We start from the raw sequence: 121,896 nt of genomic DNA on the forward strand, positions 1-121,896 counted from the left end.
TTTATGATTGAAATTCTAGCTCCCTAAGTAGTAGTGTCAGTGCAATGAGGCATCCGGATAATGATCTCAGAAACTTTCCCAAACAATGTGGCTATTTCATTAGAAGGGGGAGGGGGAAAAGACTGACTTAATGCCTCAGTCCATTCCTAAGAAGCCATCTATCCTGCCTTGCAGCAAAGTGCTTTACTCTGGGGCCTTCCATGGTGTATTGGCAAAAGACTGTCGTTGGAGGATTCAGAGTTACTTTGGGATATTAAGTGTTAGTCACTCAGAGGACAGCTAAGGAGATGGACTCCCATCAGCCTCTCTGCCACTGACGATTCCAGCAGTCAGCCAGCTGACATCTTTAAGATCCTTCAAGTAGGGTCTGAAAAGCTTGGTGTTTGCTTGTGATGTTGCACAAGGCCTCTGTGTCTGAGTCTGTGAACTGTTTACCAAAAAATGAGTTTCCGATTTCCTGGACAGACAAGGAGACTGTTTGCCAGTTTGCCTTGCAGGTAGTGGAGCCCATCATACAACTGAATTCTAACCAATGGAACAAGCGCAGCAGCTTGTGACATTTCTGGGCCAAGGCCTTTTAAGAAATAGGCATGTCTCCTCTTTTGCTCTGTTTCTTCCTTTGCTGGCTGGATGCGGATGACAGCAAGGCCTTGGGGGAAGGCAGAATTACTCAATAAAATTAACATAACACAAAGGGGCCTGGTGTCTGGGGAATGCCACCCACCCGCCAGAAAGGAGCACCATTGAAGTAAGAAATAAACTTCTAATATGTTTCAGTATGATATATTTGGATGTCTATTTATTACTGCTGCTAGTATGATACTATGCCCTAGTCTATTTGGGCTGCTACTGCAGATCACCATAGACTGGGAGATACAAGAGAAACTTACTTCTCACAGTCCTGGAGGCTGGGAGTCCAAGATTAACTAATTCAGTGTCTGGTGAGGGCCTGAAGCTCACCTGGTGGGAATCCTCTCAGGACTCTCTCACTTGTCCCATTCATAAGAGTTCTGCCCCCTGACCTAATCACCTCCCAGAGGACCCACTTCCTAGCCCACCACTTTGAGTTAGGATTTTAGCAAATGAACTTGGGGGCAGGGAAGGGTGCAAGAATTCCCACCAAAGCTCCCTAACTCCTAAACTGCTGGAGTAGCTAGCAATTACAGGAAGTGGTGCCCACAGATGTGCTTGCACCAAAAGCATAATAAATGCCATCTCAGGAACATAAGCCTTCTACCTTTTCTTCCTTTCACTTCCCATTTTGACTTTATCATTGGCTTACTATTTTTATGTTTTAATTAATATACTTATTGGTAACATGGTTTCTTCTTCAAAATTCGTCCCTCATCTTTCACACACCAAATTTGACTGAGTTTGGAGAAACATTATCAGGAAAAGATTGACATAAATTCTCCAGGGACAAAAATGGGTATGGCACTGGGAATTTGGTGAGACACCCAGTGATCAGCGGAAGGCCCCGAGGAGCAGGAGGTGTTTGAACTGTTTCTATCACTGTGATGTTGAGAAAAAAGCAGAGTCCATTAGGGACAATGGCGGGTTAATCTCAGGTATTGCTGAGTGTTAAAATTTTCATTCAAGAAAAGGAACATTGTTTACATTCTGTCTGTGTTTTCAGTTGTCAAAAGGAGATGTAGGGGCTGGGGCTCAGCTGTAGCTCACTTGCCTGGCATATGTGAGGCACCGGGTTGATTCTGAGCATGGTGTATAAATAATAAAAGGTCTATCAACAACTAAGAAAAAAAATTTTTTAAAGGAGATGTAGTTATGACATTAACAGCAAGCTAGATAGCATGAGCCATCTTATTTGTAAAGTCTTTTTTCCTTGATGACTCTTAGGCAGGATTCAGGTTAAAAAACAAAACACACACAAAAAAACCTGATCCAGCCAGGTTTTGTGGTGCAGGCCTGTAATCCCAGCAGCTCCAGAGGCTGAGGCAAGAGGATCACACATTCAAAGCAAGCCTCAGCAATTTAGCAAGATGCTAAGCAACTTATGTAGAACTTGTCTCAAATAAAAAATAAGAAGGGCTAAGGATGTGGCTTAGTGGTTAAGTGCCCCTCGGTTCAATCTCTGGTATTGAAAGAAAGAGAGAGAGAGAGAGAGAGAGAGAGAGAGAGAGAGAGAGAGAGAGAGAGAGGTGTGGAGGGAGGGAGAAAGGGAGGGAAAGAAAAGATGAAGTTCATCTGATAACTTCTACAATGGTTTCTTTTTTCAGTACTGGGGATTGAATGCAAGGATACTCTACCATTTAGCTACATGGCCCGCTGCCCAATCCCCTTTATTTTTTTACTTTGAAACACTTAGGTTGGTCTCAAATGATTCTCCTGCCTCAGTATCCTGGGTTACTGGGATTATAGATGTGCCACTGCACCTGACTAAATTAGTTTATTTACCCCATGCAGATAAAAATATGAAGCTTTAAAAATTGTTTAAAGATATAGTTTTTAAAATACTGAATTATGAGACAAGTGTAAGTCATATTTTATGTAAGAGAGAAAAGTTAAAAATTCAGGAAATATTTATTGAGTCCCTTTTATAGGTTAGGTGCTGTTACACTTCTGTTTTCTATAATTTAACCAAATCTATGCATTTTATTTAAGTTTTTTTGAGAGGGTAGTTGTGTATGGACAGAATGCCTTTATTTTTATGTAGTGCTGAGGATCGAACCCAATGCCTCACACAGGCTAGGCAAGTATTCTGCCCCTAAGCTATAGCCCAGCCCCTATCTATCCACTTTATTTTTAGACAAATGCATACTTGTGTCCTGTAGGTTTTTGTGACCTCGAGTTACATATACCATTAGCAATGTGCACAGCTGATAGTAGATTAAAACGAGTACTTCGTGTGTGTGTGTGTGTGTGTGTGTGTGTGTGTGTGTGTGTGTGTGTGGTGTGTTACTGAGACTCAAACTTGGGTTCTCTTACATGCTAAGAATGTACTCTACCACTGAGTTCTGTTTCTACGAAAAATAACCATGACCACCTCTTTTTTTAGCAGTGCTGGGGATTGAACCCAGGACCTGTACACATGTTAGGCAAGCACTCTACCACTGAATTAAACTCCCCAGCCATTTTCACCTTTCTTCATTGTGTCATTTTAGTGAGAAGTTCCAGGAAATAGACTCAGAGTTTGAGATTTTCCTATGTAGGTTAATTGGGGTGTGCTCTCAGGAATAGCACTTATGAAGAAGAAGGAAAGCAAGACTGGGCAAAAGAGGATACGAACCCCAGCATAATTGCAAAAGAGGCCTCAGCTGATCCTACACAGAATTTTAGATCTGGGATGGCGCTTCAGAATTGTTCCAAATTGAGGCAAAGGGTCTGGGTCTTTGGATGCTGGCTGTCCCCAGGGAGTTATGTAACCTTGCGCAATGTAACTTCCGTTGGCCCAGGGCCACTCTTAGAAAGGAACTGAGTTGTAAGCTATCAGCAGCCAATATTCAGCAGGTGAGGGAGTGAGTTCCTTGATCTAAGAGGGATTTGGAAATGACATATATCTGCTGTGTGCATATTAGATGGGACTCTATTGTTTTGTCATAAAAGGATACAAATAAATTCCAGTAAAAAGGAAAGAGAAAAAAAAGTAATAAAACATTATTGTGGAGAAAGGAAAATATAGAAGAAATAATAAAAATAATAAAATAAGTCTGAAAAATAAAATTTATTTTGATCTAGTACATATAGATTACGGCTTCACAACCCAGGTCATTCTAGTCCAACACAGGCATTAAAACGGCCAAGGTCACCAAGTACATCAGAATCAGTCAGAGTTTCGGAAAACACCTGTGAATCATGATTCAGAGGTTTGCACTGTAACCTTCAAAGCACATTAAAGTGATTGGAAATCCATTCTGCGAAAGTATTTACCAGCAGAAGTTATCCAGTAAGAAGAACACCTTCAGATCAGGAGGAAATAATATGATGAATATTGATTCTGTGAATGAAGAAATAGGTGTAGCAAATTTAGGCATGGTGTATGCCAACTTTTAATCATCCTCTGGATTATAGACTTGGCTTTGGAATCCATTATAAAATTTTTTTTGGTAGCCCCTTGACATCTTGGTTTGAGTTCCCCTGAGACAAAGATTCAAGGGACAGTTGTTCATTGGAGAGTCGTAGGAAATGTTGGTATGTAGAGAAGTACATGATACAGCAATAGGAAATGCAGCCAATCCAAGGTTTGTTAGGAGCTCAACCCCACTGCAAAGCCTAGAACACACATTTCAGAGTGATCCAGACTCAGGGGTAAGGAAAATGGATTATCAATCACCGGCTTTTATTGGTTCTTGGTAATGGCTGCTCCTGTGTGTATTGATTCTCTTAAACTTCAAGCCTGCTTTGTGCATAGGTAGCCAAGTCTCCCAGAGCTTTAAGAAATTATCTCAGGGATGGAGAGGCAGGTAACATTTGGAAGCTTGTTGAAAAATGAGATTCCAAAACATATTTTGCTTATTACCATATTAGAATTGGTTTCTTCCTATCTTTTCCTGTGTGTGTGTGTTTGTGTATGTGTGTGTGTGTGTGTGTGTGTGTGTGTGTGAGAGAGAGAGAGAGAGAGAGAGACAGAGAGAGAGCGTGCACATGTGTGTGTCTGGTACTGGGCACTGAACACAAGAACTTTGTACTTTCTAGGCAAGTGATTCTCCCTGTCCTTTTTAAAAATTTTTAATTTTAACGTTTTTAATTTTAACATCCTGTCCTTTTTAAAAATTTTTAATTTTGACAATTGCCAATTGCCAAGGCTGGCCTCGATTTTGTAATCCTCCTCCCTCTGCCTCCTGAGTAGCTGGGATTACAGGCCTGTATCACTGTGCACAGTTTAGAATCAGTTCCTATTCACTGAAAACATCCTAAATTGTGGCCAGGAAAGAACCTATCTGTACGCTGAGGGACCATTCTGGGATTAAACATTTGTGCCTGGAATAAACATGGGAAATAAAGTTGACAGTAGCTTCACGAGGCACTCAAAGCTGTGGGGAAAGTCCTACATAGGAGAACCATAGAAGTAGTTTCTTCGCTTATTCATTCATTCATTTGGACCACGAGACACTGAGCTGGAGGATAATGGAGTGGAAAGTTTTCAGGTGGCAGTTACCTTGGTTTGATGCCAGGTGTATTACTCACCGCTCATAATGCTCCAGCTGGTATTTACTACCCAACAAAAGGGGAAAGGAAAAAAGCTCTTTTGCTGATTTTCAGGTCACATTGTGCACAAGGTGTGAAAGATGAAAGGTCACCATCGGGGAAGAAAGAAGTTTCCCATAGTTTTCAATTAGTTTTATAACAGGACATCAATTATTCCTACCATTTTAGGGAATATAAATATCTAACGTGTTTTGACTCTTTTTGCTAAATTTTATTTATGAGCCTCATATCTGAGGAAATAGCATTTTAATCGGCTCACTTACCGAAGGGCTTGTTTCCTCTTCTTGACTCAAATTACTGGTGTGTGGTCAAGGGACAAGCTTTGCTCTCTCTTCCCTCTGTGGGAAGACAGCTGGCTGAGGAGCAATGTTAGGGAACCAAAAACATGGAAAAGACTGAAGCAAGCACTGTCCTGACCTTGAACATTCTCTTACGTTTTTACTAAGGATAAAAAAAAAAAAAAAAAAAAAAAAAAAAAAAAAAAAGCAGCCAGGATCATATCACTAAAAAGGAAGATGTTCAATTGATTTATTTAACAAATCTTTATGTATTTATGTATATTATATAGAGTGCCAAGAAGAATGCAAAGATGTGTATGCCATGTTCCTTACAGAATTTATTAATGTTCAACACATAAGGCAGGATGCAATTAATTACAACACAAAATGGAAATAATGTTCTGATATCTGTTGAGAAAATCAATAGTGCTGATAGCCCTCCCTCATTAAATAATTCATCCCTTACATTTCACATCACATCATTTAGCAGTTTTTAAAATTCTGCCCTCAATAGTTTCCTGAGGCTTTCCCAAGTCCATTGAGAATATATTTAAGTCAAGGAAGGAAATCTTCGGAGTGGTGCTTCCCAAACTTCAAGTGTACAATTACACATGATTCTGCATGTCCACCAAGATCCCCACATGCTAAGACTGCTGTTCCTCTAACCATCTCTTTTGTTCCCTATAGTTCTTGTCGCACAGTTCAACAAATACCTGAAGATTCATGATTGTAAAATTACTTTTAAAACTATCATTGGCACTCGGAAAACTAGCAAGAGAATTCTTACAATATGGTAAGTAGTTCAGGTGATCACAAAGTTGTAGGGCACATTGAATGTTAAGATACTGTCTCCCCAACATTTACCACTTCTTGATGCTCTTCTATGTGTTCAAGCCTAAAGTGGTTGAGTCATTTGCTAAATTTTGTGTATTAACCTCCTATCTGAGGAAATAGCATTTGAAAACACATAAGCACATATCTTCTGCTTTCAAAAAAAAAAAAAAGAATGAAACATGTATCTTTATATTTTGCCTCTACAAAAATTTCTCAGGTCACATTTCCTCAAGATTATTGAATTTGCTTTGTAGAGTAAGTTCTTTTGTCAAGAAGGATGTGAAGGAGCTGAGGTTGTAGCTCAGTGGTAGAGTGCCTCGCATGTGGAAGCCACTGGGTTTGATCCTCAGCACCACGAAAAAATAAAATAAAGATATTGTGTCCATCTACCAACTAATGAAGTATATATATTAAAAAAGGGTGTGAAATTGAATGCTGACCACGTGCTATAGAACAGCAGTTAAGCCTCACTGTTGTATAATAATTCTAGGACAATGGGTGGTGAGAGTTTGCTGTTAATCTGACCTAATCCTTCAAAAGAAGCACTACCAATCAGTCATAGCCTGCTCTCTTGGACATATCTGGTCCCATTTAGTAGTTGAACATGGCAATGAGTTCTACATGACTTTATCTTCCAAATCTTAGGTCTTTCTTAGAAGAAAGACTCTGGTGGGAGCTCCTCTCATTGTCTGGTGCATCCTGCACATTTCCAAGCGGATCTTTTCCTCCTCTCCTTTCCCCCTTGACAGCTCTTCTTTTCAAACTTTCCCACCTTGTCCTTTGGAACTTCTTCCTGTGCACCTTGATCTTAACACGAACACAGTCTGATCAAGTCGTAGTGTCTTAAAACCCTCTAAAGAGCTCCCCATGGACCTCAAAACAACATTTTGAACTCACATGATGCAGAAAACTGCTGTCTTTCATCTGCCAGCCCTGAAATGTATGTTTCCCCTTTAGTCGGCCTCTTTTGTCCCTGAAATGCCCTTTGCTCTCTACCCCTGGTTCTTTAAGTGCTGTTTCCTCTGTCTGCAACTGCTTTTATTCCTCCATAGGTCTCACCTAGCAGGCTGTGTGTCTGGGACACCCTCCTTCACCTCAGGACTGAGGCTGCAGGGCTTTGCCTTCCCTCTCATCCATCTCTTTTACACTGCCGAGTACTTTTCTTGCTCTCTTGAATACTCTCCCTGTCAGGCAGAAAGATTCACCAGAAAAGTACCATCTTTGTCTTGATCACAGAGTACCCTGAGGACCTAGTACACAGTCATTTTTTGGTAGGGCCTCTTCATGAGCACACCTGCAGTTTAATGCTTGGAAGTTGTCATCTTGTACTCATTAGTAATCTTTGAATTTGTGTTTTGTAAGTGAGGTCCCAGGGCACAGTGCAACATGCCTTCAGTGTCCTGAAGTCTAGACTTCCACCTGATCCTGTCCCCCTGGGATACTCATCCCCACGAGCATAGTGACCACTGCTGCCCTCCTGATCCATGTGGGCAAATGAGGAGGACCTGTGCCCAGCTGTGGAATAATGTTCAGGGTCTGCAGTATCTGCAAGGGTCTGTGCTCTCCCTGAGGGTGTTCACATGCCCGAGGGAGACTGAGGTTAAATAGCAAGTACAAAAACCACAACAACAAGATGAGAAGGATGCTGCAGAAGGAAGGAAAACAACTTTCCCCCACTTTCTGAACCAGGAGCCCTGCATTTTTATTCTGTACTGGATTCCACAAATGACATAGCTAGCCTGGGCCCTCCAAGAACATTTGTTGAAGTGAATCCATGTCATCTGAAGAACAAAACTCATGTTGTTCTCTCAAAGTAGTCCCCTACAGAGGTTTTCTGACAGTGTTATCATTTCCCCAGACTTCCTCAAACTTCTTTTTTCAAAAAGTAACTCAGTTAGGTGTGGTGTCACAACTCAGAAGGCTGAAGCAGGAAGATGGCAAGTTCAAGGCCAACCTGGGCAATTTAGTGAGTCTGTCTTAAAATGAGATGTGGGCTGTGGGGATGAGACTCAGTGATAGAATGCTTCTAGGTTTGATCCCCAGCAAAACACACACATACAACACACACACACACACACACACACACACACACATACACACGCGCGCGCGCGCGCGCGCACGCTCAAGGTGAGAAACTTATTTAACAATGATTTCTTGAGTACTTCCTATGTGGTACGTTCAGATGTATAATAGTGAAGCTATTCAGGCAAGACAGTGGAAAATCTACTCTTGGAATTACTTTGGAGTGAATTTACTTTTTGAAAGAAGTCAAAAGTCTCTGGGGGGGCCATACCTCATGCATAAAGTGAACCATAAAGCTAAATAATATAAGTAATATGACTTGAAACTAAAACTTAATAACTATAGAGCTATAAGTTAAAAATGTTGGGATTCTTATGAGAATCTTAAAGTAATTTCCAAATGTAAGTTAAAATATATATATATATATATATAATGTGCGTGTGCGCGCACACACACACATATATGTGTGTGTATATACACACACACATATATATAATTATTTTTCTTGTGGTGCTGGGGATTGAACCTAGGGCCTTGTACATGTGAGGCAAGCACTCTACCAACTGAGCGATATTCCCAGCCCAAGTTTTTTAAATTTTTTTTTAAAAAAACTTAATAGCTGGGACTGTGGCTTAGCAGTAGCTCACTTGCCTGGCATGTGTGAGGCACTGGGTTCAATTCTCAGCACCATGTAAAGATCTATCAACAACTAAGAAAAAAAATTTTTTTAAATCAAATAAAGACTATCCTAAGGTGACTACTACCTCAAAGCAGAAATTACAATTTAAATAGCAGAAGTTCTAAACTAAATACATTTTTAAATTTTTAATTATTTATTTAGGTATGGGGGAATTGAACTCAGGGCCTCGCACATGCCAGGCAAGCACTCTACCACTGAGCGACATCCCCAGTACTTTTTGAGACAGCGGTCTTGCTAAATTTCTGAGATTGACTTCAAACATGCAGTCCTTCTGCCACAGCCTCCTGAGTCTCTGAGATTACAACATACTTCACTCTACCCAGCTAATACATTTTTTTATAAAGCACTTTTATGTCGTTTCTATCTTCTTTTTCTTATACATTACTTTTTCATCTAATCCCATACAGAAAAGAAGTCTGCAGCTGATCAGAAGGTTATTATTAGTAATAACCTGTTTCTACAATCACATGATTCTCATATTTTCGCTCATGATTTGTTCATTGCTCTGGTACAGCTTCCAAATTATGATTTTACTCATCAGTTAAAATATCTTTGTGGTAGTGTGGTAGTGTGTAGCTCAATGGTAAAGTGCTTGCTTAACATGCATGAGGCCTTGAGGCCTTAGCTTCAACCTCCAGCACAGCAATATAAATAAATTTTAAAAAATAATTTTTAAAACTTTTGTTGTTTTTTTTTTTTTTTTGTATTTCGCAATACTTTTCTTTTTATGCTAGCCACTTACTAGCTTTGTTGTCTTAACCTCATAGCATTGCTGTGAGGACTAAAGAATTAACATAGGCAAAGAACTAAAGAATTAACATGTGATGAATGCTACATAAGAATTTTATTATAAGGATTGCATTGAGTCTGTACATTATTTTTTGGTAGTATGGCAATGTTTGACAATGGTTGTTCTGCCTATCCATGGACATGGCAGGTCTTTCTATCTTCTGAGGTCTTCTGTAATTCTTATTTCTTTAATAATAGTAGTCATAATTTTTAAATATTCTGTCTGATAATTTCAGTGTCTAAAATCTTTTTATAGGGCTGAGAATGTAGCTCAGCAGTAGAGTATATGCTTAGCATGTGTGAAGTCCTGGGTTCCATGTCTAGCACCAACCAATCAATCAATATCTTTTAAAAAATTTTTATTATAGTAATTATTATTACCTGGCCCTATGGATAGCTCAGGAAAGGCAAAATTTTATTAGTGTCATTATTATTACTTGGCCCTCTGGATAGCTCAGGATTGGCAAAATTTCTCTAAATGAATAAGTGGTAGATATTTTTGGTTTGTGGGTCAGATGATATCTACTCTACTCAACTTTGCCATTGTGACACCATTCTCTAAACGAACAAGAGGTAGATATTTTAGGTTTGTGGGTCAGATGATATCTACTCTACTCAACTTTGCCATTGTGACACCAAACACAGCCTAGACAATACCTAACGCATGAGCATGGCTGTGTTCGGACAGAAATTCATTTATAAAAGCAGGTGATCAGATGTGGCCTGTGAGCTATAGTTTGAGGCCCATAGGCTAAGCATTTTACATATGGGTTTGCATGTGGATGGTGCTGCAGCCTTCACCAGGAGTCAAGATTGGGAAAAGCTAGGTGAGGTGGTGCATGCCTTAATCCTAGTGGTTCAGGAGGCTGAGACAGGAGGATTGTGAGTTCAAAGCCAGCTTCAGCGACAGTGAAGCACTGAGTAACTCAGTGAGACCTTGTCTCTAAATAAAATACAAAATAGGGCTGGGGATGTGGCTCAGTGGTCAAGTGTCCCTGAGTTCAATCGCCGGCTCCCCCCACCAAAAAAATAAAATAAAAAAGAGTGGGGAGAAACAGCAACCTTGGTCATCAGAAACCCAGGGCACAATACTCTTAGGTATCTGTAGATATTAAGGCCAAAAACGAGGGCACAGCTGGCATCCCCAGTGTGGCTGGTGGGATCATCGAGGCAGGCTGCAACTGGAGAACAGACAATAACTTTACATATTTCACTTTCTAGAATTCATTTTGTCCTGACAAATTGATTCAGTGAACACTGTATTAGCATCTACTAGGGCCTGTGTATGCAAAGGCTGATTATAGATCTGTAGTAGGCCTACTGTATACCCTGTGTATCCATACAAGGTCCATATTTCAACCAGCTAATAGTCAGTAGTCATCTGTAATTTAATCTTTTTAAAACTACAGAAAGGTGTTGGGGATGTGGCTCAGGGATAAAGTGCTTTCCTGGCATGTTTGAGGCCCTGGAGAGGACCACAGAAAGTTTCTTTTGGAGGTGACAGATCCAAATTGATTCTTTCTTTCTTTCTTTTGGTGGTGGTACAGAGGACTGAACCCAGGTCTTTACACACACTAAGTGTTCTACCATGGAGCTATAGCCCCAAGCCCTTTTTTTCAATTTTATTTTGAGGAAGGACCTCACTAAACTGCTCAAGCTGGCCTCAGACTTGCAATCCTCCTGTCTCTGTCTCCAGAGTCCCTGGAAATACAGGTGTGCAGCACCTACAGCAGACCCCTAGATTTCTGTAAAATTTTTTGTTCTTTCAGTATTTGGTGAGCCTAAATATTAGTAGAAACTTGAACCACACAGTTATACTGGCCCCTGACCTATTTGGCAATCACTTCCCACAGGTCTGGCCTCAGAGGAGCCAGGAAGTTAAGATGTCTCTTTTTTCCCCCTTTTTTTCTTCATATCAGATCAGCATGCAATATTCTTGCCTAAGTAAAAGATGGATAAATAGATATGGATGGGGTATTTGTTGGCTCTATGAATATGATGTCTTCACGCACCTGGCAGTCAGCATGCTCTCTTTTGCAATCCTCTTCCAGTTTTGCACAGCACACTTCTTAAGAAAGCAAAAATTCCCTGCTTGAGTACAAGGTATTCTACATTCATACTGTGCTTTCCAGAAGTAGAACTTTTCCTTCTATCCTGAGGAAGAGATGCCAAAATAAATTTTAATTCATTGCTTGATTAAAGAAATATGTCAATGTCAACCAGGCATGGTGGGAGCACATGTCTGTAATCCCAGCTACTTGGGAGCTGAGGCAGGAGGATTGAAAGTTGGAGGCCAGACTGGGCTATTGAGACCCTGTCTCAAATTAAAAAAATAAATAAATAAAAAGACTGAGGATGCAGCTCAGTATAGAGTACTTGCTTAGCTTGTTGGAGGCCCTGTGTTTGATCCCCAGTACCCACCCCTACAAAGGTGTTGATGTTAACATTTTAGTCTATTTCCTTTCCATCGTTTTATTATTAAGTTTTTCATATGTTACCTTCAGCTGATCATTCAGTAGTAATATTTGACTCTAATAAAGAAAAAAAAATGGCCAGGCACAGTGGCATACTCTGTAATCCTAGCAGCCTGGGAGGCTGAAGCAGGAGGATCATGAGTTCAAAGCCAGCCTCGGCAACTTAGCAAGGCCCTAAGCAATTCAGGGAGACCCTGTCTCTCAGTAAAATATTTTTTAAAAGGCTGGAGATATGGCTCAGTGGTTAAGCACCCCTGTGTTTAATCCCTGGTTCCAAAAAATAAAAATAAAAAACTGAACTGCTTTTTCCTTCTACCCTTGCACCCTCAACACCACACTTTAAACAGGAGCTGTATGTGAACCCCACACACCCCACACACCAAGCAATTCTCCAGGGGACACCAACTAGTGTCTGACAAATGAGTTCAATTCTTACAGATCCTCTAGAATTGAAGGGCTCAGTCCTACAAAATTGCCCCACACTTTAACCACCGATTGTAAGTAGAGGTTCTCAGCTTTTTTCTATATGATTTCAGACTAGAGAGCCCCACAATCCTCTTAGATAAATTTGCTAGAGTACCTCAGTTCTCAGAGAAACACTGTTATCAACCAGATTATTATAGTCTAGTCAGCCCTCAGCATCCATAGATTCAATCAACCACAGATCAAAAATATTAGAAAAAAGAATTGCATCTGTAATGAACACATACAGTTGAATTTTCTTGTTACTAATCCCTAAACAATACAGTATAACAACGATTCTATAGCATTTACATTGTATTAGGTATTACAAGTAATAAGAGATGATTTGAAATATAAAGGAGGATGTTCAGAGGTTACATGCAAAAATACTATGCCATTTTATTTCATTTCTTTATTGTTTGCAGTACTGGGGATCAAACGTAGGGCCTTCTTATATGTGGGGCAAGCATTCTACCACTGAGTTATATCCCCAGCCCTGTACTTTGCCATTTCATATGAAGGACTCAAACACTCATGCATATGGGCATTTGTGAAGGTTCATGGATATTGAGGGATGACTTTGTATTAATAACAGATATGATAAAGGATATTAATGAAGAGCCAGATAAAGAGATATATGTAGGAAGGAAGGGTCCTAGACCCAGGAGTTTCTGACTCTGTGGAGTGGGGGTATGCTATCTTCCCAGCACATAGATAACTTAATCTACCCAGAGCTCTCTGAACTCATTAATGCAGGAATTTTATGGAAGCACTTGGTATTATCCTATACACGTGATCTATTAGTAACTCAATTTCCAGCCCCTCGCCCCTCTCTGGAGAATAGAGATAGGGCTGAAAATATCAAACTTCTTATCATGTCTTGGTCTTCTGTTGACCAGTCCTTATCTAGAAGTCCACCCAGAATCACCTCATTTGAACAAAAGATGTTCCTATCACCTAGGAAATTCCAAGAAATTAGTCCAAACATCAGAAAAGATGTACCTCTCACCCTATCACTTAGGAGATGACATGAGTTTGGGGAGCTTTGTGCCAGGAATTGGGGGGTCAGAGACCAAATATTATTATATCACAGTATTCCATGCTCTAATACAGTTTGTCTGCAGATAAATGCTGGATACCATACTACTCCTTGGGAATACAACAGTGAATAGACACTGTGCCCACTTTCATAGAACTAACTGTTTGGTAGTGTGGACAGACATTAATAAGTCATCTAAAAAAATAAGGACAGCTTGCAATTAACAAGTAGCAAGAAGTACTAGAACAGAAATGAAAGTTTACAAGAATGTTTTTTTTCAAACTTGCTGGTCACAAGAATCATGTAGAACTCATTAAAATGATAGACTCTTTGGCCCTTTTCCAGACCTAATGAATCATAATATTTCAGGAAATCCATATGTTTCACAAGTAACCCAGAAGACACTTAAAATTTATTTATTTTTAATTTTTCATAGTGCTGGGGATCAAACCCAGGGCCTCATGCATGATAAGCAAGGGCTCTACCACTGACCTATACCCTGAGCCCCAGTAAATTTGGGAAATCTTGGTCTAACAGAATTTAAAACAAAAAACAGAAACTCTCGTTTCCAAGCAAGCAGTAATATTAGAAGCTTCCATTCTAAAGAAGGATTATTTGAAAGGTCTTTGAAGATTTGTTATAATAATTGGCAGAAAACCTCCAACTTAAATGTGTGTTTGCTGATGCTGGTGACCTATGGACTTAAATGCTACCTTTATGAAACCCTCATTAGGTTGCTAGGCAATGGGCAACTCTACCAACTGGGTTTTGTTTCCTAGGTGTAAGACTTTCTGAAACTCCTGCAGTTTTCTTTCTCTTTGTTCAAATATTCTTTTTGTTTCCCTTATCCAGAAAAGATGCCATGGAGAATATCCACTCTAACAACTTCACATTCTTCCTTTGGATTCCCATACTCAACAGATTCCCTGGAAGGCCCAAGTTTAACCCATTTGGTTTCTGACTGGGTGTCAAATAGAGAAGAGGTTCTCATGAACAGATTTTGAATATCTTTATACTACAATTATACTTTTCAAAAAAAATTTTTTTTTCTTATTTCAGTCTCACCGACAACCTGTGCTGATGAGATGAGCTGGATTCAAAGGAGCTGGCTGCAACATTAAACTAAGATAACGGTGAAGAAATCACCCAACACAGGGACAAGAATTTCTCAGATGGAGGGTGGGACTGCTCTGCCACCCTAAGGATCAGCTTCCATGCTGGAAGGCTCTAGAAAAAGAGAGCCTGCACCCAGAAACTCTTTATTTTTATAGAGAGGGACACACAAAGGATTTTTGATGGAATGTTCTTCACCAAATAAGGCAGGGGAGAAGGTTTCAAAGAGGGTTGTCCAATCCCAATGGGTAATGCCCAAGTCCAGGCCTAGAGCAAACTTCTTGGCTGAAGGAAGGTGGAGGCCACTTGCTTAGCCCAGCGCGTGGCGTGGGATGCCAGACCAAACACTCACCGTACTCAAGGCTGAGAGAGGTTGCTTAGCTCACAGGCAGGGTGGCCTCTCACACTGCAGTACTGAGTATGGAACCCAGGGCCTGAGGGACGCTAGGCAAGTGCCTTACCTCTGAGCTGCCTTGCCTCCCCAATCTCTGTTTTTAGTTTCCGTTACTATTAATGTGTTTGGCTTTTTAGAAGTGGTAGTTTGAGATGTTCTTATTGTAATGCATAAAATTTTCCACTAATATTTTAGATTAGTTTGTTCTAAAAATAATGTTTATTTTCTTTTCTCAATATAAAAGTAATTTATTTCGTTGTAGAAACTGTGAAACCAAAAAACCTATAAAGAATACATTTTAAAAAGAAGATGTAGGGCAGGTAGACGATGAAAACTGCAGGAGAGGGTCTCCCTACCAGTGGAGGAATTCTAGACACTTGGATCCCCAGGATTCCCTATGGTCGGCACAGCACCTTTAACTCTGCCAAGTATTTTCTTATCTGATACCTTATTAGACTTTGTGACATCTTTGGATGAACAGAAGAAGAGTTAATAGATTGACAGTCCTTAATTTGAAAGCCTAAGGCTATATATATATATGATATTTGTTTATTTTTCTATTGCTACATCCCCCAGTCCTTTTTATTTTTTATTTGGAGAGAGGGTCTCTTAAATTTCCCAGGCCTTGAAGTTGTGATCATCTTCTTCAACCTCCTGAATAGTGAGGATTCCAGGCATGGGCCCCTGCACCTAATTGTTTTTAAGTTTTTTTTTTTAATTAATTAATTTATTTATTTAGTGCTGAGGATTGAACCCAGGATTGCCTCACACATGTTAGGCAAGCACTCTACCACTGAGCCACAACCCCAGCCCTGGGCCAGATATTTTTAGATTTCATATCTTTTCATATTTTAGATAAACACTATAAAGCCAGTTATGTTATTAAAAAAAACCCAAAGTCAGGGACAATATCCTGTTATTAGATTAATATTTCTGCAGTGAGATTTATAGATATTCACAATAAAAGGGAAGAAAGATTATAAACATGTCAGTTTGGTTAAGTTTGGGCAGCCAAATGTGTTATGAAAAAACATTAATCTGGGCTAGGGTTAGGTTGGTGTGGTGATAAGAGCCTTAGTCTAGTATGCATGAAGCCCTGGGGGTTTCAATACCCAGCATCACAAAACAAAACAAAAATCATTCATCTTTCAGAGCTGTGTGGATCTTGCAATGGAGAAGGGCTTGTGGTCTAGATTATTCCCATTTCTTGGTAGAGGAAAGGGAAGTGCAGAGCAGGTGCAATGTTATGTGGAACCAACATAACAAGATGATACAAACCAATTTAAACAGTTATCTCAACATGAATGCATGATGACACTTTGTTTTGATTGATTTAATTCCATGGCAAGAAATCTTTTCTTCCATTTCTGGCTTCCTATTCTATTGTACTTTTTTGTGTGTTTTCCAAAATGGGATATTGGGATTTTGATTTCCTCTTGGGTTTAGGTGTGTTCCTTTCCAAATTTGTAGCAGCCATATTCATGGACTTAGTTGAATGACTTTCATAAAAGGGGTATTTATTGTAATTTAACCAAATGTAAAGAGTGGTTCTCTTGATATAACATGAGCCACAGGGATCTGTCTAGCCCAAGAAGAACAGTCTTCTGAAAGTGACTGAAACATAAACCACACCCAGGTGTACTTAGGTGGACTCTGACTTTTAAAGAACACTACCTAAATCAAAACACATGACAATATTTAGAAGAAATTAGCTGGCACATCTTGGAGTGCCAATGTACACTATTCTATACTGGCCACCTGTTACCCAAATGGTAGATCACAGCATCTGAACCTGATATCTGACAAAGTTACATGCTCAGTGACTTTGAACTGACTTGAAAAAACTCAACATTGCAAAACAAACAATGAGTTGAATGTTAGCCTATGGATGGCTCAGTTCCAGGACCCTTCCTAACTCCCTGTGTTATTTAACCATGGTAGTGCTTCTAGTCTTTAGTTTGAATAAATGTAATTCCTTCTGAATACAAATGTGCATAAAGGAAATGAGAAACAGGCATACATATTGTTTTGTATGTATTAGCAAAAAAACAAAATGATTGAAATTCTAAAGTAAAAGCCAGGACATGGTGGCACATGCTTGTAATTCCAGCAATTGTGATTCAGAGGCATCAGGATTGCAACTTCCTGAGAACCTCAGGGACTTAGTGACAGCCTGTCTCAAAATAAAAAAAATAAATAAAAAGGACTGGGGATGTAGCTCAGTGGTAAAGCACCCCTGGGTTCAATCCCAAGCACCAAAGGGGGAGAGGGAGGGAGGGAGGGAGGGAGGAAGGAAGGAAGGAAGGAAGGAAGGAAGGAAGGAAGGAAGGAAGGAAGGAAGGAAGGAAGGAAGGAAGGAAGGAAAAGAAAAGAAAAGAAATTCTAAAGTGATGATTTTATTAAAGATGCTGAGGCCAGCACAGTGGCACATACCTATAACCCCAGATATTCAAGAGGCTTAGGTAGGAGGATAACAAGTTTGAGGCCAGCCTGGACACTTTAGTAAGGCCCTATCTTAAAATAAAATAATAAGGGCTGGAGGTGTAGCTTGGTGGTAGAGAGAATGTCTAGCATGTACAAGGCCCTGGATTTGATTCCCAGTATTAAAATAAAAGGTATGCAGCGATAAACTCTTTAAAGCACAGCAACATTGAACCACTATAGAATCACAAATATGTAAAACTCAGGTGAATGTAAAACAATCCATCAATTCCAGATGATACAATGTATACATCAATTGTCTATATGTTTCTTTCTTTCTTTTTTTGGTACTGGGTGTTTAAAGAGCAAAATCCCCCGTCATTGCTTAGGGAGTTGCTAAATTGCCGAGGCTGGACTCAAACTTGGTGAACCTTTTGTATCAGCTTTCTGAGTTGCAGGGATTACAGATGGGGGCCACCATTGCTGGTGTTTCTATGTTTCTTTTTGTTTTAAGTCAGGTTTATTGAGGTTTTATTTACTTATAATAAGTTTCATTTTAGTGTTCAGTACTATGAGTTTTGACATAAAGTTGTATATAAAGTTTTGCCTAGAGTTGTGTATCCAGCATCATGATCAAAAAATAGAATAGTTCCTTCACCCCAAAAATGTTCCTTATGTCCCATTGTATTCAGTTACCATTCCCCATCCTTAACCTCTGGCAAAAAAAAAAAAAAAAAAAGTGAAATGTTTTCTGCTTCTGTGGTAATTCATTCTTTTTGAGAGTGAATTGCATTTTAACATTTGGAGTACTAAAAGATATTTAACCAATCTGTCTTATGGATGGGCATGTTAATGATTACCAGTTTTTTCCTACCAGGAATGTTTCAGTGAACATATTTGAATGATGCATATTCCACCCACAGTTTTTGATAAGTGAAAACAGATGAAAAAAATTTGTTTAAGTTTTAAAGAGGAAAAAGTATCTTAAGGAATGATGGTGTAACACTTTACATGAATTGTATGTCTGACATACATTCCATGTCATATGTCACTTAATTGTAGCCATCTTTGTCCTTCTGTCTCTCTGGATTTGTTTTTTTGTTTTTTGGTACCAAAGATTGGACCAGGGACACTTTACCACTGAGCCACATCCCTAGCCCTTTTAAAAACATTTATTCAGAGACTAAGTTGCTGAGGTTGGTTTTTGAACTCATGATCCTTCTGCCACAGCTACCAGACCTGCTGGGATTACACCGTATCCAGCTCAGGATGACTTTAGACAACAACAGCCCTCAAAGATGTCTGGGAAGTATACTAGCCTAGGAATTTTGTCTTGTCAGTTGATACAAATAAGTTTCTTGAACTATATCTCTCCAGCCCAGAGCTCTGTTTCAGCTCCAGGACTGTTTTCCCACCTTTTCAGGGATATCAAATGCAATATGTTCATGGTTTTGTGTAGCCTTTGATTGTTCTGCATTTTCTATATCTAATGAATCATTAGGTTCTATCAGTTTGACTTCCATACTTTTATATTTTCCATTTCCTTATTTCCTTTATCATTGCCTTTGACCATGCTTTGTAACCCAGTGTCATCCAATAAAAATATAATGTGGGCTAGGGATATAGCTTAGTTGGTAGAGTGCTTGCCTTGCATGCACAAGGTGCTGGGTTCAATCTGATGATGATGATGGTGGTGGTGGTGGCAGCCACATATGTAATTTTAAATTTTCTAGTAGGGGGCTGGGGATGTGGCTCAAGTGGTATCGTGCTCACCTGGCATGCGCAGGGCGATGGGTTCGATCCTCAACACCACATTAAAATAAAGATATTGTGTCCACCTAAAACTAAAAAATAAATATTTAAAAAAAATTTCCAGTAGACACATTAAAGCATCAAAAGAGAGTCAGACTTGGTGACACAAGCCTGTAATCTCAGCAACTTGGAAGACTGAGTCAGGAGGGTTGCAAGTTCAAAGCTAGCCTCAGCAAGTTAGTGAGGCCCTAAGCAACTCAATGAGACCCTGTCTCAAAATAAAAAATAAAAGGGCTGAGATATGGCTCAGTGGTTAATTGCCCCTGAATTCAATCCTTGGTACCAAAAAATTTTTTGGATGGCTCCTATGTGCTGGCACTCTGGGATGCTTGCAGTAACAAGGTGGATACAGTCCACAGTCCCTGCATTGGAGTTTTCATTCTGATAGAAATATAAGCTTCTCAGGATCCTGTATTATAGGCCCTTTCCCTGATGGCAGTCCACCTTTATTCTATCTATGGTGCTCAATCAGATCCTGACAATAAACCTTACTGAGTGTTTCTTACAGGTAGGTGCTGTGCTTGGGGGCTCTCCTGTAATCTTTATTGCAATCTTGTGGGGAGGATGTCACTTTTATTCCTAAAACAACTTCCATAAATGTCATGAAGGTGAGGAGACTTGCCTAAAGATAAAACTACAGGCACAAAGGGAATCAGCTTGGAGCCTGACTTGACTTCATCAGAGTCACCCTGCCCCTCAGCTCAATTCTGTTGATCTTGCTGTCATCTCTGCCTGCCCCTTTCAGCCTCTTCCACGCCTGCTTATTTAATGAAATTATAGCTTAAAAGGACACTCACAAAAAAAAAATCCAATTTTTTTCTTTACTCTCACACTCAACATAGAAGACAGAATTCTGAGACTAAATGTGTGGGGGTGTTTCCCCACATACCAAGAATCTCTGGAGGACACCAACTAGTTGTTACCTTCTATCTAATCTACTCAGTTCTATCTACCTGGAGGCTGAGGGCTCAGTTCCATGAGACGGCTCCCACTTCATGTTAGCAGTAAGTTGTCACATATACTTCTGATCAAATGTCTACAAACAAGGGTTCCTGTGACCACTTCTTTGAGTTTGATAATGTGTAAGGATGACTCAGATAACTCAGGGAACACCCAATTTACCAGTTTGCTATAAAAGGTATTACAAAGGATACAATTGGACAGTCAGATAGAGATGAATAGTGCAAGGTATCAGGGTTGAAGCCTGGAGATTTCATGTCTTCTTGGAGAACCTCCACATATTCAGCAATGTGGAAATTCATCAAACCTTGTTGTTTCAGAGGTTTTATTCCTTCTTTCCTTCTTTCCTTCCTTCCAGTTGGTACTGGAGATTGAGTCCAGGGTGCTGTACTACTGAGCTACATCCCCAGTCCTTTTTATTTTTTTATTTTGAGACAGGGTCTTACTAAATTGTGGAGGTTACAGAGTTTGATCTAGCCCACCACCCCTTCCAGAGGTAGTGAGTGAGGATGAAAATGCTAGCCCTTTGATTCTCCAATCACTTGTTTTTGTTGTTGTTGTTGTTGTTGTTTTTGGTGACTTGGCCCTATTCTGAGATTATCTTAAACTCCATCCTAGGTGAGCTCAGGATTTTAAGCTCAGGCAATTATCAAAGTGGTTTGTTTTAAATAACAAAAGAACAGTAGCATGACTCAAGAAATTCTAAAGGCTTTACAAAGCTCTGTGACAGGAAGCAGGAACAAAGACCAAATATATTCCATGTTATATCCCATATACCATCATCCATCATGAATCAATTTAAATCTATTGTATTTCGCTGTAGTTTTTCCATACACTTTGATATACATCTTCCCACAGTGGTCAGCCCCTTTCCCTTCCAGAGCCAGCAAAACTTATCCCATTACATATATTGTTGATATTAGTGTACCCTATCAATCTCTTCCACTCTGAATTCCACCAGATTAGGGACTAGGTTTTTATTATTATTATTATTTATTTATTTTGGAAAATTTATCTATATGCCTAGCCTATGAAATAAAGAACAATGATTATTTACACATTTTTCCATTTGTCTTTCCCCGATTGAGGATGCACAAGCTATTCTTGAAATCACTATACCAAAGACTTTAGTTTTCCTTTGCTGGTTTCAGAAAATGATACCCCCATATGGCACTTTGGCATGCTGAATATTTGTTTATCATAACTGGGAATTGAACTCAGGGATGCTATACCACTGAGCTATATTCCCCAACTTTTTTTTAGAAGTTTTTATTTTTGAGACAGGGCTTCTCTAAATTGCTGAGGTTGGCCTCGAACATGCAATCTTTTTCAGCCTTACAAGTGGAGTTGCTGAGATCACAGGGATGTGCCCACACTGAGGTTTTTTAATTTTTTATTATTTTTTATTTTTTCCCCTCCGTAACGGGATTGAACTGAGGGAAACTCAACCACTGAGTCGCACCCCCAGTCCTATTTTATAATTTTAAATTTTATTTAGAGAGACAGGGTCTCAATGAGTTGCTTAGCACCTCGCTGTTGCTGAGGCTGGCTTTGAATTTGCAATCCTCCAGTCTCAGTCTCCTGAGCTGTCCTGAGCCACTGGGATTAAGGGTGTGCACCATTATGCCTGGCCCACACTGAGTTTTAAACTGAAGGACACTGAAAATCTCAAAAGCAGTCTCAGCACCAAGGTCTCTGCCTTTCTCTTGTCTCTGGTCTCTCTCTCTCTCTCTCTCTCTCTCTCTCTCTCTTTTTCTTTTTCTTTTTCCCTTTTTAATATTTTTTTCAGTTGTAGATGGACACAATACCTTTATTTTATTTATTTATTTTCATGTGGTGCTGAGGATTGAACCCAGCGCCTCATACAGCGCTTTGCCCATAAGCCACAATCCCAGCCCTCTCTGGTTCTCTTTCTCCCTCCAAAAGCAGAGAGGGGCTTTCTCTAAAGTTCCCTTATCTGCCTAAAAGGTAGATTCTCCCAGAATGAACTCATTTGTCATGAATCCTCTTCCTGGAATCTCATCAACTAGAGAAGATTAGCTGCTTCACAGAAGACACTGAAGGCTGATAGAAGACACACAAACTATTACCTATTCTCTCCAAGTCTGCTCCCTGGCTACTTTTATTAACCTGAGAGGCTATTTGCGTAACAAGACAAACATTCTTCACTTTACATTTCCTTCCATCACCCTCCTATTAACCCTAAGTCCTCTTCCTTTCTGTAGCTCAGGATGCTATGTAAACTTCAATCATGTGGCTCTTTTGAGTCTCACGTTTTGTGGGATTCCCATGCATATGTGTGTAATTAAAATGATATTTTCTCCTGTAAATCTGTCTGCTGTCGATTTATTTCTGCTGTCGATTTTTTCTCTTCCCCTAGCACCTTGTAGGATCAGATGACTAGGAACATTTAAATTATATGAAGAAGCAAGGAAGATAGTTATCAAAGGATCTCCTGTTAAAGATTAAAGATGGTTTCAGGGACTGGGGTTATAGCTCAGTGGTAGAGCACTTGCCTCGGCAGGTGTGAAACCTTGGATCAATCCTATCAATCCTCCCACATAAAAATAAACAAACAAATAAATAAAGATATTGTATCCATCTACAACTAAAACAATTTTTTTAAAAAGATGGTTTCAGGCTTTTCAAAATGACAACGAAACTGCTATTTGTCTTTGTGTTGGCTCCTGGAGAACTGTGTTGCAGGAAGATGGTTCACTTCTCAGGCTGAAGATCTTGCCAAGTCCCTGCTAGGATTACCTACTATTCCAGAAACTCAGGAAGTGTTCTGAATTTAGGATGCAATTAAAATTCATTGATTTTAGTTACTATCAGCTCAACTTTTTCTTTTTCTAATGGTTCTGGAGATTGAACCCGGGGGGGTGCTCTACCATTGAGTTACATGCCAGCCCTTTCTATTTTTTATTTTGAGACAGGGTCTTACTAAGTTGCTGAGGCTGGCCTCCAATTTCCAATCTTCCTGCCTCAGTCTCCTGAGTCACTGGAATTACAGATGTGTACCACTGCACCTAGCACTAGCTCATTTTTAATGATGAATTTGAGTTCACGTTCACATCTATTTGGCAAATATTCCCCTGTGCTACATTTCAGAAAAAAAATATTTAAAATGCTTAGGAGAACAATTTGCCTTTCAGCACCTTGAAACACAATAGCCATCTACATTTGCATAAAGCAATTTTATCTTTTTTTTGTACTCATTGAACTCATGGATGCTTAACCACGGAGGCACATCCCCAGAGCTTTTAATATTTTATATTGAGACAGGGTCTCACTAAGTTACTTAGGGCTTTGCTAAGTTGCTGAGGCTGACTTGGAACTTATGACCTCTTCTGCCTTGGCTTCCCAAATTGCTGGAATTACAGGTATGTGTCACCACACCTGGCCTCAATGTCTTCTTTACTCACTATACCATCACCTCAGGATGAATTTTGGCAGAGCTTGGACGAACTGGGTAACTGAGAGTAATAAATTCTATAATTCAGACCTTTACTACCTTCTTCCTCTAGCACTTGGGATGAAATGAGGAGTAAAAAAAAAAAAGTATATGGCACTACAGAAGTCATTCAAAACTATTTGTAGATTCAATAAACCATGAATTCATTTCTTTTCCATTTTACAAGATGGATGAAGAGAAACCCTCATTATTTAGCAAGATCTGAGGAGCATATATTTTTATTTCAAGTTGACTGTTTATTACTTTGTACTCTGGTAGCCAGGGTCTTGGCTCCTGCATTGTTCTTGACCACAGGCTCAACCATCACCCATGATGCTCTTATGGTTTTAAGAAGAATGGAGGTTGTGTCCCACCTGTATATTTGCTCAATGACCCCATGTACTGAGAGTTTATAAGGGCTGAGTATTCTTGTAGGCATTAAGGATATGATAACAAAACAATTAATTGCTGCCCACACAAAACTTTGGAGCCCTCATTAGTCTCTCCTCTCTCTCTGTGTATGTGTGTGTAGATGGATGATAAGCCAAATAAAGCATAAAATACATAGAATGTTATGAGGAGATAAGTGCTATGCAAAAAAAAATCAAGCAGAGAAAAGGGAACAGAGGTTGTTCTGTATATACTAATTATGGTTTTATGGGAAGATATTGCTTTGTATGAGAGACCAAACCACATTCTTCAATACAAATTATACTCACTTTGAGAATGATGGTATAGTCACAAATGACTGATGCCTTAAAAAGCTTTAAAAGATATTCCTGCTCCCACCTCTCTTTTTTCTTTTTCTGTCTTATGCTTTTTCATTGTTGCTTCTTTTTTGTGTGTGCATGGTACTGTGGATTGAACATAGAGGTACTCTACTACTAAGCCACCTCACCAGCTGTTTTTATTTTTTTATTTTGAGACAAGGTCTTGCTAAATTGTCCAGGCTGGCTTGAACTTGTGATCCTCTTACCTTACTACTGAGTAGCTGAGATTACAAGCATGCACCATCATGCCTGCACCATCATTTCTTTTTCTTTAAGGTTGTTCACCTTCCTTCCTTCCTTCCTTTATTACGGGGGATTGAACTCAGGGGCACTAAACCACTGAGCCACATCCCCAGCTCCTTTTTAAATATTTTACTTAGAGGATCTTCCTGAGATGTTTAGGGCCTTGCTAAATTGCTGAGGCTGGTTTTGAACTCACAATCCTCCTGCCTCAATCTCCTGAGCTGCTGGGATTACAGGCATGTGACATCATGTCCAGCTGTTCCACTTTATTTAGCAAGGCATTAAAATGGTATGATAGAAAGTTCTACTTGATAGAAACTAAAACCTGTTATTTCTGTGAGCATTAGCTTCTTTGTCAGTAAAATGGGGATGCAACTTCGTCTTAGTCCATTTTGTGTTGGTATTACATAATAACACAGACTGGGTAATTTATAAAGAAATTTATTCTTTCACATTTCTAGAGGCTGGGATGTTTAAGGTCGTAGGGCTATATCTGGTGAGAGTCTTCTTCCTGTGGCTTCTCGTTTCTGAAAGCAGAAGGGCAGAAGAGCATGTATGAGAGAGAAACAGAATTTGCAGCCTCAAGCCCTTTTATAATCATCACTAATCCACCCTTGAAGTTGGAGCCCTTGTGAGCTAAACACCTTTTCTTAGGCTCCACCTCTCAACATGGTTGCATTTGGGATTAAGTTTCCAAATATGCTTTCTGGAGACACATTCAAACCAGAGCAAACATATTTTGTGGTATTGTGAGGATTAGAGATGAAACATGCTTGCAAAATGTCACAGTCCCTAATTGTAGGCTTTTAAATATGCCTTTAAATGGTAGCTAGTACTAACAGAAGCATAACTACTTTTTGTATAGTTAGTGAACAATATATGACAGCCTAACTGTAAGTCTCTGGGAAATTTAGAACAAAAGAGATTTAGGACCCAAACCAGCAATGGGCCATCCAATAAACTTAGTTAATTATTGATGACAAAGGGCTTTACTAATTATCTTGTTAGAGATGGACATGATGTGAGGTCCAGATCCTCTGGTATGCATATTTGTTTCCTTCCGTAACTGGATTCAGCTCTTCTCAACTAAAACTTTTATTATCTTTATTTAACTAAAAAAGAAGAGAACCCTGTTAACAATGACAATAATAAGCATGCTATGTGGCAAGCACATTCATGATAGACAGTCACTTAATTCTTCAATGATGCTGTGTGAAAGTTTTCCTTGATCATCTCCAAGTATAGATATGGGTAACTTGAGAGGTGCCCTATGGGGAGGACTCAAGAGTGCGGGAGCTGTAGTGTTGCACTTGAGCAGGGAAAACACATGAAGATACCTGGCTAAGTGTACCCTTCCTTCACAGACACAGAAGTTGGAGTTTATGCCTACAGTACAGACAGAAAAAAAAAATTTGCAGGAGTCGTGAAGACCCACAAGTTCCTTGAAAGGGAAGGGGAGGGGGCTCCACTTTCCGCCTTCCTGTAAAACATGTGGTCAGAACCAGGGGAGGTAGTGACCCCCACCCGACTTCCGAATGTCAGGGGAGCTTCCGACCCGAAAAACTAGTTAGACTCTAGGCCTCGGTCAATTAAGTTTTTACAAAGAGGGGCGGGGCCTGGGGGGGCGGTGTGTGTGTGTGGGGGGTTGGGGGGGTGCGGATCCCTGCGAGCCTCCGATTGGCTAAGACAAATGTCCATCTGTCTCACCCCCGCCCCACCTCCGGGTGGCCTCCCGGCGGGGCCCGCGGGCGCGCAGAGCAGGCTGGCTGTGCCAAACTGGCAGGGGGCGTGCCGCGCGGGGGCGTGCCGGGGCGTCCCGGGCGCCGATCGCGTCACGGCCTCCGGCCCCGCCCCCAGCCCTACGCGCTACCTCCTCCTCCTCCTCCTCGCTCCGTGCTGCGCTCGCTCAGTTCTAGCTCCACGTTCCGCGCCGTGGCCTCACTCCCCTGCGCTAGCCACCCCGCGGCCGCCGCGCGGATACACGCGCCTTGCGGCTTCCTAGCCCAGCGCCCGGCTCTCCCGGAGCGCGCCTCGCGCTCGGACGCACGTTCGTTCCCTCTCGCGCGCCGGGGATTCGGCAGCGGCTGCGGCTGGCGGAGCGCGCGGGGCAGCACTGTAGCGGCCGCCGCGGGCTGGCGGGCCGGCCATGGAGGCGGATGGGGCCGGCGAACAGATGAGACCGCTACTCACCCGGGTAACCAGCAGGGTGAGGGCGCCGCGGGCGGCGGGGCTCCCCGGCGGGGGCAGGGTGCTGAGCGAGGCAGACAAAGGCGGGGGTGCGGCAAGCGTCGCGGTACGGCCACTTGGTCCCGGGCCCCCTCCGACTCCCGGCGGCTGGCGCGCCTCGCCATCCCCTTTGTGTGGCCGCCCGGGGCGCGGGTGCGAGGGGGCGGGCGGCGGCGCCTGGGAGGCCCAGTCGGGGCGGCGGGCTGCGCGCCACCGGCATCCTCGCTAAGGGCATCCGACGCCCGGTTCCAGCGAGACCCAGCCACCCGCGGGGCCCGCAGTGACCGCGGCCACTCCATCCTTTCTCTCCGCACGCTCATCTCCTATTTTCCGGTGTTCTCTCTAGCTGGGGTCGCGGTTCAGGTTGCTTTGGCGCTGGAGTTCAGATTAGCCCCTGGAAAACCCATCTTTTCCTAAGGAGGACCCCGACTTCACCTGTCTCTTGTCCCAGGCAGTGGGAAGAACTGGTGTGAATCTTTCCTCCTTTTTCTGAGCTTCCCCACCCGGTCCATGGTGTGCTTTGTTCGGTGAGTTCTCTGGCCGCGTGGACAAGTCGTCTTCCTTCGCGGCCAAGGCTTCTTTTCCCTGTTGACTGCCAGGTCTGCCTCCTCCTCTTCTGGCAAGAATTGGAGGAGTATCCTCCTGTCGCAGGCCAAGTAGAAAGAGAAGGGTGACAGTGTTCCGAGCCGCTTGTGCTGCTCCGCTTCATGAGCCTGGGAAAATCGCGTGTCCCAGTGAGGCTGGCTTTGAATTTAGGGTTAGAGGGGAGTGGGGGCAAATTTCCAAAAGGTTATACCTCTCATTGGGATGATGGACGAGTGGACCATCCTCAAGAAACAGACTCACTTCCTGCTTTTAAGTGGAGCACATGTGCCCCCACGGTTCTTATTCTCTTCTCTTCCTAGTTGGTGACTCAAAGGACATGTTAGAAATTTTCCTGCTTCCAATTACATTGACCAGCCAAGGAGAGAAAGTTGCAGGAAAAATTTTCCAGTCTTTCACAACTAACAGGAAAATCACTTTTCACGTGTTTTTATTTGAGTTTTCCTTAAACCTGTCTCCTCCCTCCTTTAATTTTAAGATTATTGTCAAGGCCTGGGGAAGGAGTCATTCGGTATTTCAGAATGTTCATATTTCTAAATGTAGCGGAAAACTGTTTCCAGACAGGGAAGTCATGTAGCAGTGGTTGTTGGGAAGATCCTTCTCATTGATAGTAATGGAAAAGTGGAAGCTCCTATGGAATTTTCTGTAATGCTTTCTGTAGTCTTTGAATAAACTGTTGTATAGCACCTTTTCTAAAGGTGTGTATCAAATACACTGTTGCATGTTCTTAGCTTTATTATTTGCATCTGAGTTTTTATAAAGCTGGACAGAAATTCATGTGTTCTCACATATTACCTGCTTAGCAAAAGCGCCATGTAAGACCCTTGCCCTCCAAATCATTCATTCATTCAATGTAAACCAGTTATTTAGGACCTATTCTGTAGTGTCCAACAAAACAGAACCAGCTTCTTCTCTCTCATAGAAGTTATATTCAAGGGAGGTGTGTGTGTGTATGTGTGGTTTGTATATGCAGCAAATGGCAAAGGAATTCTCGATAGCTGTTGATGTTGTGGCAGGGAGGAGAGTTGGAAGATGTACCTCTTAAATCTTGTGGAAAGTAAGACTTGGCTATAGTGATCTATACAAATCAATAATGGAACTCAAATATAGCAAGCTATCAGTCTAAAAATGGAACAGAGGAACAAGAAATAGTATGATTTGAAAACTGGAGAGGAATATTGGTATGCTGGCACACAATCAGTAATCCAAGCAACTAGAAAGGCTGAGGCAGGAGGATCCCAAGTTCAAGGACATCCTTGGCAATTTAGCAAGATCCTGGCTCCTTATTAAAAAGGACTGGTTAAGTAGCTCAATGATAAAGTGCTCCTGGTTTCTATCCCCAGTACCAACAAACAAACAAAACAAAAACACAACTTTAATCTTTCCTTGCTCATTTTTTCCTGGTAAATGAAAGTCATCAGTGAGATTGTGATATTTGTCAGTCATAACTTAACTCATAGACTGCTTAGTATGGCTAAAAAATAGGAATAAATTTATATTAATAAAAAGCCATCTTTGAAATTATGTGAATAATTTGAATAAATTGATGGCAGTTTATATTACTCAAAGTGGAGCCCATCTGTTCCATAATTTAGGCTCTAAGGTTTCTTCTGCATTCTTTGGTTTCACTCATGGCAATGAGGAAGAAAGGCATTTATCTTACAAACATGCAAGTTTTGTTTGCTTTGGTAGAAAACTCATCATTGTAGCTGTCACAATTGATGACAGTCTTATTTTCTAGTACAGGTTAAATTCTGTTATAATAGATTACTATTTAAAAGATTGCTAAGTTTTAGCAAATAATCTTTCTTTTAAGGTGTACATGATTTAATGTAATTCTGTTACCACTGAAATTTTGGGACTGTACCATGGAATTTGTTGTTATTTCTTTCATTTTGTGGATATTAAGTATCTCATGGGTGCCAGATGACAGGGAAATAAACAAGATAGGAAAGGTCCTGCCTTCAATGAATTTATTTTGGCATTTGGAGTGAACACAGTGATAGCATTTACATGTCATTTATAAGTACCAGCTAAAACATTTCTTGAGTTTATTAGAAATACTTAAAGTCATTAGAATAGATGAAAGATATTAACTCAGTTTGGATTTATTGGTGATGGCTAAAATGAAAGGTTTATGTGTACCTGCAAGTAAGCATTTTCTTTGGGATACTGGTTGATAGCTCTAGAGACATGGCACCCCAGGCATAACCATTATCATTATTACCTTTTTGCATTATTCTTGGTACCTTTGGGCCACAGTTCATGGAGTTGTAGGAAAGGGAGAGACAACAAATCTATCATCTCTCCAAATGAAACTGCAGAACAGTTAAGTTGGATTGAAGAATTGTTTTTTCAGGTAATTGGAACTGGGAATTAGACAGGTTTTCTTTCAAGAGAGCTTAGGGTATATTTTAGTTTTGTTACACTAAACTCCTGTTAGTTGAGTAGGTTAAAATTGAAAGCCAAAATAACCTGGCACTGGAGGAAACTGGTATATTATTTTAGTGGTATGTGGTGTGCTAACCAATATATTCTAAAACCTTGGTAGTTACACTTGTCAACATCCGGTAAAGGGTTGTTTTTCTTCCTCTTTCCCTCCCCTTTCTTATTGTGTCTTACCACAAATATCTTAAAGTAGATCAGATCTGCAGCTGACAAAATGGGTCATTTTTATAAAGGAGCATTCAGGTGTTTCATGAGGTGAATGTTACAGGTTAGTTATGGATCAATGTCATTTTGATTATGATTTTTTTTTTTTTTGGTATTGGGGATTGAACCCAGAGATGCTTAACCACTGAGCCACATCCCCAGTCCTTTATACATTTTATTTTGAGCCAGAGGCTAGCTAAGTTGCTTAGGGCCTCCCTGAGTTGCTGAGGCTGGCTTTGAACTTGGGATCCAGCTGCCTCAGCCTCCCAACCCACTGGGATTACAGGCATGCGCCACCGTGTCAAGCATCATTTTGACTTATATTGTAGTTTCCTCTTGGTGATTATGGTTGCTTCAGCAGTTCCTATTTTTTTTGTTCATGCACTATTTTCAGTTTTGCGATGAGCATGTATGATAATAAAGTCATTCCAACGTTCTAGTTTACATTGAGATTTGCCTCCTTTTTTTTTTTTTTGCACATTTTATTGAGTTTTTACAATTTGAGAACATTGAGGATTACTTGTAATTATGCATGTGGTAAACCACCAAGAAGCCTATGGTTGACATTGTGTTACAGGTCTAGTAGTGTTGCCTTTAACATTCTTTTGGAAGGCAGAGGGTTAGCTGACGAGGACAGAGCCATATTGACTGAATTAATGATTCTTTTCTTCCATGGACTACATATCTTCAAATGACTGCTATGAGAGTGGCCAAGTACTTTCTTCAGTACTTGAGAGTAGGAAAATGATGTGGTTATGATACATATTTGCGTGGTTTTTTTTTTTTTTTGTATTGAGGATTGAACCCATAGGTGCTCTACCACTGAGCCACATACCCAGCCTTTTTTATTGTTGTTATTGTTAACCTTTTATTTTGTGACAAAGTTTGGCTAAATTGCTTAGGCTGGACTTGAACTTTTAATCCTCCTGCCTCAAACTCCTAAATTGCTGGGATTACAGGTATGTGTTATCATGTCCGGCAAGGTTTGTATTCTATCATGCATATTTTAAATTTAATTTTGAGACAGGGTCTCACTGAATTGCCCAGTCTGGCCTAGAACTTGAGATCCTCCTGCTTGAGTTTTTACAATTTGAGAGCATTGTAAAATCAGTGAGACCCTGTCTCAACCCACCATATTTGCTATGAGTGGGTGGAGCTTGGTTAGGTGGAGGGAGAAAGTTGTGTCAGGAAGTGCAGAAAAGGAGAGGTGAATTGGAGAGTATGAATTCTATGGATGCCTTCTTTAGGCACTGCAAGGTAGCATGAAGCTTGATGAGAGGAGCCTGGGTTGAGTTTCAGCTCTCACTGACCTTCCTCTTTTACTACTGTCAAGACCAGATGTGAGTTGTAATCATGCCTGGGATTTCTTTGATTTACATTTGAAACTCCCAGTTTTTTGTTTTTTGTTTTTTTCCTTATTGCGTCTGGGCATTCATATTGCCACCTTCAATTCAATTTTGTTGTTCTGTGCTGGGGATTGAAAATTTTTAATTTTATTTTACAGTGCTGGGGATTGAACTGAGATCCTTGCACATGCTAGGCAAGCATTGAGTTACATCTCCAGCCCTTTTTGTTTTATTTTGAGAAGGGTCTTGCTAAGTTGCTAAGGCTAGCCTTGAACTTGTGACCTCCTGCTGTATCCTCCCTAGTAACAGGATTAAGTAGTACACCAACATGCAGGGCTGCCACATTAAAATTTGTAGCAATATTTTTTAGGGGGTAGGTGGTTACTGAGGCTCTAACCCAGGAGCCCTTCCCCACTGAGCTACATACCCCAATCCTTTTTATTTTGAGATAGGGTCTCCCTAAGTTGCTGAGGTTGGCCTTGAACTTGCAGTCCTCCTGTCTTAGCCTCCCAAGTCGCTGGGATCACAGGTGTGCACAAGATTATTTTTTAGTAGCTGCTGTTGTTGAATATGGAATATATTGCGCTCCAAAAAATTTTTTTGAAGTTGGGCATGGTGGTGAGAATGGTGCCCAGCTACTAGGCAAGCTGAGGCAGGAGGACTGCTTGAGCTCAGGCATTCAGGGCCAGCCTGTGCAACATGGTGAGGTCCTGAGTCAAAAAAAGAAAAAAAAATCCTTATTTTCATATTGTCTAGAATGAATTAAAAGACAATTTTTTTCAGCTTGTAAAAATCTTAATTTATTTGAAATATGAGGTATCTTGTAAAAATTAGACTACAATTCCTTGTAACAGTTCTTATAGATTTTTTTTTCCTTGATGATTGTTAAATATGATCCTTGTGAGTATGCTTTGCTTTGTACCACAGTAAATCTTATAATGAATTCTGTTTTTTTCATTAACTTTGCATGAGAAGTGCTCTGGGTTGTATCCTTGTATTTGGAGTATTAATGGTGCCATAGATAATATGGCACTGTCTAGTTAAAATTCCTTTTAAAAAATAGATGACCTTGAATTCTGTGGATGGGCCTCAAGGGTCCATGAATCCCCAGAAACTGAAAATTTTCTGCTTGTGTGCATTCTTTCTGCAAGAGGGCCAAATAGCTTTACATTCAGTTTGAAGAGGTTTATAATCTAAAAAAACAGCTAAAGAATGTAATTTTCTTTTTTTGTTCTGTGGATTTTATCCCAGGGGCACTTAACCACATCCCCACCCCTTTTTATATATTAGTTAGAGACAGGGTCTTGCTAAGTTGCTGAGGGCCTCACTGAGTTGCTGAGGGTGGCTTTGAACTTGCAATACTCCTGCCTCAGTGTCCCAAGCTGCTGGGAATACAGGTGTGTGCTACTGCACCCAGCTACTTTATATTTTTAAATTTGAGACATGGTCTCATTAAGTTGCTTAGGGTCATGCTGAATTGCTGAGAATTGCCTCCAACTTGTGATTCTCCTGCCTTAGCCCTTGAGTTGCTGGGATTATGAGCATGCCACCACCTGATTTAAAGAATGTATTCTAAAGACTAACTCAGTTTGGCTTCATGTCTTATTTAAAAGTTTATAGTTTTATATTTTACTGAAATAGTTGTCACTAGTGATTCATTGACCTCACATTTCATTAGTTTGTTTTACAGAATACTAACTAGATCTATAGGTGATTCTGCTAAAAAACTGTTTTGTAGTCAAATAAATGTGGGGTATTTCACAATGTATAATAGTATATTAAAGGTTCCGAGAAATCCTATAATGAATATAACATATTGATTAACTTTGAAAAGAGAATGCAGCCATATGAGTTAGTATTTCTGGGTGGTTCTTAGAAAATATGTAAAGCAGTAGGTCATTAATATGTTGTATTGTTAGGGGTCTAAGAAAGCAACTCCTGTGATACTGACTAAATCTATTTGAAGATTCAATTTTTTCTGTATAATTAGAACTCATTTTGTTACAGTATAGATTTGAAAAATTTATCACTTAAGGTGCTTTGGGAGCAACCTGATAGAGCACTGGTTGAATGAGTATGGTCTATTCACATTGTGTGATACTATAGCTCATGAAGAATGAGGATGTACTGTTATGGAGGATGCTGAACTGATAACAACAACAACAAAAAAAGCAAGATGTGAGTTTGTATTATACACTTTTTTTCTCTAATGGGAACATAAGTATGTATTTGTGTTTTTTAGTATTTGTGTCAATACATTAGGGAGATAATAGGAAACTAAAATGTTGCCATAAAGGGTTCATGAGAGTAGGGATTGAGACAAGAGTGGGAGCAAAGCTTTATTGTACACTATTTTCAGTTTTGAGCCATGAAAACATTAGCTATTAAGTAAAATAGGATAATTTCTTACATTGTTTTATGCTGTGGGTTGGCATACTAACTACTCCACAAAAAGATATATGGATGACTGTTAGTATGTTCTAATGTATATTATCTACCTAATTTTTCATGTTATCCAAGTTATCCCATAAATACTAAGGTTGTTAATACATACCTGTTAGTAAAATCACATGCTATTTGTCTAACTAAATTATATAGTGAATGCACGAGTCCCTTGGAAATGTTGAGTTTGTATGTTACTGATGTCCTGATCCTCCTCACTTTCAACACTTTCCTATCCAGGGGTTTGTTTAGATTAGTGACATATAAAGGGAAGGCAGGGTGTGGGAAGAGACTGGGGTGGTGTTGTTACAAATGTGGTCCCTCAGTATAAGGAAATAGTTGCTTGGTTATTCTTAGACTTTTTTCAACCTAGAGTTTTCCTTTGTGGTCTTTGTACTTCTTTTTGATCATGAATGTACCCATATTATTACATTGGCTGAAATTACTATGGCCCATTTTTACGGGGCACCATTCACGTGGTTGTCCTGTTTTTGCACCAAGGGTACCACTGGAGTTGAGTTCATGGGAATGGTTGTACCCCTGAGTAGTACTGTGGGAGGACATCATTGAAGTCATACATTCTTTATGATGTTATGTAGGTACCATGTGTAATGTCCATCACTTCAAAGATGTTAGAAATAAGCCCTAGATATAGTTTCTATTTAGCCAATTTTTAGAAGCCAATATTTGGGGGAAATATTAGATGATTTCCCCCCACTTTTTTTTTTTTTTTGAGATCAGGTCTTGCTATATTACCCAGATAGGTCTAGAACTACTGATTCTCCTGCCTCAGACTCCTGAATAGTTGGGATTATGATTGTGGTTCACTGTGTCCTGCATTTACAGCTTCTTTGATGAAATAGTTAACCCTATCACACTCCTCTTCTCATTCCATACTAGGCGGGAGGAATGTCATATTTCTCATATTGATGCAGAACTTAATCTAGGATTTATGGTTTTGTTCTTTGCTGCAGTATAAGACAGTGGAGAACAGGTAACTAACTTTTTAGAGAAAGCCAGCTCTGAGCCATGCATTTTATTAGGTATCTCAGTTAGACAATTATCATCCCTACATTACAAATGTGAATGCACCAACAGAGGCATTTTCTGAAAATTTCCAGGCCTTGAACTTACGGTCAGTGCCAAACCACTGTTGTCCCCTGGCCTTCCATTTCTCCTTAGTGTAGACTAATCAAAGATCCCTATTTGTCAGTATCAAATATTTAACCATATTAGATAATTTTACTAGTATGATACTAGAAAGCTCTGTTTGCCTCAGTTAATTCGAAGCTTACTATAGGTGTTTCTCTCTATATTTAAAAGTGTTTAATACTGTAAATTTTGTGAATTAAGTTGCTAATATTACATTTAATAGCTGAGTGAAAATTTCCTGTCTTGCCTGCAGATTCCCTCAGGACTGGTGATAAAACTTTTTTGGGTCATTGCTTGATTCTCAGGAAAAAATAATACTTGTTCAGTGAATGAATGTTAGGATGGTATCATAGACTCATTAATTGTTTAATCAACTAAAAATAAGTTAAAGGTTTAATTTTAATTTTAATCATTGAGAAAAATATCTTACTTTACTTGATACAGCTGCTTGTAGAAGAAAATCTTCATTGCCTTCATTCCATTGAGCTGGGAATATTGAGTAAATAGTGAATTTGCAATTTGGATCGATTCCAAATAAGTTTTCTTTTATTTATTTTTTTGGTGCTGTGCTGAGGGTTGAACCCAGAGCCTCAAGCATGTTATGCAAGCATTCTACCAGTGAGCTATATCCCTAGTCCCTAGTGTAAGAGTGTTTAACTTTTTTTGGGGGGGTCGTACTCAGAATTGAACCCAGGGGCACTTTACCACTGAGATATATCCCAGCCCTTTTCTATATTTAATTTTGAACAAGGTCTCATTAAGTTGCTTAGGGCCTTGTTCAGTTGCTGAAACTGGCCTCAAACTTGTGATCTTTCTGCCTTAGTCTCCCAAGACCTTGGGATTATGCTCCAGCTAATATATATATATATAAATTTTTTAAACCAAGATTTTAGGCAAGTGAGTGTTAAGTACCAATAAAATGAAAATTTTATGAAATATATTTGTAAGTTTTTAGATACATTTAATTAGGTTGTTGGAAAACTATTTCTGTATAAATCCTTATATAACTTTTGCTTTATGTGAAGCAGTGACTTCTTATTTTTCTTCTAGTTATACATGGCAGTAGAATCCATTTAACAATGACTTTTAAACATTTATTTATTTATTTATTTATTTATGGTGCTGAGGATGGAATTTAGTGTCCCATATGTGCTAGACAAGCATCCCATTCTGAACCACAACCCTAGCCCTAGCAGTGACTTTTAATGTACATAATTATAATGACAAAAAGAGGGATTTGAAATCTCAGATCAGTTATCAGCTACTATATTGAAATTGTGCTATAGTATTATTTAGAATTATTATATAATGGAACTTTCTTTTTTCTCATGCGTTTAAGTCATGTGATTTTAGGTTTGTGGGCCCTTATTCTTCTTGGAGTCTGCTCCCTAATTTCCCTGTCCATGTGTGTTTGTACAGGTGCTAGAACTAGCCAAATGCACTGTCTAATAGGCTCTGTTCAATAATATTGAGTACTTATTTTTGTGCTGTGGATAATAGTTCCCAAATGACCTTATAACTTGTCCACAAGGAGCTTCCTTATCCATTTTTACACTGCCATTAGCAGCGTCCTCAGGATAAATTTCTGTTATGAGTTTTTGTTTCCGGGCAAATTGGTCTTTCTTTTGTTAGCAAAGCAATAATGGATTCATTCAAACTAAAAATTGGCCTTCATTTGGTCTTTCATTTTATTTTGTTAAGTCATTTTTGGTTAGTAATGGGAGAGTCAATAACCACACAAACCCAAACCCTTATTTTCAAAGCAGGGTAAAATCCGGAGGTAGCACAGCTTAGATGTAAAAGCCCATGTTAAGTTTCAAAGACACCTGAGTTCCTTACCTCCACTCTGCCACCAGGTGGCCTTGCGCTGCTGACATCTTTAACCTCACTTTTCTCATCTGTACATTGAGAATTATTTTACTTAATCTCTTTATATTTTTTCCAGTGATCAGGGAAAATAATGTGTATCAAATGCTGTATGTCTCTCTTGGAAATTGATATTAATAATCATCCTGTGCTCTTACATTCTAAAGGACATTAAGCAACATTCTAAAGGAATTAGTGTACAGATTGAGGAAATACGGAATAGAAAGTCCTGACTATTTTTAAACCTTGGTGTTAGAATATTCTTTGGAAAGCTGTGAGCATGAATTAGAAATTGGTTTATTGCTTTAAGCATTTCTTTCTTTCTTTTTTTTTTGTGGTACTAGGAATTGAACCCAGGGCTTTGCTCATACTAGGCAAAGTATTCTACCACTGAACTTACTCTGCCTTTAAGCATCAGATGTTAAAGAATATCATTACAATTTGATAAATAGTTTACAAGCCTAAAGCATAATATATTTTCCTTTAAAATATTTAAAATGTGATGTCTTTCCTTTTGAAAATACAACATATTATAACTAACTTTAGACTGTTTTATAATTTATCTGTTTTAACTATTTTTCTCTTCATTGAATGTATCTGCTATAGATTTGTTACAGATAAGTCAAACCATATAGTTATTAAGCGAGGATGGGAGAAGGGTTATCTATTAGCTCCCCTACATACCCTCTGGACACAGTATTTACTTCCTCAGACTGCCTTCTGAGTCTAGGCTTTCTGATATCTGAGATTGCTAGAGAGCTTAATTCTGTTGATGAGATCTTACTGGACCTTTTTAAATACCGTTGAGCCTTCAAAATTAGTGTACAGGGTATTGCAGGACAGAAGAGCTTAGCAGAGTGCTTGGCAGAGTAGGCATAAGACAGTTCCTTGTTGTTTTGTTGATCATGATAAATTATACTTTGGAAAAGGTTCATAGTTTCATCTTATTTGTGAGTCGCATATTTTACATCATTGGTTTAATTTTTTTTTTATACTGGACATTAAATCTAGGTGCACTTAACACTGAGTCACATCCCCAGCCTTTTTTAATTTTTTTTTTTTTTTTTTTGGTTTTGTTTTGAGAAAGGGTCTAAATTGCTTAGGGCCTTACTAAGTTGATGAGGCTGGCCTTGAACTTGGGATCCTCCTGACAGCCTGCTGAGTCTCTGGGATTATAGGTGTGCACCACTATTCCTGGTCATTGGTTCAATTTTTATATGTTAACTTGTTTCACTACCATCTGCTAATGGCACTGACTTAGCAATAAATTGCTTTAAAAGCTTATGTAATGAATATTGGATGTATTAGCCTTAAGGGATTATTTTATATGCCAGTGCTTTTCTATTATGATTGTAAACTTCAAATAGGTGTTATTTGAGATTGTATTTTGTTGGCGGTGAGTTTCAGGTGATTAGAGATGGCTGCTTCTCTCCACATCTACAGTAAATAGAATAATCTGAGTAGAGGAGTAAATTTGTTCATTGAGAAAATTTTTATAAAAAATAATAACATTTTCAGCTTTATGTAAGTAGTCCTAGGAATTGAACCCAGGGCTACTTTGCTACTGAGTTACATCCCAGTCCTTTTTTGTTTTTTGAATTTATTTTTTTGCTTGTAGATGGACACAATACTTTTATTTTACTTATTTATTTTTATGTGGTGCTGAGGATGGACCCCAGTGCCTCACACATGGTAAGCATGCTACCACTGAGCCATAGCCACAGCCCATCCCCAGTCCTTTTTAGTTTTTAGTTTGAACTAGGGTCTTGCTAAATTGCTAAGGCCTCTAACTTGTGATCCTTCCGCCTTAGCCTCCCAAGTTGCTGGGATTACAGGTAGGTGCCATTGCATCTGGCTCCTTTAAGAGATTTTCAAGTGTAATTAGTATGTTTGAGCTTTTGATGACTGTGGGAGAAGTTTTCAATGGAACCTAGTATTAGGATGGTGTATGTATTTCTCACTTCCTCTGTTTACTCCTGATCATGGATGTCAACATCTGATTCTCAGTCTTTTGTAGATTTGCCAGGCTAAGGCCTGTTACTATCTTGGGTTATTTAAGAGTGCTTGTGAGTGATCTACCTTATTTACCATCACATCCTTTCAGTTTGTTGATTTTTCTCACCTCTTAGGACATTTTCATTCTGTACTGTCATGGTCTTATCTCCTGGGAGTACCTCTCTATCCCTGTTCCTAAATTTAGATATCTAGGTCTCACTACACTCTACTTTTCCCCTTCATCCCTCTTTCTCTACTATTACCATAATCCTGTTTCTTAGAACCTATTTAGGTAGGACTGTGCCCTTATTTTTCCTGTCTGCTGCCTCCACTTTCTTTCTTGTCTAGCTCAGAATCCATAGTTCTTATCTTCTGTCTTTCTTTTGTTATTTGAGGTCAGTAATTATTGTGCTTATCTGTATTCAACATTTTACTAAGTCCCTAATCCTTAATAATTAGGTTTATGAGGGAGGATTGCTCAAAACAGCTGAAAAAATTAAGTCATACATAGTGTCATAGATTGACTCTGTAAATTCATGTTTTTATCTGGCCACAACACAAACATGGTTACTCCTGTTTTTCTAATCTCCTATTTTCTACATTAAATGTTTCTGCTCTCTTCAGGCTGCTTCCCTTTACTCCTCAATCCTGGTAAATATTTCACCTACTTCAGTATTTTGCCTGCGTTAGCATCAGGAGAAACTCAAAAAGGTTCTCCACCACTGTCCTGGATACCTCAGCCTATCTTCAACAGAACTTATCAAACCTTTTCTTCCTTTTGCATTTCCTTTCTTGGTGAATAAAACCACTACTCACTTGGTTGCTCAGTGGTTGAAATGTGAGTAGCATCCTAGATTTTTTTTCTCTCCCTTCATCCAAACTCCAAATCCAGTATATTCAGCATCCTAACCATGTTGAGTCAGTCTGCCTCTCTTCAAGTCCTTTGACCATATAGGTTAGGCCTAATTTTCTTGTTCTTTTTCCTGAAATTCTGCAGTAACTTTCTCCTTGGCCTCCAGCTTCCACACATAATTACCTACAGCGTTGCCTTGCAGAAACACAGTGCTGTGTGTCATTCCCCCGTCTGCAGTCCATTGCTCTCGGGATGAGCCTGCACTGTCTCCCTTCTCCACCTCTTTCTGTTGTACTGCTTTTCCCTCCTGTTCTACATTGCAATTATACCCAACTTATTTTACTAGTTATTTGAACATACTGGACTTTTTCTCATTTCTGGAATACTGTGTCCTTGGCACTTGATAAATATTGTTGGATGACTGAGTAAATAAGAGAATAAATGTAAGTGTCTTGTAGGAGGCTAGTTTAAAAAAAAATCTCTGAAATATGTAAATATATCCCAAAACACAAATATGCAAATGATTCAAGTAGTTATAAATTGCACTTAAATGTTTTGTTTAATTGAAGAATTGGCTGATAATGCAAAAACAACATGGATATTTAAAATAATGCATATTATAATTTTAGTAACACAGTTGTATAAGTTAACTAGGAAAACATTTGTATTGAATAAACCTGTGACTTTGGCGCTAACTGTGTACTGTGGCATTCACCTTATAATCACCTGGTGTCGGAGGGGGTTGGGGGGTGGGGGGTGGGATTGGTGCTAAATCTTTATATTCAGGTTTTGATTATATTTCACAGCTATATATTCTTCTTCTCTCCATGTTGCTGGGAGTTACACATGAAAGGCAAGTGACAATAGTGTCCTGTCTGTGATTGAATTGGTGTTTTTTGTTTTGTTTTGTTTTGTTTTTCCTTTCTCAATACCGAAAATTTGAAGACACAGTTCTTCAAATTAGGGCAAATAAAAGTCATACTTGGCTAGGTATGGTGATGTGTGCCTCTAATTCCATCAACTTGGAAGGCCAAGGCAGGAAGATCCCAAGTTTGAGGCTAGCCTCAGAAACTTTGCAAGACGCTTAGTAATTCAGTAGTATCTGATCCCAAATAAACGAAGGAAGGAAGGAAGGAAGGAAGACTGGAACTGTAGCTCAGTTGTAAAGCACCTAGGTTTAGTTCCCAGTAAATGCGTCCCCCCTAACCCCCAAAGAAGCTATATGTGACTTGCCTTGATCATTCAAGTATTTCTAGCATGGAATATTGTGTTTTGCTTTTATCACTAAGCATCTGTTATATACAGACAGAATTGCTAAAATCTTGCATATAAAACTTCTAAATGAGTTGGGAAATGGAAGTGAATATGTATAGAATAAATTATTTCATTTAAATATAAAATATAAACCTAATATGAGCAGTAAAAATGAAAAAAATTATAGAATGGTACTAATATCTGGTTTTAATAAAATGCTTATTTTTTTGCCTGGAACTTTTCTAAACTTGTTGTATTCAATATCTTATTGATTTTATAGGCAATCAGTTGCAATTATTGTTACTCTCTACAGATAGTAAACAATCTGAGATACAATGAGGTTAAGTGGTCTACCTAGCTAGTGAATGCAAGAGCCAGGATTTGAATTTAGTCATTCTGGTTCTAGAACATAATATTTTATCTGCAGCCAAAATAAACTGGTCGGCAAATTGAACTAGATATGCATAGGTATAATTTTTTAGTATGTAGTCTTAATTTTAGGCTAATATAATTTTTTTAAAAACACAGACTTTAATCTTGTATGAAAACCTTTTGATATTAACTGTGAAAAATATTAAATTAAAAGTGTCAAACCATGCAGGTAGGGTCTTCTCAATTTGTTGCATTTATAATTTCTTTTTTTTCCTAATATAATTTGTGGAGATATTTCCTGGGTTATAATTAGAAACTATTCTTTAAATACATATATTATTGTAATCACTTAAATTTATGCAGTGCTGTATTTTTAAACATGATGTATTGATTTGAATCTGAAATGTCCACCAAAGGCCATGTATAATGGTTTGGCCAGCCTGGGGTGCTGTTGGGAGGCTTAGTTGAAGGAAATAGGTCACTGAAGGTGTGCCCTTGAAGGAGAAATGGTATACTGGCTCCTTCCCATCCTTGCCTCCTCTTCCTCTGTACCCCAAGGTGAGAGCTTCCAATGGTGATCATCTTCCTCACCACAGATCCACAGTGACTGAATATCTTGAACCAAAATAAACTTTTCCACATTGTAAGGTGTTTATTTGTTTTTGATGGTTCTGGTGATTGAACCCAGAGGTCCTCAACCACAAGGCTACATCCCCAGCTTTTATTTTAAAATTTGAGAAAGGATCTTGCTAAATTGCCAGGTCAGACTCAGTACTTGTGATCTTCCTGTCTATAGTCCCAAGTAGCTGGGATTACAGGTGTGTGCCACCTTACCTGGCCTTTTTTTTTTTTTTTTTTTTTTTAAATCTCAGTTATTTTGTCACAGTGATTTTGCTTTTTGGAATTTTACTTCATTTCTTTGTAGAAAAAGCCACCAGCTTTTAAAGTTGTCATTGATTTTCTGAGTGCAATAGCTGTTCTACATTAACTTTATATCTTCCAAAGATTTTATGAAGTTCCTCATTTATAATCTTCTCTCCTATTATTTATCCTTGTCAATTTATCCTGTTAAAATTACTTTGGTATCATGTTAGTAAGTATTGTGAGGGGAAGAGAAACTCATACCCAAATCTTTGATGTTGAACTTGATGACCTCTAATGGTTTTATTTTTAAAGTTGCTTGACTTCTTTAAGCATCAATTTGTGTATTATTGTTAGGCAACATCACTCATTACATAAAAATAATACATGTTGCTTGAGAACAAATATGGAGAATATTGGGAAAGTTTTGGATTATCCCAACTTGGGAAAATGTTAAATAAAATACCTGGCCAAGTATTTTTCTGTTGTGTTCAGGAGGCATACATGAATTAATGTAGAAGTACTTTGCCACTTTGTAATGTGAAAGTTTAGGGAATAAATAAGGCCAGAAGACTTATTTTGTAATGTTTTTAAAAATTGCATTTAAAAATGGATTTCCAACCTGCTTTTATTATGTTTAAAGTGTTTTATAAAAACTGCAGTACAAGTATTTTATAGAGTAAAATTATTCATATGACGTCATTGAGATTGCTGTAGAATTGTTCTAGAATTGTTCTTTCTAGAACAGGTATTTTCAGTAAAACTCTTATATGCAAGTTTAAGATATATTTCAGCCTGCATAGTTAAACTTTCATAAAAAAGATGCATGAAGGCTTTAGTTAATGTTTGCCTATGTGCATGTTCATACTGGCATTTGGGTAAGAACCTGGTAGTTTTAAGTTTTTCCTCAGGAAAATAAGTGCTGGAAATTGATAGTATCTCCTACTTGTTTCTAAATTGTTGATTCTCAATGTGTGTGTATGGACAGGGACAGGGGGACAGACATTTGCCCCTTAAGGGACATTTTTGGTAATATCTGGAGATAGTTTTGTTTATCATAATGGGATATGTGTGTGTGTTGTGTGTGTGTTACTGTCCTCTAGTGAATAGAGACCAGATATGGTGCCCAACATCCTACAAGGTATCCTTCAGTTGTACAGCCCCTACAACCAAGAAGTGCCTAGTTCAAAATGTCAGTAGTGGTGAGATTGAGAACTCTTGTTCTGAGGGATTAGAATCCAGAATCATAGAGCAAAAAGAGCAAAAGTTTTAAAATAAAGAACACAATGAATAAGTTTTTAAAGTTAGACACTGTTCACTGGCTTGAACGCCTTAGAGGAAGTGAGAGAGCTCATTTCTTTCTTTTTTTTTTTTAGAGAGAGAGAGAGAGAATTTTAATGTTAATTTTTTTAGTTTTTGGTGGACACAACATCTTTGTTTGTATGTGGTGCTGAGGATTGAACCCGGGCCGCACGCATGCCAGGCGAGCGCGCTACCGCTTGAGCCACATCCCCAGCCCAGAGAGCTCATTTCTACTGAAAGCCTGAATTTATTTATATATGAGTTTACAATATTAAACTGTATTTTGACTTTCGTAATGGCATATTTAAACCAATTTCAATTTGTTCTTTCTAGATTATTTTGTAATTTCTTAGATAAAATTTTCTAACAAATTGTAGCCCAAGGTGACACACCTTTATAGTAAACTGGTATGAGTACTCTAAGTTAATAAGCATTTTCTCAATGGAAATGTAAATCGAACTGTGTCATCTGTATCTAGTATTTAAGTATGAAGTCTTTATTATTACTATATTATCATCATCTTCATCATTGTAGTACTGGGGATTGAACCCAGGGCCTCTCTACATTTGCTATTCAAACACTCTACCACTGAGCTACACCTCAGCCTCTGAAATATTATTCTTAAGAAAAATAGAGGGACTGGGGGTTTAGCTCAGAGGAGAATGTGTCAATACCATGTATTTGGTCCTGGGTTAAGTACCCAGCACCAAAACAAATAAACAAACAAACAACAACAACTAAAACAGATACTTTGCAAAGTATACTTGTTACTGGGGCATTTTTGTTAAGGCAGACATTTTTTGCCTTATGTAAACTCTTTGTGGACTAGATTTTTCAACTATTTAATGCACATCAAATTATAGCTGTATTTTGAAATGTGGTTCAAAACAAAATTATTTAAATGCTGTGGGCATGTGAAACAACTTTTAGAAATTGCTGTAAATCTTCTTCATTGTAACATATTGATTATTCAGTGTTACATATAAAAAGCTAATGTTAAAAAATATAGCTCGGGCTGGGGATGTGGCTCAAGCCGTAGTGCGCTCGCCTGGCATGCGAGTGGCGCTGGGTTCGATCCTCAGCACATAATAAAAATAAAGATGTTGTGTCCACCGAAAACTAAAAAATAAATATTAAAAAATTCTCTCTTTCTCTGTCTCTCTCTCTCTCTCAAAAAACAAAATATATATATATATAATCTACTGTATCCTGAATTCCATTTGTAGATAATTGAAACATTTAATAGTACTTTGCCTTTGTGATGATTAAGTTTTTTCTGGATGAAATTAAATGTCCACATTTGTTACCTCACCTGCCGCAGAGCTTTTTGAAACTTAGAATTTCTTGGCTTGGAGTAGGTGTTCACCCTATACACAGCATGAGAGAAAAAAATTTCATTTTCCTAATAGCCACTAGGTGGTGGTCTTACATGGTGGAGTCTAAATTTTAGTGGTGGTGAAAGCTGAAATGGTTGCCCAAATTAAGCAATGTGAACTCAACAGTGATGTTTAACTATGTAAGGGATATTTAACTATATGGGCTGGCAGTGTTCCTCACTGAAACATAGATTGTAAAATGAGGCAGATTTTCATTTATTTTACGAGGGTATTTCTTTTCTTGACTGCTTCAAATTTATCTGTGGAAATCAAATTAAGATAATATCTTCATGTTTATTATATTTATGCTGGCTTACTGTACTGTGTTAACATTTATGGTAATTTTAATTTTATTATGTGTTACTGATGGCTAGTGGATTTAAAATACTTAAAAATAATTTAGTGAATATTTTTGTGATTGAATAATTAATGTTTTACTTATAAGTCTCCCAATAAGACATGTGAATAAATAAAATTTTATTCGAGCAAATAAGATTTTGTGTAACTTAATTTAGGACAGAGTATTTGACCTTTTGGAACATCATGGGCTTTGAAGTCAGAGAACCTGGGTTTGAATAATAACCCTTTATGTTACAGTGTTAGTCAGCTTTTCATTGCTATGACCAAAATCCCTGAAAAGAACAACTAAGAGGAGGAAAGATTTATTTTGGCTTCTGATTTCAAAGGATTCAGGACATGATCTCTTGGCTCTAAGGCAAAACATGGTGGAAGGTTGTTGACATGTCACAGAATTTAAGAATGTGTCAGGTGTGAGTAGTAGAGCAAGAGGATTTATTATGAAGGAAAAGTAGTACACACTTGAAAGTGGGGTGTGAGCCATCTTGGTGAGTTGACTCCTTTTGGTCTGGATTTTTAACATTTGCAGGGGGACAGTAGCAAGGGGCCTGAACTGGAGCTGGCGTCAGGGCTGGGGGATGGAGTTCCACACGGTGTTCTTGTGCTTTTTTTTGCTCCCACCTCTTCTAATCATGCTCTTCCTATCTTGCAGGTCTCATTAGCATCTTTAGTCACCTGCCTCTGGCTATTATAATGAAAGTAAAGTCATTTCTTGGTCACCAGAGTCTTTAATGTGTATATTCCTAGATGTCTGTGGCCGTCTTGAGTTTTGATAAAACTAGGCAAGGATGCAGGTGTAAGGATATGGGCTGGATTTCTCAGGAGTTGCTTGTTCTTTATTCCAGTGGTTTATGAATTTCTTTTTTGAAACTCAGTGTTCTCTCTGTGTGCCTAAATTCTGATCTTGGTACACAGTGGGTTTAGAATTCAAGCCCAGCCTCCCTCAGAATGTGGTTTTTCCTCTAATTCCAACTACATTTAATGAAATTTAATAAAATTATATTTCTAACTATAGGGTTAAGACTGGGGGTGTGTGGGATTAGATAAGATTATTTCTGTAGGAAATAAATGTCCTTTATTTGCTTTGTTAAGATACAGAATTTGATGGTACAGAGGAGCAAATCTGTGTGAGCAAATCCAAACAGCATATTTTTAGTTTAATTTACATTGAAAAAAAATTTTTTTTGGTATGGGGCACTAAATACAGAGGTGCTTTACCACTGTGTTGTACCACCCCCCCCAGTCTTAACCCTATGGTTAGAAATATAATTTTATTAAATTTCATTAAATGTAGTTGGAATTAGAGGAAAAACCACGTTCTGAGGGAGACTGGGCTTGAATCCTAAACCCACTGTGTAATAGCTCTGGGACCTTGCGTAAGTTGTTTAACCTCTCTGACCTTTAGTCAAAATTGAGTATAAAATGAAATATTTGAAGGTTTAACCTGTATGACAGAACATATATGATGGTATTTGGCATAGTGTTTAAACTTGATAGATATTCAATAAATGTATTGTTTTCTAGAAACCCAGTATAACAAAGACCAGTGGATTTTGTTTTTGTTGTAACAATTTACAGTGTGTTCATTTAAAATACTTTCAGATTCCACATTGCAGCTAATTTAAGAAATGAATACTAGTTGAATTTGTAGAATCAAAAAGGAATATCTACAATTACTGAAAAGAATAGTGAAACATGCCTTCTTTTTCTATTTGTGTTGGTGTGAACCTGGATTTTCAAGATTCTTCAGCCAAATCATGAATCACATCAGATTGACTGTAGAAGTAGAGATGAGAATCCAGCTGTTTTCTTTTAAATCAGATTTATTTTTATTTTTTGGAGCTGGTGTGAACCCCAGGAGTGCTTAACCACTGAGCCATATACCCATCCTTTTTTATTTGTTATTTTTGTGCAGGGTCTTGCTAAGTTGCTTAGGGTCCCTAAGTTGTTGAAGCTGGCTTTGAACTTATGATCCTCCTGTTTTAGCCTCCCAAGTCACTGGAGTTACAGACTTATGCTATCACATCTGGTTAAATCAGATTTTTAATGAGATTTATAAAAATATAAAACAAAGTCACTCTCACTAAATTGTTTTATTTTTGAAATTAGTTATTTTTTTGTTAAAAATATTATATATTACCAGGCAATGTTTTTATTATCTTTAAAATGATTCTAAATAAATATTTCAAAGTTTTATCAGTGTTATTTCTATATGATAAATATAGACCCAACTCATCAAAAAAAGTCCTTTGAGGTCTTCAGTAATTTTTGAGTAGAGAGATATCCTGAGACCAAAAGTTAGAGGGGTGCTACTCATTTCCTCTTTCATTTCCAGCCATTATCCATATGACTATTTAATTTTTGGTTGAAATGATACTGAAAACCATATGATTTGTTAATATTATTAGTAGTAATTATTAGTAGTAACCTATTAGGTAGTAAAAATTGAGAACTACTGAAAAAGGCAGAGTTCTCTAAATTTTGGGGTCTTTTCTGAAATTAAGTGACAAGGGTAGATTAAGCCCATCATATTGTTGAAAATCTGTTTTCTCCCCCCCCCAACACACACACCCATACACATATATCCTTAGAGTATGCCCATAGACTGATATTATATAAAGATTTCCCTTGAAAACTGCTGCTTTCATCTTTCAGTATTTCTAAGTGGCCTATTACTTTCCAAATCTGTTATGCTGTGACCCACGCAAGTTGTAGTTATTAGCTTGGAAGATTAGGCAACTTGGGAGACAGTGATTGGCTGTACCATAAAAGTAACTTAGAAGAATTCATCTCAGCAAAGCACAGTGACCTAAATCAGATAGGTACTCACTGTCCTTGGACTTCAGGGGACTACTGCATTATATTATCAAAAGCAAGGCGTTTCCTGTGTTACTATGGAGAGGTTTCGTCTGAAAGAGAAGTTACCTGTATGTACTACCTTGCTAATGTCTTATATTTTATTTACAAGCAAACTTGAATTTTTTAAAGTTTAATAGTGAAGCTTGGAGAAATGTCAGACTTGATTAGCACTGGCTTAGAATAGTATCATCCTTTGTGCCCTTGGCCGTGGAATTCATCTGCTGAAGAGTAAATCCTGTGTAAAGTTAGAAATGTTTGTAGCATCTTTATTCTTCTGTAAGATTAGTTTTTGCCATAGTTAAAATTACTTGAATGAAGCTTTAAAAATTGCTTGGCTAAGATATTAGAAAATAAATCACTTCATCTTAGTGGTTTAGTATGTTTTGAAGCTGAAATTTTGATAGCTGTGAAATTACTTGATTTATAGTCATGATAATCATAATTTATGGGAGATGTTAGTTTTGGGTGATAGCCATATGTCTTATATAATAGAAAATTTAGTTTGTGGTAGGGATCTCTGATGACTGTTCTAATAATGATTTTGTAAACCTCAGGGTGTCAAAGAGGGTATTATACTAGATTAATGCAATATTTTAAAATAGTCTATTAACATTCTTTTTTTCCCTAATTCTTTGGCTTTAGTATGCTAAGTCTTCTTTTTCTTTTTTTGTAATTTAACCAACAAAAAGTATAGAGTGTATACAAAGTATAAAAATTATGGAATTTTTTTTCAGACAAGATAAATGACTATAAGGAAATAAATTGTAAAATGTGTCATTTAGTTATTTGGGAATTGAATTTTGTTTCATCATATGTTGATGTTGAATTTTAAAAAAATTATAAGCTGATTTATTAAATATTAAAATATTGAATGCCTATTTATATTTGAGCTTTAATTGTGTCCACAAGGAATTTTTGAGTGGATACAATATAAGTTTTTTGCAGTCTTGTCCTTTGAAACATATTGTTTAACACATATTTATTAAAGGACTAATGGCAGACAAATACTGTGGTGACCATGACAGGCAAGGTTCCTTCTTTCTTGTAACTTATTGTGTGGACGTGGGAGACAGTTAAGAAAGTTGTTTCATAAATTTGTAATTATAAGTCAATAAAGAAAAATGCTATATGTTCTTGGCATATATTATAATGACCTTGTTCTGTAGTGTAATTGATTAATAACTCATATAACTGGCACTCTAGAGACCTGGATTTTAATTTTAATTCTTTCACTGAAAGTGTGATCTTATTCAAGTCATTTAGACTTTGTGTATATCTTTCATTTTTCTAGATTAAAAAAAAGAAAAAAAATTGAACTGGAAAAAATAAAGCCCATTTTATATCTATGAGTCTATGAGATCTTGTTTATTCATTAAGAATAGCAAAGATAACTCATTACCTCTAGATTTTTTATGGAGAGTCACTTCTTAGTTGTAAATTAAGTGCTAAGCTGGACATTTGATTATATTACAGTTTTTCATTCACTGAGGTATCTGTAATATGTGGAGTAATAAATTTTGCTGAATGAATGGTTGAGTTCTTTAGTTCCTATGCCTTAAGGAAGTAAGCCTTCTTTCACTGTTAAGGATTCCTGGGTAACAGAGGTGTTATCAAGGGGAAGCACAGATAAACAAAAGACCATATCACTGAGAGATTTCCTCACTTCCTCTCCTGTTGGGTTTCAGCAGGAAGATTGTAGTAGAACCTTAAGGATACCCAGCTAATGGTAACCCCAAGCTGATAGAAGATGGGGGACCTTGGCAAAACATTTCAGAATGATCTTGGCAGAACTTCTTTTTCTGAAAAAAACATTTTCTGATTCTATGCAGAATGTTTGCTTTTCTTTACATTTTAATTATTAAAAAAAGTTAAGAGGGAATTATAAAGTAACCATCTTTGGAAAGAGATCATTTTTGCCAATGAATATATACATACTTGATAACCCTTATGGGATTCCTGTGTGTATCTTGGTGTGTGTCTACTGATTAACACTTGGAGTGTCTGCATCTCCTCATGGAAGTAGTGTGACAAGTATTTGTTTTATAATTTCAGGTAGAAAACTGAGGAGGTCTCTAGTTGTCTGTGACTCTTGTATTCTGTAACAGTCTCTAGACTGCATGGATCCTCTTTGTAATTGGAGGCTATTACTGCTTTTTGCTTTTTTCCCCCCTGTCCTTTGAAACTTTCTTCAAATTCAGATTGTCTAATTGAAATTCAAATTTCAATTCAAAGCCATGGCACTAGAAAAACTGATATATCTGAGGGCTGGGATTGTGGCTCAGCGGTAGCGTGCTGGCGTAGCACGGGTGGGACCCAGGTTCGATCCTCAGCACCACATAAAAATAAAGGCATTGTGTTGTGTCCATCTACACCTAAAAAGTAAATATAAAAAAAATCATAAAAAGCTTCATTAAAAAAAAGAAAAACTCAAATATCTGAAAGAATAAAAAGATACCCGAAGTATGTTAATATGCAGGATTGACTCACTCTAATACTAAAGAAATTATTTAGCCTTGGTTTCAAAATTTTATTTATAAAATGATTGAGTAGCTTGTGTTCTGGGTCATGTATCATAGCTTATTTAGCTATTCCTCTATTAAGGTTATTTCCAGGGTTTTCCTAACACAAGTACTGTTGTAGTAGTACATTTCGTATAGAGATTTAAAACTTTTTAGATATTTAATTAATATGCTGTTCTTTATGTTGAAGTGCAGTGGTAGCATTATTACCTTATTGTATAAATACAAATTTGAAAACAAGTCTAAATAATTTCCTTTAGGAGGATTCCATCCTACCTTGGTATAATGTGGATGTCTTTATTCTTCTGTGTTTTTGAACATTCCTAGTGCCATGGTTTGCTTTCTTTCTAGGTAGGCTTTATAAGTAATGACCTTTGAGACTTAGCTGGGTTTAAAATGAAACATTTTGATGTATTCTGCTGTCTATCCTATTCTCTACTATCCCCCCTCCCCTTCCCTCCCCTCCCCTCCCCTCCCCTCTTCTCTCTCTACCCCCTCTACTGTAAATCATTTCTTCCACTTGACACTAGAATGGCAATATGTAAATCAATGGAAGTGTAACTGATGTGATACAGCAATCTGTATACGGGGTAAAAATGGGAGTTCATAACCCACTTGAATCAAACTGAAATATGATATATTAAGAACTGTGTAATGTTTTGAACTACCAACAATAAAAAAAAATAAATAAAATGAAACATTTTGATGTCAAGGGTTGCTTTTACGGTCACCATTTTTAGTTTTCTACTATATTTTTGGAAGCAAAAAGAGAAAGAAAAATCTTTTCTAGATCCAAATTTTAAGATGATAGTAGCGGATGGAAATTTGAATTAAAAAAATGTTTGATGTAATAAAAAGTGAAACACTGTGATTGTCTTTGCACTTTAGTCCTTTTTACCAGAGTGAGATGATTTTAGCAGTTCCAGGTTTTCCTTTACAGATGTTTAATATGTAAATACAGTTTTTGTAAACTTTTTAAAAAGAACACAAAATTGTACTCTACATGGAGTATTAACTTATTCTCTATTAAGAAATATGACATATAAAGTATTTCCCTAAAATTATAGGATTTAAGATATACATGCTTCTTTTAGAAAAGCACTGACCCCTTGAAATATCCTACCACCCTACTCAGGGATTTCAGTATGTAGCCATATATAACCTTCAGACTTTTGAATTACTTACCCTGTATCAAGAAGGCCATTGTGGCCAGGCATGGTGGCACATGCCTGTAATCCAAATGGCTTAGGAGGCTGAGGCAGGAGGATTTCGAGTTCAAAGCCAACTTCAGCAATTTAGCAATGCCATAACCAACTGAGCGAGACCCTGTCTCTAAATAAGGGATGTGGCTCAGTGGTTAAGCACTCCTGGGTTCAATACCCTGTAAAGACACCCCCCCCCCCGCCCCCCTGCACCCCACCCTCGTGCCCCGCCCCCAGCCATGGCCAGTGTGTGTAGCCTGCTTGATGCTGGCATTTATGGGAGATGTTGCCTTTCCTATTCATTTTCACAGTCAAAAAACTGCTGATGCTTTAAAGGAGGGAAGAAAGGCATGTGTAACACTCCCCCCCCTTTTTTTCAATGTTAGTGCTATAAGATTTTTAGGCTTTAAAAGTTTTAGTTTTAGTTTGTAAGGCAAGTTAAACATGAAAATGTTATAATTGAAAACTAAAGATAACAATAAAATAACATTGTAACTTGATTGTCTTTCAAACCCAGTTCCTTTCCCACAAACAAGTAATTAACAGTTTGGTATGGGTCCTTTTAGATCTTTTCCTTAATATAAGTAAATATCTATGGAGACATGAACATATAGAAATAAAATTTCGGTTTAGTCCTGTGAGTTTTTAACATGTGATCTTATTTCTCTATAATGTATTGTTTCACTGAATCTGTACCCTTGATCTTTTTGTATTAGTACATTTAGATCTACTTACTTTTTTTTAGGTCTGTTTTTCAAAATGTCATAGTGTTCCTTAGTACACTATATGTACTATGTGTTCCTTAGTGTATCTTCCTTTTATTGACACATTTTTGTTCCATGTTTTTCATTATTAGGCATCTGCTACAATGAAAATAAGAGTTCAGAGAGGTTGAATGACTTGCCCAGGCTTCACAGACAGTGTCTAGTGGGAGCAAGCTGGGTAGAGCATGAGAGATGTTGATGAGCACCCTGTTTTTACATTCCAGTTTTTGCACATATGGAAATATTTTTCTATGATAGATGTTTAAAGGTCAAAGGGTATTTTTTTAAAACTAAACATAAGGTAGTGATAAAATGTGAATTTATTATAAAATAAATAATAGATTGCCTAGCAAACTATTTTCAGTGTTAACTAAGTAGGGTTGTTAGTAGATCTCAATATGTAAGTATGGTTGCAGAGAAATAAATGATTTGTTTGTCTGAAGGTGAGAGTTAATTTTATTGTTTTGCTTTCTATCCTGGCAGTTGTGCTGGCTAAATGAAAGTTTAAAACGGGAACCGTTAATTCCTTTTGGAATAGACAGTATGCTGCCTCTCAGGATACAATTTCTGTCTCTAGGAGAGAATTTGTCTTTTGTACCTATATGTGCTTAGGAATCGGATGACATGCTGTTGTTGAAGGCTAGCTAATGGTTTTATTTAGAGTGTGACTTCGTTAGTAGTTGGTAATTAATAGCTACTCATTCTTGGGATTTTGGCATTAGGTTTGGTTTACTGCTTGGCCTTTCCTTATTTCTAAGGAAGTGTGAAGAACTATGAAGCCGTTTGATTAAACATATATACTGTTGTCTGCCTTCCTTCATAGTCCATTATGTGAAATTGCTATTCTATTTAGCCTGTTTCCCCTCCTTTAAATGTGGAGCCTTAGCAAGTCATAACTTCTCTTACTTTCCTGTATAAATCAAATATTAGTGTTTCAGAATCATGTACAAGTATCTCTTGATATCCAGATCTCCTTTTTTTTGGATATTAGAAGGTCTTAATATACTGTGCCTGGTTCTGAGTTTTGGGTAACAAATAGTGGAGTTTGGACAGCAGGGAATTTATTTGAAAAATTTAGCAAATCAATTCAGTTTGAGTTTAGATAGTGTGAATTTAGACATTAAAAGTTTGGATAGTGAGCCAGGTGTGGTGGTACACTCTTATAATCCTAATGGTTCAGGAGGGGAGGCTGAAGCAGGAGGATTCCAAGTTTAAAGTCAGACTCAGCAATTTAGTGAGGCCCTAAGCAACGTAGGGAGAGAATGTTTCAAAATAAAAAAAGGCCTGGGGATATGGTTCAGTGGTTAAGTACCCCTGAGTTCAATTCCTGATTAATAGTAATAATATTAATATAAATTTAAAAAAATAAAATTTGGATACTGAAGGAAAATTGTGTATAAGATTACTTTATATATGTTTAAAGAAGGCTTCAAGCTGAAGGTTTAGCACTGTTAAGTTTAGGGCAGGTGTTCCCTGTAGGACTCCTCCAACAGCTCATGCTAAACACTGATCCAGAGCCAGCTACAGCTGATCCTGTCTGAACCTAGAATTGAACTTTTTGAGAGAATGGGCTTTGTTCATCTGTGACACACAATCATGTGTACTAAGTTCATAATATGTAGTTAATGATGATTATAATATTCTTTTCAAAGTTGTTAGAAGTTGACAAGGTAGTTAAAACTGAAATTCTATTCTTTAAAAAATAGTCTGGTGCTGGAGATGTGGCTCAGGTGGTAGTGCGCTCGCCTGGCATGCGTGCGGCCCGGGTTTGATCCTCAGCACCACATACAAACAAAGATGTTGTGTCCACCGAAAACTAAAAAATAAATATTAAAAAAATTCTCTCTCTCTCTCTCTCTCTCTCTCTCTCTCTCTCTCAAAAAAAAAAAAAAAAAAAAAGTCTGTGTAGCTGGGTGTGGTGGTGCAATGCCTATAATCCCAGCAACTCTGGAGGTTGAGAGAGGAGGATTGCGGGTTGGTTTGAGGCCAACCTCAGCAATTCTAGCAAGGCCCTATAAAATAAAAGGGGCTGGGAATGTAACTTAGTTGTAAAGTAAGTGCTTCTGTGTTCAATCCACAGACCACACACCAAACAAAATAAAACAACATAAAATTTACAATATATATTACAAAAACATGCTTTTTTTCCCTTGTACTAAAGAATGAACAAAATAAAAAGATTGATAAAGGTGAATTTTCACACCTGAAAGGTAGAATTTCCCTAGAGTTTAAAATTTTAGTATAGCTTTTCTTTCTTTTGTTTTGGTATCAGAGATTTGCCTTGATAGATTGCTGAGGCTGGTTTTGAACTTGAGATCCTCCTGCCTCATCCTCTTGAACCACTGGGATTATAGGCATGTGTCACCATGCCCAACTTGGCACAGCTTTTCTTTTGTGGGAAAAAAAAAAAATCCTAGCTTTCATTGGTTTAGTTATTTTATAAGTGAAAATGGTACTATATTTTGGATCTACTTATTTGACAATTTTGTGTCTAGAATATTGCTGTTAGTTAGAAGGCGTAAGAGCAAAAATCAAGAAAGCCTTCCATATTAACATGTAAGTGTTCCCCTCACAACAGACTTTCATGAATCTCTGGTCCTGGAAGTTCTTTCTATTGAGGATAAAGTAACTTACGCAGAAGACCATTTGAAAATCTTTGCCACCTCTGTTCTTACTGTGAGATTTTGAATGGTCTGTGGACTTAAAAGTACATACTTTATAAGGATTATAGTTAGCTCCGAGAATTCATTTCTTTGAGAGAAAATAGTCTTGTTTTAAAATTTTTTGCCCACTTTGAATGATGTACACATTATGTTCTCAGTATATATTTTATTTCACAATAATAATGATTTGTTTTTAGGGTCCTGATGAAGAAGCTGTTGTGGATCTTGGCAAAACTAGCTCAACTGTAAACACCAAGTTTGAAAAAGAAGAACTAGAAAGTAAGTTTGTTAAAATAATATGCTTATTAGCAGCTTAAATTACTGATTGTTTGTTCTTTAAGTTTTACCTACTATTTCTTGAGACATTTTTCTTTACTGTTGTGGGGGAGAGCATACATTTAGAAGAGGGCTGGACACTTTTTCAGTATAGTGTGGAGAATAACAGTGTGGCAAACACTAATGCAGCCACCATCTGTGTCTAGAAATGGAACATCCCCTGATTATTTATTTGCTAGACAGACTCTGTCATGGCATAAGATGGATTTCAGAGAGCATCTCAGACTTCACCGATCATTATTATTACTTGGAAAACTGAATGGCCACAGTTACAAAATCAGTTAATTCTTTTGTTTCATTTCTGGCAGACTAGTTAATTTGAATTATAAGCATGCCGGAGTGCCCGACTAATAAGACATAGTTATCATTACTTGTCATCTACATGCTTATTTTATAGGTCTGTTACATCAGCCTCTTAAAATGCTATAGTAACCCCTGTGCAAAATTGTCAAACAAGGGAGTTACTGGTCCAGTTACCTTCTCTAGGCAGGAAGAAATAATTTTAGATACACACAGCAGCTGCCAAGATAGTACAAGCCACTCCTGTAAGCACTTCACCTGGGTTCTCCCAGTATCAGGAATGTTGATTTTGCATAGTCATTGTACATTAGTCAAAGTATAGAAATGAGCTAGGTTAATTACTAACTTAATTAGTAATTGGTTAACTGCTAGTTTACTATTAACTAAACCATAGATTTTATTTAGAATTCACAAATTTTTCCCCATAATTTTTTTTTTCCTCTCTGTTCCAAGATCCAGTTGATCCAGTTCAGGGTTCAACCATACATTTAGTTGTTATGTCTCCTTAGTCTCTTAACAGTTTTCCTTCTTTCCTTTTAGAAGAGGAAAGAAGTCTTTCATGTTATAGTCTTTTCTTGTTATAGTCTTTCATGACTATAACACTTTTGAAAAGGAATGATTAAATATTTTGTACAATGATCTTCAGTTTGGGTTTGTCTGATGTTGTCACATTAATAGACTGACATGGATAATGTACTGTGTACTGTGGAAGGAATGTCTGTGAGCATGACAGCAACATGACTTATTGATGATGTCAATGTTGAACACTTGATTAAGTCACTATTCATAGAAAATGTTTTGATAGACATTTTTGGGATCTCTTTAGGAATTGCATGTTAAAATCTGAGAGCTGGTTGTATACAGACCGTTAATCTGTTGCTTTTAAGAAGGAGGTGGAAAGAGACAAATAAGAGTTCTCATTTACACCCTGAGATTTATTTATTTTCAAATAATTTTAAAAGTCTAGGTTTAGTAGGGCTTCTATGAAGAAGGAGACAGTCTGTAACAGAAGACATTGAAGACAAAACGAAAGCAGAAAAAGCAATAAGGCCCAGTCTTCTAATCTTTGGATTTTAGAGTATTCTTATCTAGTTTATCTGGCCTTTCTGAACTGCAAACTCATAGAATTTATTTTTATCTTGGTGCATTGTGGCTTGTGTGCCAAGACCCATTAGTACTAATTGGAGTAACAACTTTATAATTCCCAGTGTACAGGGATAGGAATTTTACTCTTTAATTTCCATTCTTCTTGGTATTCAGAAGGAAATATTTATTTTCACTGAAATAAAATGGTGAAGTCACTGAATTTTGCCATTGTTTCTTTGCTGAGGTATAATTCTTATGAAGTGGAATTTACCCCTTTAAAGTATGCTCTTCATTGTTTATATCCACTGTGTTGTGCAGCGGTCACTGCTTTGGTTCCAGGAAATTTCTGTCATTCCCCAAAGAAGTCCTATATAAATAATTTTGAAATTCAGAAATTTCTGATAAAATTTTATTTTTAATAATTTGAGATTTAATTTCTATACAGAATTATCAGATGCTTATTACTATGTGCTAGAGAAAGTGCTGGCTCAGCTTCCTGAATAGCTGGGATTACAGGTGCACACCACTATGCTTGGCAGCTTATGCACTTTATTGACATTAATGTATTGCCAACTGAAAAAGACATCAGTGTCGCCTTTTTCGCCTTAGCTGGACACATGAACCTTAGGCAACTATCCAAACTTTTTGCTACTCTGTGTGTGTCCACAGATGAACTCAGTATCTCTATAAGTATTGATTTTGGGGTTCCAAGGAAATTTTAGTCATAAAATTTACAAATATAGAATGAATGACTGATAAATATTTATTCTTCATCATCTTAATGGAATTTGTTAGGAGAAGAATATCATTAAATTTATTATTTCAGCATATTTAAAATTTTGTATATAAAGGCAAAAAGTAACTATATCAGATGTTTTTTGTGACTCATTAGTTCAACTTGTTGTTTGTGTCCCTCATTTTAGGGGAAAGGGATGGGGTGTGAACCCAGGGGTTCTACTACTGGGCTGTATCCCCAGCTCCCTCCCTCCTTTTTTAAATGAAAGGGTCTAAGTTCCTGAGGATGGCCTTCATCTTGTGGGTGCCCTGGCTCAACTTTCTGAGTCACTATGAGCCATGGAACCTGAACCTTGTCCCTCTTTACTCAACACAACTTAGATAGGAACCTCTCTTATTAAACTTTTCAAGGAAGTCATATCCTTTTCTCTCAACAGTTGACATACTGCTACTTGCTCTTTTGTTCCCTGATTCAGTTTCTTTTAGTGAGCGAAAGCAGATACTACCTTTCATAACTTGGTTTTCTTGGTTAAAATGTAATCAGGATCATACAGTATTAGTAGTAGCTTTTTCTGTCTTAACAGCATATAGTAACTGCATTGCTTTTTATCCGACAGTTTCCATCCTTTAGTTGGAGTGTTTGTATCATTTGCCTTTGATTCAATCCTTAGTAATTTGGATCTTTATCCAAAACATCTAAAATAATATTTATAATTATTAACATGTCAAATGTATTGAAAAGTATTTAATAATCAATAAATGTACCCTTCAAAGGTTAGCTTTAAATGTTGAATAAACTTATGTTTGTATAGTACTATTTCATATGAGCTTAGCTCTTTTTTCTCAAAATATCTTTTTAGAGGTACAAAATAATGCTTATTTACATAGATAATCTATATATCTTATAATAATTAGTAGTATTACCCCTTGGGCATACGAAGACTTGGGTAACGAAGACTCTCATTGTTAGTTTTATGAACTTTTAAATAATTCTTTGTTAACAGTAAATTTTGGTACACTTTTGTAAATGCCAGCACTTTTCTCTTTTGGAAACCATCAGTGTGTTTCTGAATCTTTTAATAGGTCACCGAGCTGTGTATATTGGAGTTCACGTCCCATTTAGTAAGGAGAGTCGGCGGCGGCACAGGCATCGTGGGCACAAACATCACCACCGGAGAAGGAAAGATAAAGAATCAGATAAGGAAGATGGACGGGAATCTCCTTCTTACGGTAAGAGAAAACAGTTGGTCTATTAACAGTTTGAATTCTTATCCTGGAAAGTATCTTAACTTTTTAATTGAACCCATTCTTTTAAAAATTGTATTATCTGTGATAATTTAGCCACATTATGTACATTGGAGATACCAATTACAGAATTTTCTTTGAACAAGAAAGATATTTGGTTAATAGGTGAAGATCTTGGTATAAATGAAAAATTAAAGGTGGAGGGCTTTGTTTTCTTCATTGTTTTTCAACCTTGGCATAATAAAAGGTGGGCTTTGTCATTTATCTTTCAATTTAGGAGGATTTTATTTCCTTTTCTCTGCCATATATTTAATTACTTGCATATGTGTTGAACAGACATCTGGAATACCAAGGTTCCTTACAGGAACCTTATGTCCTTTTAAACCATAATTTTTTGGCTAGAAGCTTTTATTCATGAGGCTATATTACTTGAGTATCTGCTCTGAAAAGAGTGTTCTCATTTGACAGTATTGTCTATGTAGAAGAATAGGGACTCATTTGTTACATAAAAGCAGAGAAGTATGTAAGTGCTAACAGAAAGCAGATATAGATATAGATGTAAAGGAAAGAGAATGTTAATCTCTAATGTCATAGGGATTGAATGTGATGATTTAAGTGGCCCTGAGACTCAGTGGGAAAGAAGAGCCCCAAAACAATAACTGTGCAGGCATGATACTTTTTTGACATACAGGAGGTCTTCAGTTTGTAGGCTGTTATGGGCCCATGTGGCCATGTCTGCACTATAGTCTCAGTGAGTGCTTTCTAGTAAAGCTATGTGAGCTGTACCCTTACAGGAACTTGTGTGCTATGCTAAAGCAAGGTTTTTGTGAAGAACCATAAAATGAAAAAATGACCATGTATAATATAGCTGCGACATGAACATGAGACAAATACTGATGGCCTAGTAAAATAATGGCATAATTTGGCATGAACATACATTATAAACAGTTAGAAAAATTGTGCTGTATATGGGTAATAATGAGTGTAATGCATTCCACTATTGTCGTGTATTTTAAAAAAAATTCAGTTACAGACATTCCACCTATCCTTTGACGTGTGCTATTATTTAATTTTTGCAATAGGGTTGTTTTTTGTTGTCATTTTGTGGTGCCAGGGATCTAATTCAGGGCTTCCTACTTGCTAGGTAAGCACTCTACCACTGAACTACACCCTCAGACCTTTCTCATTAGTTTTAAAAGATAGATATTATGTATTTTATAGATTAGGAAACTTTAGAGAGGTTAAATGACAGGCATCTCTTTAGAACCTCTAAGAGACAGTGATGACCTAATAAAATATTAAATGGTCATGTAGTCAGCAAAGGCCATGTAACTGGCAAAGGGAAAATGGATACCAATTAAAAAGGATGGCTTGTGAACTTTAATATGAAGTAATTTTAGAAATATTCCACTGTTCCATATGATGTACCTGTCCAGTTAAGCATATCTTAGTGTCATCTGGGAGAGGATCAGTAAACTTCTATAATTCATACTCAATAAAAGCACATAATATTTTTATGAATGGAAATACTTTTTTACTAAACTGTGTTTACATTTTCACTAAGGTTGGTAACTTGATTTTTCAAGCAATGATATGGGATTAAATGTCTAAGTATAGTGGTTTGAAAAATAAATTATGATGTTGGAAGTATTTGACTTTTTTATATAGTAATTATTCCTAGAAAAGATATATGTCCCTGAAGTGGATTTATTTTAATTATTAACTACCAATTTGTGTCCTCTAAAGTGCTATGAATGGTGCCCTTCTTTCTTATTTCTAAAAAAAGATTACACAGGATTTTTGATTGTAGACATAATGGAATAAAAAGGACTGACTTTTCTCTTCCATTTTATTTTGTACTTTATCCTTTTTGTTATTTTTCCACTGGTTCTTCTGCCACTAGCTTTAGTTTTTATTTTTATTTTTTTTAAAGGAACATTTTAAAATATTCTAATTAGTTATACATGACAGTAGAATGCATTTTGACATATCATACATACATGGAGTATAACTTCTCGTTCTTCTGGTTGTATATAATGTAGAGTTACACTGGTCATGTAATCATATATTCACACAGGGTAGTGATGTCTAATTGCTTCTATTTTCTACCCCCATATTTCCCCTCCTTTTACTTCCCTCTAACTAATCCAAAGTACCTCTATTCTCCATGTCCCCATTGTGAATTAGCATCTGCATATCAGAGAAAACATTCGTCCTTTGGTTTTTTGGGATTGACTTATTTTGCTTAGCATGTTATTCTCCAGTTCCATCCACTTACCAGAAATGCCATAATTCCATTCTTCTTTAAGTCTGAGTAGTATTTCATTGTGTATATACCATAATTTCTTTATCCATTCTTTTGTTGAGGGGTATCTAGGTTGGTTCCATAGTTTGGCTGTTGTGAATTGAGCAGCTGTAAACACTGATGTGGCTGCCTCACTGTAGTAGGCTGATTTTAAGTCCTGTGGTTACACCAATTTGCAGTTCCACCAGCAATGTATGAGTGTACCCCTCACCAGCTTTATTGAGATATAATTGACAAATACAAATTATATGTATTTAAGATACATAACATGGTATATGAATACATTGTCAAATGATTACCACAGTCAAGTTAATTAGTATATTCTCATGTCATATAGTTGCTTTTTTGCGTGTGGTGAGGACATTTAAGGTTTACTTTCTTAGTAGACTTCAAATATTCAATTCAGTTTTATTAACTGTAGTCACCATATTGTATATTAGGTCCTCAGAATTTAATATTCTTGTAACTGGAGTTGTACCTGACCTTCCATTTTAAATAGATAGAAAACTGGATATAATATATGAAACAAGTTTTAGTTATATAGGAAACAAGTTATAGTTCCAGATGTTGGGTAACAGGCAGCACAGGACTGTGATAGCTAAAAGAAGCAAATGAGATTGCCTTGAGTTTATTGCCTAAACATAGTTTCCAGGCCACAACATGGGAGGGGGACCTGCGTGGAACCTAGCAAACTCTTAGTAGTCATGGGTTAAAGAAGCCATCGTAACAGAAATAGAGACTATTTTGAACTCACTGAAATAAAAATACACTATAGGCAAGTAACTGATGTAGAGTCTTCTCCAGAGGGGATGTGATTCTGAGGTATGCATGTTTCTTTCAGCATGGCACTGTGCAAAGTGAGAACTGGAAGATGCACCTGAAGCAGTGCTTGGAAGCAAAATTGTGCCACTTAATCCTTTCATCAGAAAAGGAAGATGAAAGTGATTTAAGCTTTTGACTTAAGAAACTAAGGAAGAAAGTAGAACAAATTAAATCCAAAATGAGGAAAAGACAACAAAATCAAAATAGAAATGGATAAAATAAAAATCAGAAAAATAGTTTCAAGATTCATTTGGGCCAAAGTCTGGTTCTTTGGAAAGATCAGTAAAATTAATAAACATTCTGATCAAGTTAGGGGGAATAAAATAATTTTCTGTACCGACACCACTGAAAGGCTAATAAGGAATCGTTATGAATGTCTTTGTGCCAACAAAATGAATAGTTTAGATGAAATGGGCACAATCCTTTATGAATATAAACCACAGGGCTGGGGTTGCAACTTGGTGGTAGAGTGCCTGTTGAGTGTACATGAGGCCTTGGGTTTGATTCCCCAGCACTTCAAGAAAAGAAAGAGAGGAGGGACTAAGGATGGGGAGGGAGGAAACGAAATAGGATATAAATGACCAAGCTGAAATGTATACTCTTATTAAAGATATTGAGTTTGTATAGTCGAAAAACATTGTCACAATAAATTTACTGCCAGATGGTTTCAGGAATGATTTCAAACAAACATGTAAAAAAAGAACTAATAGTCTTTGCTAGAAAATTTAAGAGAAAGGAACACTTTGTAATTTCATGTTATGAATTCAGCATTACCCTAATATCAAAACTAGACAGATGTTGCAAGAAAGTGAAACTACAGACAAAATACTTCCTGTGATTGTAGATTCAGAAATCCTGAACAAAATAAAAACAGATCTTATCCTGCAATATTTAAAAAGAATAATATGTCGTAATAGACAGACCTAGGCTGAATAGTGCCTCTAAGATATCTATATGTTAATCTCTGGAACATGTACGTGCTGCCTGAGATGGCAAAAGGGACTTTGCAGACGTAGTTAAGGATTTTGAAATGGGGATGTTATTCTGTATTTTGCAGGTAAGCCTGATATAATCATAGGTGTCTTTGGTAATAGAGGAGGTCAGCATATCAGACTGGGAATAGATGTGAGGAAAGAAAAAAGTGGTTGTAGTATTCAGAACTGGAAAAGTTAAAAGGCAGGTTTTCCCCTAGATCCTCTGGAAGGAACCAGCCCCACCAGCACTGTGATTTTAGCTTTGTAACACTCATTTTGGACCTCTGGTCTGCAAAACACTAATAAGAGAATAAAATTGTGTTGTGTAAGCCACCAAGTTTTTGGTAATTTGTTATGGCAAAAATACGACACTAATTTGATGACCATCTGGGAGTGTAAGGTTGGTTTAAAATTTAAGCATCTATCAGAGTAAGTAAGTAGTACAAAGGAGAAAACTTATATAGTAATTTTAATACATCTAAAATAAACCTTTAACAAAATTCAATTCCCTTTTATGATAAAACTTTAATTAAGCAAACTAGAAATAGACAGAAACTATGTCAAGCTGATAAGAAATAAAACCAGTACTGGGGATTGATCCCGGGGGTGTTTTTACCACTGAGCTATAGTCTCAGTCCTTTTTATTTTTCATTTTGAGACAGGGTCTCACTAAGTTGCTTAGGTCCTCACTAAGTTGTTAAGGCTGGCCTGGAACTTGAAATCCTCTTGCCTTAGCCTCCTGAGTTGCTGGGATTGTAGGTATGTGCCACCATGCCTGGCCCTGGCCTTTTTTATTTTTATTTTGAGATAAGGTCTCACTAAGATGCTCACAGCCTTGCTAAATTGCTGAGGCTGGACTCAAACTTGTGATCCTCCTGCCTCATCCTCAGGTGTGTGCTTTCAGTATCGCTTTTAATGGTGAAAGATTAGTGCAAGATGTTCTCTTTGACCACTTTTATATCGTATTGTACTTGAGCACCTAAAGGGCATACAGATTACTATGAAAGAATTTGAATTGTCTTTATTACAGATACAGGATCATACAGGTAGCAAATCCAAAACAGCCTCCCAAAATGTGGAAGGAACTAATAAGATTGCAGTCTATAAAATCAGTTCTTTTTCCCTCTAGGTACAGTGCCACTTATGGTAGCACTAGTAATATTCCTTAAAAATAACTGGCAACAAATGTGCAAGAAGGTCTAAATGCTCGAAAGTTCAAAACAGTAGAAAAATTTAGTCATATGTTTTTATTTCTTCTGTATAGGTCCCAGGGTATTCCTTCAGTATGAAGACCATGTCATATACATACTGGAAATTTTTCAGATTGCCTCTCACCTTTCTCCTTATATTTTCCTCTTTCTGGAGCTCTTCTTGTTAGACCTTTATATTCTGCTCCATATTGCTTAACCTTTTGTGTTTTCTGTCTTTGTTTCTCATTCTGTATAATTTTCTCAGATCAGTCTTTTCCTTTAACAATTCTCTCTGATCTTCTCCTTAACCTGTTGTCATGTCCTGTTTATTACATCCACAAATACCTGGAGGACATTTACTTAGGCTTAAATGTTCAGTGTGAACTCATTTCTCATATTCAGCAGTTTGATTTTTTTTTCACATTGAAAGCCTTAGGCCCCTTAACTGTCCCAAACTAATAATTATGCAAGTTTCTGTCTTTAGGGATCCTGTACTACACACATTGTCTATTTCTAGATGATGTCAATTGGATATCTGCTTCTTGCAGTGACCTGTCCTACCTCTCAACCCCTAGCTCATAGCTTTGTTTTTCCATGGCAGTAGGGACAGTTAGAAAAGTTAGTTCCTGTATACTTGTAACTTTGAGTTTTTCATTGTTTTTTTACACTAGGAGATTTTCTTTTCTTTTTCTCTTGAACTTAGCTATATTTTATATTTTTTTTGACTTTAGCTATATTTAAATGTTCTGTCTTGTCTAACATTTCTATTCATTTTAATTGTTTTTGGTTTCATGCTTTGAATCCAGGGGCACTTAAAAACTAAGCCACATCCCAAGCCTTTTTAAATTTTTATTTTGAGAGAGTTTCACTAAGTTGCTTAGGGCCTTGCTAAGTTTCTGAAGCTGTCTTGGAACTCCTGGTCCTCTTGCCCTAGCCTTCCGAGTCACTGGGATTATAGGTGTATGCCACTGCACTGGGCTCCCATTTTGTTGTTGTTGTTGTTGTTGTTTGTTGATGGACCTTTATTTTATTCACTTATTTATATGTGGCACTGAGAATTGAACTCACACTTGCTAGGCAGGCGCTCTACCACTGAGCTAAAACCCCAGCCCTTCCAGGAATTTTTTTAAAAATATTTTTTTACTTGTGATAGACACACAATATCTTTATTTATTTGTGTATGTGGAGCTGAGGATCGACCCCAGTGCCTCACACATGTGAGGTAAGCTTTCTACCACTGAGCCCCAGCCTCTGCCCTCCCATGCGTTTTTTTTAAATTTATTTATTTATTTTTTTAATTGGTTATTCAAAACATTACAAAGCTCTTAACATATCATATTTCATACATTAGAGTCAAGTGGATTATGAACTCCCATTTTTACCCCAAATACAGATTGCAGAATCACATTGGTTACACATCCACATTTTTACATAATGCCCTATTAGTAACTGTTGTATTCTGCTACCTTTCCTATCCTCTACTATCCCCCCTCCCCTCCCCTCCCATCTTCTCTCTCTACCCCATCTACTGTAATTCATTTCTCTCCTTGTATTTTTTTCCCATTCCCCTCACAACCTCTTATATGTAATTTTGTATAATAATGAGAGTCTCCTTCCATTTCCATGCAATTTCCCTTTTCTCTCCCTTTCCCTCCCACCTCATGTCTCTGTTTAATGTTAATCTTTTCCTCCTGCTCTTCTCTCTGTTCTGTTCTTAGTTGCTCTCATTATATCAAAGAAGACATTTGGCATTTGTTTTTTAGGGATTGGCTAGCTTCACTTAGAATAATCTGCTCTAGTGCCATCCATTTCCCTGCAAATTCCATGATTTTGTCATTTTTTAGTGCTGCATAATACTCTATTTTGTATAAATGCCACATTTTTTTTTTATCCATTCATCTATTGAAGGGCATCTGGGTTGGTTCCACAGTCTAGCTATTGTGAATTGTGCTGCTACGAACATCGACGTGGCAGTATCCCTGTAGTACGCTCTTTTAAGGTCTTCAGGGAATAGTCCGAGAAGGGCAATAGCTGGGTCAAATGGTGGTTTTGATGAGAAAAAATTCCTGATTTTGAGTGTAGCACTCCATGTTTTGGATGTTGCTTATTTTTGTTTGTTTTAGATTAGTTATACATTAGTTTGACTTTTTTAAACATATTTTTTCTTCTTTGTAATGGTGATCTTGTGATAACTTTTTTTAGGGGGGGGTCTGGATTGTTGGTCCTAGTTTTCTTCTAAAATTATAATATTTTAATAATCAAAAGAAAATTTTGATGAAATATATTTGTTTATAGCAACTATTTCACTTTGAGAACTGTGAATATATATTTGAGTGAGTGGAGGAAAACTTTGTATTTAAATTTTATTTTGTCAAGATACACCCTCCCAGAGAGTTCAGTTCATCCTTGGTACTGAAGATGATGATGAAGAACACATTCCCCACGATCTCTTCACGGAAATGGATGAACTATGTTACAGAGATGGAGAAGAATATGAATGGAAAGAAACTGCCAGGTAATGCTGCTGATTCTTATGTGTTGGGAAAATAAAGATAGATTGTTAAAAATTGACTTGACTTGGTTTCTTTTGATAATAAATATATTAAGTTGAAATTATGGGATATATCAAGTGCTTTAAATTAGTTAACAGAGAATTTCCTTGTCAGTGCCTGGAAATTTATCTTTAATTTTTCTCCTTATTTTCAAATCTGTTTCCTTAACTAACCCTTCATCTATTTATTTATTTATTCAGTAGGTATCCCTTTATTTTATTTTTTTGTGGTGTTGAGGACTGAACCCAGTGCCTCACACCATGCTAAGAGAGTACTCTACCTCTGAGCCAGAACCCCAGCCCTAGTCCTTTATTCTTTTAAGTTTAAAATAAGATTAGAAGTGGAAAATATGAAACTCTAAAGTCTGTTTTTTTTTTTTTTTTTTTTTTTTTTGTAGGCTGACTTATGATAACTAAAAAAGAAACATTGTGAACCATTGGCCTAATTTGTGAAAATGTGTTTGTAGTGAAAATGTTGTTCCGGGGATGGGTTTTTTTGGTTACTTTTTTCTTTTTATAAATAAAAGTGTATGTTTATTAAAGTTCAAAAAATGGAATAGTCTTTATTTATAAAGTATTTTTATGTATTATTCTTTTAGGTGGCTGAAATTTGAAGAGGATGTTGAAGATGGTGGTGACCGATGGAGTAAACCTTATGTGGCGACTCTCTCTTTGCACAGTCTTTTTGAACTGAGGAGTTGCATCCTAAATGGAACAGTCATGCTAGACATGAGAGCAAGCACTCTAGATGAAATAGCAGGTATTGAAAGGGTATAAAAAGAGAAATAATGGCATTAAGAAAATAAAGTGGCATTTTATACATTTATGTAACAATTCTGTTAAACTTCTGTTCTCAGAGGCAGTAGGAGGAATAGACATATAAATAAAGATACTTTTTTTGGGTCTCTAAGAAGTTTTGAGATTAGAATGTTAAAATGGACAGATATGACTATAGTATCAAGAAGAGAGTGACTAATACCATAAGCAAGTATGGAGTCTGCAAATTCAGAGGAATGAATTTTTTTTTTTTTTCCCTTTGTGTTTTGGATCAAGGTGTCTAGAAAAGATCCACAGAGAATATTCATTGTACATGGGAATAAAGAGCAGGGACTACAAGAGAAAAAGTGTTCCAAAGGAGGAGGCAGTGGGAGGAAAAGTCTAGGGAAGTATAGATAGATAAGTGTGAATCCCAGAAAAGCCAATTCTGTGTGTATATCCATATCTTAAGTAGTGGGAGCTATATTGGGAAAATAAAGATAGATTGTGATGAATTTTGAGTTATTGGGGGAAGACAATTGGGTTTTATCAGGTGTAGGTATTTTGGTGATCATCGTGGTATTTAAGTTTGAGGGCAGTGAACTCCAGAGGGATGCTCAAGGAGTTCTGGCAATAGTGCAGGGTAGCTTTAGATTAGGAAGAGATTAGAACAGAAGTCAGTCATCCTTTTATTCTCTAGGGATAGACAAAGCTAGAAACAATTCTGTTGGTCAGCTGTGGCAGGTATTGCAATGCAAATGAAGGAGAGAGATTTAGAGGATAATGTGGAAATAGAAGTAGAAAAGGATGGTTAGGATATAGCTATTTGGTCACTTAACTAAAATTCCTAGAAATGAAAATGAAGTTCAGAGATAGTAAATTTGATAGTTTGGCTTTCACTGTAGCATTTGATCTTCAAGGAAACTATAAACTAACTGGAATTTTTCAGACTAGAATATTTCAAGGTTACTTGATCATTAGATTTAACCATGTGCTAGAGATCTTTAAATTGTAGAAGTTCTTATTTTGTCTTGTACAAATGGTCAAAAATTGAGTTAGGATTAGGAATATTGAATGTATACATATGGGTCTTACCTTGGTTTCTCATTGACATGTAATACAACGTAAATATAGTATAGTTCAGTGTTTACTTGTATGGTAAACTATTGTCATTGTGTTATTATTATAGTTTACCTTCTAGGTTGGTTCCTCCAGTTTTCTCTCAGAATAATCTTATTATAGTTTTGATAATTTGACTGCTTAAAAAAATCTCAGATTAGTGCCACTGTTTGAAAATATTTATGCATACTTTGTAAAGTAAAAATAGCCCAGTTACCATGGTGATGTGTAAGGTGGCATTGCCATCAGTCTTCATTTTTCACATCCCTGTCAGATCCTGGTTATTCCTCTCCTAGGAGTTATTGCTTCATGACGTTTTATCTACTTATTTCCTCATTGGTTTTTATACCTCTGAAAGAGTGAGAGCAGAAACTTACTTTGCTTTTTATTGTAAACGTCTGTGTTTCCTGCACATTGTGAGCACTTAGTAAAAAGTTACTTAGTGAATGTGTCCAGCTATTCATCTACTGGAACAAACAATTTGCAGGAGAAATATGAGATATTTTAATATTATTGTTAATAATATTAATAATATTGTCATCTTGGGAAGTCAATATTATGAAATACTCAGCTTGGTAGAATTCATTGCATCCATACAGAAAAGCACTTTCCACCTTAGGAAGGCTATTAGTGTAAAACAGTAACTTCTCTGTAAATGTAATGGTTTTTAGTGAAATAAGAGTCTCAGTAATTTATTCATTTTTACTGAATGGGTAATGTTCATATTTATCTTTATGCATATTATCCACTATTAGGAGAGAGTAATACTTCTTAGAGCAATCTAAGAATCTCATTTTTGTTGAGATTTCACTTTGGAATTTGTTTTTTCCTTTGTTACAGTCATTTCAGGGTTTGCTTAGCCACAATAACTGTTGTTTTTCCTTTGAATAGACATGGTATTAGACAACATGATCGCTTCTGGCCAGCTAGACGAATCCATAAGAGAGAATGTCAGAGAAGCTCTCCTGAAGAGGCATCATCACCAGAATGAGAAAAGATTCACCAGTCGGATTCCTCTTGTTCGATCTTTTGCAGATATAGGCAAGAAACATTCTGACCCTCACTTGCTTGAAAGGAATGGTGAGATAAGTTGTGGCATCCAGTTTTCGCTAACACTTCTAACAGCATTCCAGTATGTTACAGTTAACATTTGGGAAAAGAAGGATGACATTTCCAGAAAATTATATAGGTCATTTTATAATTTTTAGTATAATTCATTATTGTGCCTATTAGAAATGTCATTTTTTTTTTTTTACAACATGATAGAATCATCTCTAGAAATCACTTGGATACAAACAATTAAGCCTTCACTCCGTTAAAATGAAACAAACTAATTTCCTTTAAGTAATACTTAAATGGTACCACTGATGCCTTACCCTGAATTACTTCTCCTTCTGCTTTTTTGTTTCTATTCAAGGTGACTTGTTGTATGCTTGATTAAAGAGGCATACATTTTGTTTTATAATTTTAGTTCAATTTTTTAAAAATTCTAAATCTTGTTGAACCTTTATACCTGTATGAGATTTTTTTCCTGATAATTTCTCCCCCACCTGAATATATTATGTTCTCTGGGCATAAAACAAGTGTTGTTGGCTTGGTGTTTCTGATTTCACTGCTCTTTCTTTATACAGTTTGTGGAAGGTTTTTATGACAAGGCCTGTCTTACACCAAGGGTGACCTATTGGTGTCTTTCAGGATATTGAGAGTGGCTCAGGCCCAGGTACACATGCCTCAGCTCTCCACCCTCTTTTCTGGGCTGGTAGCAGGTCATGTGGGGTGTGGAAACAGCGTTTTTATATCCATTTCCTCTGTTCGTGTCTTAAGGCTGGCACGTTGGAAGGGTCGCCTTTCCTTGTTTTCTTGGGGTTCTAATTTGGTTCTCAAGGAGAACTTTGATGACAGCGAATCTGGAAGACCCAGGTATGAGGATTAGAGTGGCTTAGGGAGGGTCATTATTGCCTCTAACTGCTACTGTTACCCAAAACTTATGAGGATTACAGTCATGGTGAGTGGAGTGTGGCATACAGTGTCTGTTCATCTTTTCTGACCTGAAATAATAGTATGACTTTTAAGTGTTGTATGGGCAAATAGCCATGAGTTTAATATATGTCAAGTTGACAGTAATCATCTTTTGCAGCTCAGTGTATTATACTTAATCTGACTCCTTTAAATCTGTTGAAAATTATGCCTTGGTGCATTCAAGGAACCTTTAAAATGGGATAAAAAGTTTAGAGTAGGGTAAAAAAACTTAGGTTTAATTAAAAGCAAGCTGTATGGGACCATTTACCTTTCTTTTTCACCTTTCATATAGTGTATGTTCTCACGTTTGGCAAAATGAATTCACTTACCCTGAGGCACCCTATTAAATCTTTATTCCTCTTATGCAATGGTTTCTGATTATCCTCCCATTTGTAATTTGATTCCTTTTAATCATAAGATAATAGCTGTTTTCTTGTAAATGCTCTTTCATCATGTTATTTTGTTGTATTTGTAATTTAACAGTTTTTCTGCATGTACCTTATTTTTCTTAACTAAATGGTTGTTGTTTATGGATTAAAGGTTAATCTTTTAATATTTCTGGGGTTTCTTGAGCATGCAGCTTTGATCATTTTGGTCATATTGGATTGATTGTTGTATTTCTCATGTTTTTCCTAAAAAAGAATGGTATTCTTTTAAACTGTGCTTAAATATACCATAAGATATACCTTAAAAGAAATATAGGGTGTTTAAGTCTGGATGACATTTCAAAATATTATAGACTTACTATTTTATTGTGTTGTGGGTAAAATGCTTTTTTTTTCTAGTTAATTTAAAGATTGTATATGGTTAAACGTGCTTATTATGTTAAAACAAACACGTTAGGACATTTATTAATAAATATCTTTAGAGAGTTCAGTAATTAGTATCCTTTCAAATTGACCTAATTTTCTTTTTAAAATAATTGATACATCTTACATATTAAACTTAACTTGAGCACTACCAAGCCCTTGGCTCAATGTTATAAATAATTAATATTAGGTTAGAAATTTTTTAGGTTAGAAATTTTTAGATTAGAAATTTTAGGTTAGGATTTTTAGGTAATATTAATGTGGGCTTTTGTTTTAAGACATCTGCAGCTGTTTTGTATAATGTAGGAAAAATGCACTAAATATAAATTATTAGTTCTATAAGTTTTTGTTTGGATTCTATTTTTTATGTTATTTTTGTATTCTCAATTGCCATTTATTATTTAAGCAGTAACTTTATATTGATTTTTGTTCCTTGTAAAAATGACAGGGTATTGGTCATCTAATTTGTAACAGAATATTGTCCCCTACAATCTATCATTAACATTTTTTTTTAAATCTATATTCAGGGAATTAATCAGTTAATTAAATAACTGATTTAATTAACTTAAATAACTTTTCAGTGATTTTCTAACTTTTAAAATCTGATTGATTTGCTAACCCTCACAGCATGAATTTGAAATATTGGGCCTTTAAAGCTTGTGATTTATGGTGTAAATTGATTTTTGTGTCTACATATGCCGTCTGCAGTGAACTTCATCATTTTTCATTTATTTGTTTTATCTCAGGGGAAGGCCTTTCAGCCTCCCGCCATTCTTTGCGAACAGGTCTCTCTGCCTCAAACCTTTCATTGCGAGGAGAATCGCCTTTATCTCTTCTTCTCAGTCATCTTCTTCCTTCTTCAAGAGGTGGAACCCCTGCAGGCTCAAGGTGTACAACCCCAGTTCCCACCCCTCAAAACAGTCCTCCTTCCAGCCCTAGCATCAGTCGCCTGACCTCCAGAAGTTCCCAACAGAGTCAGCTTCAGGCCCCAGAACTACTGGTTTCACCTGCCAGTGATGATATTCCCACAGTAGTTATTCATCCGCCCGAGGAAGACTTAGAAGCACTGAAAGGCCAGGAACAGAAGAATGAGGAAAATGTTGACTTAACTCCAGGCAACTATCCCAAATCCTCCATGTGTGGTGCTTTCTGCCTCTGGATCACTTGCACTTGGAATGCCTTTCAGCACATAACTTGAGCAGCATATGTAGATAATGCTAATTATTTATCTTGACTTCTGCATGTTTTTTCTTTATTGTAGAAAAGAGTAGAATTGTTAAAAATTTATGTTATTAAAAAGAATTCAAAGAAGACTATACATAACTTAAGCCCTCAAAACTTTTCACTGAAATTTTAGAGGTTAAGGCAGTCAAGATTTTAATTTTTTTTTTTTTTTTTTAAGAATGGTGGCTTTTCTTGAGCAGTTCACTCATAAGGCAAATGAACATATACGTATAAAGACAGTGAGATGAAAATAAAGGCAGGATTTATGTTCTTTTTTCTCATTTTGCCTCTGAGAAGTTTGAGGTTCTTTGATAACTGACTTCTGGAATTCTAATTTCAAAGCTGCTGTTATATTTTGTAACAAAGTTTAGTTGTCCCTTGTTGAATGTCATATTCAACTTTAATCCAAAGTATCTGTAAGATTTGCAGCACCAGAGTTGTTCCTACAATTATGTCTAGGAGATATATATATATATAATATATATTAATATTATATATATTTATATATTTATATTTATTTATGTGTAAACTAGGAATTATTTCTTAATGGGCATAAAGGGTTATAGCTTATTTAAGGACTATAGATTATGGTAATTTAGGTTCTTTCTTATACATTGGTTATATGAACATTTATTCTCATAGTTTTTTAAATGTAATTTGTATTTAGAAAGTACTTTTAGTTAAAAAAAAAAGAAAGTGCTTTTAGTAACTTAAAAAAAATTTCAGATAAGCATCAATGATATATACTAATACTAACTAATGTTTTTTTGCAGTATTGGGGATTGAACTTAGGGCCTCATGCATTATAGGCAAGTGCTCTATCATTTGAGTTATATCCCCAGTTCCATTTTTAAATTATATTTTGAGACAGGGTCTCCCTAAGTTGCTGAGGCTGGCCTCCAACTTGTGATCCTCCTGCCTCTTTCTCCTAAGTAGATGGGATTATGGGCTTTTGCCATCACACCTGGCCTAATTGTGGTTTTAAACACTTCAGTGGCAGTACAGAGATTCAGTTACCCTATTCAATATACAGATTTGTGTAAGTTGGGTATGTACACCCGTTTTAAAAAACTCAAATAAAGTTAGTTTAACTTCTCTGAGTCTTACTACACACAGCTAGTAAGTGGAAGCCTAAATTCTACTAATCATTGTTTCCTACCACTTTACGAAAAAACTCTTTCCCCCTATTGCTTTATCTAGATATACCAAGTATATTTAATCAAAGGTTATTCTAGTTGCAGAAAGAATTTATGCACACTTTTAGAAGTACCAATGAAGTTTTGTGGCTAAATAGTTGTAAGATTAATTATGATTGTAGTCATAATTGCAATTGCTTGATAGTAGGTACCTAGGTATTTTTCAGATATCATATTTCTAAATTTTGTAATAGTATCTCAAGTTTGGTATTATCTTCATTTTACAAATGAAGGGAAAACAGAACTGTCAGTATCATATTGTAAATGACCAAAGCAGGGATTTGAACTTGGCTCTACTTAAAACAAAATCTATTGTGTCATATTTCATTGTGACTTTTACTCCTTCATGAAAAGTGTAGATTAACAATGAGGTAACTGGACATAAAGAAGACAAAAAACACCTAGAAACAATTACTTAGAAATAGTGAGTATTCTTAACTAAAAAGAGATAGGAAGATTTTCTCCTTTTTCTGGGTCAGAAATGATTTTCAACTTTCATTTATTTTTACCTGTGTCAAATTGATTGGTAATTCTGAATGTTTCTTGTCTTATCAGCTCCTTTGTTATGAAATAAGGGTCTCTGAAATTTTAGGTAAAAAGGAGGAGGCATAAGAGTTCACAGTGTTGTGTTATGCCATCCTAAGGAAATAAAAGAAGCAATTAGCTGAGAATTGAGAAGCACAGGTGTTGTCCAACCATGCTATGAATTTTTGGCAGTGAGTTTATCAGCTTTTCTGAAGAGAAGAAATTAAAATGGAGGGAAGGGGGAATTTCTAAAGGCAAAAAGAAACTCATAATTTTTGTTAAGAAGACATCTGTAGAAGGTTGGTATTTACTGAAGAAAAATAACAAAAACTGCTACACATTATTTCTTGTTTAATCAAGTTTGTTGCTTAAAGCACCTGAAAACTCTAGTGGAATTTCCTTGATGTCTGATACCACCTTCCAGGAGGAGAGTGGCCCCAGCATCATATTGGAAAGGCTAATGTGGTAGACTTGTGTGTCATGAAGTCATGATTTGTGCATATCCATAATAAAAAAGGAGGTAGTTTTGTATCAGTTATTCTTGGGAGAATAATTATTTTCAAGAGACATATTTAGTGAGTATTTTTCCAAACTCAGTATTTCTCAGCCTTGCATTGTTGACATTCTGACTGAGTAATTCTTCCCTGGATGGTTAGGTGAGAGGAGGTAGACCTGTGTTTTGTAGGATGTTCAGCAGCCTCTGGCCACTGGGTACCAGCTGACAGTATCACCCCTCATTGAAAACCAACCATATCTAAATATTGCTAGATGTCTCTTGGGGCATAGTTTTCCCGAGTTGATAGCCCCTGCTTTATTTCTGCTTTCAAGTTTGTAATAACAGAAAACTGATACCTTTGAGTTATCTTTCTCTGTTAGACTTGCTTTTTGAAAAAAAAACAACAATATGTGAAATAGATTTACCAGAGTATGATTTAAAAACCATTGCTGATTTTATTTATATAATCCTTTCATTCTTTCCTTCCCTCCCTCCTTCCCTTCCTCCGGCCCTCCTTCCTTTCCTTTGGTCCTTCCTTCTTTCCTTCGTGTACTGGGAGTTGAAACCAGAGGTGCTTTACCACTGAACTGCGTTCCCTGTCCATGTTATTTTTTATTTTGAGACAGAGTGCTGCTGAGTTACTGAGACTGGCCTTTAACTTGTGATCTTCCTGCTCAGCCTCCCGAGTCACTGGGATTGTAGACACTATGCCTGACTTTCTTTTTTTCTTTTTAAAGAGAAGCAGTGTTATTAAGAAGATGAAGTGAATATTTGCTAACTTGAGCAGCTAGGTTGTAGAAGAAAGGATCTGAAAATTCCCTTTCTGACATCCTCTAAGATGTGGACCCCATTGATAGACATCTTATTCTTTCCTCAGAGTCTCTTTTAAGCAAATAAATACAGTCTTTCTGAGTTATTTGTGCAAATGGTTGAGAGTTTTATTTTTTGGTGACTTAATTCTGACCCCTAGGAATTCATTGTAGGAGGAGGGAGATTTGCTTAATGGATTAAGACAACAGCTTTAATTTAGCTGAGGTTTGGAAGAACTACCCAGGAGGATTGAGGTGGAAAGCTCTAATGTACACCTGCCATGCTAATTCTGAAAGAGGAATGAGGCTAGCCAAGTCACTTCAGGTCATATCCTCTAGCTTTGTCACCATTGAGCTCCACATCATTTTTGTCTTCCCCTCATTTGAGTTCTGCATCATTTCTTCTTGTGTCTTCACTTTCCTCCACAGCCCTGTCATTCTGCTTCTTTCTCCCAAATCTGGTGGTTAGAATTATTCTGGAAAACTATGTCTTAAACAGCTTGTATATCCACAGATTAAAGACAGTTTAGCACTTAAAAGTCTGTAATAGTAGCAGTCACCACTAGGGCCTTATTTAGACTCTTCTTGAGTTTTTAAATGTGAGATAGGTGGAAACCACTGAAGAATGCTGGTAAACTTTTCTTCTCTCCTTGGGCAAAGGAGAGACACTGTTCTGGAAGTTTAGGGACAAAGGTTAAAGCAGAGGAATCTTAACAGCGTATCCATGTTAACCTAACATGAAGGATGAGTTGTCTTAGGAAGTAATTTTTATTTCAGAATTGCTTATCTTTTCCAGAGAATGAGCTGAATAGAGTCTGCTTACTTTTTGTACTAAGATTCTTTTTTTTAAATTCTTTTTTTAATATTTATTTTTTAGTTATAGGTGGACACAATATCTTTATTTTATTTTTATGTGGTGCTGAGGATCAAACCCAGTGCCTCATGCATGCTAGGTGAATGCTCTACCTCTGAGCCACAATCGTAGTCCCTGTACTAAGATTTTTAAGTCACCATGATATCCTCACTTATTTATTTAACAGATATGGATATCACAGAGGTCACTGAGTTTAGGTGATAAACCCTAAAGATTTAATTTCAATATTAATTAATTTTTTAAAAGTGCTATGAAAATAAAAACTCTTGGTTGCATTGAGTACATCTTTTGTGCCTAAAGTTCATGAACCTGACTACCAATATGAATCTCAAAGATCTAAGCATAAAATAAACTTTAAGCTAATTTTTATGGATCATGAGCTTATTATAAGTGGCACTATTAAAACTAAAAGTAGTATTTGTTGTGTTTCAATGCCCTTTCCTCTATGATATTCAGTGTTTTTAATATAGTTCATATTCTTTGACTAGAAAATCTTTGGTGTTTTGAAAAAAGTGAGGTGCATTTAATTGTAGAATTCTGTGCAATCCACTTGAATTTAAAATTTTTGATATTTGAACTTTTTGCCAAACTTGTAATGGTAAGCTGCGTTTTCATACTACGTGGTGTTTTTTAGTTGTTTTGTTCTTGTGAAATGTTGCTGTTCAATGTCACTTGAATATATTGTTGCTTGAACGTATATTTCTATCATGTAATCCAAACAAGTATCATTTTTAATCTAAAACTAATTTGATAGGCTTATCTGAATCAAGAGATTTGAGTAAATTATTTAATCACATGGCTAAAAGTGGTAGTATCTATCTGTCCATCTATCTATTTATTTATTTTGGGGTACCAAGGATTGAATTTGTGAGCACTTGACCACTGAGTACATCCCCAGCACTATTTTGTATTTTATTTAGAGACAGGGTCTCACTGAATTTCTTAGCACCTTGCTTTTGCTGAGGCTGGCTTTGAACTCACCATCCTCCTGCCTCAGCTTCCCAAGCTGCTGGAATTACAGGCTTGTGCCTCCACAACCCATGGTAGTATTTATTTTAATACAGATTTCTTTGATATGAAACCTCTGACCTTTGCACTGGGAAAGTAAAAACTTTGCTTATCATACTTTAAAGTTATTTTTTGTAGGAAAAATGACAGTAGTCTTTGTACATAATAAAACTACTACAGGAAAATGAAAATTCTTAAGCAAATTGTTAAGATTATGAAAGATAGTGATAAATTCAACATACATTTAGTAACTCCTAAACTTGGAGAGACTTTATATTGTTATTAGTGTGAGCATGCTAAGTGTAGTTAGCCATCACTAGGCCTGATGCCATTCACCTGTATGTCATAGCTATGAAAAGTGTATTTCTTATGTATTTGTAGTGGTGATCAGACTCAGGTCTTCTTTCATCTTTGGTTCCACACTGACTCACTTTTTTCTTTTTTTGGAAAGGCCACCATTTATATTATTTTACATACTAAGATGTGCAGTTTCATTGCTTAAAATGTCATTCTAGTTTTGCTGATATGTACTAACACCTGGCACTTTGTTTTTTTAAACCTTGCACATTTGCTTTTATAATAAAACCACCACTTTCAGGATGTGAACAGAGTTAGGCTATGAAGTGAATTTTCCCCTTACTAATTGGAATTATGTTTTTTCTTAAAAATAGGCATTTTGGCCTCTCCACAGTCAGCTCCTGGAAACTTGGACAATAGTAAAAGTGGAGAAATTAAAGGTAATGGAAGTGGAGGAAGCAGAGAAAATAGTACTGTTGACTTCAGCAAGGTAATTCTGCCATTTATCATCTTTAAATTTTCATAATCATTCTGAGAAAATAACTAGCCATTTGTGGCTTCATTAGCATTGCTTATAAAATATTTTGGCAGACTTGGTGCTTATATACCTACTTGTGATATATGTGATATGTTCACTTAAGAACAGAAATTGTGAGAAAGGCTAATTTCAAGAGTTTGAATAAATACATGCTTATTAGTTTTAACAATTCTGAAAGAATAATATGAAAGTAATAGAGTATTTCCATCTATACCTACCCATAGATGTGACACTTCTGTACTTTTTGAACTTGTTCTGGAACTACCACTCTGGGACTACAATTCTGGGACTGATGTCAGGGTACTAATGATCCAGCCTTTCCTGGGCCATCCCAGAATTACTGTCTCATGGTGTTATTGCTCTTTGGAATGCCACTGGGAAAAATACTGGTGCTTCCTTGTGGCATGGATTTAAAAGGCATGGGTTTAAAAAATATATGTGTATAATATATATCTCTTAACTGTGCTTTTTTATTTTGCTAGATTGAAATGGGGGAAGACATTTAGAAAGCACAGGGCAAAAAACAACTCAGACAACAATTGAATTTAAAGTATACTTCATGAATCCTTTTTATAAATGCTTGATTACATGTAGGCATTGGTCTTTTCTTATGATTAATTTGCTACAGGATACTCATGATACTGTAATATTTTTGCATTCAATGTAAGGCTTTTTATTAAATGTGATTATGTCAAGATCCATTTTTTTTAAAGCCTTTTATTCTGTCATGCAAAGTCACATTTTACAGAAAAGAAATCTACATGATTTGCATTGTAACTTTGCTGAGAGTCAGACTAAAATTATAGAAAGCCTGGATTAGAGAGTTTAGCTATACAGAATGTCTGTTGTACTTTTAATATATGCTAATTTATTCTTATTTTTACTGGTGCTATATTATTTCAGCTCAGTGAAAAGTGTTCATAGCTAAATTGCATTTTATTCTTGTTAAATGAGTGGATTAATGTGATTTATAGTATAGATCTCCTCTAGACATGGCAGTTGCCGTTTATTTTTGTTCCTCTGTCACAGTTTTACCTTTTTTTACTTGGCCTATCCTTGTGTACACCTCCTTGTCTCCTGTTGGGCAGGAGTCTGCCTCCTGGCACTGTAGTTGTGGCACACTGGGTGTGGGACTCAAGAGGCCCGCTGTAAGTGCTGGTTTTATTTTTAATAGATAGCCCTGTAAGTGGTCGTTTAGTGACTTGTGTGAAACTGTATAAATAAAGAAGCTCACATACTTTAGTATCATGTTTGTAACCTTTTCCTTGTAATTATACACAGGCAACAACTAAATTTCACTTATTATGGCATTATGCTAAATCTGAACCAATAAAGACTATAGATTTTAGTTATAAATGACAATTTCCTCCCATTTAATGAAAATACTGGGCAATGTTACAGTTGTTTTTTTTTTTTTAAGGGAAACTTATAAAAATATAAAGGAAATAATCATTTCTAAGATTAAATAATAGAAAATATTGAATGTTTTAGCACTGTGTATAATTTCATGAACCATTGTTAGTTTGTGAACTACATGTCCTTAATAGTTTTTAATGAATAGTGCTGTATTCATTGAAAATTTTCTTAAGTTTATGTGTTTGATATAGATTTTCAAGTAGTAAAGATTGTGAGAGTTTAAATAGTAATATTGATAAATGTATTTTGCTTGCTTTTGCATTTTCGTCCACTTCATTCTCTATTCTTGTGAAAGTTTTGGCATTTATACATCTTTTAGATCACAAGTATAGTATTCTTGAAAAGCAATTTTCTTACCTATTTCCCTCTAGATAGTCTTATAAATATCATGCAAACTTTATTTTTAATTATCATGAATTTGTCAATAGGTTGACATGAATTTCATGAGGAAAATTCCTACGGGAGCTGAGGCATCCAATGTCCTGGTGGGAGAAGTAGACTTTTTGGAAAGACCTATAATTGCCTTTGTGAGACTAGCTCCCGCCGTCCTCCTCTCAGGGTTGACTGAGGTCCCTGTTCCTACGAGGTAAAAATTGGTTCCAATTAACATTCTCTGAGCATGTTCCAACCTAAAAATTTTTATTCACTGAAAGAACAAGCATCTTGCTTTGTGTAATGAAAGTTTTTTAATTATTAATATTCATTCTGTGTACCAAAATTCTTTGAGTATTAGAGCATAACAGTTATCTTTCTTTTAGAGCTAAAAAATAAAATAACATCATTCTTTTAAAAAAATTTGCATGTGTATCTTTATAAGAAGTTTGGCATCTTAGGATCTTCAGTTTGAAAACAGTGAGCCATTTAATTTTTTATTTGTTTACTTATTTTGGTGCTGGGAATTGAACCCAGGGCCTTGAACCCAGGGCCTTGGTGTCTCCTAAGTATCTATGGTATCATTGAGCTATGTTCCCATGCCCAGTTAAGCATTGGAGACATATTATTTAATGTAATGCAAAACATTGTAGTCAGAGAAAATGGAGTTGAATTCTTTCTCTGTCCCTTCTTTTTATGGAAGTGGGGTTAAGCCTTACTTAAGTTTTCTATTTCATTTATGAAGTGAGGACACCTCATGGTTGGTTAAATGTAATAATACCTTTGAATTAGACAAAATGCTTTGTTCTGTCCTAGTAAAAATTTTCTATTCAGTGAACATCATAAGTAAATGAGGGTGGGGAGGAGGGTAATATCTATAAGAAAAATTTGCAAGTTGTGTGTTGTGTTAATCAGTTTGTTAGCTATGCAAGAGACAGTTCTATAGTTTGTTAGCTTTAGGAGCTTAATTTTAGATGAATCTCATTTCTAAAATATATATATTTTTTTATAAATGAATTTGAAGAATTAATAGGAACTTGATGGAAATATACTTATTTTCAATTTGCTTTACTGAGGGATTTTTTTTCTTCCTCTCCCTTTCTGTGTTGTGGATTGAACCTAGTGCCTCCCACATGCTAGGCAAGTTCTCTGCCACTGACCTGTACCTCAGCCTTCAGTTTTCATTAATGTTGCAAGTATTGAGATAAGTGAGAAAAATAACTCTGCGGATTCATATGTAAATTCTCATAAAATGGGAGGGTGAATACTTCCAAATTTGAACAAGTGTGAATATTAATATTCTACTGTAGTGTTAGCAAGGTTATAACCAAAGAGAAAATGAAATACTTTTTATTTAGTCACTAGAAAAATAGAGTTTTTCTGTTAAATTTGGAGTATAAGTAAAAATTATTTTTCCCTTCAAAGGGAATTGTTGACTAAAATCACATATTTATAATATTAAGTGTTTTTGTTGAGAACTGCAGGTTTGAAGAATTGCATATTTTTTTGTGTACACGCTTGTTTGTTTTTCCTTCCTTTCCCTCTGATCTTCCCTTCTTTACAAATTTTGTTTTTTTGTGTGTGTATACTTCTAACTACTTATTTGACGGAACTTACTCACAGATATTTAATAGGATTGATATTCATTGTATATACTAATTTATTTTTGTTGTTAATTCAGACCAGATTTGTTTAATCCAAAAGAAGATGGGGATTAAATGAAAAACACATTCTTCATTACTATTTGGCCCCAAGGGTGATGTGATCTGACTGCTGCACAGATAGTTAATTTTGAAGGCCTTTGCTTAGCTCTGTGATCTGCTTTACTTTGAGTTGCCATTGTTTTAGTGATTCTTGTAGGGGATTGAAAAAGAGGTTTGAATGTTGATTCTGTGTTTGCATTTGAATGATCTTTTCAACAAAAGTTTGTATAGATTCATGTGTATGCTGTTTGTTTTTGAATTTATGTATTTTAATCTTCCTTTAGGTTTTTGTTTTTGTTACTGGGTCCAGCAGGCAAGGCACCACAGTACCATGAAATTGGCAGATCCATAGCCACTCTCATGACAGATGAGGTACTGAAATAACAGTTAAATACCTTTGAAATACACAGTTACTATGGGATTAAATTATAGTCTTCTCTTTCATAGTGCAGCTTATAAAATTGTCTTTAATGTCTCTACAATTTTATATTTACTTTTCAAATATTTGTCTTTGGTAAGGATCAGTGAGCATTCATATTTTTTAATTCTTATTTTTAAACATTTGAAATTATTGACTACTTTCTTTGAGGTTTAAAAGGTTTCCTAGCTTAGATTTCAAGAAATTTCTGAATTTATACCCCCAATCTTTTTTATTTTTTTATTATGAGATCAGGCCTCATTCAGTTATCTTTTATGATTGTTGCCCAGGGTGGGTAACTTATTTATGATATCTAAAGTGAATTTACCATTTTAAAATTCTTATACCCAATTTGTTTTTCTTTTTAGATTTTTCATGATGTAGCTTATAAAGCAAAAGACAGAAATGACCTCTTATCTGGAATTGATGAATTTTTAGATCAAGTAACTGTTTTGCCTCCAGGAGAGTGGGATCCTTCCATACGTATAGAGCCACCCAAAAGTGTTCCTTCTCAGGTAAGCATCCGAGCTCTTCTTCCATGAGTTACTTTTTTAATTAAAAAAAAAAAAAAAAAACTAGATAAAATTTCAGATTATACATTGCTATGATTAAAAATTCTTAAAAGTATTGGGACATTGCTCTGTGGGAGAGCATGTACCACTGTCTAGTGTGTGAGGTCCTCAGCTTAGTTGGTAGGTGGCAGAGCTACATTCACCTTGTCTCCTTTATCTTCTTACCCTTATGCCCACCTCTCTGGGTGACGATTTGTTGTGTTTAGTTTAATTCAGAACATGGAAGTATGCACATGTAATATAGTCTTTCTTTTTTTTTTTTTTTCCCTTTTGTAATGTTGGGAGTTGAACCCAGGGCCTTTGCATGCCAGGCAAGTACTATTCTACTGAGCCACAATCCCAGCCCCATAATACAGTTTTATTTATTCCTCTGTCTTACCAAAGGTTTTCATACTATATATAATATTGTGTATCTTTTTTTTATAGAGGATGAACATTTCTAATCTGAATCCAAAATTCTCTAAAATCTGAAATGTTTTGAATTCTGACATGAAGCTTAAAATGTTTCAGATTTTGAGTCTTGAACCAGTAGAATCTGTGCAAATATGTTTAAATTTAAAAAACACTGAAATTTTTTTAGTTTCAAGTATTTTGGATAAGGAATACTAACCTGTATAATAGTATATCCTGGAGATGTGTTCATAAGTAATGATGGAGCTATTCCTTATTCTTTTTTCTATAGCTACATTCTGTTCCATTTATGGATGTACCATTGTTTATCCTACTCCTGGGCTCTGGTTATTTTCAGTCTTTTGCTATTACAAACTGTACCATGGTACTCACAGGCCATTTTAGCCTCATATAAATATATCTTTAGGATAGGTCTCCAGAAATAGGTTGCTGGTTCAAAGGGGGAGTCATTTATAATCTGAATAGATATTACCAGAATCCCTTGTCATCTTGAACTGTTTTGAAACTCTCAGTGATACAGGGCTGCCTGTTTCCCTATATCCTCACTAACAAACTTTCAGGTATTTCTCAATCTGATTGGTATGTTTATCTTGCTGATTATCTTTTAATGAGGTTTTAATATGCATTTCTTTAATGAGTGGGGTTGAATATTCATAATTATTGTCTTTAATTTTTTAATTTGTCTTAGTTATACATGACAGTAGAATGCATTTATGTACTTTGATATATCATACATGGATGGGATATAATTTCTCATTTTTCTGAGTGTACATTGATTATTGTTTTGTTCATTGCCCTTTACCACCTTTTTTTGACCATTGAAAATCATTCATTGATCCTTTGGAGTTTGTTGTGTGTCATATGAGATTATGCATCAGACTTTATCTTTTTTTGTACATTGTTGCCTGGTTATCCCAGGTCATTAAAACATTAAGCATTACACCTTTGATTAATGATGTGGCCTTCACATTAATTAAATTTCCATCTACATTTGAGTCTGATTCTTGAATTTCTTTTATATTCTGTTTATTCATGAATTAATTCTATACTACTTAATTTTTTTTTGTGGCTTTTTGGTATATATTAATATCTGGCAGGTCCAGACTTGTTTTTGCCTGTTTTTTTTTTTTCTTTTTCCTTTCCTCCTCAGTTCTCTTGACTGTCTTTGCATGTTTAGTTTTCTATATAAACTTTGCTTTCTTTGTCCAGAAATAAAACCTTCTGGTTTTTAGAGTTACAATAACAGTTAATTTCCCAGTGAACTGAGGAAGAATTGACATCTTTCTGACACTGAATCTTTTTTTTTTTCTTTTTAAGAACATGATATGTCTATCCCCAGTCAATTTTCTGTTTCACATTGGTTTTTGCATCAAAGAATGTCAAAGTTTTCTTTATCTATACTTTGCCTGCTTCTTGGAGAGCATATTCATAGAATACTTGGTTTCTAGTGTAAATGAGGTCTTAGTTTCATTTGTGTGTGTGTGTATGTGTGTGTGTGTGTGTGTGAACTGTTTTTACATGTATGTGTTTTTTGTCCTAAAACCCTTCTTAGTTTTTTTTTTTTTTTAATTGTATATGTTGGTTTTTATTGTTTTCAGAAACAAGAAGGTTTATTTAGGAAAGCAGAGGCATATTCAAGGCAGAATACGGCCTATCTCAAGAGTGAGAGGCCTTTGGGATAAAACAAGGAATACACATTGAAGGTAGAATATAGGCTGTCTTCAGAGGGAGACACACCTATATATGGTAGTTTTTTCAGTCATACTGTTTATAATAAGAGAGAGGTTTGTCCCTACTTTTTCAGATCTTTTACCTCTAATATTCTTCTTGTATAATTGTATTAACTGACAAGTATTAAGTAGCAGTGGCTTTAAAATAAGGGCATTCCTTATCTTGTGTCTCCAGTGTTTCCCTTATTAAATAAGATACTGATATTGGGGCCAAAGTGTACATTTTATCATGTTAAAAAAGTACCAGTTATTATTTTATTGAAATTTTTAGTATAAATGGATGTTGAATTTTTATCTATTTATTTATATTTTATCTATTTATATTTTATCTTTTTATTTATATTTTCTAGAACCTGTGGCAATGAATTATATTAATTTTATTTGTCACCTGTTTGGTAAATTTTATTAGAAGATTTCTTAATGTAAAACAATAGTATTGTTAGAGTGAGTGCAGCTTGGGCTTTAAAGTGCTAGTAGGCTGTGTCCCTATTCTATTTAAGATGTTTGCGCCATTGTAAGTAGAGAGGTCTACAGATTTTTGTGCTATCTTCATGTGTTGATATCATTATTCCATTTGTTTCATAAAAACATTAGTTTTCTTTTGTCTGCTGTTCTTAAACAGTTTAAATGATATGGAATATTTTGGTTTCAAAAGTTTGGAAGAATTACTTTGTAAAATAGTTTGATCTTGCATCTTTTGTCATATGATAGAGTTTAACATCTTGTTTATTTCTTTTGTGGAATTTGGTTTCTGTAATTTCCATTTTTTTCCTGGGGTTTATTTTTATAAATCATGCTTTTCTGGTATATTATCTGTTTCATCCAAGTTTTTAATTTATTTGAAAACAGTTGTGCATCTTGCTCTATATATTTTCCCTCAGATTGTGAAGTTTTTGTTTCCTTGTTGTTTAGCTAGGGGCTAATCATCCATCATATTTAAACAGCAGCTTTTAAAAAATATATATAACAACAGAATGTATTTTGACACATCATACATAAATGGAGTATAACTTTTCATTCGTCTCATACACAGATCATGTAATCATATGCACATAGGGTAATAATGTCAGTTTACCTTTTTTTTAAAGAGTTTTTTTTCCTACCTCAGTTTCTGATTTTATTTGTTTGAAAGACTTGTTTTTACATTTGCTACCTTTGACATTTGATTCATCTTAACTTTTTTTTGTAATATGAGTGCTTAATTTTTTATATACTTAAATGCAATGTAGAGTTTTCCATTGTTTTTGTTTTCTAGGAATTCTATAAATTTGGTTCCTCTTTACCCTAAGGTGGTTTTAATTTTGACATTTTCAAGTGGTAACCTTATATTTACAGATGAGTCTTGTAATTTTATAAATATTGGATATGTAAGCCAGGCCATTTAAGTCTATGGTTGAGCCAGAGCCTTTGACTTCAGGTGACTTCCTGGGACCACATTTACTCTGCCTCATTTTCTGTCTCCTTCCTTTCTCCCTTGCTTCCCTCCTTCCCCTTGCATATATGTGCATATGTATGCAAACATGTACATAGTCTTTTAGTTAGTTACCTCTTGAGATAACAAATTCAAAGCTCAATCCTTTGTCTTCACTGTGAGAGAGACTCTCCTATGTCATGATGGCAATGGTACTCTTTAAAATGAAATATAGCAGGAAATTGATTTTCATTAAAACATGTTTAATAAACAATTCTTGTGCTACTTTTTAAAGGGAAGTATTTTAGTGAAAGAAAAACAGCATTTTGAAAATTAGTGTACATTTCTCAGTAGTTGATATGAGCAATATTTAAAGATTTCTGGTGAGAGAGGTTTTTTTTGGAGACTATTCATAGCTATTGCTGAAGAGTAAATGAAATTGTATGTTTACATGTTTAGAATATAAGATACAAAAAGCTAATCATAAATTCAGAATACACTAGATTCTATTCATAGTGTAATTTATTTTTTCACAGTGTAATTTATTTAATGAGAAGTTTACTTTAGGAAGCATTTTTCTAGATCACTGATTAGATATATAATCCATATAAGGTCTGATATTACCTTCAATTAAAGGTACCACTTCAGTTTTTTAAAAAACAGATTTCTGAAAATGTGTTTTTATGAAATTCAGGAAAAGAGAAAGATTCCAGTGTTTCCCAATGGATCTGCCCCTATATCTGGTGAGACTCCTAAGGAGGCTGCTCATCATGCTGGGCCTGAGCTGCAGAGGACTGGACGGTGGGTACCCAGATACTGACATCTTTTTGAAACCAGGGTTTGATTTGATGAAAAAAGCATGAACATTTTGTTTTTCTTTCCAAGTATTTGGAACCTAATATTATACAGTCTTTCTTTTGTGTTTTTAAATATATATATTATTGTATAAGTTCTATAGTACTGAGCAAATTTTATATGCATTTAAAAGTAATTTTAATAGTATATACCAAACTGTAGTTTAAAATGGAAATAATGGACCATATATTTAGAAATTACAGTTATTTGGTATATAGGTTAATTTTCATTGCCTCTACTAAGGTCATTAATGAAGGGTTAGAGTCCTTATAGAGTTCATCATATCAAATTTTGGGAAGAGGAATTATAATGTTATAATGAATGATTTTGTATTACGTATAGATTTATATATACTATTTTATGCACACACACATATATGTAAAATATCATGAGATACTATAGAATTACATGGACAAGCATGATTCAATTGTAATATTCTCTGTGGAAACCTTTTTAGAAAAAGTAAAAAGTTAACTTTTGGAGTAAAGAATAGAATTGTTGCCAGGTATAAACATCTTTACAATGTTTTAAAATATTTTGTAGAAATAGATAAATGCTGTGGTGTTTCCATATATATGGGTATTGATGCTGTTTTGTCTACTGGGGAGCAGTATGGAACTCAAAAATCGTGAATCTTAAAATCTTTGCTTATAAAACTAGGATATCATATATAGACACTGTATTAGGGATTTTGATGACATGTCTTAAAGGGTCCTGTGTATAAGAAAAATAACAATGGGCATACTGGGTATAAATTAAACTCACAATGTGACTCATTGACTAATGTATTAGTTTCTATGAATATAAAAGAATAAAATACCATTGCTGTGTAGACAGTGCTAGTCTATTAGCTATCATTTCTTTGAACTTTATATGGAGATAGGGTTATTCTCTGAATTAGACCCCCCACTAATCTCACAGTCACCTTAGAGCCTCTGTAAGCCATCTGTTAAATAACTAGTTATTGATTTGATGTTATAGATACATTGGCATCTTTTTATTGAAAACTGATTTCCCTTGCTATCAGATTATTTATAGAATAACTTCCAACACTTGTAAAGGTGTGTTTAGGATGTATTTCACTATTAGCTTTAAAATAAATAGAATGAGAAAGCTCAGAACATCCAAAGCATTTGAAAGTTTACAATTAATTTCTTAATTAATTGTAAAAAAATTCTTGCAATTGGTATTTGAATTATTACCTAATTTATGACACAGAACTTTTTCGAATTATGGATTGAGTCACTAGCATCTATTGAGTGTACCTACTATCCCCCAAGTAGTATTTTAGACAATGGAGATAGGTTACTAAACTCCTCTTGTGGAGCTTATATATTTTGGGGAAATTTTCAAGTTAGATGTATCTAAAAGTCTGAATTTTTTTTTTTTTCATTTTTTTGTAGCGTGGAGGTTGAACCCAGAGCTGCTCTACTACTAGGCTACATCCTTACCCCTTTGCATTTATAAATATAATATAGATTTTAATCTCATAGGTTTATTAATATGTGTACTAATTTGACTACATATGTAATAAATTAAGTATACTGAAATAGCTTTTTAGGTTTTGTCCCTAGACAGAAATAATTATATAATTGAAGCACAAATTTTTTAAAGTTATTAAAATTATTTAATAACTATTTGTGCAACTAAGTACAGCATAGTACACTCATTTTAAAGGATACTTTGATTATAATTGCATTCTTTGTATTTCTAACAGTGCCTTTAAGATATATAATGTAGACAATAATGAGTAGAATTGCTTATGCATATTTTCATGAATGGCTAGGTTTTGTTTATTGTATATTTCTTTGCACATTTGTGTCCAAAGTTACATTTACTCATATAAAATCATTGCCTGCAGTCTTGTCGGTATATAGTCTATTAAAAAATGTGTTTGTCTCTTTTAGCTTAATGAGATCTATCTTTCCTCTATCATCAGTAGATTAAAAGAGTGTATCTTCTATAAATTATACTGTTGTTTTTAAGTTGGATTTAAATTTTTGTTGAGAAAACGCTAGGCACCAGCAGTTTTATGTAGCCCATAGTTTTAGTGTGAACTAGCTAGAATCCTCTAGTGTACAGTTTGACGAGTTTCATCTCACCTATTTAGGCTTTTTGGTGGTTTGATACTTGACATCAAAAGGAAAGCACCTTTTTTCTTGAGTGACTTCAAGGATGCATTAAGCCTGCAGTGCCTGGCCTCGATTCTTTTCCTATACTGTGCCTGTATGTCTCCTGTAATCACTTTTGGAGGGCTGCTTGGAGAAGCTACAGAAGGCAGAATAGTGAGTACCAAGATTGGTAGTGGCCAGGCTCTTAGCTCTTCAGAGGCAAGTGTCTGTATGCATTTGTCTCACTATTGGTACTTTTATTTGAAGAGTCTACCCACAGCAAGATTAACCTGTCCCAAAGCAGACTTTCCCCAAAGGTAATTGCTGTGGAAAACATGGGGAAGCCATTTGAACAGGAGAAGATGCACAGTTGAGGTAAAAAACAAAAAGCCAACAACAAAAACTTATCCTGCCTTGCTGGATGGAATGGTTTTATAATTGAGTAAAAGGCTTGCATTGTCTCCTGGTGGGTGGGTGGATTGTGGGGGGTTGTGGGTGGGGGAATTCATCAGTGGGGCTGTTTCACCCTGTGAGGTATCATAGGATTAGTTAGAATCATATGATTAATATGAATCCATCAGCCCTGGCTGGTAGGCCCAAGCTAGACTATTTGGAAGAATAGAACATAATTGTGGAGATGATGGATTTTTGAAGTGATATTTATTTTAATTTTGCTATTAATAAATCTGTGTGAAAGTAGCAAAGGCTTTTATTTGGAAAATATAATTGAAAATTGCCTCTTACTTTTGATATGACTAAAATGAAAATTTTAATGTATTACTTATTAGGAGCTGTGGTACTTTGTAAAATTTTGAAAAGTATTTTTTGGGGGGGGCGGGGCTCATGTATTTTAATGATCTTTAAATGAGATGATTTATAATTTGTAAGTGTATTTTTACCTAATAATATTTACTCTTGAGTTAAAATTTATATTTTTATAGATAAAAGTTAAATCCAAAGCTAAGTAATGATAATTATTCATTTGAAGTATTTGATGACCTGAACACAAGATAAATCTGAAAACAAAAATTTTCATGCAACTCTGAATTTATTTTTGATTATTTAGATTCTTCTTACCTTATTCTGTATTCAGTATATCAAAAGCAGATATTTTTAGTAAGTTGCTATAAATGCTGTCACAAATTGTACATGTAACTGCTGGTCCTTGTGGAAATGTGTTTTATCTGTTACTTTCATGAATGTGCTGCTTCTTTCTTGTGGACTGTCACTACCTGCCCGTCTCCTTCTGCTGTTTGATACCATGTGCATGTGATGTGTGTTAGGCACTGGAGGAGGGCAGACTAGTATAAGAGCATGTGTCTCCTGTCCTCAGGTTGCTAACCTAAGTGAAAGAGAATGATAATATATACATGGTTCCTACACTGTGGTTTGCTGTGCCACATGAGTGGTGGGAATTGGAGTAAGATAAATAGAAAAAGCAGGAATATCATGCATGTGTTTTCATTTGCTTTGTTGAACTTTAGGTAGAAATGGACATACTAGGAGGTACAGTTTCAGAGTTTATAGAGTGATAAAGGGGGAAATGTACAGATTGGGAAACCATACTAGGAGGTACAGTTTCAGAGTTTATAGAGTGATAAAGGGGGAAATGTACACATTGGGAAACCATAAATGAGATTTGAAACTGAAAATAGTGGAGGTTAACAAGGAAGATAATTTATAGGGAGAGAAGGAGAAGGAAAAGTGGTAAGTAACCTGGATTTATGGAATGGAGGAGAGATGGGGTAGAGGGGAAGGGTGGAAAAGGAAAATGACCCAATAGATTGGACACAGGTATAGCCAGAGCCCTAGAAGAGAAATGAGGATGGTGTAATTTTGCAGAAGCCAAACCAGAGGTTTTGAGGAGGAATAATTAGAAGGAGGTGTTCAGTGATTTAGTACGGTCATAAAGGAGAACAGTAGTGAGGTGTGAAGAGGGCTTTTGATAGGCATAATGGAAACTTATAAATGTAGAGTGTGGTAGAAAAGTCATTGCAATGGGGCTATGATTTCCTAAGGGAAAGACAGGTTTTAGTTTGGGAATGAACTAGAAGTTGGGCAAAACTTAGAAAAAAAATAGTCTGGGTAGGGGAAAAATAGATCTGGATAAGGGAATGTTTTGCTTTTGTAGCTATGGCAGTGAGGAAAAGGTGAGGCTGTTAGGAAGGGTTTTCAGTTTTCTTGTTTTTTAAACCAAGGTTGAGGGAGGGGAACCTTAATTTTGTGCCCATCTGCTCCTGTTAACTTTTTTTTCATCTGTTACTCTTCTCAGTTTCTTTTCCCCTCAATATCATTTACACTTTTTTTCCCTTAAGCTTAACTAAAATTCATTCCTAAATATTTTGTGGTGACTTACCAGTGATTTCTAGCACAAACTGGTTTCCCATAGGCAAGAAAATAAATTATCTCATACAGTTAACAAATGTATTATTAATAAATATGGATGCTTCTCCATTATGTTGCCAAGAGACAAATTTGTATGTGTTTCATCCTGTTTTTATTCTGATAGTTGAATTATACTTTTGTTGTCTTTGTTACTTTGTGACTGCTCTGATTTTGGAAGATACTTGTTACAGTTGATAATGAGAACTGCTATTATTTATTAAATACATTCCAGGTGCCATATACTGTGCTTGCTGGGTGTTTCTACAAATACCACTTAAGGTCTCCTAGTTGTAATCTCCTCCCATTTAAAAATGAGAAAGCTTTGGCTTTCAAAGGTTGTGATATAGCCAGAGCTCAGTGCATGGCACTAACCAGTCTTCCACTTTGGATCTGGTCCTGAAGCCCTGCTCTCTTTGCCTGCTGCCTCTCATTTCAGGAGTGTTGTCTTGAAAACTTCCTTTTCTTGTCTTTACCAACTGTGTATGGGCTCTCCCGCTCTGGGTAGTATATTCCACTTGGCTATGGTGTTTGTGAATGGTAAACTATTCTTTCTTTCTGACCCCTTCCCTTTGTCTAGTAGTATAGTGTATCATCACCCCTTATCATCTCATAACCTAATTAGTTGGGATGTTATAGTGGTGGTGGTACATTTTTCTCATCTTTTTTTTTTTTTGCCAAATTTTAATGATAAGATACTTTCTCTATTATGGTTGGTATGAATTGTTTTATGGAGATTTTGTTTATGTTAAGTATGCCATTTTTTATATCAATTGATTAGGTTTATCAGTAGTTTATATATGAAATCTGCTTGAAAAATAGGGTCAAATGTTAATTCCTTATCTATTTGAAAGATTCTTTTTTGTACCTCTGTATTGAGCATTTAAATGTGTTTTTTAATGAACTATTTCAGACATGCCAGAGATATTAAAAATAACACACATCTTTAGATAGAGTTGAATCCCTGATATATGTCTTCTCCATTTACTACTTGCATCTCACAGTAATGCTTTGAATTAAGGATGATTGCAAAAAATTCACTTTTAAATATACCAAAACAAATCAGTTTTCTCTGTGTATTTGGAATGTATTTGTAGTTTTCTGTAATGAAATTTTAATTTTAAGAGCTATAAGTTTGTGCTTCCATTATATTTGTAACTACTTGGTTTGTATTTTTATTTTACAGCTGTCTAACATGTATTATATTAGGTAAGAAATGTGTTTATGATGTATTGCTTCTATTCATTTCTTTTTTCCTTGAACAGAGTGCAATAGAGTCTCTCTTTGGAGCATCATTAACTGGGATTGCCTATTCATTGTTTGCTGGGCAACCTCTAACAATACTGGGGAGCACAGGTCCAGTTCTAGTGTTTGAAAAAATTTTATTTAAATTCTGCAGGTAAGTAATAGTTCTCTATTCATAACGTGTATTTGCATATATGTACAATTATATATTATTGTCTATTAGCAACTGAAAAGTTCTGATCAATATCTGCATTTTTAATTTTTTGGGCTGCACTGTGGTTGGCCCCATCAAGGCTTCTACCACCATCCCCACCTCAGTAACTTAGAGATGAGGAAAATAAGATTGCCCATTAATGCAAAATCAATGTATTTTGAGTACTAATAAGCAGATCATAAAAATCCTTTGTTCTAGCAAATTTCAACCACAAGAAGATATTCATCTGAACTATTTGTTAAACAATACGTTGTTGTTATACAGGAAGTTTAGAAAGAGGTAATTTTACCAGTCAGTCCTGTTTAATAGATATGAGACTGAAGCAATCAGAATGAAGTGTCAGTTTCCACTGACTAGGTTATTTATGGTGTGGAGGTAATACAGGGGATTGGAGTTGGTATGCTTTGAATTCAACAGGGCCAATACTGTCTTTTTATGACATAAATTCAATTGAACATTTTAGCCTGAAACAACTTGATGCTTTTAAATATTTGGTTCATCTAACTCTTGTTCTGATTTTGTACCCACTAAACAAGCTGACTCTGATTCTAATCTGTCATGACTTGAAATATAGTAGCTGCTTGTTTGAAATTTAAAAAAAGAAATCACCTTTCTCTGGTTATAATGGTGGGAGAGGAGGTGGCGGTGGTGATGGCATGACATTGGAGCTATGTTTTTACTGTATTGATGTGTAGCTTCCTGGTCTTCAGAGGGAGTCAAATACAATTCTTTTTTTTAATCTGTTATTTACTTCTCATAATTGATTGCTAAAATGAGGTCTATTAATTTTGAAATATTTATTGCCTAATAGATATGTACTATGAATCTTTTATATAAATGTAATAACCAGTAAGTCTTCATTCAGTTGAAGTAGAAAAGTAGAGCATGATCTAATCATTATTTTGTTATTCTATAATTCCTTCTCTCTCTTTTTTTTAGGAATCATGTTTTGTTCTTATTGTTTATTATGAAAATTTTAAGGTACAAGTACTATTCCTTATATATATGTTGATTATGTTCACATTTTTATTTCTGAACAGAGATTATCACCTTTCCTATCTGTCTTTAAGAACCAGTATTGGTCTGTGGACTTCTTTCTTGTGCATTGTTTTGGTTGCAACAGATGCGAGCAGCCTTGTGTGTTACATCACTCGGTTTACAGAAGAGGCTTTTGCAGCTCTTATTTGCATCATATTCATCTATGAAGCTTTGGAGAAGCTTTTTCATTTAGGAGAAATATATGCATTTAATATGCACAACAACTTGAATAAACTGACCAGCTACTCGTAAGTGCTGTTTCTCACTAATATTAAAAAATATTTTTGTCAAGATGTCAGAGCCTAAGAAAAATGCCTTTTGTGTTTTCTTTTTTGACAATATAATGCCCACTGCTGTATCTAGCAACAACTACCAGCCATCTAGTAGTTGTTATATTTGTTTCAGGTGAGATTTTACCAAAGCTTTCAGAGGACATAAATGTAGTTCATCAAGTTCATTCATTTTGTTCACTGAAATAAATTATATGTGTGTATTTTCAGTCTTCTGTTTGAATTGTATTGGTGGTCTATTTAAATTTGTTTGGCAATTAGCCTACCATATATTTGCTTTAGGCAATAATATTAGATTTTAATTCTTTAACTACATAATCACATCCTACATGTATAGTAGGATGTGGGATTATTTTTTATATTTGTATATTCCTCACATTTTGTGTCTTAATTAATATTTTTGAAACTTGTTATCATATAGTGAAGTTTTGTGGTAGAATTTTAGTATATTTTTATTTTAGTATATTTTGTGTTTAATGGAGTGTTTTCCTTGCGAATAAGAAAAGTATTATTCAACCACCAAGATGACAAAAAAAAAAAAAGAAAGATTAGAAGAAGGAATGAAATGAACATAATCTAAAACTCTAAAATAAAATAGGATTTGAAAAGTGACATATAATAGTTACAAAAGATTGGTGAATATATTTAGATAAAAGTAAAGCAGACTGTTAAAGCTAGACATATCAAAGAAATGTCTCTATTTGTTGTCTTTCACAATCTTGTTTGGTATAAATGTGGTGTTTCATTTGATTGACACATATAGGGATATGTGGTCATCTAAAGTAGAAAGGGTGCACACCTTTTTCCTTCTCTCCACCTAAGCCTGACCTGAGATCCTGTATCTTCCCCTTTTTTCATACTTTTATTACTTTTTTCCTTCTTTGTCTTCCTAGTATACCCTCAATTTTGATAGATAAAATAGGGAAGGGTATGAAATTCTGTATAAGTACTGACCTATTTGAAAACATTAGAGATACTTTGATTTTAACTCTGTGATATGCTGTCTTCTTTGTTCTTACATGCTTTGCTTTACTTTTTTTTTTTTTTCATTTTCTGTCTTTCTGTGCACTTTTTCCTTTGACCTCTGAATGATGGCTTTTATTGTTAGTACTAGCCTTAGAATAATGTTTCCTTTTGATTAACCGAGTAGCTGCATGTGAACAGCATCTACTCACCATACAGTTTGTGAGCATTGAGCATTGTGTTCAGAGTGTTTCTTAATTCTTGTGAATATACTAGTGAACGGTGTTAATACCATAGCCCCTTTCTTGTCTGAAGACACTGAAGCTCTTGGAAGTTAAAACTTCCCTTAGATTAAACAGCTAGTAAGTAACAACACCTGGGTGGACTCCAGATCCATCTTCTCATCTTTTCTCAAACAGTTCATTATCTAATTTGGGAGTAATCATGTTTGTTTTTATTTTTAAAATTTATATTTAGAGGTTCATTTGCTAAGTGTTTCTAGCTTATTTAGGCAGTTGAGATAGTTCTAAATATGAACTGAACTCTGATCTTATTTTTCTTAGTACTGTCCTGATGAAAATTTTTATTTATTTGAGAGTGAATCTTAAATTCATTAAAGGGTGAATATGAATATTAGGTCTAGTGCGAGCACAAAAAATCAATAGCAGTGTAACTTTTATTGGGAATAAATACATGTTGTATTGCAGGGATAGGAAGAGACAACAGTGACTGCTGTGATGATTGAGGAGATAGGATTTAATGGAGAATAATCTTGCCAAACACGGTGGTATCTTAAAATTTTTAATTATTTTAAAAATATTTTTTGTCCTCTTAGATTAAACAAACAAACATGTTCCCCCCAAGGGATATATTTAACCAATTTTATAAAGTAAATATTTTATGTGAACTAATTTTATTAATATCACACCAGTCTTATTCCATCCTGTTGTTTGATATGTGTCGTTTCTAGTCTCCATGCTTTGCAACATGGAAAAAAAATTAAGAAATTAAAAGCTACCACACCGTGCGGTTGATTGAGTAAAATGTAAGCATGAAATACGTGACTTTTAATTCACCTACCATGTTGGGTGCAGTGCCTGTAATCCCAGTGGCTGGAGAGGCTGAGGTAGGAAGATAACAAGTTCAAAGCCAGCCTCAGCAACTTAATGGGGCTCTAAGCAACTTAGTGAGACCCTGTCTATAAATAAAAAATAAAAAGGGCTGGGGATGTGGCTCAGTGGTTGAGTGCCCCTGGGTTCAATATCTGGTACTAAATAATTAATTAAATAAATAAAAATTTCACCTACTGTGATTTTTCAGATGTGTATGTATTGAACCTCCTGACCCTAGTAATGAAACTCTAGAGCTATGGAAGAAAGAGAATATAACAGCACACAGTATTTCCTGGGGAAATCTCACTGTTTCTGTAAGTATATTACAAAATGGAGGATGCTATAAATATTGTATTAAATTAATTCTTTAGTTTTTTCAGATTATTCTTATTTTCTTCTTGATCAATGGATTTATGGTATGTTTTCAAAATATAGTGTTTTAACCAAATAGGAGGTCCCACTTTTTTGTGTATCATGCACTAGAAATTATAGGCTAAAAAGAATGAAGGTTAGGGAGATAAAAAGACTATACTGCACTTCTCAGATTTTTTCAAAAGTTATTAAAAAGATGTGAACATACTTGTGAACTTTGTTTAACTCAAGAGTCTAGTTTGATTCAAGCTCTTAAGAAAACAGGAAGGAAAAAGGGCAAAATGTGTTATAAGCATCTGCTATATACTGAATACTATTCTAGGCACTTGTATTATGTTGGGAAATGTTGTCCTTGCTGTGTAATATCCATGGTGTGTTGCTTATGAGCTAGGTATAAACATATTAAGAGAAGCCAGCAGTCAGAATTAAAACAAAGATCCCCTGAAATTCTCTAGAGGCTTTTTTTTTTTAATAGGGGGATTATATAAGTAACTGAATCCATCCTTTCTCACTAAAGGTGATAGTTAGCCCCTAACTAAATAATTTGAAAAAATATCTGAAATTTTATCCTATTGGTAATTTAAGGCTGTGCCATCCAAACAGTAGCCTTAACATGTGTCTAAGTTTAATTAAAATTAATAAAAAGTTCGGTTTCTGAGTTGACTAGCCACAGTCACTTTATACAGCTTTTGGCTTCTGTATTAAACAGTGCAGATATATAACATTTCCATCACAGGAATTCTCTTATGAATCAGTACTATTCATAGCAACTTAGAGACATGTTTTACTGCTTTGTAATTAGCAAGTTATTTTTTGTTGTGGAAGAGGCATAGCTGATTGAAATAGTCAAAAGTGACTTGTTAAAAAGAATTTGCTTTGGGGCTGGGGTTATGGCTCAGTGGTAGAGCACTTGCCTAGCATGTGGGAAGCTCTGGGTTCGATCCTCAGCACCACATTAAAAAAATAAATAAATAAACAAAATTAATGTATTGTGTCTAACTACAACTAAAAAAATAAATGTTTAAAAAAATAAAAAAAAGAATTTGATTTCTGATTCCTGATGGGCATCCTGTCTTGACATTAGAGACACAGGTCTTTCCAATATATGTTGGTTTTTTTGTTTGGTACCAGAGATTGAACTCATGTGCAGTCAGCCACTGAACCACATCCCCAGCTCTATTTTGTATTTTTTTTTAGAGACAGGGACTCACTGAGTTGCTTAGGGCCTCATTTTTGCTGAGGCTGGCTTTGAACTCGTGATCCCTCTGCCTCAGCCTCCCAAGCAACTGGGATTATAGGTGTGCGTCATTGCGCCAGGCTCCAGTATATTTTTTGATATTCATTTTGCCATGTTGGTGGCGGCATTCTTATTTTTATAGCCTTTAATTTCATGGATTGGAATTAAAAATAATGGAATCTTTAAAATTTTCTTTTGATAGTTTTTTTTTCGTTATTGTTGTTAAAATGAGTTATATTTGGGGCACTTCCTCTAATCTCTAAATTTTCTTCTAAAGGAAAATCAAGTCAATGGACTTCTATCAAATATGATATATTTTGTATTATGTTATCAATTTGGTCAAAGGATATATTATTTTAATGATTACTTTACTTCCTCATGAAAGACCATGGTTTCAATTCTAAGATCTTGAGTTTGAGTCAGAAAATCCAGCCACAGATTTTGTTACTGATTTCAGTTTGTTACTGCAGCCATCTCTATTCAGCATTGTAACAGGGCATAAGACTGATTTTCTGTCTGCTGCTTTGGTATAAGCCACCTATTCAAAAATACATGAAAGACAGTAAATTGTGGACCAACAAGAATGCAGATGAAACATTTCATAAATAATACTCATTATAGTTCTTTTACTAAAGGGAATATATAATTGAAGGAAAGGAGGACATAAGTGAAATAGTCTTATTTCATTGACTTAGACAAGTCACAGCATCTCTGAACTTAGGTGCTCTCTTACAGTTCATCGATGATGTATTATATACAGTTGACTTTGTAGTACCTTTTCTGGCAAAGTGAAGCATAAAATTTGCATCTTAGAGTCAATGAAGTTTATTAATTTTATTGGATGTTTGAAAACTTCCTCTATTTTCTTTTTTCCTCCCCACTTTTTTTTTTTTCAGGAATGTAAAACCTTTCATGGTGCATTTGTAGGATCAGCTTGTAGTCCTCATGGACCTTATATTCCAGATGTACTCTTTTGGTGTGTCATCTTATTTTTCACAACATTTTTTCTGTCTTCATTCCTCAAGCAATTTAAGACCAAGCGTTATTTTCCTACCAAGGTAACTGGGATGTAATTTTGGGAATTCTGGTTATCATGTTTTTGGTTTTCATTTTCTTGGTTTATTTCAAAATAGCAGTATATCATTTAAGGTTAATACTTTGCCAAGTAATTATAAAGTACTTATACTAAAAATGTATGGTATGTGTCTGAGCTCACAGTGGGAAGATACTGATACCAAGAAAGCAAAGGTTAGTTGTGAATTATGTAATCATTTGGAAAGAATTAGTATAAATGTATGTCACTGCCATTATCAGTAATTAAAAATTCCATTCATACTTTTTAGTGATGTTTTGCCTGTGAAAGAGATGAATTATTTAGAAAGGGGACATACTTTTTGTTTATATTAACATAATGCCTTTAACATAGGTGCGATCGACAATCAGTGACTTTGCCGTATTTCTCACAATAGTAATAATGGTTGCAATTGACTACCTTGTAGGAGTTCCATCTCCTAAACTTCATGTTCCTGAAAAATTTGAGGTAAGGATTGAAACAAGTGGCTTCTTTTCTTCCTTGGGAATGTCAAACTACTTTACAACTACTTTAAAAATGGGACACTCCTCCCTTAGTATGTGTAGTCTTTTTGAAGAGCTGATGCTTTGACAGGAAAAATTATATGTGTATTTCTCACATGAAAAAATGAAATAAAAAAAGAGATGAGAGAACCTATTTAGGAAAAGTATAAAGTTCATACATCAAAGCAAATGAAAACATCCATGGTGAAGAGTTGGGAGCCATTTAAAAATGGACTCTGCTTTCCTAGTTGGATCTATCTCTTAGTGTGTTTTCCAGGGGGAAAGAAACATCCTTCAAAGAAGTAACCTAAACTTGAATTTAGAAAAATGACAGTGGGACCCTAGTTAAATTTCTAGAAGGGCCATCTATCTGACAGTAATTGGAAAGCTCCATGTAACATTTTCCAGCAAAATCAGGAAAAAATAAAATGTTTTCTATAAGAAAAATATTTAGTGCAAGCCTCCATTTGAATTGTTTACTTTCATTGGCAAACTTGTATCCTATTGAACAGCCTGGGTTGGAACTGTGTAGTTTAGATGCTGATTTGTGGTGTGGGGTGGTGGGTTGCTGCAATTGGGGTGGGGCACTTTCAAAGGACTCACAAAGACCTAGAAATATTAAAAAAATCAAGAAAAAGTTATGCCATGAATGCATAATGTATATTTACACAATGGTTTATTACTCATTACTGTAAAATAACACAAAAATTTATTGTAAAAAATAAAAATTTATCAAAACATATGCAGACAGACTATATATGCTATCATTCATAGAGAGGTGTAAATAAATGTAAAGAATGGGGTATTAAATTATAATTTTGAAATTTACTATAGTACCTACTGTTGCCAACCTCAGCAACTTAGTGAGGCTCTAAGCAATTTGGTAAGACCCTATCTCAAAATAAAAAAAAAAAAAATATTAAAAGAGCTGGGGATGTGGCTCACTGGTAAAATACCCCTGGTTCAATTTTTGTCCCCTCACTCCCCACAAAAAAAGTTACAACTGGAATTTTTGACCATAAAGAGATTGGTGCCCCAGCCAATCCTCCCCAGATACTGGATAATAGTCAGTTCTGTATTTTTTTTCTGGTCTGTAATTTTTTCTATCTCCCTCTGTTTATGATGTATAAGAGGAAACAACTTTTAAGTTTTGTTACTGGTTACATTTATTTTTGCATTTAGTAAATTATGTGACTTCTTTTGGAAGAAGTTGGCTTAAGGGGATCTGAAACAAGGTATATAATGGAAATAATTTTAGTATGCTTTATGTTTTATTGGGATCAAAAAATTAACATTATTTTAAAAACCAGTGGTTTCCAAAGTACGCGTGCATGGATGGAAAATAATCTACCAACAATATTAAATTTAAGAAAAATTAATCTTTGTTACAGGTATAGTAATATAGTATATGAGTGAGTATAGAGCAGTTTGGTACAGTTTATTTTTAATTTTTTGTTGCTAAATTTGGTTGTGAAGAAATGGCTAGTATAGGAAAGTCACTGTTTTTACCAAGTTTTATTATAAGAGTATATAAGAAAATGAAGCTAAATTAATGTTGATTTAAAATATTGATATAATTTTCTATAATTGTGGTTCCTAAATATATTTCTGTTATTTCTTTATTTCTTTATTCAGATAGCAGTCTCAATTTTGAGAAGCATCAAATGTATTGGGGGAGACAAATCAAGAAATAGTTAAGAATGAAAGCATTGTGTAAATAAAATATATTTTTTCAGATATAGAAGTATGAAGCAGTTTTATATATAGCTGTGGGAAAATTGGAATACCCGAATGTTGAAAGTATTAAGTTTCCCTTTTGTACTGTCAAATGCTTTCATGAAAAATAGCCTGAATATTAAATCTAGGTAATAAAAATATATTTAAGTTTCAATACATCCAGTATCCTCCAAGAGCCGTAAACTCTTACAGTCTTTTAAAATTTTTTGTTACAAAAATAAGTTTCATGTTAACATCATCAAAATGTGTTAATATCTGATGCCAGCTTTTTGTCAGTAGTTGTTTTGGAAAAATACTTTCCAAAGGGCTGATTCAGATTCAGTACCGTCCTGCTAAGATCACTAGCACAGGATCTGTATAGAAGTTTAATTTGGGAGTTGATCAAGTAGGTAGATTGATTTCTGGTTTGCTTGTCCTGTTGCTGCTTAACAAACCTCCTGAAAATATGATCTCTAAACAACAGCTCTTTGTTTGTTCGTAGTTCTGTGCCAGTAGGGACTGGGCTTAGCTGAGTAGGAGTCTAGTTTCTGGATCTCACCTGGGACCTTTCACGTGGCTGCAGTCATCTGATGGTTTCCTGATGTCAGCATGGCTGCATTCACTAATCTGGGGCTTCAGCTCTGATGGTCAAAGTAGAGGGAGTAGTTGTAGTCTGCCCCACCCCTCCTGCCTGTCTCCCTCACCACATTGCTTCTTGTCTTCAAAAAGCTTAGTTTATCTAGGCTTATTCAACAGCATAATCATCTTAGGGTTCCAAGAGCATTAAGAGAAGAAGCTGCAGGTTTTCTTGAGGTCAAGACTTGGAAGTCGGTGTCCCTTTGGCCTTATTTCATGGGTTAAAGTTTTAAGGTCATCCCAGGTTCAAGGGTAAGGGAAATAAATTCTGCCTCTAGATATAAAGTGGCTAAGTCAAATGGCAAGGGGCATGCTTGTAGAAACGAGAAGTCCTTTGGCACTCTTTACAAATAACTGAGTACACATCCCAAGATTTAATTCAGTTCTTTTCTATCCCTTAGTATTTCTTGGAATAGACCCAGTCTATGCTGTGGAGATTTAGTGCAGTAGAGAAATGAAACTCTTTTTTTTTTCTTTAATTTTTTTATAGCCTACTGATCCAAATAGGGGCTGGATCATAAGCCCATTGGGAGATAATCCTTGGTGGACCTTATTAATAGCTGCTATTCCAGCCCTGCTCTGTACCATTCTCATCTTTATGGATCAACAAATTACAGCTGTCATCATAAACAGAAAGGAGCACAAATTGAAGGTGATTTCCAATTTTTGCCTTAAGTGTTGTGATTTCTTCAAAGGTTTATGGTGTTCCCAAATTAGAACATTAAAAGATAGAAGATGGAAATTAGTTTCTTCCCTTTGTATAACTAATATATAATTTTAAACTGAAAGACCAGTTTAGACTAATAGATATTCATGTTTATTTCACTTCTCAGAAAGGAGCTGGCTACCACCTTGATTTGCTCATGGTTGGTGTTATGTTGGGAGTTTGCTCTGTCATGGGACTTCCATGGTTTGTGGCTGCAACGGTGTTGTCAATAAGTCATGTCAACAGCTTGAAAGTTGAATCTGAATGTTCTGCTCCAGGGGAACAACCCAAGTTTCTGGGAATTCGTGAACAGCGAGTTACAGGACTAATGATTTTTATTCTAATGGGCCTCTCTGTGTTCATGACTTCAGTACTAAAGGTAAAGTCTCTGGTAGCATTTAAAAATCTTATTTATCATAACATTTATACTTAGTTATATGAAAATGAGACATTGAAATCAGTATCTAAAAATCAGTTTCATTTCCTATGATTTACTTTGGAAATAATATTTGGTAAGGTTTTTAGCATAGTAAACATTTCAGTGCTGGGTGTGTCCATTTTAAAAGTAATGTAAAAGGGTAGTATTAAAGACTAGCTTTGGGAGGAGTTGATCAATGCTTAGTTATGATTTAAAAGGAGAGACTATTCTCAGAATTTTGTATGAATATTAGAGGAAGTCTTATTGAAAGATAGATGAAAATTATTTGACTAGTTTTTAAAAAAATAATGCTATTTTTGAAGTTAATGCATTCTGTCTGATGCACTCTATGAAACAAAGGTAGTAACAAACACTCATTAGAAAATAAGTAAAAATGGGATTACAGGCATGCACTACTGAGCCTGGCTTGGAAATTATAATTTTTTTATAAAAATACTAAATGGGCTTAGTATTGTTATTATCAAATTAATTTAAAAATAGCAAATACATGCCCGTAATCCCAGGTCCTTGGGAGACCTAGGCAGGAGGATTGCAAGTTTAAAGCCAGCCCAGAAATTTAGTGAGGCCCTAAGCCACTTAGTGAGCCATTGTCTCAAAATAATAGTAATAATAAAAAGGGCTGGGATGTGGCTCAGTGATTAAGCGTGCCTTGGTTCAGTCTGTGGTATCAAAATAAAAGGGGAGGGGCAATTTAAAATTAAATTCTAGCATGATGAATATCTTATATTTCTAACACATTCAAACAGAAGTGTTTGGAGATGTGGGTGGGAGGAGTCCTCAGGATTTTTAAGAGTATAAAGGGGTTCTGACATCAAAATCTTTGAGAACCTTTAATCTAAGCCTATCTTTCAGGATGAGTTTAGCATGCTTGTGTTTATCCTCCATTTCCACACTCCCTCTTATCGCCTGCCTTGCGTGGTTTATACTTCTAGTTTTATTGTAAAGGTACTAACATTTTGTGCTGTCATTATAATTAAGCGTTCTATGCATTAGAGTAAGTTAAGTTATAAGAAAGTAAATCTTCCATAAACTCATAATCACTATTATGATGATAAAAATATTTACTGTGGACTAAGCAGTGTATTGGCCAGGAATTCCACCTTATTTCACTAAATCCTACTGTGTAAAAAAATAACAGTGCAGGCATCAAAACCAAATAAATTTATTCATTCCTTCCCTCCCTCCCTTCCTCCTTCCCTCCCTCAATGTCATTGTTTCCCTGTTTTCTAAAGGCCAGTTTTATGTATCTGTTTGGTTTTAGTATCTTCAGGTACTTTTGCCTCTCCACCCCACGCCCCACCCAAGCTTAACAGATCCCAGACCTTCTGAAGTCATTCTTACATTTTGATTCCCTCACATCTCACTATTAGAGAATTTTTCTACCATTTTCTATATCATTACACTGATTTTTAGTCTTATTAAAATTATTATTACAGAATTGTTTTTAATTACTTGGATAATCATATCTTTAAAAAATTTCCAGGAATTATTCATTCTGGTCATTCCCGTTCCTTAGCATTCTGAAGTTGCTTTTTGGATAAATATTTTTAAAAAGTTCCCTGGGGGAGTTGATTATCTAACACCTCAATTAACCAGCCTAGTTGGTCTTTTCTAAGGGTGATGAATTACTGCTTTTTTTTCCAGGGTCTCCTTAGGAAAAAAAACATACTAGGTTGGTGAGTTGAGGTATATATGAATTTCCTTTGTAGTTGCTGAATCTTTTTTTCTTACAGGCCTCTCCCTTGGGTCATTATGCTTTTTAGTAAATTGATGGGGACTGTTAACAGCCAGGCTTCACTACAAATGCCTAGGTATGGGCCAGATAGGTGATTTGGGATCTCTCTAACTACCAGAGTAATGAGGATTTTATTCCAGAGGTGGATTTCAATTATTGTAATTAGTAAATGCTATGTACAGTATTGAATATTGGCAATGAAGGGGAGGTATGCACATAGTAATATAAATGCTCTTTGAGTTTCAGGTGCTTTTCAAGTTTTTAAAATGTATATGAAGTAATTTAATTTTCACAGCAATCTGATGTAGAAAGTACACTACAGAAAGATTTTTTTTTTTTTAAATTACCTAGGCTTTTAAGCCAAGTATTCTATCGTACTTTTGATCTTCGCTACTGAACACTTATTCCTTTGTAGAAGATGAGCAATTTTTCAAGGATCTGTTGTTTATTAGCAGTTTCTTACATGTAAAAATGTGAAATTGGTCTAATCCTTATCACTGATCTTTTACTTCTGTCACCATATATTCATTTCTGTGAAATGGTTTTTGTAGCATGAGTTCTAATTGTGGTCCTTTTACTTACAGTTTATTCCAATGCCTGTTCTGTATGGTGTTTTCCTTTATATGGGAGTTTCCTCATTGAAAGGAATTCAGGCAAGTCTTAAGTATTTAGTGAATTTGTAGAAAAAGTTAAACCTATATTAAATTTGAAGAAACTGAGACTGTTTTCATTATGGTACTGACTTATTCTCAACTCTTTGGTATTTTAAGAGCTGGTTATTTTTCTAACTGATGACTTCGAATCCACATTTGCCAAGTGATTATTGCTTACAGCGCTTTTTTTTTTTCTGTAAAAATGATATCAGGAATTGATGTGATCCTCATCTGTCTTTAATTAAACTCACTAAAGACTACTATAGTGAGAGGGAGGATCAAAAGGATTGGAATGTTGTTTCTAACATGTAAAATGGCAGTTTCAGTACTTAAGGAGAAAAGGTAGGTATTAATTTCCCTATAAAAATGGTGATGCCTGCCATTTGTATGGCACAATGCGATTTGAAGACCTGGCACAAAAAATATTTCCTGTGATCCTCAAAATGATAGTTGTGAAGGAGAAAGGAAGACATCCTAATTTCATAATTCAGGTAACAGAAATACAGGGATTGAGGAAGTAGGCAGTGTAGCCAGTGATTTCCCTTCTCTTGTCTTATAATAACAATTCCTGGAGAACAAGCTCATAAAACTTACTCAGGTTTGCACAGATGGTAATGGAAAACATTTAGATCAGCATAGTTAGCCTCACCTGATCACCTCTTCTCATGCCAAGGCTGTGTTCTAAGGTGCCAACTGGTGGCTGGCAAGACTTCTCAGAGACACCAGCTTCATTTTTTTTTTAGTTTAGCCTGAGTCTTCTCCCCATTGGTCAAGAAAGAATCTAATTATCTCACTTGACTTTCACAACAGTTTTCTGAGGTGGTAGGGCTCATTTTATTTCCAATTTATGATTAAGGAATTTAAAGCTTAAAAAGACCAACAAATTTGTTCAAAGTTTCATTTTCAGTGAATGAAGATTTAGTACTTGTTGCTTTGAGTTGTTTTTATAAAATAAGCCATGCTATATATGGAAAGATCCTTAGAAGTCATTCAGATTGTTGTTTTAATCATACATATTAGAAAACAAGGTTAAAGAGATGAAATGACCAGTGAATTGATCTATTTTAATCCCCCCAAATAAAAATGTTTGCTTTGAATTTTCTGATTAAGTTAATTGTAGTAGTTGAAGTGAGTGCCTTTATTTATTTATTTTTCTCTCTACTTGGATCCAGAGATTTTTGGCTAAAGAAAGTAATCTCGGGTATTATCAGAATATACCATTTAAATTTAATACAGAAAACTCTAAAATTGGGTAGAATTTCTTTTCCTAAATATCAGAAACGATATTTTGTTTAAACTTTCTTTTTTCTTCTCCATTCTCTATGTAGTTTTTTGACCGTATAAAGTTATTTGGGATGCCTGCCAAGCATCAGCCTGATTTGATCTACCTCCGCTATGTGCCTCTCTGGAAGGTCCATATTTTCACAGTCATTCAGCTTACTTGTCTGGTTCTTTTATGGGTGATAAAGGCTTCAGCTGCCGCAGTAGTTTTTCCCATGATGGTAAGTTTTTTTCAGACTTTTTTGGTCGCTATCTAATAACATGATTGTTTATGTATGTTTTCATTGTAATTCTCTTTATGTTTATAATTGCTGTTGAAAAAAGGAATAGCCCATTTAATGCTTCTTGGATGTCTGACAATGTGGACTAACTGTTTCTAGCTATAAATCAGTTGTTTTCCAATTCGAATTTTCTGGTCAGTTAAAAAAATGACTTTTAAATCTCTGTACTGTAGAGCTCTGCTTTGGTATTTTTTAACAATTTCAGAATTTAGAACATTTTTGTTGAACAAATGAGATAGACAGATGTAAAAAGCAAAGCATTCAAAACAACAGGTTTTTTCTCTCTCCTTCTTCCCCTCTCCCTTTTTGGCAAGGTCTTCGAGGTTGGGCTTGAACCCATGATCCTGCAGGTTCAGCTTCTCAATTGATTGGGATTTAGAGCGTGTACCATCTTGCCTGACAGAAGCCTTTAAAACAAAAATTTTTTTTTCTGGCTGGATATTGAACCTAGGGTCTCCTCCCATACTGCCACTGAGCTACATCCCTGAATGAGTCCTTAATAAGATATTTCAATGTATCTTTTTCAGAAATTGACAGATGTAGAAGTTTAAAAGTTATAAAGACTGTAGATGACTTATATAAATACCCTGTAAAAATTGGTTATGTACATGACTATAAACATCCTTATAAAAACTAAACCGTAGAAATTATCCAGGTAATATTTCCTGATTGCAATTAAATTGCATGTTAAAAAGGCGTTACTATAACCTTACATATTTGGAAATTTGACCTTGGATAGAAAATTGAGCTAAAAATCTATATAAAGTAACAAAAGGGAGACTTTTATAACAATGTGTCTCTAAAACTTTGAACATAGTTTGTTATATTCAAAGGAAGATGTGTATCCTGCATTGCTTTTATTATTCAAGAAGATGTAAAATAAATATAGCCAGGTTTAAATTGAATTTAAAAAGACTAAAAACCCTTAATAAAATTAATGAGAATTGTATTAAGATGGCTAGAATTAAAAAGACAAAAATGAGTTGATATTTTCTATCTCTGTAGTAGGGCTAAAAACAGAAAACATCTTATTCATAATAATAACTAAAATCCATGAAATATTTAAGAATAAACTAAAATGAAAAAAAGAAAATAAGAAATTTAAAGAAAAGAAGCTTTGCAATAGTGTTTATATTAGTTTCCTCAGGACACTGGAACAATGTATTACAAATTGTATAGCTCAAAACAAAAATTTATTGTCTCGCAATTCTGGAGACTAGATGTCCAAGTCCAGGGTGTGGGCAGTCCCCTACTCCTTCTGGAAACCCAGGGGAGTTAGTACCTGCCTATTAACTGGCTTTTGGTGGTTTGCGGGCAATCTTTGGCATTCCTCGGTTTGCAACCACATTAACTCCTGTCTGCCTTTGTTGTGACATGGTTCTTCCTGTTTGTCTGTGTTGTCCCTCGACTGTCTTACAAGGACACCACTCGGATTGTATTAGAAGCCCACTTTACTTCAGTGTGACCTTAGCTTACTCACATAAGCAATATTCCTATTTCTAAATAAGGTCATATTCTGTGATACGGGGGTTAGGACTTCAGCTTGCCTTTTCAGGGGGTGGGGCTGGGGAGATTAAACCCAGGGCCTTGCACAGGCTAGGCAAATACTATACAACTGAATTACGTCCCTGGCCCATTTTTTTCCCTTTAATTTTGAAAGAGACTCTCAAAAAATTGGCAACGTTGGCCTCAAACTTGCAATTCTTCTGCTTCAGACTCCTAAGTAGTTGGGATTATTTCAACTTGTTTAGTATGGGACAAAATTCAATTCACAACATTATTTAAGGATATAGAATAATAAGACCTGAACCAATAGGTATAGCATGTTCTTTGTTTTGAATACTTAATAACTAACACATCTACAAATTTACCTGAATATATGGCAGTGCTATCACTTGAGTATCATAAGCAGATTATTTTAGAGATGAAATTTAGTACATGGTGTTGGAAGAGTTAAGTGTATTCTTGGAAGTACATTTGTACTCTATCTGTCATGTATATAAATGAATTCAGGATTTAAATGGTAAAAAAAAATTATAGTAGAGTATTTGTATACCTAAAAGATAATTGTTTTTTTATATCATAAAAGGCATGATAAATAGGAAAATGATATTGTGAACTGGGAGAAATATATGTAACACAAGGCAGGTAGAGGATTTGAATCCCAGTTGCACAGAACTCATGAATTCATAAACAGAAGGTATAAAAACCAATAGGAAAATACAGGCAAAAGAAAGGAGATAACAGGTGAGAGAAGAGGAAACCTAAGCAGTTTAAATGCTTATGCACAGTCAAAGAAAAGCAATTTTATGTCCTTTTTTGCAATGTGTTTGAAAAATTAAAACCTAGTGCTGGCAATAGGTACTCTAATCATCATGTTGCTTAGGAGGTGGGTTTTTTTTTTTTTTTTCTTCTTCTGTACTGGGGATGGAACCCAAGGGTGCTTTACCACTGAGCTACATACATCCCCAGCCCTTTTTGCTTTTTATTTTCATTTTGATATAGGGTCTTGCTAAGGTGCAGAGGCTGACATTGAACTTGCAGTCCCCTGCCTTGGCTTCAGTCTCTGGGATTATAGGCATGCTGCACTGTACTGCGAGTTTTTTTTTTTTAATATTTAATTTCATATAAAGTCATAAAAATCATCTTTTTATTATGATATTCACAATGCTTACTAACCTTTATAAGTTCTATGCAGAGTGCGAGTGATTTATTCAGGATAATGTTAATTTTTTTTCTTCTTTGTACTTTTTAAATTTTGAGCAGACAGTTCAAAAAGATATATGACTCAGTTTCTTTGCAATAAGACAATGTATGAAATAGTCTTAAACAAAATATATTTCTTGTCATTTAGAAGATTTATTAAATACTTCTTTCCTCTCTAAATTATATAATTCATATTATACATTACTATTTTCTCTCCTCCCCACTTTTTTAAGGTTCTGGCATTGGTGTTTGTACGCAAGCTCATGGACCTGTGTTTCACAAAGAGAGAACTTAGTTGGCTTGATGATCTCATGCCAGAAAGTAAGAAAAAGAAAGAAGATGACAAAAAGAAAAAAGAAAAAGAGGTAAAAAACAATAATTATAGATTTACATTATTCCCTTCTTTAATATTTTGTACCATACATTGAGCACTATTTATTTGAATCAACATCTTTAATCCTCATAAGAACCTTATAAAGTAGGGACTGTTATCATTCCCATTTTGTAAATAACGAAACTGAGGCAGGAGAAGTTAAGTAATGTGTCCCGAATGCTAGCTCTTACTCCTTTCACCCTCTTGCCCCTCATTGCTCTGACACATGGATACTTTTAAAAAGTTACATACTGTGTGCATTTAACAAAAGCAAAATTAGAATTTTTAGAAAGAAACATAGACATATTGAAACATAGACAACAGAAAATAATACTATATCGCTCTATCATCTGATTTAACCTTAAATACATGAACTATATTATTTTTAGCATACATTTTAGGTTTAAAGGCATTTTAATAATCTGATATACCAAAGGGGATTTAAATAAATATCTTTTTGTTAAAAAAATTTAATAAAGCTTTAGTCTTTTTTGTTTGTTTGTTTTGTTTAAGGTAGTGCCCAGCTATGTTATCCAGGTTGAGAACTTGTGGGCTCAAGGGATCCAGCCTCCTAAGTAGCTGGGATTATAGGCATGTGCCATCACATCCAACTAAAGGTTTTATCTATGTACTATTATGTACCACTAGTTGATTTGTATACTGAGATTTAAATATTAATAATCTGAGTTTTATTTTTTATTAATGTGGTCATCACTTTAATAAAAAAAGAAGTAGAGATTGTATATGTAGAACATATAGCTTTGTTGATTGTAATTTCTTGCTCAGTTTTCCCTTTCAGAGTTTTGAGAAGCAAAGATAAGAAAGATATGCATTTTTTAAATGTTAATCTTTCTTAAGTAGAACTAGAAAAATTACTGGTTTTCTTTACTTTTCAACGAAAATTATAAGTAGGATATTACTTTGAATGAGGCTCCAAAATTTTAAAATTAAGAGTTATTTTCTTTAAAGTTATATATGTAAGTATGTATTAACTTTTGGTGATTTTTTTCCCCCAAATGTTGTATAATTTATTTATAAAATACTTAGGTCAAATTGCCTGTTTATTACTTTTGTTAGAATAAGGCTCAGTGGCACAAAATAGGGAAAATAAAACAAAACAAGGATTTATTCTCCCACGTAGAACTCTCAAACTAGTGTGATGGCTCCACAGTTATTAGGGATGTCTTGTTACTTTCCTCTCATCCTCATCATGTAGTTTCCATCCTCAGGTTTTCCTCATGGGTCAATATGGCTCCTAAACTCTAGCTATCATGTTAGCATTAGAGGCAGCAGGAAGAAGGAAAGACCAAAGGCAAAGTAGACTTTACCCTGGAATTGTGTTTTAAGGAAGGAATCTTTCCAAAAATTTCATTCAGTAAGTCCTACTTATACTATGTGGCCCCATTGGTTTACTGGGAAGTTTAATGTAGGAGTTCTTTGTTTCATTTTAAAAATCAGGGCATATTGCCACCTCCAAATAAGTGGGGTTTCTGTATAAGGAAGAAGAATATAAATGCTTTTTCAGTCTCTCCTACTGCCTTATCCCCTGCCTCCATTATTAGCATGCCATAATTTGATGCCATGTGTGCTGTGCAGGTGGTCCTCACCCTGGGATGGCTTCCCCTCCAGAAGACATTTATCAGTGTTTGTAATACTCTGTTGTCACAACTAAAGGGGCTGCAAACTGCCATCTAATGGGTAGATGATGCCTAGGAGACTGAAAAATATATGATACAGATCTCCCCACCCCTATCTCCCCTGCCATAAGAAAAATATTATTAGGCCTCAAATGTCTGTATTGCTGAGATTAAAAAACCCTTCCTTATACAAATGAAGCTTTATTCACCTCATAATATGATAAGAGACATGAGATTTCACAAAATTTTAACTTATCATGTAACGATATAATAGTTGGCACTCAAACTTAAGTAGTTAAATTGATTTTCAAATAGTATTAGTGATTCACTTTCAGAAACGAAAGTTATACCGTTTAAAATTAATCTTTATTCTACAAGTATGCGTTCATAATTATAAAATGAAGTCTTTAGTTAAAGTTGATGTATTTAAATAATGTTTTCAGCTTGGGTTTCCAAGTCTTTAAGGTGTTCTTTTGTAGCTGCCCCTTCTGGGAGTATTCTGGGAGAAGTAACCCCTTCTTGTGTGCTCTTAGGAAGCTGAACGAATGCTTCAGGATGATGACGACACTGTGCACCTTCCATTTGAAGGAGGAAGTCTCCTGCAAATTCCAGTCAAGGCCCTAAAATACAGGTGAGGTGGAACTTTGTTTTGTAAAAGTTATTATATACACATGTCAGGTGCATGAGTAAGTCATGTAGTGCTTCTTTAAAGTAGTGATATCTGTTTTTAAAAAGATGATAAAATCTGTATCTTATCAACTAAAGGGAAGCTTCCTGTAGTTTGAAAAGGAAATCTCTTGGTCCTTGCCCAACCAGGTTACAGGCAGAAAGGAAGAAAAAGCTGGACGTGGACCAGAGCCTTACATGAAAGCTCATGTCAAGCTAATATATTTTACTTGTCTTCTATTATTCTTTCTATCCTAGTGAAATTTTAAATCAGTACATGAGTTTCAGACTATTTCCATTTTCTTGGTAGCTTTGCTTTTTCCTTTCTACCCTTTATCAGGACTGAGTCAGTGTGCACTGGAAAATAAAATGATTGTAATCCATATGGTAACCTTCCAGATATACCTATGTTTAGAGACCCTATAGCACTCTCTAGTTTTCAAAGGTCTGAGGGCTCATATTATGGAAAACGTATTAATAGATTTTTTTTTTTGTATAATTCATCAGTTTTTAGTTTGGTGAACCATTTTTTATTTAAATTTAAGAACAAAAGATGCAGAGTTTGGGAAATGCAAACTTGTACTTTTTTGGGGGGGAGTCGATACATTTTCCCATATATCTATTCCATTTCTCATAAGCTATTTATAGAGAATTCAGTTTTAGAATGCACATCTCTGACCAGTTGATTAGCCTGCTTCAAAATTTTTTTTATTTTTAACTGTCTGATATTTAACCAAAAGAATGGATATCTGAGTTTTTCCTTTTGTCTTTTAAGTGATGAACCATAATTCTGCTTTGCTTAAAAATTGAACCTTGAGAATGCCAAGAAATGGCTAACCTGTTTATTTGCCAGAGTTTTACATCTTAAATAGTTCTGGATTACTTGCCATGAAGATCAAATGATATAATATATGAAAGCATTTGGAAAACCTAAAGCCTTATAAAATATGAAAATAATTTATATAACAATGTAAATATATAACAGTAAATTTATATAGAAAAATTTTTCCATTTAGTTTTATTTTGAGGCTCAGTAAAATGTATGCTATATTGAAAAAGATTGATTTCTTCTAATGGGAAAGTTCTTACTTGAAGGAGGAAACTTCTTCAGGAATTCCTTTCTTTCATTATTTGAAATTCACAACCAAGTGAATAAATTGTTTGCTCAGCTAGGCAAAAGTTTCAGATTGGATGGCTCTGCCATTTTGACTGGGCACTTAAATTTTATGTATTTCTGAAAAACAAGTCTTGGTAAAAAGTACAGCCGCCATTCCTAGAGACTTCTCAGTGACCATGTCACACTTTCTGTAATCTTGAATTTGAAACAACTTTCTGATTTAAAGTATAAACAAAGATAACATCTTTTAAGTGACTACTATTTATTATTACATTGTTAATTTAACATGATCTAATTTCACATTTGCATTTTTAGCTTTATTTTGCATGAAACATTTCTTTTCATTAAAAAAGGACTTGCAGATATATTTTTGATAACTTCATGATTCATGATACTTTCATATTACTTGTGCTGATATCCTTGAGCCTCAAATTAATTATTTATGGATATCATCATTGGATTTGGGGTCGGAAAGTCATTTTTGCAGTAACTCATAGAAACATAGAATGTGATTACATTTGTCCCTTATAATAAATGGGCATTCTTTTGATTTTGATACATTTGATAAAACAACACTTTGACACAAAAATGTAAATGCCAGCTAAAAGTGATATTTATAAAGTTGTTTTTCTTTGTCAAAATATTTTCAGAGGTTTATTTCTAATTGTGAAGTGTCACCTTTTCTAATATTTTTTTAATGATTTGTAAAGGCTATGAAAAACAAGGGTTTTTAAAAATTATTTTCCTTACATATTGTAATATTTATTTGATATTAAAATTTGTGCCAATTATAAAGGCTTTCTAATTGATTTTATGTTTTTTTTAACTCCTAAGCACATTAATATATCCTTTTATATATTTCAATAATTTACTTGTGACCAAGAGGTTTGCAGGGCATCATTGTAGGAGTAGTACTAATTCCCCAAATCAAATTGTGAAGCCAAATTCATCTTACTCTTCATTTTGATTATAAAGGAAGATGTAATTCTCCATGGGAACTTTGTAATAGAACCCCCAAATTCTGATATCTTTGTAGGCCTTGGTTTAAGTGCATGGCAAGGATTTTCTCAATTTTAAGTTGATGAAAGCAAATAATGACATAGATAAAAAAGAAAGACAATATTAATGCTTTTGCATATACTAACCGAAAAGTGTGTTTGTTCTTCAGTGTTGATCCCTCAGTTGTTAATATATCAGATGAAATGGCCAAAACTGCACAGTGGAAGGCACTTTCCATGAATACTGAGAATGCCAAAGTAACCAGATCTAACACGAGGTAGTTATGATTATTTATGCCTTTTCAAACTTGGCAGTTTTCAACTTAACATGTTGATATTGATGCAGTAAAACCATTACATTTAACCTAATTTATATTCTTGCTTATCAAAACCACTCTTCTTTCCTTTTTACTTCTCTCCCTTTTTGCTTTCATCCATCATTTTGTTGTGACAATAATCAGATGTAGATAATGATTGTGGTTTGTAATTTCCTTTTTAAATTTATAGTTGTATCATTTGAAATTAATTTGAGCTATTTTATAGTAAAATATGGAAAAATATGTAGGTCAAAACTATATAAAGAAAGATAATTACAAGAGATTAAACATTCCAATTGAATACCACCTTAGTCATGTTTTGTGATGGTCCAAGAATAAAGAAAAACGATTTCATTTTGTTTTGCTCTGCTGGTTTTTTTTTTTTTTTTTTTTTTTTAAGTGTATAATTTCTTCGGGTGAGGTAAATGTTTTCCCTAAAGATATTTGGAAAGAAAATTAATTCATTGATATAAAAGCATTTAGTTTCATAATGGACCATGTATTGAAACTCAGAGAACCCTTGATGTTGTTTCTTGTTACGGAACACTTTTTTCTCTTTTTGCTCTCACTTGGAGGCCTGAGACCTCAGGAATTCTTTAGGTCTCTGGAGAAATGAGGCATTGTCCTACAAGGCTGTCCTACTCATATTCAGAAAGTCTCTCGTATAACTTGCTGTGTTGGGTGTTGGAGTATTCTGCCTGGGCTTCAGCTCAAAACATTTCCAGGCATGCAAGCAGTGTAGCTATTTCTGGTTAGTTGCTATCTTTCTGAACTCTTGTCTTGTGATAAAAATTAATTAGCTTTTTCTCATTCTTTCTCTATTCTCTTTAGAACCTTTGTTCTAATTATCTCTATCTTATGTCTTTCTTTTCAATCATTGTTTCTCAAGTCCTATCTTTCTAAGCTGAGCTGTTTCTTTCTTTTGTAAAGTTTTAAAGTTAAATTCTTTGTCATTTTGGATCATCCCGAACTCATATTCTTTTTACTGACACTTATTTTTTATATCCTGTCAGCACCTTTGGGCCAGATTGCAATTTTTTTTATGATAAACATAAAGGCCTTATAATAATATTAACATATCTTTTATACTTTTGCCTTTCATTTGGATTGCTCCTCCCTTCATGAAAATAAAGAATGTCTTGGCTATGTCATTTAACAGAAAAATCTTTGGGAGCCCTCCTTTCCTTCAGACTTTTTGAATAAGGCAGCAACCCATAGTGTATTTCTGTACTTTTTAGTAAAATTTTTTTCAGAATCCTGATATTCCTGTCTTAGAATAAAAATCAATCATTGAATCCATATACGTGGAGTCTCAGAGTGTTTGATGTTAACTTGAACACATAAGCCAACTAGGCATGGTGGCACATGCCTATAATTCTGTCCAGCTCTGGAGGCTGAAGCAGGAGGATCATGAGTTCAAAGCCAGCCTCAACAACTTAGAGAGGCCCTAAGCAACTCAGAGACATTCTATCTCTAAATAAAATATAAAAAAAAGGCTAGGGATGTGGCTCAGTGGTTAAGTACCCCTGAGTTTAATCCCTGGTACCAAAAACAAACAAACAAAAAGCATATATATATATGCATATAAGTAGGTGTTTTGGTCTTGTATTTGTAAACCAGATTTAGGGGCAACAGTTTTGTCAATTTGTTACCTATTGTAAGAAATTGATGCTTATATTAACAAAGGTTTATATATTGCTGAATTTGTCAGTGAAGTAAAAGTCAGTACTACAACTGTGTTCACACATGAAGTAAAACATAAATCAAATGTAGTCACATACAGACTCACTTTAAATAACTTCTCTTTAGTTATAAGAAAAATATGAATTGCAAGCAAAAACATGCAATTTTTAAAAACTTGAGGATTTTTACTGTGCTTTTTTAATTCAACTTCCTGACACTAAAAAAAGTAAAATTATAATAGGAAGTCATAAATTAGTAGTGTTAATGAGCATCTCAAAAGGTTTACTACAGATACTTATTGTTGGATGTTTTCAACATCCAGTCTTTGTTCTTTCAGTAATCATTTTTTCTCATTCTTTGTTTTAAACAGTCCAGAAAAACCTGTGAGTGTGACAATAAATTTTGAAGATGAACCATCAAAGAAATACATGGATGCTGAAACTTCGTTATAGAATTAAACCAACAGGAATTATATATAGATATATATATCTCTATATATAATGTGTGTGTGTATGTGTGTGTGTGTATGTCATGTCACTATGTATAACAATATTGTATGTCATGCTATTTATGCATGACCATTGGGTGTTTTGAAGTAGAATCTGAAGTTTGTAGTGGGCACCATGGATATTGTGTGTAATAATGAAATGGTCTCTTGGAAGTGAGGTACATGGTTCTTATTCAAATATTTATTCTGTTGGGGGAAAGTTTTTCTGTTCCGCAATAGAAAGACGTGGGGAAATGCATTCAATCTGCTTTTCTTAAATCTCTTTGTTCACAGCAGCAATTCATATCAACCTCAAGTGATACGTACTTAGTCCATATATTTATAATTTTTACTTGAGTTTCTAAAAATTTTCAGACTATTTCACTTTTGTTAGTGCTTTATAGGAAGAACAGGGAGTCAGTATGCCCATGCTATGGTAAAGTACTATGCCATGGCTTCTCCATGCATTTCATTATGTAGAGTCCATCATGTTTCACAAGTGATGGAATTTTCTTGACCATAGAGGTCAATCGGGAACTTTCTAGAAAGGAAACTATAGTTTTTTACCTTTATATTTTAGGAATTTTTTTTTAAAGCTTAAAATTTAATATCTAGGGTTCCTTTCTGACAGTCAAGTAAAATTGCAAATGATTTGTAATAGCACCTGCACCATTGGTAACTTCATGAATTTTAGAAACTATAAAATACCAGTTTGCAGTAATTAAATTTTGCTACCTTTGTAGAAATTATTTTCTAATAGCTGTACTTTTTAAAAATCCACAATTTCCACTCTGTTCTTTACCATTGCTCTCTGAAAGTAGTTTAGTTTATATCAGGTTCAAGTTCTTGCTTTAAGTAGTATGATTAAATAATCAGGAGTCAGAATTCTCTCGAATGGGTTTGTGATCAGTATTAATTATTAAGGCTGACCTTTTGCTTTCTGTTAATTCTTTCTTTTGCATAGATTGTATTTAATAGGTGGTTAAACACAATTTCATTTAAAAATATTTTATTTATTTTAATTGATATGATACTTAAATATTATAAAAACATTTGAAAAGGTAATACATAGAGAGTAAATCATTAATGTAAATACTTGGTGCTCACTTGCATTTATGTTTATTATCTAAAAGCAGTTGACAGATTTCACATCTTTGATATAAAGCACTGCCATATTTCTATTTTAAAAGGAAATTAGACATTTTATATATAGCTCAGATTGATGGCATTCTTCCTATTTTGTGTTAGTGTTTGTTACTTAGTTTTTCTGAGCTGCCTTTTTAACTTCTAGAAAATTGTTTTAGCTATCTTTTATATACTCTTAGCTCCACACAAAATAAATAAATGTTCTTGTGAAGCCTGTAGGACTGGATGAATGGGGTTGTAAAACTGATTTGGCAAGAGAATAATTTACAAAATCCAAGTAAATATTGAGAAGCCATAGAAATACTGAAGATGGTGACATGAATATTAAGATGAAAAATTTAATGTAATTCCAATGCTCCCTTTATTCTTAATTTATAATGAAAGTATAAAAGTATGAGTAATTGATCTTATAGAAGATCATGAGAAATGCCAAAAGCTGGTATTTTAGCAATTCTGAGGTGTTTAGATCCATTCTGAACTAAATAATAACTATGGTAATTTCCCCATCTGAGACTGTTTTGTCAGAGTTTATAATAGATTCAACTTCTGCCTCAGATGAGATGTTGGAAATCTAGCTGCTTTTTCTTTAGAAATTGTAGATGGCATCATTTGGTACTGCCTAAAAAGAGTTTTAGACTCTTGGCAATTGATGGAGAGTATTACCCATGGTGCTGATTATTGTTATGAGCTTCCATTTCAGTGGTTCCTTTTCATTCATAGCAGCATAGTCATTTCCAAAGTCCCGGTATCTGCTGCTATTTTTAAAAATACCTTGATGTATCTAAACTAGAGGATTTCCTCACATCATTTCCTTGTGTTTGGACATCAAAGGGTTAGCAACTGTACTTATTTTACAGGAAGTGATTTTTAAAATTTAAACTGAAAACTACCTGGGATATAGTGTTTCTGTGATTTTATTTAATTATGTATAGTAATTGTCCAGTGCCAGAAAAACCATGACTTGCAAAATTCTTTGCGTTCAAAATATTTTACGGTGTTTCTGATTCCTTATTGGTTTCTGCTTGCTTTTGACTACTTGACTTGCAAAATGATATGATATGACTACTCCTCCATTGAAGATCGAAGGTAAACTCATGTTTAAGTAATTGACTGCTTGTTTTAAGTGATTATGGTATTTCTTCCACTTTTTGAAAATTACAATCATGGACAGCATTCATTACAAGACAGTGAAAGATATAATTTACTATATATAGTGATTTTTAAATGTTGCCTTAAATAGGTGTATATGAGCAGTGGTAATTGCTATGTACTGATTTACCTCAAGGTGCAAAATAGTTAAACCTGTACATATTCCATTTACAAAATAAATTCAAATAAACAGCCCTGCACTTTCTTAGATGCCTTGATTTTCAGAATAGAGCTTAGTGCTACTGAATACCCTGGCCATAGAGCCGCCTCAGGATATTCTTTTCTCCACCATATTTTTATTTATTTATAGATGTCTGTTTACAAAGACTATAATAAATTCTGATGTTGACCATTTGAAATTTACTTTCTTCTGATGGCTGTTTCAATCTAAAATAGCAGCTTTTGAGAAAACAATGAACGAAACTTCCTTATGATAAAAGGATGATTCTATATATTTTTTAATAATACTAGGTATGTCGAAATGAAGCACAGTCTTTCAAAAGTGTATTGAGTGAGTGTGTTGTGTGTGTATGTGTGTGATATTATCAATCTTAAATCTCTTAGGTTGTTTAAAGATGTGGCGTACCAATGTTCATATTTGCCAAGTCTTCTGTAAAACGTGTAGGATATAATTTTTATGTGCTAATGCATGTATTTATAAAGATTTGTTTACCACTCAGACTTAATAACTTTTGTTTTCTACATCCAAAAAAACATTTCTTGTTTCTTCCACATACTCAGAGTATCTGTGTGAATAAAATAGCTTTCTAACTTTTTCCTTTCACAAAGGCAGGTTCAAAATTCTGTAAGAAGAAAAATGGTCTCTGAAATTGAGGTATACCACCAGAGCTTGCTAGTTAGAGGATTATGTCATGTACATGAGTTCTGTAAATGTGCTCAACAGTTGGTGAATCCTGTTTTTAAAGTGCTCAGATTTTGGATATGTAAGCCATGGATATAACATTGTAATTCAAAATGTTTATATTAAATAGCAATATTTTAAATTTATTTATGTAGATCACATCATTGTTATCGTATGCAGTGCAAATAAGTGAAATGCCCTGTTGTTTATTCCAACAAGTATTTATTTTTAGAAAGTAAATTTAAAAAGTCTTTAAAGACATTCAAGGTTTAAAGTGGTGTTCAAATTTTAAGATTTGGCAATTTTAATGTAAAGTCTTTTTTCTAACTTTAGAAAGTAAAATAAGTGTCAATTACAGGAAAACGGTTGGAAATGGAATCATCTAAAGATTATCTTTAAAATAAAATTTAATTAGCTCATATTTAGAGTACTTGTTAAGCCCCAGTTTTTTTTTAATCATAATTTTTTGCACATTGATTGGTTTTTGTGCTGTGGCTTTTTGTTGCTTTATCAAAGTTTTTGTTTTTGCAGGAGGGAGGGCATCTTCCAGTGTTTACTACATTTAAAAATTGAATTTTATTGTTCATTTGTGTAATATTTGATACCTTGGTGTAATTTCACAGTACAGTTAACAATTTTTATGACTTTTATAATTACAGTGATATTTTCTTTTATAATAAAATCCAAAGTAAATTAAACATTAAATTGTAGAACTGTTATATTTCATTTTTATGAAGTACAAGTCTCTACCCAAGTCTATAATGTGAATGATCCTGCCTTTCAAATTTGTTTCATAATTGTTAGAAGAAAACTATTTTTTTGTAGATGTTATTGAAGTTGAAAGAGCAATAAAAGTCTACTTAATTAGTTGTTGGTTATTGTCTTGACTTTGTACTCCAAGAGTGGCATAGCTTTCTCAGCTTGATATATGGGGTAGGAGAGGAAGGAAAATGAGGGGTTTCTGCCTCTTACCTCCCAGTATACTTTAGATGAAGAGAAAAAGCAGAATCAGAAAAGACACTGAAATAAATAGTGTACCCATTTTTGAAGAGCAGCATTAATCCTGGTGGTT

The 121,896-nt window shown here is 35.5% G+C and overlaps 2 protein-coding genes across 20 annotated transcripts; one reads left to right on the forward strand and one right to left on the reverse strand.

The window, feature by feature from the left end:
• Window positions 1-25,356: 25,356 nt before the first annotated feature.
• Window positions 25,357-28,149, reverse strand: LOC120891430 (uncharacterized). 2 transcript variants are annotated; one of them, XM_078038260.1, is made up of 3 exons: window positions 27,954-28,149; window positions 27,122-27,870; window positions 25,357-25,458 (listed from the first exon to the last, which is right to left on the reverse strand). In XM_078038260.1, exons 2-3 carry the CDS (start codon window positions 27,475-27,477, stop codon window positions 25,419-25,421), a joined length of 396 nt encoding a protein of 131 aa, XP_077894386.1. In that variant the 5' UTR covers window positions 27,478-27,870; window positions 27,954-28,149; the 3' UTR covers window positions 25,357-25,418. The 2 variants fall into 2 exon arrangements, with proteins under 2 accessions (XP_077894386.1, XP_040145824.1); XM_040289890.2 differs by having other exon boundaries at window positions 27,122-28,149.
• Window positions 26,809-121,691, forward strand: Slc4a7 (solute carrier family 4 member 7). 18 transcript variants are annotated; one of them, XM_040289888.2, is made up of 26 exons: window positions 26,811-27,137; window positions 55,793-55,874; window positions 59,136-59,282; window positions 66,965-67,103; window positions 67,739-67,899; window positions 69,906-70,094; window positions 72,589-72,957; window positions 78,646-78,761; window positions 80,654-80,811; window positions 82,585-82,672; window positions 83,087-83,233; window positions 87,537-87,643; window positions 89,808-89,982; window positions 93,456-93,589; window positions 94,690-94,935; window positions 97,261-97,366; window positions 99,558-99,719; window positions 100,088-100,201; window positions 103,079-103,240; window positions 103,422-103,673; window positions 106,053-106,121; window positions 107,450-107,623; window positions 110,623-110,754; window positions 112,933-113,030; window positions 115,351-115,458; window positions 117,551-121,691. In XM_040289888.2, the coding sequence occupies exons 1-26, from the start codon at window positions 27,078-27,080 to the stop codon at window positions 117,630-117,632; spliced, it is 3,777 nt and encodes a 1,258-aa protein (XP_040145822.1). In that variant the 5' UTR covers window positions 26,811-27,077; the 3' UTR covers window positions 117,633-121,691. The 18 variants fall into 18 exon arrangements, with proteins under 18 accessions (XP_040145823.1, XP_077894383.1, XP_077894384.1 ...); XM_040289882.2 differs by lacking the exon at window positions 72,589-72,957 and adding an exon at window positions 79,898-79,957 and having other exon boundaries at window positions 26,814-27,137; XM_040289883.2 differs by lacking the exon at window positions 72,589-72,957 and adding an exon at window positions 79,898-79,957 and having other exon boundaries at window positions 26,814-27,137; window positions 69,906-70,055.
• The last annotated feature ends 205 nt before the right edge of the window (window positions 121,692-121,896 follow it).

This window comes from Ictidomys tridecemlineatus, chromosome 2 (assembly GCF_052094955.1).
Source record: "Ictidomys tridecemlineatus isolate mIctTri1 chromosome 2, mIctTri1.hap1, whole genome shotgun sequence".
NCBI classification, from domain to species: Eukaryota; Metazoa; Chordata; class Mammalia; order Rodentia; family Sciuridae; genus Ictidomys; species Ictidomys tridecemlineatus.

What these genes read in the sequence shown, in the direction of transcription:
- Slc4a7 (XM_040289888.2), top strand. Translation starts at nt 27,078, where the DNA reads ATGGAGGCGGATGGGGCCGGCGAACAGATGAGACCGCTACTCACCCGG. An exon ending in TGAAAAAGAAGAACTAGAAA is followed by an intron (nt 55,875 to 59,135) that starts GTAAGTTTGTTA and finishes ATCTTTTAATAG; the next exon opens with GTCACCGAGCTGTGTATATT. An exon ending in CCAAAAGTGTTCCTTCTCAG is followed by an intron (nt 83,234 to 87,536) that starts GTAAGCATCCGA and finishes TATGAAATTCAG; the next exon opens with GAAAAGAGAAAGATTCCAGT.
- LOC120891430 (XM_078038260.1), bottom strand. Translation starts at nt 27,477, where the DNA reads ATGAGCGTGCGGAGAGAAAGGATGGAGTGGCCGCGGTCACTGCGGGCC. An exon ending in TCACCCTGCTGGTTACCCGG is followed by an intron (nt 25,459 to 27,121) that starts GTGAGTAGCGGT and finishes TTCTGCTTTCAG; the next exon opens with AAACGAGAAGCCACAGGAAG.